At 42.3% G+C, this 113923-nt stretch overlaps 2 protein-coding genes across 8 annotated transcripts in view; both read right to left on the bottom strand.

Annotated features, from left to right (window-relative positions):
• Positions 1-5872, bottom strand: part of DNAJC8 (DnaJ heat shock protein family (Hsp40) member C8) — a 25509-nt gene extending 19637 nt beyond the window's left edge. Inside the window, exon 1 of the mRNA XM_018566889.1 lies at positions 5775-5872. Coding sequence (XP_018422391.1) covers positions 5775-5843 — 69 coding nt within the window. The 5' untranslated portion in view covers positions 5844-5872. The remainder of the gene's footprint in view (positions 1-5774) is intronic.
• Positions 5873-18526: 12654 nt separating this feature from the next.
• PUM1 (pumilio RNA binding family member 1) lies at positions 18527-70395 on the bottom strand. 7 transcript variants are annotated; one of them, XM_018566902.1, is made up of 22 exons: positions 70261-70395; positions 54707-55083; positions 48256-48324; positions 45991-46096; positions 44795-45042; positions 44157-44323; positions 42000-42270; positions 41808-41901; positions 34571-34672; positions 33905-34056; positions 33287-33425; positions 31748-31891; positions 31046-31330; positions 30684-30920; positions 28451-28718; positions 27721-27850; positions 26436-26570; positions 24659-24796; positions 24431-24556; positions 21242-21363; positions 20224-20416; positions 18527-20118 (listed from the first exon to the last, which is right to left on the bottom strand). In XM_018566902.1, the coding sequence occupies exons 2-22, from the start codon at positions 55070-55072 to the stop codon at positions 19987-19989; spliced, it is 3624 nt and encodes a 1207-aa protein (XP_018422404.1). In that variant the 5' UTR covers positions 55073-55083; positions 70261-70395; the 3' UTR covers positions 18527-19986. The 7 variants fall into 7 exon arrangements, with proteins under 7 accessions (XP_018422404.1, XP_018422403.1, XP_018422401.1 ...); XM_018566901.1 differs by having other exon boundaries at positions 34571-34687; XM_018566899.1 differs by lacking the exon at positions 70261-70395 and adding an exon at positions 69992-70105 and having other exon boundaries at positions 34571-34675.
• Between the last annotated feature and the right edge of the window lie 43528 nt (positions 70396-113923).

Raw genomic sequence — 113923 nt, forward strand, 5'->3', positions numbered from 1 at the left:
CTTAAAGGTTAACTGGGCTTAGTAAATGATCTCCTATAAAGGGTTTACCCAAGCTGGCCATAAACCCTAAGATTTTCAATGAGCGTGAATGGAGGAATCTCCCCTGTTGGCTATTTATTAGCTGGCACCCATGGCTGTCAGAATACTCGAACAGTCACTGCAGCTGATTGGCTGCTGTTTGGCCAACAACAAAACATTTGCAACTGCATTTCAGTCACATGCATCTGAGAGTTGTATACAACTTAATCTGTATACAATTGAGATGAATATCCCTATTCATAGTTTTAAACACTTCCTGATATATTTTTAAGGACTTGAACCTACTCAAGAAAGCAACTGAAAGGAATGGGCTCAACGGTATTAATGCCTGTGGATCACTGCTAACAACATTTCCTAAAGCAGGCAGTTAAGTGTTGGTACACACTGAGCTATATAACTGCAAACACTCTTAAAAAGGAACATGTCAGGAAAGAAATATTGGTAATGCTACGGTTGACTTGTTTTTGAGGGCAAAACCTCCAGAGTTCTCACCCTGATCTTTCCTTCACTGCACAGCGAGTCGCTGACCTAAAACAGGTACATGCATATCATGTGTCCCCACAGCCCGCTGAATGTTTTTGTTCCAGATCACCTACTCACTGTGGAGGCAATGTATCAAAACTGGAGCAGACAGAGAAGCGGATTGAGAAGCTGATTGGTTGCCATGGACAGCTGCGCCAGATTTTCTCTACTCTAGTTTTGATAAATTCCCCTCCATGGGCTCAAATCACAACCCAACACACCGGGAGAAGTATACTGATTTACAGAAAAGTGACATATTTTTAGTGGAGTCCAAAGAAATTTGAAAATTATAGTCACAGAATGGAAAGAAGGGTTAAAGCTTTGTGAATTGAGCCTTATGTCATGTAAAATGGATAAGACCCCCGAAGATTGCACTTTAAAAACAAGCCATCAATGGCAGATCCCATGTTTCTATACCGACAGGTTCCTTTTACTCTAAAGGTCAATAATAGCGTTATTCAACCTACCTTTCAAGATTGCTGCTTTGGTGTCACCCTTGACTCATCCCCTCTTCATTCCTCAAATCCAGAAAATGTCTCAGCCATGTTGTCTCCACATCTCCAAAATGCCCCTGCTCCGTCAAAAAACTACTGAGAAAAAGCTAGTCCCTGCCCTGAATGTATTGCCTGTGCTGCTGCAGCCTCCTCTTGTCTAGTGATACAGTAACTTTCAACTCTACAATAAGTCATGAATGTAACCTCTCCAAAAATCCATGTTAACTTCTGATCAAAATGAAAAAGTACATGCTAAAGTTTCGTATGAATAATGCATTTAAAACATCTGCCCCCTCTTCCCGAGCTTTATTATGGAGAACAAAACCTAGACAGAACCAATAGGCAAATTACAACTTTCAGCACGTTGGCCTTGGCTCCCCCATGTTTCGAGTGAGGCTTGTCTATCACACTGATGGGCCAATCATGAATCATAGGTCTTGGGAGGGGCAGGACTAAGCACCAACTTTGTTTCATAAAGTGGGTACTTGCATATTAAAATGAGTTGTAGGATGCTCAGGGTTATCTGGAGTTTTTGTGTGCTAGAGCACTTGTATAGTAGGTCTAGAGGTCAATTGGACTTTGTGGGAGGAAGGCATGATTAAGACCTAGTTCACACGGGCTTCAGTGTGTACAAGAGCCACCATGCTGGTCCCGGGCTCACACTGGGCGCAGCGGATCTCCGGACCTGCAGAGGGGGGCGCACAGACTTGCACCTTATACAAGCGATCCACCGGCTCTGTAGCCGGCGGATCACTTATATGTAAACAGGCATCACTGCCCGTTTTTAAATTTGGGCAGTTTCCCGCTCGCGCACAACGCGCAGCACGCGCAAGTCGGCGGGGCCAACTTCAAGCTCACTCACATGATGGCCTACAATCTCAATACAAATTAGTAAACTAAACCTGAGATTGTAGTCTGTCACGAGAGGGAGCTTGGAGCGGTGACTACTTTACAACACACACCGGGACCATGGGGAACAAATGTAGCCACCCTCCAGAAGGAAGGACAGTGTCAGCACCAATTCAGAGATGATTTGAGGATCTACAGCTGAGTGATTCACAAATAAAATACATTTTTGTGAATAGTTAAAGTACTTGAATGTATTTTTAAAATGTTTAAGATTCAACTGCTGAGTTTAGTGTCACTTTAACATACCCAAACTGGAGCTGAACGGAGCTTTAACAAAACTTGTCAAAAGAATGCCCTGTGAAAGCTTGCAGCTCGAACAGCTCTTATACCAGCTGAAGCTTGTGTGAATTAGACCTTATACATAAAACTTTAGGATGTACTTTGTCACAGTAATCCAAAGTGGAGAGGCTAGCAGAAGGCAACATTAGTGACACAGTCTGGAGCAATCATGGGGTCTGCGTTAATATGATGGTGGCACCTCACATTCCACGAGGTCAGTAAAGTGTCACATTAAAGTTCGCCTGTACCAAAACAATGAACATTAGAGTGTTTATTTACCCTTAACAAGCAGTAAAAAAAGGGTTTTAAAAATCAAGCCCTTGCTGAACTCTCTAGCTGTATGTACTGTGAAATAATGTACCCTCCAACATCACAACAGAGAGTGTAAAGTCAAGTTTCAGTTTTGAACAGCTCAGAAAAACCTCCTGCAGGTTTAGATTACAGGCCTGGCAGGCTGGCACGATTGTGCTGCCATAGTAACAGAAAAGGAGCCAAGATGCAGGGCCCCTCTGTTGGGAACTTTGAAGGTGAATTTCTCCACAATGCCTTTAGTTACAGAGATGAGTGGGGGCTTGTTTAAAAACTGCTTGTTCAGAATATGTAAATACTTGTGTGGGTAGTCTGGACACAGGTTCACTTGAAGATGTACAATTCAAAGCCAGTAGCCATTCTGGAAAATAAACATGCTGTTGCCTAAAGCAACAAAACATACTTTCTGATTTATCTGGCCTACAAGCCCAAGATATGATATTCTATAGTGTTCTTTTCCACAGTTGTTAAAGTACATCTTTAATGGCAGAACTATGTAGGCTGCCATTGTTGATCTTTCATTTAAAGAATGTATTCCTCCTACCTGTCATGCTGATGCTAAAGCTTAACGATTTTAACTGCCAAGCCCTCCAGAATACTTTTAACCTCAGCTGGCCACACTATTTTGCAATTTTTCCACATTGTTTTGATTTTCTACTGTTGCACTGCTAACGTTTGTAAAAGACCCCCCAAACCATATATTTTCTGAAAGCATAGTAAAATAAAAAGGATAGTGCTACTAATTTTGTAGGTCCTGCCATAATTGTGCAAATGTTTGTCAAATCAATATTAAACTGATACAAGTACACAATTCAATTGATAAAGCACACTAAAATCAGCAGGGCTTGAAAAATTTGATGGTGTCTCACCAGTTAGTCACAAATGTCACCAGGTCAGCATGACCGGACTACAGCCTTGCAATTTATGTTAAAAAATGTTGGGGACAGATAGAGCTTTCTTTTGTGACCCCACAGGGTTGTTTTTTTTTTTTTAACTATATAATTAAAAAAGTACCATAAACGTAAAAAGCAAAAACAAAAAGTTCCCCTACGTTATGTTATAAAACATTTATTCTTACCCATATTTTTAGTAAAACATAAAAGTCGGGGTCACGTCGGGTAAATGGACATCAAACATGTCAAGCCCTAAAATTGCATGCGCCCGCAAAAATCGCAAAAAACGCTCATAGGCGACGATTAAAATGCTTTTACTGCTCATCAGTTTAGTGTCATCAGTGATTAACGGCTCTAAAATTATTGCTCTCACTCCGTTTGCGGCGATATGTAACATGTGCGGCACAATAGGTGTTTTCGCACGTAGGCGCACCCGACGCATATCTGCGTGTGTATGTGGGGGGGCGGGGACTTAACATTTTTTTCTTTTTTAATGCTTTATTTTTTTTATGATTCTTTAATTTTTGCATTACTTTTTTTTTTTTTTAAAGGGAGTTCGTATACTGAACTCCCTTTGATCTCCTGTCACAGAGCCGTGCCGGTTCCGGCCGCATCGGGCACAGCAGATCCCGGGACCGGCAACGCAGTGACAGCTGCTAATACAAGCGATCGAGCGTCTCTAGAGACACCCGATCGCTTGACTGTGTTAAGCTCCCGGCCGGCCGTGTAATTACAACTGCCGGCCGGGAAGCTGCTCGCTGGGCTCCACCGTCCTCTCGTCACAGACGAGGAGACGACAAGTGGATTTTTCCAGCCCTGAAAATCAGCATCAGTGCACAAAAAAAAGAATTCCGACTAAATATAAAAGATAAAACTGTATTGAGTAAATAACAAATTTGTGAATTTTTCCATCTTTTTGCAAAACGGTAAAAAAAAAAAAAATTGACGCAAAACTGTAAATAAGAGGCTTATGTTAAAAATCGTTTGTGCGCTGAATTGGCTGTGAATATGTGCTGTGATAAAATGATGCAGGTGTACATTTAATCGCAACATAGCGTGTCACACAATGTTATTTGAAAAAGACAGAGTCCTCAATCTTTTTCTGCAGCCTCAGCACTCAATGACTGGAAAGCACTCCGTACAGAGGCTTCGCATTCATTCACAAACTGGAGATATTAAAACATTTACAATCATCCAGTTATGAATGGATAGAAGCCTCTGTACTGAGTGCTTCTCACCATTCAGAAACTCATGAGTGAACAGGAAGAGCAACACGGCAATACATCACAATGCTTTGCTATGTGCTGCCACACAGTTATATTAATGTTATTTGAAAAAAGAAAAAAAATCAAGCACTGCAATATGTTCTAGCAATGCACCACAGCGCATGTGCAAGGCGTACACCACAATATGGTGCACACTGTTGCACGTGTAGGTTATCCGGGTGTGTGTATGTGGGGTGTTTCATTTTTTTAAAATTATTTTTACTTTGGCTGGGAGGCTTTGGGGAGATATCAGGGGTATTAACAGACCCCTGATATTTCCCTTTTGAGATAGAAAAAGAAACTGGAGGACACACAGTCCAATTTTTTTTTCTGCAGCCTCTGTTCTAAATGAATGGAAAGTATTCCCGTTCACAAACTGGTGAAAGTGAAATATTTACCATCAACCAATTATGAATGGATAGAAACCTCTGTAGTATGTGCTACTCGGCATTTAGAAACTCATGAATGAACAGGAAGTGATGTAAAGCACTCCCTGTTCATTCATAACTGGGGACACATAGTACTAAGTTACTATGTGTCCTCAGTTATTTACAAACACTGGAGTGATCAGCTGATTACTCCAGCGTTTGTTCTGCACACAGAAGTCTGGTAAATATCACTGATATTTACCGATCCTCCGAGTGAATGAAGGATCCTAGAATAAAGTATGCATCCCCCCCCCCCCTAACACATTCATCTGATTGCTGCACTGAGATTCGTTTTATTTATGCCTGGAATTCCACTTTAAGTACCTTTTTTCTATACATTAGATCAAAACGAGGGACAATGGAGGAGGAAAGAGGTAACCAGTTCCAAAACAGAGGCAGTTCTACTTGCTACTGGAGATCAATCTAAAAACACAACACACCATATCTCACTCACTATCCCTAATAATCAGGAATTCTCGTCTGAGAACATGCAGCCAACACCATACATCATAGAAGGTTTTGTTTGGAGGCTCAGACATAGCCGGACAATGACTTCCTCCCTGATGAGATTCAGTCAGCTGTAAAGTGAGCGCTCCATGCCTCTCAATGTCTATCCTAATGCTGCGGTTACGTCACCTCGGAGTAATACGTAGAGAATGCATCTTCTGCCGAACCAGACGACCCACCGGCCTCGGAAGCCGCCATGTTGCCGCCAAGCACATCTATGCTTACGTCAGACGTAAGTCACGCCGCAATCTGGGCGGTGCACCCTTACGTCACGTACGGCGCTTAACCCACTCGTGTCCGACGATATTCACCCACGTGTTATTTACAGTTTAACGACTACACAATTGTAAAGTTTCCAAGAACTACAAAGGCAAAATGAGTGTTCCCTCGAAAGTCAGGGACCTTTATCTAGATTATATATAATAATTCCTACCAAAGCACTATGTAACGGGGAACAAATGCAAAGAGTATAATGGAACGTCGCTTCTTTTAATGTAAGCATAAAATGAACGGCGAGTTTTTGACTAACTGATTCTGCCATGCGAAAGAACACCATTGTGCTCACAGCGCCCTCTGCTGCTGTCCTCCAGTAGCGCTCTGAGCAGGGGGATCAGTCTAGTCTAGGTACATATATAAGACCTGCAAGAGAGGTTTTGTTCGCTTCTGGAGATACAGCTCTAACCTATTACCCTTTAGTATTGGTCCGTGTTGCCCAATCCTTAAACCAAAAGCGTACATCAAACAAAAAAAGGGAAGATACGGGCCGCCTACTGCTTGTAGGTTGTCCAAGGGTTAATTCAGATATCGGGACGGACCATCATTATTAATTTATAAAAAATATTATTTATTTAGTATAGCAGAATAGATCACAAACATAGGCCAATCTTTCTTCATTGACCAATAAAAACAAAAATGAAGCAGTGTGAACTGATCATTATTTCTCTTGCTTTAGCTGGAGCTGTTTAAACTCAAGTGTTCTATATCACCTCCCACGGATTTTCCTATATGTCAATCTTCTCCTTTTGGTTTCAACGTGTGTTTGGTATCTTAAATGTCTTCCCCCTATGGGTTCCCTTTTGGGCTTACTCCTTATGGTTTGGATGTTTAATCATTCTTGTTTGGTACCGGTGGTAAGATTAACCACTACCTTGCCTTGATCAGTGTCTCTCCCCTGGTGGCACCGATCACCTATGATTAGTTAGAGGCTTTCATAGGTCCCTTGATGGTATTCGGAGGTAAGCTACTCCTTTGTGTGGACACAGCTGAGACTGTTACCGCTAGTTAACAGTTAATAGTCAAAAATGGTTTTGCGGCATATGGTATACTGTGGGTATGCTTTTTAACTTTCTATTCAGGGTTTTGATTTCACTCGATTAGTCCAAAAATTCGTTTTTCCTTGTGATGACAATAGTTTTTCTTTTGAGAGAAAAAAAGATTTTTACTCACGTATCCAGTCGTCGCTCTTTTTGTGTATTATTTAGCTTACCTCTCCATTCTGAGGGGAAGGTTTCATTAATTTTAGTGAATGGATTGGCCCAAAGGGTTGGTCCTTAGTGTAAATGCATGTATATGAAGGCTTTGGATTCCCAAGAGGTCCGTATGTTTTGTATGCGTTTCGACCCTCCCCCGAGGCTTCGTCAGGACGTCCTGACGAAGCCCCGGGGGAGGGGCGAAACGCGTAGACGTTACACATGCAATGCTTGGAGTAAAACCTTAAGAGAAACTTCTTCACCAAACACCGCGGATCCTGACGGAAAATAAATCCTTTTGGAAATAACAACATACGGACCTCTTGGGAATCCAAAGCCTTCATATACATGCATTTACACTAAGGACCAACCCTTTGGGCCAATCCATTCACTAAAATTAATGAAACCTTCCCCTCAGAATGGAGAGGTAAGCTAAATAATACACAAAAAGAGCGACGACTGGATACGTGAGTAAAAATCTTTTTTTCTCTCAAAAGAAAAACTATTGTCATCACAAGGAAAAACGAATTTTTGGACTAATCGAGTGAAATCAAAACCCTGAATAGAAAGTTAAAAAGCATACCCACAGTATACCATATGCCGCAAAACCATTTTTGACTATTAACTGTTAACTAGCGGTAACAGTCTCAGCTGTGTCCACACAAAGGAGTAGCTTACCTCCGAATACCATCAGGGGACCTATGAAAGCCTCTAACTAATCATAGGTGATCGGTGCCACCAGGAGAGAGACACTGATCAAGGCAAGGTAGTGGCTAATCTTACCACCGGTACCAAACAAGAATGATTAAACATCCAAACCATAAGGAGTAAGCCCAAAAGGGAACCCATAGGGGGAAGACATTTAAGATACCAAACACACGTTGAAACCAAAAGGAGAAGATTGACATATAGGAAAATCCGTGGGAGGTGATATAGAACACTTGAGTTTAAACAGCTCCAGCTAAAGCAAGAGAAATAATGATCAGTTCACACTGCTTCATTTTTGTTTTTATTGGTCAATGAAGAAAGATTGGCCTATGTTTGTGATCTATTCTGCTATACTAAATAAATAATATTTTTTATAAATTAATAATGATGGTCCGTCCCGATATCTGAATTAACCCTTGGACAACCTACAAGCAGTAGGCGGCCCGTATCTTCCCTTTTTTTGTTTGACATATATAAGACCTAATTGGTCAATTCATTCACCTGATTTCCTAACTCTCTGAAGCAGTGCTGTTTAGCTTACTTGATAAAAGAGGCACTGAGTGAGACCCTAAACATTATTAAAGGGCCACATATAATATTTAGTGAATGTAAGGCTACAGCAAGCTGTCAAAGTCAGCTTACAATAGATTATCAGAAACTGCAGATATGCTACAGGAGATTGTCAGAAAATGCAGATATGTTACAAGAGATAGTTAGAGACTGAGATGACCAGAGACTGGAAACATGCTATAGGAGTTGTTGGAGAATGGGAACATGCATGATTTAGGAGAAAGTCATAGGTGGAAGGCACATTACATAAGACTGTTAGAGATGACTGCTATTACAGACCCTTTCTAGATCAAGGCCTCTACGTCTGTAGTTCCTACGGTGCCCTTAAAATTTCTTGTGCTGCATTTGATATTTCAGCAAGATCAATTCTAAAAGATGAGATGACGATTCACATACCTTGAAATAAAAAGGGTGATACATGGTGGGTATTCATCTCATAAAGTATTTCTAATCCCAAGCACTTAAACCTCATACACTTTAACGTGTTAAAGTATAGAGTAGGAAAGGGATAAAATAATTTTTGTGCTACCGGTACTCACCATGAAATCATTTTCTTGGGCGTTCACTGAGAGACACAGGAATGCAGGAATTCTTAGACATTCCGGTTACACTGCCACCTACAGGAAGATTAGGACACTGGCAGACAAAAAAAACAGTACGTATAATCCCTCCCACTCCCAGCATGCTCCAGTTTTGTAACAAAGCAGTACAGAGAGTAAAACCATAAACAGAGAGGGGTGGGACCTGTAATTCCAAGAAAAGGATTTTTTACGGTAATTACTACATACTGGACACAGGTATGTAGTAATTCTTAAACATTTGAGAAGCAAAAGCAGTCCATCTGAGAGGGTAGCCAACACAGCAAACAAAACTGACAAGAAGCAATCAGAACAGTGTAAAAACTGGGGACTGCCTACAGCTCAAAGACCTGCTTGGTGGACCTTACGCCCAAAGCTGGCATCAGATGAAGCCTGAAAATCCACCTGGTAAATCTTAGGGCACATTTGAACCAAAGACCAGTTGGCAGCCGTGTAAATCTGTAAAAGGGAACCCAACCTTGGCTTATTGTTCAGAGGAATCAGACAGTAGTCCTAGGGATGAAGGTAGTCCAGTGAGTGAATGCCCCAGGTGAAAAAAAGAAAAAACTACCCTAATAACTAGAAGATTTTCTGCAGGGACTCCCTCATCCCCAGAGCCAGATCTGCTGGCCTGTTCAGATCCCAGACTGGCAGTGAATGGGAGGAGCCAGGAAGAAGGGGGCCATCCTGAGAGAGGGTACACCATATGTCCTACACTCCCTCAATGGAAGTGAAGGGATATACTCACTGTCTGATGGCAAGGGATCTAAAAGGTACACAAGGTATCGTTTTTGGGGTTTTTTGGGAGGACTTAAGTTGGATAGCCTCACTTACAAGTGACCACCAATGCCATCTTACAGGAGTTAAGTCCTTCGGGGAGGTGCTGAATAAAGTGATTCATAATACTAGCTCTCTGTACAGGAAGCCATTTAAGGATCGCACAATAGGAATGCCAGGAGAGGGCACTACACTGAACCAATACTCTGTAAAGTAGCAGGCCTATCTGGTCGATACATAGGATCCAGATACCTATCCAAGTAGGGAACAGCTTGGGATTGTCCTGGTTGATGGCCTGGAGAGGAGGGACCCTGAGGCACGTACAATAAGGGGCAGTTCATGTCCCAAGGAAAGGGGGCATTCCAGAGGTTTGCACAGCTCAAGAAGTTAACAGTTAACTGGAGCAAGGTCCTGGGCTTACAGAAGTATACCTTAATGCCATGGGCTTTCCAAAGGGGTTAGTTGATCTCTGAGTTTAAGCTCTATGGGCTTAGGGGGAATTAGGCTCATAGAGCCTGGGGGTACATACTACAGTGGTAGATGAAGGAAAAGGGTGGGATACAGCCGACCTATCCCCAGACATCCTATGTTAGGGCAGGAGCATGCTCTGGCCTCTTAACACATTACTTACCATGGTGTCCAGTGTAGGGCTGCAGAGACTACATCCATAAAAGGCCAACCAAGCCAGAAGCTCTTTGGATATGCCATCAGCTTCCCAGCAGTGCAATCATAGTGCCCTGCTTATCTGTATGGAGATCAGACCCATAATAAGGATATAAGTTTAGATGCTTATAACAAGCCATTACAAATGAAGCATCTCCAGACATTTTCTCCACTTGCCTCCTCTTGTGGAGGAGAAATTCCTTTGGAGAGAACTAACACAGTAGGGTAACTGCTAACATCAGAGGGCAGAACCAGCCAGTTCAAACTGGGGTTTGAGCAGGGATTCTAATTGTCTGCAAGTAGAATCTTTAAAAGGTAAGCACTCATTTCCAGTGGTGTTCTTGTTAAGGTGGTACATTGGTTAAACCTCAGTAGGAAAAGTGAACTGTTTAATTAGTTCCCTCTCATAAGAACACATATCGATCACACACTCAGTTGAGACCCAGGACCCCTGAGGGTGCTTCCAGACTGAATAGAGGAATACCTTGAATAGCGGGTGAATGGGGAAGGTGTAGGAGCTCTAAAGAACCCTAGGCTTGATACAGCAGGCTGATTCACAAAATGCAGGGTAGAACACGATGTTTCAATAAAATCTGACACAACCCCCTGTAATTTTGAGGTGCAGCAGGAGATTTAATTCCCTTAAACATAGACTTTTCACAAATAGAGTGTTGGCACTCTGAATCTGAGTCAGAAAAGGTCACAGGGACCAGTGACCTGCCCAGATCATGATTCTGACCCTGATCTGGTGGGACAGAAATAGACTCTCTAGGGCAGGGGTAGCAAACCTCCGGCCCTTCAGCTGTGGTGGAACTACAAATCCCATGAGGCATTGCACGATTCTCACAGCCACAGACATGACTGAAGAGAGATGCATCATGGGATTTGCAGTTTCACCACAGCTGGAGGGCCGGAGATTTGCTACCCCTGCTCTAGGGGATGGCTCTGGTGCACATATAGAGCCACTGTTGTCAATATCCATAAAGATTTGAGCCCAGTGCCCGAAATCCACCTTCCACCCAGTGGAGGTACAGCACTCCAAAGTTGGAGGAAAGACAGATCTGGATAATTGTGGTGTAAAGACCAGCTTAAGCAGCGATGTAGCACATAATCCTGCTTGAAAACAATGGAATAGGAATCCACAAACATAAACCAGTTCGATTTTTTCAGCTGGGCTGCAGAAAAGATGTTCATCCTCCTAGGACACAAAGAAAGTGAGGCATGCTGGGTAGAGAAGGGGTTATACTAGAGGCTGGTTTATTATTTAGATTTTTACCAGTATCCAATCCTACTGTAGGTAGCAGTATTTCAGGAAGAAATGAACACTGGCAAACAAAAAGAAGTTGGCAAGCCAGGTATTACACTCTCACTCCCAGCATGCCTCAAGTTTTGTAGAAAAGCAGTATTTAAGATGGATCATGAAAAGCAAGAGGAGCGGGACCTGTGCTCACTTAATGAACTCCAAGAAAAAGCCACCAGAGCATTGATGGCTTCTGCCAAAGATTTGTTGCATTTGGAGACAAACCTGTCCAGTTTTTTGTTGCCAAATTGTTTGTAGTTCAAGAAAGTTGACAGGCAGACGAGATTATTGTATTTTCAAAGCCCCCTGCATAGACAAGGTGTCTAGGATTCCTCCACAGCCTTTCAGGTTGGCACATTAGTGATTATTTTCCATGACAGTGGGAGGAAGGATGTTACCAACTGCAGAGCTGGATACCTAAGCCACCAGTTCAGAGACAATCTGGTTTTGGGGGTCTGACAAATTGGTTTGTCTAGGGAATGAAGTAAACATCCGACAACTACAGATTGTTATGTTAATGGAGTCTAGGTTAAAACTGATAAAATGGGACTGCCTTAAAGTGACACTAAACTCGGGAGTTAAATCTTAAAAATGCAATCAAGTACGCCATTAAGAAAAATGTAGCTTATTTAGGCACCACTAAATGTGAGATTGTAGTCCATCACTAGAGCGAGTTTGGTGCGACGGCTACTTTGAAACACACACAGGGACTGAGTTTAAGGTCACTGTAAAGGAGGCTACCATCAAGGCCAGAACTCAGAACCGCAGACTTGGTGGACTACCTAACTATAGAGTCCAAGTTTGAGAACTGATTGAGGAAGAAAAACTTTTGTTGGAGTTGTGTCTAGAGTGGGACCAAGATACTACAGACAATGTGGCCAAGTGCTGATTTCTGGAGGTTGAAGATTCAACCTTCTTAAGATCTGGGCTGCCCGCATTACATTGACAGACTTTGAGCAGTTCCTGTGAAAGATGATCGTCCAATACCTGAGAGCATAGTAAGGCACGCACCTTAATCACCCGTGGACCAGCCATCGTGTACATATAGGGCCGGTCGGCAGACCCGTTGTTCCAGGTCATACCTGTACTTCTTCTCATAGCCATCTGTGTGGCTACTGAAACCACTGCTCCCGCTGTGAGACAACGGAAAGCCACGGCTCTAGACACAGCCGATTGAAGAGTTTAATACAAGTTTTAACCTTTGTGCCCCCCTCCTCTCCTGCTTTTGTTATGTGCATTCTGTCTGTGCTCTGACCTGTATATTAATCCTTTCACCTCACTTATCCTACACATCTATACATTAATCCCTTAATTTCCATCCTCCCACTGTAGGTGACCTGTACATAAACCCCTTCACCCTCTCCTCCCTTTGTATATGACTTGTGCACTATTACCAAGTTCCATGTTTTAACTACCTTAATACCGGCATGTTTCTTCATCCCCACAGTATTGGAAATATTGCGGTAAAAACAATCAGACCACCTTGGAGTCTCTTTTTTCCAAAAAGGGGTCATTTTGAGGATTTTCCTACTGTCCTGACATCTTTATGAGCTATGATTTATAAACTTGTTGTGTTTTTTTTTTTTTTACTTTATATTGTAAACAATCTGGAAAAAAAATGGATATTAAATACAACTAAAAGAAGGCTCTATTTGTCCCCCAAAAATTATTTAAATTCATTTTGTTGTAGTGCTGCGTGATGAAGGAACTCCAAGGGGTGTACCATGCCGGGAATTAAGTGGTTATAGTGTATTTACACTTTCGCAGCCAAATTGGGAGAACACCTATTTTAGATTTGTTACATGTTCCTATATGCTTCTTGCAGTTTAAATTGCTTTTACATGGGTTAGGGTTTCTGGGCTTCTTTTTAGTAATACTAGGAGGGGTTGTGAGGGGTGAGAGGCTTCTCCATTCTATTTTAATGAAGTTAAAAAGACACAATGTTCAAATTTCAGTCCTGAGTCTTTCTATTAGGACAGATCAACATGAAGGTGCTGAGTAGAACATGGTATCAGCCACGTTGTCTGCTGCAATTAAAAAAAATATTTTTCGGTATGTTGGGTGAATAGATACAGGAGTTTTCTCAAATTTGGCAAAAATAAACACTTGAACACACGTGGTGCAAGCAACAGGTATGGTGGGACTACAAATCGACAGGGTACATGCAAGTATGCATCTTTAATGTCCACTGATGCTAGAAAATCTCCCTGCTGGATGGAGTCTATGAAAGCTTAGATGGATTCCATGCAGAACTTTTGAGTTTGAATAGGGACATGTAGAGTCTTCAGGCCCAAGATGGGGTGAACGCCCCTTTTAGTTTTGGTAATAGTGAAAAGGTTGAGTTAAATCCCTGAAATCTCTCTGCCGAAGAAATGCCAGCAGCTCCTTTATTTGTACAATCTGCAAGACCAGCACGGAGCTCTACTAGCATGAGCAGAGAAAACGGCAAATTGGATGAAATGAATCGAGGCAGAGAGCTGAACTCTAACTTGTAGCCCCTGGACACTACAATGTCCAATTAATAAATTGTGATAGTCTGCTTTATCACGGTTTGTCTTTTCTCCACATCAGTGTTATTTTATCACTTCTTGAGAAAAGTTTAAGCCCGTTTAAGTGGCCAATTTATCACAGTGATAGGCTGTGATGGCAGCAGTGAACTCTCACTGATATATCAGGGGAAAAGACTGGAGAAAAGAGCGGGGAAGGCTTTTCAGGGATGCACACAGGAATTCCTGGGAGGAAACCCATGATCCTCCATATGTGAATAAAAACACATAGCACACCCTATATTATTTTTTGTATTATAGAAAGCCCTCTAAAAATGAACATTACTATAATACCTCCTCATGTATCATTTCCCCCTCCTCTTTTAGATTGTGGGCCCTCCTTACCACCTTGTCTTGAATTGTATTGTAATGTCTTCCTTATATTGTAAAGCGCTGGGCAAACTGTTGGCGCTAATACTATGTAATAAGAATAAAGTTTATGAGGCTTGTTTTGCACAGTAAAAAAATGTGATCTCTATTTTCTTTTCCATTGCAAACAATTTTGTATTAACCTCTGCGGCCATAAAACCAAGAGCTCGCTGACACCAAGTGCATTGAATTGCATTGATCAGCTAGATCAACACAGGCTTAATGCAAGGTTACCGAGAAAACCGTCCTCAATGTGCGCTTTTCACACCATACAAGTGTGTTGATGTATTGTGCACAAAAATGGAGCATGTTTGCATTTTTATGCAATGCACAAAAACACATGGCAGCATGTTGCAAATAAATAAATAAAGATTTTATTTGTTTTGTTAATTGGGCTTATTTACACCGTGTCCAAGGCAGGCACAACACAAGTACAAACAGAAAACAATTGTATTATGTGTGTCCTGTTCACACCATATCACTGCATTGATGTGTTGTGTGAAAATTTAGCATTTTTGCAAATTGCAATGTGGTGCAGAATTAAATGAAGTATCATTTTGTGTCACTTCAATAGTTTAAAATAAAAGTAAACGGTGTGATGCGTTGTAACACATTGCACCACCCACACAATTACACATGCATTCTAGTATGCGTGCTTGTGTGAATGAGCACTGCAATGTGTTAGACGCACCATAATGCTAATTTGCTGGTGTGAGGCCCAATTCACACCTATGCGTAGCATGAACGCGAGTCACATTTGTGCATGTTTGCGTGCGTTTGTTTTCCCTGTTTGCCATGCGTCCCCATTCATTTTAACAAATGCAGAAAAGTAGGAGCATTTTGCAAAATCTGACATGCATTCCACATTTTTCCTCTGCATTTGGGCTTGTTTTAATGCACGCAAACGTGGACAAAAAATGTGCATCTTCCTGGCTGTGTTTGGGGTGCCATTAAATGGCATTGGCACAGAAGCACATTTTGCTTTTATGGCGTGTTTTGCAAATGCGTGTCAAAGTGTGCATTTTCCCAAAACTCTCACGTGTGAATGAGGCCTGAATGAGCACGAGTGGTGGTGGTGATGGGTGATGAGTGGAGAAGGTGAGGGGTAATATGTTACAAAACACCCTATTGGATACATTACAGCATGAGCAATCCTGCAATTATGCTTGAAAAAGTGTAAACCTGTCACTTCCTGACTTTTTACTCAGTGTTTTACCAAAAAAAGGCCTTTATCATCATGTCTGAGGTAGTGAAAAATCTAGGCAACTTTTCCCGACACTTATAGCGATACAGCTCTTTCCTACGTTTCACCGTTTATTAAACAGGTACATTGCTATCACCCTGAAGAAAAAGACGAGATTTTCAGTTCCTACCCAACATCAGTTTATTAAAACACCACTTTAGAGACTTTTTACTGTGATAAAGGTGAGAAAACAGTTTATTAAACGTACACCTACATCTTTTACCCAGAGGAGTACCCTGAAGAGGACTTGTCTGTAGGCTTAGTGGATTAAAGGCCAAATGTCTGCAGTGGTATTGGGCTCCTCACTTATGCTTGGCTTTTAATTGAAAAGCCTTAGAGAAACAAAAGGATCTCTTTTTGGCTTCAAAGGCAGGAGAAGATCTACCAGTTTGAGGTTTAGGTTTCTTCTATGAGAAATCAGTAATTTTACCACAAGTGACGCCCTTAATACAAAATTATCCAGCAAAGGTCAAAAAATATGTTCAAAAGGCATGCTTTTTGCATTGTTGCTCCACAGGCCAACATTTCAGCCAGATAGTTCTCCATATGTTAACAGACAAGCTTTCCATATTTAAATTATCAGTTAAGAGTAGCTTGGTCCGTATTCTAAGGTCTGACAGACTGACATAACCCCCACAGCAGGTTTCATGGCAGAGCCTGCAAACAAAATCAGAGGATCTACAAAAAGTTTCTAATCACTTCAGTGGTTAATGGTATCAAACATTGGTGCGTCCTTAGCAGGTACTGTCAAGTGTTTTGCTAAGGCAAGATATTGCCAGATCCACAATGGGTACAGGCCACTTCCTAATAAAATCTCCATTTAGCACACAACAACAAAATGTTTGGGAGAAAATAAATGTGTCAGTATCTTCCGAGCCAATGTAGACATCAGGTTGAAGTCATGACTAAATTAGAATAATGTTGATAAGCTTATGGCCTCTAAGAGAGCCCAGACTGGTAAAAGCACTAGTTGAAGTCCCTGGCTGTTCAATGGCTGTAAATGTATCTAGCACAGCAAAAAATGAAGCTGAAATGCTCTGGTTGAGCTTAGGAACAAATTCAGCCAACTGAGGCTCCTTGGGAACAAAGTCATGCAATAAGGACAGGTAAGTTCCAAATTTAGAAAGAACGTCTGCAGCAGAAAGCACTGAAGCAACTATAGCTGCAGGCTGCACGCTTAGTCAGTTTTCTGATTCAGCATTCATATTAGCATCTCGGCCCAAAAAGTCCCGCATGGTTGCAGCGAACTTCCCCCTGGGTAAAGCACAGGAGGGGGCAACAGCTGACAGAGCTATGAAAGACTCCAAGGAGTAAGCGGACTCAAGTAGAGGGCGATGATTCAGGCTGTCTTTGTCAAGTCCTTTAGGAGGGACACTGCAAGCAGTCCAGAAACTATTAGTGGACTGTAAACTAAAGCCACCCGATGCAGCAGGACTGCTCTCCTCTTTGCTTGGGATTCGACATATTGTACTCATTTAAAACAGGAACATCACAACACTAAAACACTAGGTAACACCTTGGTTTACTGGGGAATTAACCATGTGTTTAATGCAGATAAGAGCAATTGCAGGAAAAAGCTACCTCACACAAGAAAAAGTAGCGGTAACAGAGCGGAGAGCACATGCTACTCTTCAGCTGATGACACAGCAATAAACTGAGTGCATTAACCTTTCCATGCAGACTGATGGAGTAGGGACATCATGGCAACTGTGAAAGCAAAGCGTAGCTCCCGATGTTCAGCTCTAGGTGGCATATTAATATGTGTCAAATTACTGTGGCAGCAGCTCTATGTGGCATAAGAGCCCAGAGAGAATGGAAGGATGCAGAGTGCAGGAAGTGGGAGGGGTTATAACTGACTGGCTATCTCTACAGATTCTCACTCACCAAATCTCCTGAGACCAGCCGTCAGAGGTAACAGTCTTAGATCGCACACAGCAGATATACAGCTATGAAGTTATAGGCACAGATGTGCCTTGGAACAGTCACGTCAGGAAACGCTCTTTCAGGAGGAATTAAAAAGGCGATAAAAAGGTAGATTTTTCAGGATACTGCTAAGGCAAAATTAACCACTCTGGAGATTGTCTAAAAAAATAGCAAATGCTCCCTTTTTGGAGTATAGGTCCACTTTAAAAACCATAGTTCCACACATAAAAACCCATTATAAAATGTCCACACACTCTAAAGCACATATCACTTGATTTTTTTCAAGCGAAAAGAAAGCCATTTTCTGTGCAAATACCTAAATGTGACATGATTTCATCCATGGTTAGAACAACCTGCCAGATCATGACTTCCTTAACTATATACTAATTTGGAAATCTCTTGGGAGTGTACCACAAAACATCTACTAAACCAACCATTAATTTAAGTTTTAAGGTCTGTTAAATAATACCTGTATGTATACGAGCATGCACAGACATATTGGGGTCTATTCACAAAGCTGCCGAAGGACAGTCTGCTTCTGACAGCTGGGCGGAGCCAGCCGTGATCTTACGGCTGGCTCCGGCCACTTTCAGAGAGATCAGCGTCCCTGGTTGCTAACCAGGGACACTGATCTCCAAGCATCTGACTCTCCCTGGCGGCCCGGGAGTCTAGCCTAATACATGACAGATGGGATGAAAGCTTTTGGATGAGGGAACAAAGAGACTACAAACAAGAGAGATTCCAAAGTTCTGTAATTTTCAAAATAAAGATCACACATCATTTATAGACATTCTACACAAAGTACAAAAAATAATTGCTAAATCAGAAGCATCCACAGGGCCAATAATGCCCCTTCCCCATTGCCCTCCTTCTGCTCCATCAGGCAATTGAAAAGGGTATTCTTAATTATACACATACAGTTAAACAAGTGTGCTTGGAAAATTTCATTTGTAATATACACAAAAAAGAGGGGAGGGATCTCATTTCTGTTGTAAATATACACCGTTTAACTATTACATTTGTATATTCAAACAAAGAATTAAGTGGACAATATGTTACAGCAACTTACAAGTGAGACAAAATGCAAAACAAAAATGTTATATTCTGTACAGGAAAAAAACTAACGAGATTTCCAACTGGATCAGGGTAGTTTGAGTTTGCAGATTTCAAAATCTGAAATATACTTGCAGTTGGCTGATTTAAAAAGATATCTGCACTAATTTAGAGCAAATTTAACAGTAATCCAATTATAAATGGAAGTAAAATGAGATATCAAACACCAACTAAAAAAGGGGGAGAAATGCAGTTTTGTCTTGCCCGGCTGAAATTACAATTTACAATTTACAACATCACGACCAATATATCTGTAGAAGAATCCTGGAAATGCACAGTTTGGCCTAAAGTTTTTTTTTGTCTTTTTTTTGTCTTTTCTTATCTCTTACCAAAAAGGAAGGGGGTTATGTCAATTTTCAAACTCACATTTACATTACTGAGGTTTTACAAATGTACAATTTTACAGTCAAAAGGGTTTATGTCCACTAACTGCAGGATACATCTGTAGTTTAAACATCAAAAAAGCTAAAAGAAAAATACTACAAAGTTTTATATATATGCAAATATCTATATCAAGTATACACTACATATTTATACAAAGCGAAAAAGGGTATACGGGTTAGAATTAAGGTGGACATGCTAAAGTAAGTCAAAATCAAATAATACAGTTGTAAAAAGGGCAGTCTGCCTTAATCCCAATTTCTGCACAATAAAACTAATTTCGCTCAGGGAAAAAAAAAAAAAATATTGTATACATATGAACATACAGATAGAAATGGAGAACTCTGGTTCATCAAAGCATGTTTTAAAATAAACAAAGGCAAGGGAAACCATGCATATTGTCTTAAAAAAAAAAAAAAAAAGGTTTCAGGATCCTTTTGGATTCTGGTGAGCAAATTTATTCACATGGCCTCTGATGCACAAATGATGTGCGTTCAGAAAGGGGCAGGACATGTACAAGATATGTACAAGTGATTCTATACAGAAATACATCAGGGGAAAAGGTTAAGTTGATTATTAAAAATAATGTCAGGTGTAATAAAATTAAAGACATTTACAAAGGTTGGTTTGAAAGAGCTACACCCTGAATCTCCCACGTGGTGGGCAGAAAAAGGGAGATACAGTGGGGTTCAGGAAGATTTCTAGATGATGCCATTGGAGGGACCACACATTGGACCCAGATCCATCCCATTCTTCATATAGTACTTCTCCAGTTTAGCAAGAATGTGTTTGCCGTAAGTGTATTTACGAAGAGTGGCAATGTGTGGCCGAATCTAAGAAAAAAAACAAAAAAAACAAGTGTTATTTCTCATGTCCTAGATGAAGCATACCAATTTTGTCCAATAGCCAAGTACCTAAGATGGTGGCATTTTACTCACCTTGTGCATGACAATCTTGCGCTGAGCTGGCTCTGCCACATCAATCATTTTCTGCACCACATAATTGGCATACTGATCCTTCATCATTGTATATAAGGCACTGTGAGGCCCGTCATTCATCGTGCAAACTTCATCAATTAACATTGCCCGTTCTGTGCGGGAGGCGTGCGTCACACACTTCTCCACCACATTACTGTCATATGAAGGAGGGGGGGAAAAAAAAAAAGGAAACTAAATGTAGAAATTCTGTGCATATTCTACTTACAAATGATAAGAATAAATTTATGTACAACATATTAATATAATTCGCTTGGCTTCAAAAAAACTTGTCATGGGAGATTCAGGTAGACTGCCATAGATGTCCTATCCTTAAGAAAATGCTAGCAGCAGCTAGCGGTATACTGAGCCTAGGGAGCCTAGGGTGACGGGAGGACGCTAGTTTGTGTCCTCCTGTTACCCTAAGGAGAACTACGGGGAAAAGCCCTAACCCAATAGTTCTCCTTTAAAGCATACTTTTTTTTTTTTAGCTTTGGACAGAGTTGTAAAAAATTAAAACCTCTGCCACTGTTAGTGTCCCCCTCTAATTGTTAAAAGTGAGTAAAAATCAAAAATGTTTAGCTGTCACAGCTTCCATCCATGCAACTTGCCAATGCATCTTCCACTAAATCTATACTCTGATCATTGCCTTCAGAATGAACAAAATGCCTAAGCTTTTGGTCATAAAACCAAACAGGGAGGGAGTCTGGGGCTACAGTTGCAACCCTTTTACTAATATTAAATGTATCCATCCCTTAAGGGCTGCGTCCCTATACCTGGGGTTCTTTATTCTCTTAATACTTGAAAACTATATATATAAAAAAAAAAGAAAAAAGCCCTTTTAAAAAAAATGATCAACCCCTTTAAGACTATTAATACATTTAACATTTACAGGTCCAGGTTGTTTTACCTAGACAATGCAAATTGTAGTATTCGGATCTTCGTAATTGTTTTAACAGGCATACTTCATAGGCAAACATACCTTGCAAATTTGTGCTGACTCAGAACTAAGACATTGCCCCGAATCTCTGCAACAATCTTACTCTTGTCTTCGGGTCTACCATGTTCTAAAACATGTTGTATGACATAGTTCCCATACTGATCCTGCAAGTGAAATGGTATACAGTTTTAGGTTAACAGCACACACACACAAAAAATCTACATACCAACGTAGCCATATAACTAAACCTTAACAGGATACACTCTGCAGTTATACAGTTAACCACTTCAAGACCAGGTGTTTAGACCCCCTTCCTGGCCAGGCCATTTTTCAGTATTCAGCGCTGCGGTACTTTGATTGACATTTATTCTGAAACTGAAATTAATTTTATAAATTTTTTTGGGGACAGATAGAGCTTTCTTTTGGTGGTATTTAATCACCACTGCGGGTTTTATTTTTTACTATATATTAAGGAAAAATTATAGAAAATTTTGGGAAAAAGACGTTTTCCCCCCATTATAATTAGGAAACACTGATTAGTACCCATATTTTTGGTAAAATATATAAGATGGGGTCACGTCGGGTAAATAGACACCAAAGATGTCATGCTTTAAAACTGCGCGCACACGCGAAATCGCAAATAACTACCATACCCAAAATTGACCATAGGCGACGCTTTAAAAGCTTTTACAGCTCATCAGTTTAGTGTTATCAGTGATTGATAGCCCTAGAACTATTGCTCTCATTCCGATGTTCATGATGATATGCAACATGTGCGGCGTAATGGGCGAAATCGTCGTTTTTGCACGTATGCGCACCGACGCCTGTTTGCATGCGTGTATGGGAGGGACTTTTAAAAAACATTTTTTAAAATGTCACTCTTTTATTTGTAACTTTACATTTTGGGGGGGAAACGTAATTTTTTTTTTCCACTTAACTTTATTGCTATGACATATGGGGCTAAGAAACCCCCCTTATGTGATAGCAAAATATGTGACAGGTCCTCTTTATGGAGACATCAGGGGTCTCCAAGACCCCTGTCACCTAGGACCCCCCTGAAGAAGCAGAGATCTGCTTCATCAGCTTCTCTCCAGCATCTGAAGCTGGAGAGTGACACGAGAATGTGGAAGTGATGTAATATACATCACTTCCGCATTCTGACAGCGGAGAGGGGACCTGAGGGAGGTCGTGTACCTCTGATCCCGTGACAGAGGCAGTATGCTGGTCCTGGGCTCGCAATGGGCACAGTGGAGCCCGGGACCAGCGTGACAGCGGGAGGGGAGCATCGCTGCCTGTTTTCAAATGTCGGCATTTCCTCGGCGCGCGTGGCTGAGCGGATGACTAAAGACGCCCGCTCAGATCTAGAGAGCTCCTGGCCGGCCGTTTTTTTTACAACGGCCGGCAAGTGGTTAACATTTTTACTGTCAAAATCTTTAAATACCTCTACACCCACAACTAATTCCAACTGATATAGGATAAAGGATACAATTCAACTCACAAGCCCTTGCTTTTACTGGAAAGAACAGTTCCTGCTTACAGGCTTTAATTTCTCATTTACAATCAGTTCCCAAAAATTAAACTGGAAATGCACACATACACAAAACAATGAATGGGGATAGCCAAAATGCTAAACCATCAACCTCTGCTGGAATTATCAGATTTTTAAAAGGTAGAGTGGTTGAGTAAATAAGGGCTTCTGTCAATGGGCAATTGCAACAGGCTTACAGGTACATTAAGCCTTAAGCCTGCATTTGAGATAAGTCTGAGACAATTTTGATATCATTAGGGACCAGTTAGCACCACGTGCAGAGACCAGTGTTTTTTTGTTTTGTTTCCTGCATGTGTATAAATGCGGGGGGAAAAAGCGTCATACAGAAAACAATTGTCTTCTATTTGCCCCCCGTTCACACTAAAATACTGGTGTGAGAGATGTAGAATAATAAAGCATATCTGCATTTTTCCATACAGCTTCACACATGCACAGCTGTGATACTCACAGAAACAGAACAAAGTAAAACAAAACAAATCCAGCCCAGTTATATGACCTTTGACAGGGGAGTGTAGTGAGAGGGAGGAGTGAGTGACTTGGGGTGTATTCCTATACAAGAAAAATTACTGCATGTTGTGATAGGATGCGTTCATTACCCTAGTTCAGCAGCACCCAGCGATATAAGACCAGCGTTATTAAGACTACAAAGAGAGTAAGAGATAAGCCATCATTTGGCATGAGATTGGAGACAAGATTTATGCTGAATGGGAACATGAGACGAAACGTCAGCATGCAGGCTAACCCCAAAAAAGCATGGTGGTTCCCCCTTAATACCCATCACAGACCCTCACCCTTTAAGATTAGGGGGCCACCACACCATCTCCGAATTTAGCAGAAGAGGGGAAAAAGGATGTATGTCAACTGCCCCTGGGTCAAAGGTAGTCCCCAGCAGACATCTGAAGCAGATTAGGAGCCACCTTCACATAAGCCAAGTGGGACTAAATCCTGCTGCGTGCATCTGAATCTGTCAGCAGCTGTTGATTGCAGAATATTTTCCAAATGAACATAGAACAGCAGAGCTGAAGAAAACACTTAAGCAGGAACGCGTATGCATTTTCCCCTAGTATATGTTCAGTTTCAACTCCCTGTGTTTAGGACAGGATTTCATGTAAAAAAAAAAAAAAAAGCAGCCAAATCAAGAGTAGAAAAGTCGTCCTCTGTTGGCAGCTGCAAAGTGGAACCCTGACTCTGTGGAAGCAGTGGTTTTATTGCAGCGGTCTAAACCGCCCTCCCTCCCATTGAGTGGGAGACATAGCTCTGCAATTAGGAAAGCTCATGCTGCCCGCTGATTGGAGAGCTCAGGCCCAGCAAGGGGCATGTCAAACAGATTACTGCTTCCACACATAGAGCAAGGGACCCACTTTGCAGCTGCTGGCTGATTTAAACTGCAAGTTCAATTGTGTTTGAAGGATGAAAAACATTGAGTAAAAAACATATACATAGCTGAAATTAGAAAAGTTGATTAGAAAATGGGAGACTAACAAATCTTTAGAATAGTCCACTCTAGTACATAGCTTAGCTAGCCATTAAAAATTCTAGAATAAAGAATCAGCACAACTTTCCAGCATCATGCTCCAAGAATTATAGATGAACTATATAAAGTCAAACACAATAAGGACAATGCTGTAATGATTTCTCTTTTTTTTTTTTTTTTACTGAAAAGCAAGGAGATTATGTTCTACCTGTACTAACTGTTCGGTGTGCTGGTGCAATTCTTCGAGTATAGGCAGTGTTTGCTCCGGAAGGCAGTGCTCAAGAATCCTCTGGATCACCCTACAACCGTACGGATGTGTGGAGAGTGCAAACACCTACAAAAATCACAAATCACTTTAAAATATATCCACGTTAGGGAAATATATACATTTTTATACCCAGTTACAAAATTAATTTGTTAAGACCATGAAACTGACCTGACTCTTGAAGGCATCAATGATAAATTGCAGCGACTGTGGCTGAACACATTCTATACACTTCTGTACAACATGATTTCCATTTTGGTCCTTAACGCATTTCAAAACATGCCCATCCAGTTCTCGGACCATATCATTCTACAAGAGAAAAGGGAGTCTGTCACATACGATCACACTCTGTGAAGTGGTTTACACCAGACAGAACAGGATATTATGCATTCACAATACAATCTTTTTTTCTGTATTCGTTGGAGGACACAGCACCCACCCCTCTGGCTTGCTTCTACCCATATGTGTAAATACTATTTGTAGTGCTATGCCACGTAACAGTTATCCCCATCTGGGAATGGGGTTTTTGCGACCAACAGGGGCCACCTACTGGTCCGTTTTACATTTTTATTTGTACCTAGCGTCCCACTACTGCAGGCGGGAATATACCCAGACGGTGATAATCTAAAACAGAGCTGTGTCCTCCAATAAATGAAAGAGAAACTTATTAAAAACAAACATGTCTTCAGTCACAACCTAATTGATATCATGCACAGCAATGACGAACTTGCAAGTAGTTACAAAGTCTGTCCCACAGAGAAGGCCATGGAATCTTAAAACATTAACATTTTGATTGTTTTGCTTTTGAGCTCCGATCCTTTCCACCTAGCATCTCAAAATGAAAAAAAAAAAAAAGAAAAAGAAAATACAGATGTCCTCATTGTTTGTATATTGGGTTGCATTGTTGTATGTAGGGAGGGAAGGCCCAGAGCTGAAAGTCGAAGAAAAAGTTGAGGCTATTTGGAAGTGTGCAGCTCTAAACTGTGGCAGGAAGTTTTAAATTTGAATAAAGCAGGTTCCAGGGATCCCCAGGGCAAGCAGAAGAGCTTTTCAAAAGCAAAGTATATGTAGGCACGTTATCTTGCCTAACAAATAAACTTTCATTTTACATTTATTAAGTGGTTCCATTTATTTTTATTTGGCATACAGGTGAAGTAAAAAAAAAAAAATATATTAAAAGTAGAATTATAGCCTCTAACCAAAACCAAATATGTGCGACAGCACAATTATAAGAACGTCTGCACTTACAGTTTTTTCTTAGTCCCCCTGCAAAGCCCCATAAATGCTTGCGGAGCCAGCCAGTGATGTCCAGCTAATGTAGCTTCCTGTGGGGGGTGGCAATGATGCTCCGCTGCTCCTGAATTCAGAGTTGCCACTCCTGTGTAGACTGTGCTTGCTTGCACTACAGGGGGATGAAAAAAAATGTCCCGGGGGCATGGCTATTAACATTGTCACTGCTGATTCACAAGCCCGTAGCTTGTCAATCAGCACCTGGCCACACCTAGTCCTATACACTGCTTTCTGGATTGACAGCACTGCCTCTCTTGCTGAAACTGTCCCACTGTGAGCTGCAGTGTTTGGGAGGGGGACCGTGTAAGACACGCATGGCTCAGTCAGGGAAAGTGGAGAAAGTGTTTTTGGTTTACTTTAACGAGGCTTGTGCAACTAGGTTGGGTACTTGGTTAGACTATCATACGGGAGCCTTGAGCTGTACTTTATTATAAAATAGAACGCATGAAAAATTTAAAACCAATAAATACGCAAGACTGTAAGATACCCACCCTGTCTTCTGCTATTAACAAGTTTGTGTATGGGCTCAAGTAGTCTAGGTTTTAAAAAAAGGTCTGGCTTTAAAGGATTAGAGCAATTTAAACAATTTCCACCAATACTGCAAGTTAAGAAATACAACTCTTAGAAAAGTAAAAAAGGCTATGCCAGGCTGACTTACAATGACCTGCTGGTCAGGTGGGATGAACTCAAGGGCTTTCTGAATCACCCGACATCCATACATCTGCAGAGCCAGGGAAAGAACATGTCCACGAATTCTTTCTGCAAGTGCCAACTTCTGTTCTAGACTTCCAAACTGCAAAGGTAACAGATGAAATGCCGTGTTTATTTTTGTCAATCAACAGCCTTGGTCACTGGTGCCCAACCTGCAGTCCGAAGGCCACATGCAGCCCTGTGGTATTTGTTGTGTGGCCATTGGACCCCAGCCATCTGCAGCAGCAATTTGTGAAGGGGTAATAACTGTGAGCTCCACTAGCCCCGCGTAACACGTTCCCAGTCTCTCACTGTATTCTGTAGCATGTCTTCAACTGAACCTATAGCGTGCCCACAGTCGCCGATCATTTCTCCCAGTATGTCTATAGTCTCTGACAGTCCTCTCTAGCATTACATATATTGAACCAGCCCTTTGGTGATATCAGGGTCCACAGTTGGGGGCCCCCTAGTCTGTAAGTTGGCAAACACTGGGCGAAATTCAACCGATTTGCTGCCAGTCGTTTTTGCATGTTTTCTTTCACATGTGTGAAAGAAAATCACATTTCCAGAATAATATAATTTCTGGAAGCAGAGACCCCATAGGAAAAAAAATGGTGTCAGTCTCAAATTTTTATGTTGCATGATATTAGCGCTCTCACTTGGGCGTACCTGGCAATACCAAACGTGTGGCAATCGTTGTTTTGGTACGTAGGCGCACCCAACGCATGTTTGCATTAGTATGCACATAGGGATGGGGGACTTTAAACATTTTTTGGGGTGTTTTTCAATTTATAACTATTTTTTTTCCACACATCATTGCCATCACATAGGGGACCCACAAGCCCCCTATGTAATAACCCTTTAGTGGTAATGACAGGTGCTCTTTTTAAACCCCTAATATTCCCTCTGCAACCTACTGAAGCTGATCAAGCACAGATCATGTTTGATTGGCCATTTCCCTCGCCTTTCTAGCCAGGGAATGACATCTCAGACACCAGAAGTGATTAAATTATTGTCGCTTTTGGTTTCATTCAGGTGTCCCTCCCCTCTATCCACTGATACTACACCATGATGCTGGTCCCGTGCCCGCAGGAGTAACAGTGGATCCCAGGAAACGGAAGGGCATGCGTTTACCAGTCCCTGGAAGCGATCAGACTGCTTTACAGCTGCCCAAATTGCTTCCAGTGTAAAGATGACAATCGGCTTTAGACAGGTAAACGGACAAATAAATGTTAAGGAAAAAATAACACTACCTCAAAAAATTTCTGAATGACGTAGTTTCCAAATACATCCACCATCAACTGATAAGCCGCTTGCAGGATCTCATTAAATACCAATTGTCTCTCCGCTGGAGTTGCACGCTCCAGTTTTAGCTGGATGAACCTGATAAATAAAACGTACAAATACAGAAAACAAAACATTTAGAATAAAAAACAAATGGATAGAGTAAGAAAAGGTTAAATTCCTTGTCCATTGGGTGAGCTTAACTTAACACCTCCACCTCCACCACCCCCCCCTATCTGTCATGATGACCACAAGGGTATCTGTTGCTGAACTTTCACTCTCTAGTGCCTAGTGAATAACATGCTCTTAGTGCATTTTCCATAATTAGCATACTTGCCCAAATCCGAAGAATTAAATAATTAACCGTAATCATCTGTTTACAGCAACCTTCACTGATAGAAGGGTTGGAAAACTCTTCATTGCTGCATTTTTGGTCTGTTTAGCAGAATTGTCAAGTCAACTTTACAACATGTGTACAATATATTAAAGCACACATTAAACACTCTTGCAGAAAGCTGTGTTAATATAGTGTCTAAAAATGAATGCATGTGTATATGTGTTTCACATGTCTCCTAAGATCTAAACCAAAATACATTTCTGGTAATACATTAGGCCCCTCAATTTCTAAGAAAATACTTTTTTACCAAAGAGAAAAAAAAAAAAAAAAGGTAAAATGCACAGTTAATGACGGTATTATACCTAGATCCATGCTGGTCCTGAGAAAACTCGATAATATGACCAGCAATTTCTCGCAACTGAAGGTTGGGATAACGATTATTCCGAAAGTCTTCAAGCAATCGGCTCCGACCTGAGGGCATCACATCAGACATTCCATAGCGAAGTCGGGAAGATGGAAAAAGTGTGCTACTTGGACTGAATAAGCTCGATGCACTACTTGCACTGCGGTACTTAGCCTCTGCCCCTGGTGCAGCAGATATGTATCGGCCGCTGCCATTAGTCAGTCCTCCTGTAAATAAGAAATCCTATTACCTTTTTATTTTGTTGATATAAGAAAATTACTGACTTATAAATGAATACCTTGTAAGCAGTATTTAATATTGTAGAACAAAGACATGCAGAACTCAACTACCATTCAAGAAATGTCAGCAGTCTAGTAGATCACTTAAAGAAAACTTAAACTCACTATTCTTCACACCAAGCTAGTAAATTAATAAAAACGGAGGGAAGGCCATACGTTTAAAAACACTGTAATATTATACATATACACGCACACACAGACTGGGAGATCAGGCTCCAAGTTTATCTTTAAAATCAACCTTTTGCTTGCGTCCTCGAAGAGCACCCCAGAGATCTTTTCAAAGTACCTATGCTTCTTCTGACTTTATAAAAGCCAGTGTCTTCACAGCACCTTGGAAGAGAGGCAAAGGCTGCAGGATGCTCTTCAGAACACATGCACTTTATGGAACCTGTTTTCCTGCCACAATATTTTTTAATATATATGAGAACCACTTCGATAAAATCAAGATAAGGTAAGCAGTGCCATTTCTGAAAACTTGGTGGAAAATATGTTTCACAGATCAGCATTTAAAAATGAAACCTGATCTATTCTATACCACAGACACACATAGAAAACATGTTATAAAAATGGCTAGAGACCATCATAGCTGCCACAAGAGGTACATTTGAAGACATCTTGCCATAGTGCCCTTGATTAAATATCTAATAGCACATGAAAATACCAACTTTGAAGTGTAAAGGAGACTGCAGTCTATCTGGGGAGCTGGGATATACCGTGTTTCCCCGAAAGTAAGACCTACCCCGAAAATAAGACCATAACATTCCTATACAAACTCTCAGCAACCTCAACTGTGATGCCATTAGGACTATACAGTATTTTCAGTAATATGGTTTTTAAAACCTGTAATAAAACTTGCTATATGAAGCAGATAGTGGACTTACTATGTATTTAAGTCAGGAACCCTCAAAAAGGAAGCAACTGCAGTTCTAAAATAACTAACCTGACAGCTTTTCTTTAAAACTGTCTCACTTCTTATGACAATTAACCATGCCCATATACACATAATGAAGGGCGACTATGACAGTTGTCCTTGCCTGCTGAAACTTCAGTCTGTCCCAACTGCTGGAGGCTTGGTCTCAACATACCACTTCACGAAATGTGGCAAGAGTATAGGAGAAAGTTTGATGGTCAGGCTTGGATACACAGCAAAAGAATCAATACAGGGTTTAAATGTAACAAGAAAGTACATCTTTGAAATAAATGTAACTTTTTTTTACATTTGGCTTTTATTTCCATTACTAGTTAAGCAGAATTAAGTCAATCGCTTCCATCTTACATACAATAAGTGCTATGGGTAGAAAACACAATTTGCATAATTACCAGAAATCAAATGTGCCTCTACTTTTGCACCCGATAACGGTGCTTGGGTTATTGTAGTCCACTGCAGAAGACTGCTTCTCTTCCTACATATAGCCACAATACTGGTCTCCAGACTACCCTCTACATAAACTAAGCCAAGGGGAATGAACAGCAGCACTGTCCCTCCAAAATTATTGACTCTGCTATGGAGAAGACTGGAAATACCATATCAGACAGTGACCTATATAATGCTAACTTCCCTTAATCACTACCAACATAAATTCTCCATCACAATTGTTGCTACAACAGACACCATTAATCCAGGACCCAGTGGCTGTCACCAAAGGGAGACAGTGTTGCCATAGGTTACTTACACATTGGCTTTTTTTTTAAACTGGAAAGCAGCCACTGTATATCACAGGATGAGACACAAATATATTGTTTGTGGCAGAAGTTTTCAGCATATTCATATGCCAAATACTATGAAAGGGTCAGCTACTTTTTGGAATCAACTAAATGCAAAAGTTTCATGATGAGAGCATGCTTTGTTACAAGATAATTAGCATATCCTCTGAATACAGAGAGCTTTTTTACCAAGGTTGAGGCTGGAAGACGATCCATGAGAGGATAAAGATGGTGGTGGCGTCTGGGAATGGCTGGCCCCTTGGCTTGGAAGGGGCATGCCTACAGGACCAGGAGAGGAAGAAAAGCCTAGACCATTGTAGAAGCTATGTCCAATGGGATTCAAACTGCTGGAAGTCCTTTTGTATAGATCTGTACTGCCAGTCAGAGAATCACGACGCGATCCACTGCCAGTGTTAGAATTAGCAACTGCAGGGAAGAAAAAAAGAAAAATATATGTCAAGTAAAAAAATAAATAAAGTATATATATATCTGTACACGCAACATAAAAAGCTAATCAATAGAAACTTGTTTGATTGCTTTTTGAAACTCACCTGCGGTTCCAAAGCCACCCAATGCTGAACTAAGCGTTGCTCCCAGTGATCCGCTGCTTCCAAAACCCAATGAACTATTTGCTTGCTGACCTGAACTCTGTGAAAATAAGGAGCTGCTTTGGGAGTTATTAGTCAGGGAACTGTTGCCATAGAATGAGCTTGATGCCAGATTCTGGTTGCCTTGTGGTTGCGGTTGTCCCTGAGGCTGCTGAGAATTCAGCTGACGGAAGGGTCCATTTGTAGCACCACCTGGTCCGTTGGCAGACGCAGCAGCTGCTGCAACAGCTTAAAAATACAGAGCAACAGGCCTATTAGCTTTCACATATAAGACAAACTAAACAGCTTTCAAGTAATTTATAAACGATATTTAGTAGTGGTTAGGGCTCGTTCACACCAGGTATATTCAACTGCTTTATTTTCATTACTAAAATACTCCATTACTCAAACAATTGTTTTCTATGTGCTCTGTTCACACCATAATGCTGCATTAAATAAAAATGCAGCATGTGACCATGGTGAAGTCTTCATAAAGTTAAATGGAATGCCATTTTGTTACATTAGAATTGAAAAAACAAAACAATTGCATTGCAAAAATGCATCGCACACATATTATATTGAGCATGTGTGAACAAGGTATAAAGGAAATTCTGCACAATAAGTTGAATATATGCCTCTCTATGGTTTCTCAACAGTGCTACATACCTGCTTGAGCTGCAGATGGGCTAATAATAACTGGTGCAGGAGCTACCAATCGCATAGGGCCACCCAGCCCATTTCCGGCTCGAGTATTCACAACAAGTGCCCCTGTTTGGTCATAGTAAGCAGCAGGAGCTAGAACTGGATATCCTAAATGAACAGAACAGCAAACTGTAGCAAAATGTGATAAGATAGGAGATAACATAAAGAGATAACAAATACTTCTGTATGCCACAAATAGCGGCAAGAAATGTAATAAAAACATTAAGTTTTAAAAGGGCAGCTAGAGGGCCATCACTTATTACTTTAATACACTACACATGTTACATGTGCTACATAATGCATGAATGTTTAATTTCTTTTTACATTTAACTGCTAAATTTGTACCTAAATTTGGCTTGGTATTAACTTCTTGCAATGCCTATTCAGTAGGAAGCCAATCAGATGTGCAACATGCAAATGTGTTGACAAGAAACATGCTAATATGAGGAAGGAACACAGCGAGCAGAGGGATGATCTCATCAGTCTGTGGCTTATCTTTCATTGTGGAGTCATCAGGTTAGGGGTGGAGAAAGGACACCATTGTATGGGTTAAAATCAAGTGATTTTATCCCACCTGGCTGTGCTGTTGGGCAGAGATCTGTAAAATTAATTTGGAAGGTAAATTAGCTCCCTTAATACCCTAAGCAAGCAACTCCACAAGCCAACAAACTCTTGAATTGTCACAATGTCCTCCATGAGGACTGGCTTCAAGGAGAACTATGGGATCGGTGTTTTTCCCCATAGTTCTCCTTAGGGTAACGGGAGGACACAAACTAGCGTCCTCCCGTTACCCTAAGCTCAGTATACCGCGAGCTACAGCTCGCGGTATACTGAGACGCCGCAGCCGGAGCGGATCCCGACGTAGATGACGGGATCCGCCCAGCTGCGTGAGTGACAGCTGGCTCTGCCTATCTAGAGGCAGAGCCAGCTGTACCCGCCCCCTCCCCCGTCCGTTCCGCCAGTCAGCGCTGGCAGATCGGAGCGGGGAGAGGGGAATCCAGCCCCTCCCCCTGTCACGGCAGAGAGCCGTGACAGGATCGGAAGGTGAGCGAACCTGGTATGTGTTCGCTCACCTCCCGATCTACTGAGCCGACCTGTGACAGTCTCATTGTCACAGGTCAGCTAGAACTATGAGGTGAGTGGAAATCACTCATCTCATAGTTCTTTCAGTAAGTAAATCAGAATTACCATTTCTCCATGGGTGTACTGAAGTAGAACTCCTGCCAAAACGTTTTTCTTTTGGATAAAATGGGTTGTGTCACCAGCACAAGAAGCAAGCAGAATCCTCTCAATGAGGACAAAACAAAATCAAACCTCGCCGGGACTCAGATTCTTTCAAACTGTATCCAAAACCATGTTTGTCAGGAGCTCCATTTTTATCAGTTCTATTGTATCGCTATATATAAACGAATGAAAATTGGCTACAAGTATTGATCATTTAAAAAAATTACAATTGTTATTAATTTCCTCAAAACAACACATGATACAAAACATGCAACTCACCAGGCATTCCAGCAGCAAGGCCTTGCCCAAAGGCCAGTGCAGAATTAACAGCAGCTGCTGCAACAAGCTGGTCATTTTGTTGTCCCTGTTGGTTCTGGTTGGGTGTTAGCGGCCGCTGATTCCCTCCTGCACGCAGCACCTAAGAAATACAGGATAAAATATGCAATAGGTATGGTTATTGCTTTTCACAGGCAAAAATCACTATAGAGCAAGCAGAAATAAACTGCGACTACCAGTGAGACCTCCATGTGGCAGTTCCCAGTCCTGAATTTTGCTACAGCTGTATTGCGCTCCAATATAAAATGAATGAAGATTTTTCATAATTGCCACAGCAGCTAAGCAAGGATGAAAACTACAGTTCCGAAATCTGGTAGGAGATTAAATTGCATCATCTACCAAAAACCTTGTCACAAAGCAATGTCTCTCAGACCCCGTCCCCTGGGGATCTCATAACAGGTCATGTTAGGTCCCATACTAAGGGTAAAGCCTGCAAATAATAACCTGACTGTGATCCCTAAAGAGAAATTTGAGAAAAACTGCTATGAAGGATGCAAGAAAAAAAAAAGAATAGGTAAGTGAACATGCCAAATATCAGCAGGAGAGAAACGGAATACTCACCTGTTGCTGGCCTTGCTGATTCTGAGGGTTGTTCTGTTGAGATGCAGAGTTGTTTGCTGCTGCCGCCGCCGCTGCTTGCTGCTGGAAGAGGTTGGCAGGATACACTCCCCATGGAGTCACACCATAGTATTGGTGGGGAACCACAGCTGGACCTTTATAAATTGAGGCAAAAGGTATCCATGTTTACTTTTAGGCTTCAGTCAGTCACAGTGGGCATACAGGTTCATGTGGCGTGCATGCCCGTAAACAGATGATCCCGAGAGAGACAGGTCCTGCGTGTGATTGCACGAGTAGCCTGTTCTTCCCTATGGGAGGATGTGGCTGTACGCCGTCATCCATGCCGGTACAGGTGTCCGCACCAAGTGCGGACCCCTGTACCAATCTGCAGTTTGGGTGTCAGTATGACACCGTACAGCCGTGTCCTCCCATATGGAAGAGCAGGCTGCTGCACGCAACCACACGGAGCACTCGCGGGATCAGCTGTTTATGGGCATGCACGCCCAGTGTGAATGAGGCCTTAAAATGCGTATATAATATCTCATTATTGAGCAGGAAATCTATCCGCAACCTAAAACATAACTAATACTAAGTAGCACTTTAACAAACCAAGCCCCAAGTTGAAATTACAAGCAGCGCCAAGCAATAGAGAAACAATAGAAACCTTACCGAGTGTAGCAGCTGCTGCAAGGCCAGCTGCATACGGATCTGTTCCGGGAGGTCCCGCACTGATAATGTAAGGATTTGGTACAAACGCAGCTGGAGCTAGACCTGCTGAAAACATACCTGTCAGTGAAAGCAGAATTCAGTACATTGCCAACACAGGAAAAGTGCCTCGTATCCATTTAATAAATAAATAAATAAATAGGTGTGCATTCGGTGTGTTGAATATGTGTGTAGGTGGGTGAGGTCAGCTAGAGAGCAAGTTTGAGTAAAAACATTTTGGAGAGGGATCCTATGTAACACTCAATTTCAGTGAGATATGTGAAATTCATCAATTCAACAGTAATGCACTATCTACTATTTCAATTACCTCTATAATTTCCTCCCTGTAATACTATACTACAGGGGTAGCCAAACTCCGGCCCTCCAGCTGTGGTGAAACTACAAATCCCATGAGGCATTGCAAGATTCTCACAGCCACAGGCATGAATCCCGGAGAGATGCATCATGGGATTTGTAGTTTCACCACAGCTGGAGGGCCGGAGTTTGGCTACCCCTGCTATACTATATGCAGAACTGAAAGCCCTAAATGTTGTCTGCCAACCCCAATGCAGAACACCTAGCCCTACTTTGAGAAAACAAAGCATCACATTAGGTATTTTTAAGCACAGTTAAGCTAAATAAATTTCCCGATTTACAGCAGCTATAGAGGTAGAGCATATTGGTTCTGTGCTATAACGGTATCTACCATGCCCCAATTTTTCATAGTCTAGTAAGTACAATTACATCTAGAATGAGTCCCTAACTATAGGAAACCTGTACAAAGAAATAAGTAGGCTGCCACAACGGATCTGGAAATGCTAGTCAATTGTCTAGACTTATTAAAACCAGGGATGGCCAAGTCAGAAATGCAAATTTTTTTGCCAGGTCAGTGACTCAAAGCACTGAAGCAATGAGTCAGCAAAACAGCCAGGCAACTAGAAACTTCACAACTACCAATGGCTACACATAATGAGGGGAATTTATCAAAACTGGAGCAGTTGCCCGTGGCAACCAATCGGCATCTCTCTGCAGTTTGCTCAGGTAAGAATTGAAAATAATAGAAGCTGATTGGTTGCAATGCAAATCTGCTCCAGTTTTGATAAATTCCCCTCAATGTGCATTGTTGTGCTCTGCAGTTAAACAAAAAAAAACAATTAGAAGGGACAAATTCTGCAATGTTGGGGCTTGTTCAACATAGCTGGCCGGCAGTAATAGTATGCTGCAATGCACAATAAAGCATGTTACGGCACTTGTTTGAACAGGCCCAAACTCCGGAGTGAATTTTACCCTAAATAGGAAAGGGATGTGTCTATTTACAGGAGAAAGCAGCAGCAAAGACTATAGAAAACACAACTTCCATTTTGGAAGGCTAGTTAAAGTGCTTTGGGTATAGCCGCTGCATTCATTTTCTTTTTCATCCCTTTATTTAACTGATAATCCAGTAACACACTTTCTGACCTAGAATGACATTGATTCAATCAATACCGTAAGGTGACTGAGCATAGCCACCTTAGCACAGAACAAGATAACACTTCCCCCTTTTCTCTTCTACATAACATAGCGGGGGGTATTTTGTAGTTCACAGAGCTGGCAACAATGAAACCGTTAAGCATGCAACAAAGAAAGAGAACACAGGCAGTTACCAGCTAAATACTTCTGCCAGATGAACAGGTATTTTTTGACCTTATCTAACATATGTAATAAAATGCCTTTGAATGGTATATTTAACAGAGCAAAAGAGAGCACATAGGAAAGGTTCACTGTTAAAGAAATACATACACTTTAATAGCTTACTATAAGCTCTGTGCTGTGGGTGGTACAGGCACGGTGTATGCAGTGCACCTTTGGTGCAGTATGGGGTCTTTGTTTCAATGGTCGTGTAATTTATATATGCATGGCAAGGACATACAAACTAGTAAAGAAGGTGCACATTGCGCAAGTATTATTAAAGGGGGGGAAAAGGAACCACGAATGGCTCGCTCTTTCTTTGTATGTGTAAAATAGTTTTTTTCAGACTGAACCAATATATAAGCAATATATGCTTATGATATGCTTGTGCAATATATAAGCAATGATAAAAGTACTTGAAGTGCTGAAACATAAGCGGACTTGTGTGGTATAACCATTACAATGATTCCCACGGACTTCCATATCTTCACAAAGGTGAATCAAGCTAAATGGATTTTGTACTTTTGAGTCCCACAGATACAAAGTAACTACAGAATTTGGCATCTGCTGCTAGGGTCAAGGCATAGTGACAAGGAGAACAGATTGCCCATGAAGAACCTAAAGTTTTAAGATCCAAAGCACAAAATTCAGATCAAGAGGGACCTTGTCACTGATGGAAAGGCTTATTGTATTAACACTCACATTGCTCGGAGGAAACCTAAGCACTTCTGATGGAATAAGGAAGGAAATATATTTCCATTAACAAAAACAATTGGACAAAAGCAAAATGATTCCAAGGGAGCAGGAATTAGCTTTTCAGAAACTAAATGATGCAGAAGACTATAGAAAGCAGATTTTGACACAACACAGAAGTTATTGTAGGGGTAAAACCAGCTCATAGTAACAAATACTAAATACTCACTTCCTGTCCTTTGAGAGATTAACTTTGTCATGAAATTATTAGCCAAAATGATGTCACTTCCCTTCAGCGGAGGCTTACTGAAAATAGAAGCCACCTGCTTTAGTCAAAGGAGGTGGATGTTTATTGCCAACACGCAACAGGGTTGCTCAGCTCAGGGACTGTGCAGTCCTACAGTATGCACATAGCATGTGCTCACTTACTGTATATACTCTGCCTAATCTATGAACACATATTGCTCACACTACATTTAAATATACAAGTATGGTGGATTCACACCAGTAAAAAGTGAGCTTATGAAGCATGTTCTACATAGATAGCAGATGCTCAGCCAGGGACAGAGGTCCAAGGACATGTCCACAAACACACTAAGCATACTGCTAAGGACATGCTCAGACTAGAATGGAAATGACCAAACTAGACGCTCATGCTTATCACATAAAGTTATTTGTCAGGGACATGAAGGTCACACTGTGCAGTTTGCCATGGACATGCTCACCACATGGGAAACAATACGAGGGATATACACCGATCAGCTATAACATTCTGACCACTGAGAACAAATGGGCGAGCATAACGATTTCAGCAACTTTGACAAGGGCCAAATTGTGATGGCTACACAAATGGGTCAGAGCAACTTCAAAACTGCAGCTCTTATGGGATGTTCCTGGTTTGCAGTGGTCAGGACCTACTAAAAGTGGCCCAAGGGAAGGAAAACCAGTGAACTGGCTACCGGTCATGGGCAGCCAAGGCTCACTGATGTTCGGAGCGAATAGAAGAGTAGAATCCAACAGAAGAACTACTGTAGCTCAGATTGCTGAAAAAAAGTTAATGTTCGTTCCAAGAGAAAAGACTTCTGAATTTCTTGAACATCATGTGGATGGCTGGGTGCGTGTGTGTCACTTACCTGGGGAAGAGATGGCACCATGTTCTGCTGGGAAACCGTGGGTCCTGCTATTCATGCAGATATTACTTTGACACGTACCACCTACCTTAACATACCTGCTGACCAAGTAAAGTGGTCATAAATGTTATGGCTGATCGGTGTATATAAGAAGCGTTTTGTCTGGGGCATGTTGAGCAGAAGGGACAGGTTGACCACACTGTGTACTTTCCAAGGGCATGCTATACACCTGAGATTCCCTACTAAGGAAAGACTAAGCAAAGTGGGCCAGGGAAACGTTGAGCACAAGGATCACCCTAACATGTTAACAAAAAACATATTCTGGTGTATTTAACCCTTTCGCTGCCAAGCCCTGCCTAACACTTAATCTTAGCTAGCAAGACAATATTTGCAATTTTCACCTTTTTTTCAACTGCAGAGTTAGTAAAAGACCCCCCCCAAAAAAACATTTTCTGAAAGCGCAGGACCAGTAGAATAAAAGAGACAGTTCTAATTTTGTAGGTACTGTGACAGTTGTGCAAATGTTTATCAAATCAATATTTTTGCTAAAAATACACAAAAATCATTATCAGCACATAAAAAACAATTTACAGGATTCCTACTTAATCTAAAAAATATCAAAACTATACTGAATTAATAAATAACAAATATTTGTAAATTTTAAATTGCACCTTTTTGTGAAACGGTAAAAAAACAAAAGGAACACAAAATTCATGCATCACTTGGCCCTCACTTTTAGATTGTAAGCTCTCATGTGCAGGGCTCTCCTTAGCATCTTGTCTTGAATTGTATTTCTAAGTGTAATGTCTTCCTTGTATTGTAAAATGCTGTGCAAACTATAAATCCTGTATAATAACAACAACTGTAAATAAGCAACTTATGCTAATAATCTGTGTTAACGCCTGATCTGCAGTGCCGTTTTTTGCACTGTGCTGGTGTGTGTTGTGATAAAATGAAGCTGGCATACATTTAACTGCAACATAACGTATTACAACATATGTTAATGCAGTGCAACTCTTTACCATGCGCTGCCACATAGTTGAATTAATGTTTCAAAAAGTTTCACACAAAAAAAATAGAAAATACTCTCTCCAGTTATCAACGGACAGGAAGCCTCTGTACTGAGTGCTCCTGATCATTCATAAACTGAGCACATAGTAAGTGATTACTAGGTCCCCAGTCACGAATGAAGAGAAAGTGATGCATAGCACCTGTCACTTGAGCTTTCCCTGCACGGCCCCCCTTCAGCAGGTCTCTCCTCGCTCTGAGCGCAGGCTGAAGCGGTCTGTGTCCCTTGCGATCCCTGCCGATACAGCATGCAGCTTGCTCCCAGCGAGGATGAGAGAGCTGCAGAGTGGCCGGAACAGCGGCATGCGGATGATTTTTAATGAATAGCTGTTAGCCGCTGATGACAGCTACTCATTTACAGGGGATTGTCAGGAGAAGCCTTCTGCTATAAGCTTATGGTCACTGAAGCAACCATAAGCTTATAGCAGAATGCTGAATGCCAGCGATGTATGGTGTACTACGGTAGCCAGCTGGAAACAGTTTTGTTCCACCGTATGCCTTACGTCCTTGGCAGGGAAAGGGTTAAAGGATTTTACATTGTGACTAGCGATGTTTTACGATAGAGGTGTACTGACTGTTCCATCTTCTGAGATAATGAAATGCCGCTATATCTGTAATGAGGTTTTTTTCCTTCAAAATTTCTATATTTCTGTGCGAACACTTTTGCTAAAAGTTCTATAGAGTGCAGCTTATCCTTATTAGTCCAGTGAGAAACATTTACTGTTCATGTCAAAGCTAAATGGTAATCAACCAGTTTTCAATAGCCATGGCATGTCATGATGCATGCAACCAACTAATATTTTGCAAAGGAAAGATCAGCATTGGCAGCCTCTGTGTTTCTCTAAGCGCATGATTACTTTATAGAGCAAGTCCACTTTCTCACAAAATGTGAGAAAATTGACATCCACACCACTCCACCACCTCTCTCTGCCCCCACTGTTTATATTGTTACACTGTATGGCGTATGTCGTACTGGAGCCAGGCAGTTAATATTAGGCATAATGCCCGCAAATGGCGAGCGCTGAAACTAAATACCATCTGCTGGGATTTATATTTTATTCAAGCTAATAGGCAATGAAAATAAAAGCAATGAAGCACCAAGCTGCCATCCATTGTGTTTAAAATAAAAGAGCCTGTTAACGTGTGCCCCCTTCTACTCTTGAGGTGCATTTTTGTCTTGACCGAATGTCAATGTATATAGTCGGACGGTATAGAAGGTAATGCACATGCCCTTGTAACCATGTTACTATTAAATTGTTTAGTATATGTCATGAGGCGGATTGCCACTGAGTTGATGTTTGGAATTGATAAATATATTCACGCACAGTTGTACGGTGGCTACAATATCTGTGACTTGCCATGTATATTGCTGTAACGTATAATTGAGACATTGTTGCAATGAGTTCTTGTACTTTGTTTTTCTACATTTCAATAAAGACGTCTTGAATTTAAAATAAGAGCCACTGACTAATAACCAGAGAAGAACAAGCTGAACACAACACCTTGCTCTGGTCAGCAAAAAGGATAAAATACTGGCAACATAAGTCATCTTCAACCTTTAATGGAAAATCTCACTATAGATCTAACACCATTTGTAGAATACCCGCACCCCTATATATATTTACCAGCACGCAACTGCAAATTTGATTTCACCTGCCTATATGTTCCAACATTCAATTTGTGAGTGGAGTAATTCAAGATAAAAAAAACCAATGCAACTAATGAATCAGATCTGCATTAACCCCTTGCCATCCTCCCATCGTAAAAATACAGGCGGACAGTGGATCCTTCCTATGGGTGGACGTGCAGGTATGCGATTTTTTTTTCTGCTCGTGCAAGCAGAATCCCGCCAGGAAGGTTAACAACCGTTACCGGCTGTTTTATACAAGCGTTCGGCCGGCTCTATAGCTGGCCGATCCGATCGCTTGTATAACCCTAAATTGTGGCGCACCCGACGTGACCCTGTCTTTTATATTTTACAAAAAAATTGGGTAATAAATGTTTTATAACATAACGTAGGGAAAAAATAGTCTTTTCAAAATTTGTCCTTTTTTTAATTATATAGTAAAAAATTAAAATCGCAGTGGTGATTAAATATCACCAAAAGAAATCTCTATCTGTCACCAAAAAAATGGCATAAAATTAATTTCAGTACAGCGTTGCATGACTGAATAAATGTCAGTCAAAGTACCTGAATACTGAAAAATGGCTTGGGCAGGAAGGGGGCTTAACCCCCTGTCCGCAAGTGGTCAATGCCTAAACCATCAATAGCATATCAACCAGAATCTGAACAGCAAAGAAGCACAGAATACAATTTTCAATAATTAAAACTCACTCAATTACAGGACTTCAGATGACATTCCAAATGTGATAGAACTGTAAATATATGCGGAGCCCCAAACAAAATCATATACCTGCAATTTAAACAAGCTTGGAGAAGCTACTAAATGTGTTAATGCTGATCTACCCAAGATAAGGATGCAGTAGGGACAAAGCTGAACAGCCTTTTTTTGAGGTCACCAACTGCTATTTATCAGCTCAGCGTGGTCAACTTTCTACTGAACTACAGTCAATATAAATTTACAAAATGTTTTGCAAACAATCAAAAATGTATAACACTTGAGACAACCTAATCCCCGTACCTATGTGCGGTTGATGTGCTGCTGCCAATGCGTACTGTTGCTGCTGGGCTGCTGTCAGTTGCTGTACTGCAAGAGAATTCTGTCTCTGGAACAACTGTAGAAGAAACTTACCATTAACAAGACATATTATGTAAACCAACACAAATGCTTCCTGCGTTGTCAGTGGCACAACTTCTTTCACACTAGACATACCTGCTGTTGAGAATTATAATCAAAGAGGCCAACTGTGGTTGCTCCAGAGTCAACTTGAACTTGGTTGCCCTGGTAGTCAAATTGTAGGGGTTCCATGCCAACATGCTCCATGGGATCCAGTTGAACACTTTGAGACTCCATGCCACCAAAGTCCTCCACTGGCTTAGCTCCATTGCTGTTGGTCAATTGAGCAAGTCCCTCAGAACCATTCTGACTTGGTCCAAGAAGATCCACCTCACTTACAGAGTTCTGGCAGTTACCTGGGGTACGGCTGAAGGGAAAAACACAGTTACTCAAATATAAAAACACATTTGAATATGGTGACAATATTTCTGTTAAAGGAAGTCTATCACGATAGAAATATGAAAGCTGCCATTTGCCAAATCAGTTCCAACACCACAGCCTCCCACAGTGTTTACATGCATTCTAACAAAATCTGTTTTGCTCTGGCCATATCCAGATACCCTATATACAGCCAATTCAAGCCTATAGGGATAAGATTGACCACAAAAAAAGACTCTGTGGCACTGGAATTGTGGTAAAAAGCTGCATAAGAAATGGGGGGTTAGCACAGTGTAGGTTTAGAGGTGGATTTAGATAAAGATACACACACAAATATCTGTGTTTTACAAATTACCCTTTTACATGATCTAGAGCTCTGGGAAATAACCATGGAATCCTTATGCCACTATTGGCAGCACCTCTGCTTGTTTTACAATTTACCTCCAAGTCTCTCAGTGTATCCCAAGGCTCTGAACAGTAATAGAGCTTTGCATAAAGAGATCATTGACATAGTGGTGCAGTGTTGTCCTCCTCTGCCACAGATTCTCCCAATCCTCCTCCTACTGAACACCAACAAAATCTAGGGTACACTGATAAGCAAAGGGAGGGCACAATGAGCAGACACAGGGGACATATGGGCGATAAAGGGGCACATTGATCACTAATGTTATGGAGCAAAACACCACTGATCAACAGTTAGAGGGATCTCACTACTGATAGCTGACATTTAAGGGGGCACACACATCATTAACCACCACCCAAAGGAAGTACTATACCAAGACCAATGAACTCTACAATCTGCTCTGTGCACTGTATATGCCCTAAACTAAACAATTTTGAGGGCATTTTAGGGCCTCACTGAATGTAACACATCAGGTTGTTTTCCTTTATAAAGTATAAGAAAAAAAAAAGGTTATTAAATACCACCAAAAAAATTATACAAAATTAGTGCTGCATGACCAAGGAATTGTCAAACAATCACAGCACTGAAAGCTGAAAAATAGCCTGCTAATGAAGAGATCAATAAAACGCTAGCAACTCAAGTGGTTAAAATTTGAAAACCAGAGTTTACCACGGATTCAGGCTCCCAAAAGAGGATAGGAAACCTGGATATGGCAACTGTCATGCAATCATGCTTTACCAAGATTTAGGAGACCTTAAGCTTGCTTTAACTGAATGTAGCTGCAAGGAGATACAAGCTATATCACACAGGACCCATTTTCTATGGTTACCATAATCTCAGATCCCTTCAATAATGTCATGGTCAGATGATCTAAAGGAAGATATGTCAACAGGCGATTTACAAAAAAGAAATCCTTGAGAGACGGCTCCGATGATTGTGGCAAGTCAAATCAGAGTCCCAAAAAAAAAAAAAAGAAGTATCTTTGTGTTAACTATTGTTGACTTCAAAAGAGGATTATATAAATCTATGGGCAGAAAACCCCTTTAAAACACACATTTGAAGAAGAAGAAAAAAAAGAAGTACAAAAAAGTCAGGGGCAGCAATAATATAACATGGAATAATTAAACATGCACAGGATAAAAATCAATCACAGTACAAAAACTTTTAAAAACACACAATTTTCTAAAACGGCACACAGAAAGCAAGCTTTGCATCAAAACTAAATGAGGGGAATTTATCAAAACTGGAGCAGACAAAATCTGGAGCAGTTGTCCATAGTAACCAATCAGCTTCTTTCTTCAGTTTGTTCAGTTAAGATTTGAAAATTAAAGAAACTGGTTGGTTGATGTGCACGGCTCCTCCAGATTTTGTCTGCTCCAGTTCTGATAAATTCCCCTCAATGTGTTTTATTGGATTAAGGGCCTGTTATATTCTTTATAGAAAGTCCAAGGCCTTAATTTATCATACTATACCTGAAATCCTTTACGTCAACATCAATCCCATTCTGGACTGGTAGCCCATTAACCTTGTCCATATTGTCAACTTCCTCCTTCAGGTCTCCTAACTTATCCCCTTCATAGACACCTTTGCTTTTTTTATCCCCTTTGTCATTTTCTTCTCCTTCTGGATCGCGAGGACCCTAAAAGATCAAAAAGTGTTTTAAAATAGGTTAAAATAACCATATGGGTTCACCCCAAAACAGTCTCTCAATTTATGTTTAAATTATACATTTCCTAGGCCTTCAATAAAATTAAAGCTGACATTTTGGCGATCAGAAACCTTGGCCACAAATTCCCTCTGCAATTAATATGGCATCAGAAACCATAAATATGACATCCAGAAAAAATGCTACTGGTAAGACTGAAAATGTTGCTACTATAACCTATAATTACCAGTTCTACGTTCTGGAGTACTAGAAATTGTTCAGCAAAAAAAAATAATAGTGTTTATAAATGGGAGTTTCAGAAGATTTTATGTTAATTGTTGTCGTTCTAGCTATGGGAAGAAGATAACACAATATGGCTTTCACACAGTCAAACTGACAACCTAAAGGGCGCACTAACAATGTTAAAAACTGACTGTGTATACCTGCAGCCATCTTTGTTTTTACCTGCATTTTTCTATATCTTGGCAATCGAAGGGCTCCCCCCCTTGTTTGTATTAAGGGAGAGGCACTTACAAATCCTCCTTTTCTCATGCAGTTGTCTCCAGGAGAGGAACTGAGGACGTACTCCACCATACTGACTCCCAAGCCTCCACTTTCAGAACGAGGGGAGAGCACGGAGTTAACTTCGCTGCCAACATGGAACCCTTGACCAGGCCGCCTCTGGACCATGATAGGCTGGGAAACTGAATGATCTGGGAAAGGAAAGATAAATGCATTAGAAAAAGAAAGTTAAATCTTTAAAAGCCAATTTTATATATTCAATTATTCTGACCATCTTACAATGTCCTTACCCAGCTTTTGCCCTACATAGGAAGGCTATGTTCAAATGGGTGGCAATGGAGGACAGAGGGGAACACTGCACACAGACAATCTTAGCATGTGCTTATTTAAGAGAAAACAATAAGGATCATGCAATGTTTTCTTTAGCTGCAAAAACACTTAGGTCTCCCGAGAACAAACCCTCAGGGATGTAGGCGGCCGACAGAATTTAATGAAACTACACCCAATGCAACCAAAAATGGCTGCATTGGGGGACTCATTTAGCCTCCAGAGGCACAGTAACTGCCAACATCACAGATCAACTATATTTGAATTATTACACAGGCATGGCAGCCCTGTGCGTGCCAAAAGAGTGCCTTGAGGCAGAACCAGCAGGGAAGAGCTAGATGTATATAGTAGGAATGTTACATCAGCACAGGAAGTGTGCTGGGGTTACAGAACACCTCCCCATAAAACATAGAAGAGGTATTCTTTAGTTTAAAAAGAACGCAGGCAGGGTTCATAACGTTGTTTGAAAATTTAGTGCAGTTCAGCTTACTACAGGAACTTAGCAGCACATTGGACCAGTGGCCAGATCAGCAGGTATAGTTTGAACTTTCAACTGTATATTTAACAGACCAAAAAGGAAGAAAACAAGGGATGTTCATTGCTCAGGTTCACATACACATAATTTAGGTACAGGCTGCTCTCCTGATCGTCCACTGACAACCCAAAAGGTTTCAGGGGTGTGCTTCTGTAATCAAACTACCCAAATACCACATTATAAGCTGAACACAATAGCTGCAAATCAGTTGTAAAATAATGCGCACGCTTTACGCACATAGCAGCGAGACCATAAATCTGTAACAAAATTCACTTACCGGATGCCCCCCATGCACTCTCTCTCCATTGATCCCCCAGAAAAATGCCTTTTGGTCCATCCTTGGAGTCATCGCTCTCCCAGAATTTTTTGCCTGGCAACAGTTGCTTGGGGGAAAATATAGGCTTTTAATCATAACATAAATACAAGAAAAGCTACTTATATACATATTAAAATAGCTTCCACTTCCCTTGTAACAAAGAAACATCTTCATGACACCAAGACAGTTTATTTTAAGTCCTGCTTTTTGCCAAGATGAAGTGGCATTTCTGATTCTAACTGCTTGCTACTTAGAACAAGCGTTGAGCATCAACATTTTCCTGTACCAACTCTAATGGCTGAAAGATTAGATATGGTCAGGTATTTGGAATGCCTTTTATATAGGAAAGCAAAAGACCAGCCAAAAATTATAAGTTTTCCTATCATCATTAATGAAATGTATCCAACTGGTTCTTACCAATTACGTGGTGAATAGTGATGTGCGAGGGGCTTGGTGTGAACCCAGTTTGCCAGATTTTGCCCAAGCCCATGCAAAACTGTGACTGACACACCCTCTCCCTTCTGGTCCAAACAGTTGTGGCAGGGAAATCCTCTGCCCTGCAGCTACACATTACCAAGGGGCGGGGGTGTGTGACTGCCGCAACTGATTGGGCTGGAATGGACCCGTCAGTCAGTTTTGCCCACACCTGGGCGAACTGGGCTCACACTAATCGCCCGCTCAGCACGAATGAGGACTACTCTGGTCTTTACAGACCCATTATTTTTTTCTTATTTAAAATAACTCTGTCATTAGAAAAACACTAAGGCTTCCACTTCTGAAAATGTTTGCTATCTGGAAAAAAATTCTTGCTTCAATATTCTGAATCACTGACCTAGAATAAAGTATGCAGATAAGGCTTCTAACTTTTCTGACTTTCCTAGTTGCAGATAGTGGATCAGCTTTAGGCCCCGTTTATGCCAGGGCGTTTTCGTTGCGAGGATTTTTCCTTGCTGAAACGCCAACATTGAAAATCCCATACATTCCTATGGGGGCCGGTTACGCAAAGGCGCGTTCCGATAGGCCTGTCGCTCGAAGTGCTCCCTGAGCTACTTTTGTCTCGCGGATCAGCTCGTTTTCCACATAGACTTCGGTGGAAACGCGCTGATCAGCACGTTTTTGTGTGTTTTTAACCATGTTTCAGCTCTGAATCCCGCATAAAAACGTGCAAAAACATCCTTCCAAAAAACATGCGGAAAGTGAGCTGAAACGCTGTCGCCCTGGTGTGAATGGGGCCTCAATGCTAATCAACACACATTTTAGCATTCTTCAGTAGTTGGTGTTTTTAAAGAGGACTTTCATCTTTGCGATGCGATCCTCAAGATCGCCATTTCTCCACAAAGAGGATGCAAAGTAACATTAAGAATCCACTCCACCTCTCCACATGGAGGATGCCAAGCACCCCAAGTCTATCCCACGAGACTGGCCAGTTACCCAGCTAATAGCCATCCATTTCCTGCTACTTTAAATAAATAAAAAAAAAAGTAATCTTAATTAGCATTTTTCTTTAAATGTGCAAGGTTGTAGGTGATTTATTTTCAAAAGGGTCAGTACATCCATGAGCAATGTATCAGTTATTTTTAACAAGTCTTAAAACTAGCGGTCATCCACCTAATAATGCAGATCCTCCAAGCTCTTTGCAGTTCAGCTTGCAAAAAATTGCACAGCAACCTTTCAAAATCTTCTTATTCTCTTACTGGATTTCAATCCAAACCTCGCTCACTTCAAAAGAAAAGCCAGTCAGTCAAACTTAAGCTATGTTTGTGCTTTCCATTAAAGTGAGAAGAGTGGAACCGAGCATGTACCTGGTGGGAATATCTGATAGGGTCAACACGCAGCGCTAGGCAGGCAGTAAGCAGATACATTTAACAAAAATGAGTCTTTCATCAACAGACAAAAACACACATTTCGTAGACAATTATTCAAGGTACACTTAATGCAAGTACAGATGTTGTGCATCAGGCCACCCTTATGTATTAGGAACATAAAAAGGCCAGGAGTTGCCAGCAATACCTAATGCAGGGTGCTAAGGAAGCACAACTACTCCAAAACCACATGAAGAAGTATACTGAACCCTAGCTGATAAATTCAGAACAATGTCCCGTTCACACCATCTTTTTGTGTTAACGCACACATTGCTGCAAAGGAGGTGGCATGAATGTCCCCAATTAATTTAACTTATTAGAAGTTTTTCGTTAACACATGGTTTACAAGTATATGCATACTTACTTCTCCCATAGCTCTTCCTTCAAGTGCAAGAGCCTGAAAGTCATGATTTAATTCATCCATGGAGCGCACCTATAAAACATAAAAACAAATAATTGTTCAGCCTGGTTGACCATGTTTAAGTCCCCACTATAACTTTATATGAACACTCCAGGGCATGCGGGTTCTGTCGGAATACTAGCACTCCCGTTTCCTTTCACAAGTGCAGCAGAAGGCCAATTTATTTCTCAGAGACCACCTTAGAAATTGACTTTTGGGCAGTTCAGCTTTTGCAGAGAGATCCCTGTTCAATGTTCTGTGGCCATTACGAGGGTTTAAACCTTCTGTTGGACCAGTTATTTAATTTACAAAACAGAAGTAAAACAGGAGAAGCAAGTCAATGGTGAGAGAAAGGAACTCTGTTGGGGAGATCTTAATAAAATTCCAGAAATATAATAATACAGTGGATAATCCACCGTCTTTGACTTCTAAGCAAAATCGGTCATTGCGTTTTGAGTAGAATGACCTATCAAAGGGTAAATTTCACTTTAGTATTAAAGGAATCATATTGGGAGAGTAAAATATTCTGTTCCTAACATTTAAGAGCTGGCATGCGACACTGCAGGCGTCACATGCTGGCTCTACAGAATTGAGAGCGGAGCAATAATGTGAACACTGATCACTCAGGCCAGGGTCTTCTCCCTGCAGAGAGTAGTGACCATCAGCCACCGCTCCCTGCAGGTATTCCCCCTCTCTCCATTCTCCAGCATTCATTGGAGGGACATGCAGCGGAGGCACAGCTGGCTTTGGCTCTAGAGAGGCTCTGCGCTGTTAGCAAATAGCAGACACTAGCCCGTTAGATGCAGACCGAGTCCCAGGAGGACATTAGTAAATATAATTCTTTGAACCCAAAGAGGACTAAACCCCCCCCCCCCCCCCAAAAAAAAAAGAAAGAAGAAGGTTACAGGAATTTATTAAGGACCATAAATAAAAATTAGACCACACAGATTTTTCTTTTCAAATTAAAGCCACACTCACCTACATTTAGAAGCTGCAAAACGTTGTTCGCTCTGTGTCACTCAATGTAGCTTCCCCAAATTGCTGGTTGGTAGAACTCACACACACTGTACACATCACAGCCTTGTCACATGACTGCCAGTTTTAAGACTACAATTCTACATTACATGTATTGGGAGTCACTGTGATTTAAACGGTGAGAGGAGGAGGGTTAGGGGATTGGCTTACAATCTTGGGCTTTAGAGCGGTCTGTGCGTGATAACGCACAGAGCCAGGAATTGGTAGGAATCGGTAGCACGCTTGTAAGGGCGGGCTATGGCAGGTTTTTGTGGGACCCTGCACAGCAGCATGGCCACCCCCAAAGAAACATAGGAGAGTTCATTTTCAGTGGCAGAATACAAGGGTGTGAGAAGCTTTAAAGCAGAATGCCACCCAAAAACAAGATAAAAATAATTAGAAGAATATTACCAGCTACTGCTGCAAAATCCACCTTCAATCCACAGATTTTCCCCAAAGTATTTTTTTTCTGCCACTACATGTCCTCAGTCTGTCAGCATCATTTAGTCCACTTCAACGGAGCTAAGGTCATCCAGGACCCACCCCAGCCTTGTACTGGACAGTGTGAGAAGAAGCAGAACAGTGATGAGCTCATGTCTCTGTGACTCTGCTTTCTCCTATCATGCTTCTTGGTACATTAAATGATTGGCTCCTTGTACTGCTTATATTTCTCACACTCCAGCTCTGCTGTACAGCGACTGCAAGAGACTGATACCAGGTCAAAATTAGGCATTTACACTGTTATTTAATGTTTTTATCATTATCAAGCTGCATCAGTTTGTGTCTTTTATATCTGACTGGAGTTCAGCTTTAATAGAAAGGCGCACAGCAAACACCAAGCGCTGATGTCTGATGCAATATATATTTTTTTTACCTGGAGAGCTTAAATACACATTAAAAAAAAACTATTTTAGTTCCCATCATGCACAGGTAGGATGAATCAATTTCCATGTTCTTACATCAAGTATTGCAGCCATGTAAAGGAAACTTGTGCCGAGAGAAAAAAAAAAAAAGGGGAAGAGGGGTGGCATTGCTAATATGAAAATCCTACTTTCCCGTTTTTCATGTTCATCACTTGGCATCAGTAATTTTAAGTCCCTGAACAAGTATGCGGATCAGGAGTTTTGGCTGGCTTCTTGCTTGTTCTGTATCACTTGGCATACTGATGCTAGAGCAGGCGTGTCAAATTCAGATCATACAGTGGGCCCAATTAAGTCAAAATAATCTTCAATCGGCTGCATTATGAATACAGAGGGCCACATCTACTTCATTTCAGAAAAAGTTGACAGCACCTTGGCGACTTTATAATATTATTAATTGCCGCTTATATGTTTTTTCAGAGAAAGAGGCCTGAAGTATTCAGCTTTAAAAGTATGTAAGTATAGGCTATATAAACTGCAAAACAGGTGGGACCTCATTCAGGAAAACTTCTAAAAGTAGTGAACAGATACCCTGTTGCACTCCTTACCGGATAAAGAACCTGTAAGACAGGTGGGTGCATGTAGTGACCACGGATGGCACCACAAATAAACTGAATTGTTAGAAATGTCACCAGCACACCAGTATTCAGTGAGATAAGCAAAAGTCCATTTATTGCAGGAACATCGCCATTCAAAAACTAGTGCTTTTGGGGTCACGGTGGGTCCCCTTCATTAGGCTCAGAATGCCAATCAATGGGACCCTGCATGGCCCCGAAAGCGCTAGTTTTTGAATGGCGATGTTCCTGCAATAAATGGACTTTTGCTTATCTCACTGGATACTGGTGTGCTGGTGACATTTTTAACAATTCAACTTTTAGAAGTAGGCACAGGATACTTCAAATCATTTAATCCTTAAACCAGCAGAAAGCCACAGAGAAGCAGGGGTATTGAGGGAAATGCCCGTTATTGAAGCCTATCAAATATAAAAAGCTAAAAAGGGGCTATAAAGTAGATTTATAGCCCCAAATTTTTTTTTACGTTTTAGATAAGAGTAGGGAGGGATTAAAACCCACGCAAGCTTATGTTTTCCATTGTCCCATTTGGGGAGATTCCTGTCCTAGAGTCTCAACAGAATGTTAAAGGAGGGGGGGGGGACCACTCTAAATTTTGGATTCCCCCTCACTTTTATTCTCGGTGACAATGGTCACAAGTTCAAATAGAGGCATGAATCTCTCCAATAGGGACACAGACTAAAATAAAAATTTGACAGGAGGTCCCCTCAACGCTCTATCCACTACTAAAAAAAGGTTTGGCCTAGCGATAAGCTTTATTTCACTGAGGAAAGATCAGTTTTGAGTTATTACTTCTGCCCCCATCTTTTTATTACAACTCTTACAGTTGTAATCAAGATTATTGAACCCACATTGCAAATCAGGTGTATTGGCAACGTTTACAGACTTTTAGTTGTTTGCAATGAACAAATCAAACAAAAGCAATTAAAATAGGTCAACACAATGAATATTTCAAATGGTTTCCCCAAGTTCAACTGAAAACGCAATTTTTAAAAGACTTCTGTAGTCTCAGAATTATTCAACCCCTTTATGGCAATCATCTTTAGTACTTTCTTGGGTTTGGGAATATTCTTGGGTTTGCGTGCTGCAACCGCCTTCTTCAAGTCCCACCAGAGATTTTCTATGGGGTTCAAGTCAGGTAACTGCGATGGCCACTGTATAATCTTCTGCAATCAAGCCTTGGAGGAATTTTCTTGGGATAATTGTCCTGTTGGAAAGTCCAATGACACCCAAGCTTCAGGACTTCCTGATACTTCAATGAATCCATCTTGCCTTCCACACGTTGCAGGTTTCCAGTGCCAGAGGATGCAAAACAGCCCCAGAGCATCGACAAGCCACCACCATGTCTAACTGTAGGCAGAGTGTTCTTTTTAGCTTATGCTCCATTCTTCTTCCTCCAGACATACCGCTCGCTGATCCATAGGGCCTAAAAGTTGCAGTTTTGTTTCACAGCTCAGAACAGAATCCCAAAACTTCCTTGGCTTATTTATATGATTTTGAGCATATTGGAGCTGACCTCTCTTGTGCTTTTGGGTCAGTAGTGGTGTATGCCTTTGTACGAGTTCTGCAAACTGAAACCTCAATGCCTGTTGCCACCAAGTCTTGCTGCAGGTCTTTTGCAGTCACTCGAGGGTTTTCCCAAATGCGCCTTCTCGGAAAGCTCACATTTGTGCTCTAGTGAGAGATTCGATTTGGGGGCTTGAATTATTTTGAGACTGCAGAAGTCATTAAAAGCTGCATTTGGGGAAACCATTGAAACATTTGTTGTGTTGACTTTGTTTGATGTGGTCATTGCAAACAACGGAAAGTTTGTAAACGCTGCCAATAAACCTGATTTAGCTGATAGTACAGTTGTAAATTTTTGATTTCAACTGTACTATATTTTTTGGTATTCTGGCTACATGCACCAAGTTCACTGAGGGCATGGACTGGACTATAAAACACAGCACTGAACTATTAAAAGGTCGATCCACACCAGCAAACCGTGCTAAACGCAAGGCATGTGCGGTGAGAGAAAGTGCAGATGTACTTTTTTTTTTTACAACTTTATGAATTTTGTCACGAATGACATTTCATTCAGTTCTACAGCAGCGACGTGGTTGTACCGCATCACTGCAGGCAGTTCTTTTTCCAGTGCACACCATCACATCACGGTGGTGTGAACTGAGATGATAGAAAACACGGCTATTGCCTTGTCAGTAAGTTGGGGCTGTGCTGAAAAAGCGTGACCAGTGCAGAATTGTCCATCAGACTTTTTTTAAATTTCCAGCCATTTGAAATTTCACCTATTTCAGCATTAAGAAAAACAGGACTATGTGTTCTCATATACAGTACCTCATGCATTTTATTGGGAGCTCAAAATTAAGAGTAATATTCTCGTTAACAATGTATTGCTGATAGCAAAATTCCAAAACCCACAACACACAATGGCATTCATATAAACACACAAATCTGATGAGTGGTCACAAGAAGGCAGCAAGAGGTTTAAAATCACAAATAGTAAAACTGAGATTTCTGCACTAAAAGAAAACCTCAAAGTTGCTGGAGTTTTTGGCAGACAAAAAGGAAAATGCACTTAAAAGCCATGTATGTTTAATTCTTTACAGCATGCCTACGGTGCTTCTCATCAAGCAAACCAAATACATTACCCTTTAAGGGGGAAATGCATGTTCACCTCAAAGTAAACCCATCACCAATAAAGCCAAGAAAATGCGTGTAGTTTTACAAATAAAATGCAATCAAAGAAACCTGACGGAATGTTAATATGCAAACGTCCACTTCTGCATTTTTTCCAAACTTGCTGTTCTGTAGATTGTCTTTTGTCTGCAACAGGTCTATAAACAAATATTAGGTGTCTTCTGGAGAGCCCCATGTGTGCTAAATTGTGTTGTAATATGCAAACAAATACATCTACTGGTACTGTGAAGAGCTGGCCTATCCCCTTCAGCGTCTTCCTAGTTCCCCATCACTGTGATGAACATCTTTACTAGCCAGCAGGAAGACATCAATGCCAATTTACATACAAGAACTCACTGGGATATGGGCCACACCGACCACTCCAAAAGATGTCATTGTAGTATTGCACCCTGCTCAATACCATTATGATTCTGACAAGCTTACATGTATGTAGAAACAGGAGTAAGTCGGACCAATCTAGAGGCCAGATTCCACTATCCACAATAAACAGCGTGGATTGAGAAATCTCCTATTGCAGTCATTGTATTCTGACAATCAGCCTGTCATCTGTCAAAATACCTCAACTGCCAGCCCTGCATCTGATTGATTTCTCAAAAGAAGTATGCTAGATGGGAGATGGCACATAGCCACCCACTGAGCAAATTTTATCGGGTTAATTAAGAAGCAGACAAAATTAACTCCATGTGTATGAAGCTAAAATTTAACCCCTTCGTGACTGACGACGTACAGTGTACGTCGCCAGCATCGGGGCTGTTTAAACAGACAAATATATATCTTGATGACCTGTCACCTTGCCCATTCCCTGACTCTGTTAAACTCAACTACACAGCGTTCCCCCACCCCTCAGTAGCAACCACCACGAAATACCAGGTACCAGGAATTACATAAAACAATGTATGTGTCATGTGTTAATGTTCAAGCCTAGCAACTGGTTACTAGGCCCAAGTACAGTTACGTAGGAAAAGGTCACATGCTCCCCAGTACCCAGGTGCACCATGTATTTTGCAGCAACTTCAATAGCTGTAGCAGTGGGAAAAGTGCTGTGAACGTGGGAAAAACTGGGCCAGGGTGTAGGCTTTAAAGTGACCTGAATAGACAAGGTGAAAGGGTCCCTAACTTTGTATGCCCATTGACACCCTGGCTCACAGAAATTGTCCAGCCCTGGAAAATCCTAAACTTTTCATTAAAACTATTACTAATGTGCTTACTCACCTGATGTTCTGGATGTATATGATCTCCGGTGGGCCAACGATGCTTGCTGTTGTTGTAACCTCCGCCACCACTTCCGCCTCCCCCTAACTGTTCTCCGTGCTGTCTTTGGAAGAAGTAATCCACCATTGCGTCATCTTGCGAGCGCCCAGCCACTCCCATTGAGCTGCCCACAGGGCTGGCGTGGGGTCCTGCAGCCAGTGCAGAATGAGTTGGAAGCTGTGGTGGCTGCTGCTGGCCCACAGGTCCAGATGTCAAGACCACGGGCATGTTGTGGTTAAGGGTACCTTCTGTGTACTGTTTCAGGTGGGGGCTGAAGGAGTCCTGCCAGAGAACTGTTTTCCTCTTCAAAACACATGCAACGCTCATTCCACCAACGCCTATAAAAAATAAAAAAAATAAAAATTTAAAATAAGATGAATTCAATTGGCATGGTCATTACAAAACCAAAACAGTATATGTAGTTGCAATAGCAGCAAAGCAGCTCTCCTGGCACATAATTGTGCCGAGACTGTACACAGTGATGATTCCAGAAAACAGTTGGTCCCCCTGCACTCCTTACAACGCTTCCGGTTCAAGTGAAAATAGTGGTGCTCGCAGTGACAATCACAGATGGCGCTGTGTACAACAGTCAATGAACAATAGAAATCACCAGCACTCTGTAAATTGAATTAAAAAAAAAAGTCAGTCAATTTGGACTAAACGTCACACATATCGCATAATCCAACGTTTCGGTACCACGTAGGGTCCCTTCATCAGGGCAGAGATGTGACGTTTAGTCCAAAAAAATTGACTTTTTTTAAATTTCATTTACGGAGTGCTGGTGATTTCTATTGTTCATTGTACACGGAGATCCACATGCGTGGCTCAGTGGACACTAACAGCAAAAAGTGCTAATAGGCAGATAGAAGCATCTGTGACAACAGTCTCTTCTGTCTTAAAAAGCTTGCCTGTCAGCACCTTTTAAACCAGGTATGTTACACTGATATTTTCTAGTTGACATGCGGCCCTCTTGATCCTTCTTTGAGGCCTCTCGTGGGAGGGGGATAAAAACAGACATTCAGTATATCTCTATCCAAGCAAAATCGTTTTTTGTTTAACTCCTCACTTACAGTTTGAGCTGACAACACTGTGCCTCTGCAGCGCCAAAACACTAAGCAATGTTGTCAGCCGTGCCCAGTTCTACTCTACTGAGCTACAGAACACCTCCCCCATGCCTCAGCACCATAACATAAGAGGAAGCGGTTTTGTAGGGAGAGAAATGGGCAGGTCTGACAACACTGCTGGAGATGTCAGTGCAGCAGAAGAACTCCGATGTCAGCACACAACTGAAAGTTAGGAGCTCACTAGATTTCTGTCAGAACGGGTATTTTTTTTTTTTACAGACCCAGAATATAGGTAATGCATGTATTGGAGAGATGTTTTGAATGTTTATTTTTCCCCCAATTCTTCACAGACATGCACTTTAAGGATTTTAACTAAATGAGGTCCGGCCTCTTCTTAAGTTGATAAATGTTACCATTCCATACATAGTTTTGTATCTAAATACTTCAAAGGAAACATAAAATTGGCCCTTTTCTCTAGCATGAAATTTTGCTAATTGCAACTGGTACTAGACTGTTAAGTTGGTCATACACCTTACAATTATCTGCAGATTTTCTCCAGCCCTGGAAAAAACAAATCCAATCAGACTGTTCAGGTATTTTGGGAGCCAGCGGGGCCGACTAACAAGATACTGAAGCTTGGCCCAGGTGGAGATTCCTCCATCCACACAGTTAAGTGTAGATGAAGGAATCTGTTCCACCTTTTTCATCTGACCACAGAAAATCTGCAGATAATTGTAAGATGTATGGGCAGCTTTAATTACCCAAGTGCCATTTTTTTTTTTTGTTATAATGCAGGTGTGGCAATCAGCAGACATAATGTGGCCCCTTGAAGATCAAATACATTTTGGCCACCGTTTCAGTTGACTCCGACATGCCTAGTTATCTAGTCATGACCAGTCTTCTATTGGATGTACCAGCCAGCAAAAACTCAGTCTATTTACATTTCCTCTGTACTCAACTTTACCCCTGCCTGGCCAAGACTCATCGGACAATTAACTTAAGAGTAGAGTTAACACAGGAGCCCACTGCATGTACGTCTGTTTTCAGTAATCCAAAGCTGCAATAAAGCTCTAGCTGACGCACATGGGCTAATGTGGCTTTGGTTGGGAGGGAGGGGGCCAGTCTATGAGATGCCTGTTAACATGAAGATAAAACCCCACACGAATTTAACTTTGTCATTTAAGAAATCTAACGCGTCACCCTGGCATGTCAAACCCTGTGCGACAAGACATTTAAACTAGAAAGATTTTCTGGGAGCCTGTATCCAACTCAACCAAATGTCCAGAAGATGCAGAATGGTGCACACATACAGTGACATCTCTATCAATCTATGCTGTACTAGACAATCAACCTTCCACAGTTTAGCTGGTCACGCACTGTAATATTTTCCTCCTTCAATCTGCGGGCTGAACAAAGTAAAATTACAGATTCCGCCATCAACGCTTACAAGCGTTGATTGAGAAATCCCCACCGTTTCCTTTGTATTCTGACAGTGACCGCCGCCCGCCCTAAGAAGACCTCAACTGAGTCGGCAGCTCATTGGCTGCCGCCTCTGTTTGTTCGAAGATTTTCCAACCGTCTCCTTTGATAAGCTGATCAAGGGATGCTGACCCAAAAGGCGACTACAGTGGCACCCACTGTGCACATTTTGGCCTGTTCATCAAGAACTGGCCAAAATCATAGAGTATATGGCCAGCTTGAGATCAGTGCCAATTACGTCACCCAATAAGCCAACATTTATTAATCTGCACATCTCCTCAAAGTCACTAATAATTATCATACTCACTAGCCCCTGACACTACCTCAAGGACTTCCCAGATACTCTATTTTGTAAAAGGCATTACACACTGGTCAAGGTACAGGGAGGCGACCAAGCTGTTTTGCTTCAATGCAGTAGAAAACAAAAACCAGGTCACCAACCTGCCTGTGCTGTCTGGGTAAACTTCAGGAATGGGTGAACAGTTACATATCTCAGAGACAGAGCTACAGAGTTTCAGCGCTGATTTGAGCTGAGAGACTTTAAGAGCTACAGTGCACATATTGTTGCGCTACATAGCACTACTTTTGGCATGGACTTCGTAGCTGCTCCATTGGGCTGTATCAAATCAAAAGTGGTCTCGATGACATAATTCCTCTTCCTGTTTCCTCCTTATATTTCTGTGCAAAGGTTGACCCTTCTGTAGCGCGACATTGAGCTACACCATTGAAGTCTATGGGGGCCAAAATCGCACGAAATCCACGGAAAAATAGGTCATGTTCAAGCAACAAGCTTGAGCTACAGGCGACATTGAGCTGTGAGATGTGAACAGTTCCATTGAAATGCATTGGACGAGCTACATTGAGCTGATGTTTGAGTGATTTTTGAGCTGAAATCCCGCTACAAATCGCACAGTGTGAATGGGGTCTTAGCAGTTAAAACATCTTTTGCATATCTATGTGAAATGTGTTTGGCAATTTGCCAAAGTTTCAGCTTAAGCAACATACATGACCCAACACAAAAGATCAGATAACTGCTGCCAGACCATGGCATCTTTAAAATCACTTTTCAAACATTTTTGTGAGGTTTTATTGCAAAAAACCGATAGATCCCTGGGATGAAGGCTTTTCATTGCATATGGCTATCGTCACATGTGTAGCTTTACGTGGGCTTACATTTGTCCAGTCAGAAAAAGATCAACAGTCCATATGTTAACATGCGTAAAAGTGAACTGCCACCTTATTTTTCTTCATACACTACTGGAATGTTATTATTTTGTTTAGGCATCGATATAGCACTGACAATTTACACAGACTTTACATACTGTACATTCACATTAGTCCCTGATGTAGCGGTGTCTACTTTACAACACACACAGAGACCATGGGGAACAAAAGTAGCCACCCTCCAGAAGGAAAGACAGTGTCAGCACCAATTCAGAGATGGTTTGAGGACCTACAGCCACGTGATACACAAATACAATATATTTTTATAAATAAAAGTACTGGAATACATTTTAAGATTTAAAGTGGACCTTTACTAGGGCTGCAACAACTAAATCGGTTATAATCGATGATTGAAAAAGTTGTCAACTTTTTCAATCATCGATTAATCGGCTTCTGATTAGTTGGCCCTGTTCACAGCTCCACAGACGCTGCGCGCCGCACCTCCTCCCCACCTCACGCTCGCCACTGCTAGACCCGCCCGCATCCAAATTTCCCACACATGGTGCTATATAACGTGTGGTGGTAGGGTTTATTCTCCCAAAAGGAGCACCTGCTCCGGTGATAGCCATCAAGGTGGGATACTTGGGTAAAGGGAGCTGCACTTTGTTTTTGGTTCATGCCAGCATTAAAAACCTGACCATGTTTAACCCTTTCCCTCACTGCATCCCTGGAGTTCACCTTTAATGTTTTTCAGATTGCAGAAAGACATGAAGTGACAATATCGTTCAAAAAGCAGGAAGAGTGTAAACCTGAGTCTAGAGATTGCACACACCTAGTCAGGAAATAAAACTAGACTATAACATCACTTCCTAATATAAATGTACACAAAAGCTACAACTTTTTAAAAAAAGTCAGAATTTAGGAAGAACAGCGCAAATAACCGCAGCGATTTATTATCTTTGCAGAATTTTGTATTCAACCAGCAGGTCAGAAGACATCTGATCAGACTGCAGCAAAATATTTGTCATTGTTTACTCACTTCTAATTGCAACATGTTCCAAGTAATACGGTCTTGATATCCGACACAAGCAGCAACTAGCATGCCTCTGTCGCGCCTTATCTTACCCTTAGATTTCATTAGCGCGTTTTTAGATTTTTATTAACTCGCAAAGAGCACTGACAGTACCACTGAGTGAATTACATCTGCAACATTAACATGTGTGGACATGTAATAGCACAATTACCTCCTGTAAAAGACTAACCTATGTCTAGGTGTACAACACCTGTACACCCAGGTAGGCCTAAAACGACATTTTGTAGCAGTAAAGGCTTTAAAAACTAATCTCTACTGCTTTCAACTCCTTAACACTGATGGTAGAATACATGTAGTAGCATGGCAGTGGGTCTTATGCCGTGCTGCCACATATATGTACTCTGCCAGCGTCATCGTGTTATGTTAGGAGAAAAAAGGAATTGGCGCCATCACTGAGGCCGTTCTCTCACCAACTGCTCCCATCACCTAGCAATGATTGAGAGATGGCCTCCAGATCAAATGATCACTGCAAGAGCAAATCACAGAGATCAAATGATTGGAAATATCATGTAGCACTTCCATCGTTATGACCTCTTAAAGGGGCAGCTCCCGCCGCTAGGAAGGTGTTAGTGTGGCAGTTATTCCTTCTCAAACATCCGTTTTGTCCAAACTGCTTAGAAACACCTACTGGTTGTTTACATTAGGGAGCTGGCAGTCATGAAAGATTCTTTTCATATAGAAAAAAACAGTGAGGGAAATCAAAACTGTGCATGGCAACCAATCAGCTTCTCTCTTTCATTTTCAAATCTTAGCTGAAGAAACTGGAGAGAAGCCGATTGGTTGCCATGCACAGCTGCTCCAGTTTCGGTAAGTTCCCCCAGTGTCTGTGTTGTGAACTTTCAATATTAATTTCTCCACAAATGCTTAGATACAGAGATAAGAGATTGTTTTAAAGTGATTTTAACGTTTGTTTACAATATGTTGACTTTAGTGTGCACAATGTGGGCACAGGTTCACTTTAGCATAAACAGCATTTTTACTGCTGTCCCTGGTGCTGTTAGAGAGATTTCACCTGACCTTCAGTCCTTTGGGCAACCATTTTCCCAGACAGGAAGTGAAGAAATATCCCCAATGGAGCCTAGGATTGCACTAAAAACCTGACAGGAATCTTTCACTACTATATCCAAAACAAAAGAATTATTTAATTTTTTTTTGCTAGATATACTTTTACATTTCTCCCTCTGTTAAATATTTGGATCAGCATTTCTGTATGTTAATCCTGTACTACTATAACAAAGACAAATATCCTTTGACCTAAACAATAGAATAATAAGTAAAAGCTTAATGCAGGATTTCTATTTTTGTAAGCGGACTAAACTACTAGCTCTAAACAAACCTAGTTTCTGTTCTCTGCAAACAGTTACACTTGGCAGGACCTTCCATGTGAGAGTTATACCATGCGTTAATGTGCACTGCATCAAGGCAGCCCAATGAATGGCATTGCACCACACAGAGAGCAGGTGCATTGCCATACTTTGGGGCCACAAACAGTTTTCAGTAAGAGCTGCCACACATCACAAGCGGGAATGGGCCCTTTTTTGTTTTTTAGGCCACTGATAGAATTAAAAGGACAATTGTACTTTTATTACAAAATGCAAAGCTACAGTATAATATACAGAACAAATATAAAATGTGTACCTGCAAAAAAAGGAAGCCATTCTTTCAAATGCCAGTCAGTGTGGTTTTGAGAATCCTCTGACACCTCCAACATTGTAAAAAGAGGGGCAGTGCACAGAGGAAGATGGGGGAGGGTCTGTGTCATGCTGGCTCATTGTGAATAAAGACGACCCGGACACAAACACTTGTCTATCCCCTTAAACTACATGCCCTGCCCTTCGTGACACATTACAAGATGGTAACACTAGGGAGACCCCATACAGGCTAAGTAGTTGTAAAAATTGTTTCTTCTTGCCACAGGTACACATTAAGGGATCATCCCCATGGACATGCACAGCCGTGTGCGTGTCCATGCAGAAGCCTGCATCAGGGAGGGACAGCTGGTGCATGTAGGCACCTCTACAACTCAATGACGCTGATCCAAACTTGCATATCTGTACAGGTACGGATGCCTACCCCTGGATGCAGACTTAGGGCGTGCATCCGAAGCGGTACCAATGTAGGTCACAGGAAGTTTTTGTGTACAGGAAGTGGGCTGACTAAAGCTGGGCCAAGCCTCATTTAACCCAGAAGACAAGCATCAATAGATGGGTGACCAGCGAGTGTAGGGGCACAGTGCCAGAGATTGGGCACGTATAGCACTTGGATCTGCTTTTTAAAATTAAGCTGTGCAAGGGACTGCATTCTTTCAATGTATGCCCAAGCTACCCTTGGGCTTTAAAATGATTTTGGCAAAGCAAAATACCCATGGCAGAAGCATTAATTGGAAGCTTTCATTTTCCCAATCCTAGGCTGGATACTAGATCTCAAACAATGTTGCAGCAAAGATTATACCAATATGCAATCCGGCAGTCAGAAAATGATAGCGTAAATCCAAAAATATTTTTCTTTGTTACAGATTACTTCCATTGTGCTAGTCTAAAGGCTTTTTATTTTATTTATTTTTTTACTTTGGACTCCAGGCATGTAAAAAAATGAACCCTTTGAGTGGGGCTACCCCAGCCCTGCAAGGGTTAAGTGCAAACCTTTTGCCACTCTATGCAAAACTTTTCGTTGTAAGAACGCTGCCCCTGCTGATGTCTCATTTAGCAAATGCTAGTTTCCTGGCTATCATGCTGACCCCTTGCCCTAATACGCCGAGTAACTAACTTAGAACAAATATGTAGATAAGGACTTTAGACATACTTGCCTTAACTTATGTGTATACCTGTTGTGGAACAGTGACACAAATATAGACTCAGCATTTGAGGGGAGAGCTTTTCACTCACCTCATAGTTCTAGCCGACCTGTGACAATGAAACTGTCACAGGTCGGCTCAGTAGATCGGGAGGTGAGTGAACACATATCGGCGCTCGCTTCTTGATCCTGTGCCGGCAAAGAGCCGTGACAGGGGAAGGGCTGGATTCCCCCCCTCCCCGCTCCGATCCTCTAGCGCTGACTGGCGGTATGGACGGGGGAGGGTACAGCTGACTCTGCTTCTAGATAGGCAGAGCCAGCTGTCACTCACGCAGCTGGGTGGATCCAGACATAATTGTCGGGATCCGTTCCGGCTGCGGCGGTCTCAGTATACCGCGGGCTGTAGCTCGTGGTATGTTGAGCTTAGGGTGACGGGAGGACGCTTGTTTGTGTCCTCCTGTTACCCTTAGGAGAACTATGGGGAAAAGTCCTAACCCCATAGTTCTCCTTTAACGATGATAGTCCCTATACTTCTCTAAGAATGGTTTACCTTAAACCCAGGTAGAATATTTATTCTATTTCTCATTAGCGCTCACGGGCTGCGTAAAGCGCTGAGCAAACTGTGCTATATAAATCCTGTATAACAATAATAATATGTTTGAATGAATACAATTATACAGAGCAAAAGGTTATTCACACCCGCTTCTAATGTCACTTCAGAAGAAACAAGCTTTGCAAAGCACAAAAAAAAAAAATATTTATGATGTACATTGGATAACAAAAACACAGGAATTAAATGATGTCTATTATATAAAAATGGATATTTATGTTTTTGGGAGAGGCTTGGGAATGTAGCCACCAGAGGCATTGTCATACATTCGGAATCATGCAGACGACCCCTAGCAAGGCCAGTTCATACTAACGACACACACATGATGCATTCTTCTATTTAAACCAACTGAAATGCAGCCCCCCAAAAATATGTCAGCATGCATCATAAAGGATGCAAAAAGGATAAGTGGGAAGATGCCTATAGTGGGAGATTAAAGGATTTGTGTGAGGATAGATATATGGATCAGTCATTGCAAACTTGTTTCTTTTGGAGGGTGGGTTCTTTTAAAAGGTGCAGGCTTCAGGGTAGTTCTTCAAACTCAAGTTTCACTGCCTAGTAAGGCACGTTCCTGAACAAATGTGAACGCCGCAGTGTTCCAACTTACAAGTAAACAAACACGGGATGCCCCAAATCTTGGTAAATATGCATCTGTGGAGGGGGAGGGCACGATCTACCAGGCCAGGGGGGACAAAAAAAGTACGTGCATTTCTCAGTGGTTTACTACATAGTGATGCTGGGGTGAGAACAACCCTGGAAGCTGAACTCCAAAAAAAAAAAAAAGTGTATATATACATATACACGTATACACACACTTGGTGCAATTAAGCTGGCTATACGTTGCTCAAATTTTGCTGGATTGCAGCTGAATGGGATGACTCACGACGGAATAGATATCGGCTGAACACAATAGCCGACATGGGAGATGCCTTTGTCTATGCTGTTTAGTATGGATGGGGGAATGGACTGATTTCTCTCGTTCAGCCCTGAGGACAGCATGTTATGTAAAAGCGAATGGCCAGCAGTAAGCCGACTCAGGCATAATTCAGCCGGTGTGTGGCCCAGCAGGCACCCCTTTGTTCGCCAGACAATTTTTCAATTCACTTTTGTAGAAGGAGCTGGTCCAAAAATTCTCAGCTGTACAGTGACTGCAGCCAATTAGCTGCCGTCACTGTTCGGGTATTCTAACAGCGGCACACCCACCACTGTCAAAATACAATAGCCCAGCGGGGTTAAGCATGGATGCCAATTACTTTTTTCCCTTTTTATTGTTTTACAAATCACAGCGCAACATAAAAAAAAAAAAATAAACAGTGACAGCTCCAGCTTTCAGTTTCCTTTTTTTACGTTTATGTAGAGAGTAAGATGTGTGCACTCCATCCAGGTCCTTACACAGCAGCATGGTGTGCGGCAACCTGTGGTGACATCCAGTGTACTGCCAAAAAAAATGCTGAGTTTGCAATTTTCTACAGGGCAGCCTGTCACACCCGCATTGTGGTGTGAACATGGCACGTAGAAAACATTTGCTTTCTGTGTGTCCAAGCGCGGAGCTGCAGTTAAACGCAGGACACCGCTACGTGCGAGAAGTGTATCTGATCCAGCAGATATCCGCCCTATACCTTGTTGGTATTTGTGTAAATCCTGCCAGCCAGGTCAGTGCATACCCTATGAATTCCACTGAATCCTATGGGGAGTCCGCAGTCCTCAGGAGTACAAAGTACAAACTCTCCATAGGCCTAAGAGAGCGGAAAAGCCCATGAATGAGCCCAGCCATCAAGATTTTGATTAAACGTACACAAAAAGCCAAGACTTTTTTTGAAGTCACTATTATAATTTCAGGGGAACGGGACACCATTATCTGACTTTACAAAGGCCCCAGCATTAGAGCATAATTATTTATATAGGTTTGACAATTGATACATACCACACATTCACATTGCCTGTTTACAATCTCACATGCATACCAGGGCCGATTTAGACAGGAGTCAATCCTACCAGCAATGGGAAGTGGTTTGGAACCTTCTCTCAAGTCCAAAAGATGTGAGAAGCCAGCAAACCCTGACTTACCAGTTTTGGGTGAATGTGGCCCCTACATACTAAAATAGTGATCTGAGCTTACAAGTATACTAAAATATGTGAATCATGAACATCTCAAAGAACTATGGCCACTCAAACGTAAGCCAATTGCATAGGCCAAAAATCTAGCTGGTTATAGTTACTATTAATCCATCAGTTAAAAATGTGATCAATGTCCTCAGCTAAAACAAGAAGCGGATCAGACTTTTCAGATAAGTTTGATGATCAGGTGTTAGATTTCCTGTTTTCACATTAGCAGCAGCAGCAGTGTGGGAGAGACACAAATGAAACTACATAAATAGTACAGTGCTATTCCTTTCCAGACCACACCACACCACCATTTTGTGTAAAATGTGCTACGCTCAGGGAGAAATTCACACCCTTGCCACCATCATCTGGAAGCCACAAGCAACTATTACATGCTCAGTTCAGATTTAACAGAGGAACATTCTTATTTTTTTTTGTTAAATAAAAGTAGTCCTAAAAGCAACTGTATCACGATACAACTACTAGATAGATAAAAGCCAGTCAGTTTACAAGATCTGAAGTCCAACTCCACCATTCTCAACACATTTGAAATATAATGATACAGTGATACAGCATGGCAGTGAAAACCATATTTATCAGCAGTTGACAATGGAATGTTTGCATAACTTGCAATGTGGCCATGCGAACATTCCATTGTCAACTGTAGACCACTACAGACAGACAACATGGCTGCTAGGAAATCATTTGAACATTTCCTGTGGAGCACAATGAGGCTTCACTTCAAGCTTACCAGAATAGCAGCTGTAAGAAATACTATTAACTATAATCTTACTGCCCTGCCTTACAATATTAGCTTTGTTAAAGACTTTGAGGAAGATGGAGAAAGGACAAAGACAGGCTTGATAATGCATGCCCGAAAATTATCTGAGCATCACCTACAATGATCATACAAGGACCAGGCCACGTGAAGCTTCCAACCATCAGAAGCATGTGTGATCTCATGTAAATGGTGCAATCTACAGAAAAAGGCCCCAATTCTTCCCTGTTCCAAGTCGGAGGGTTTGGACCACACATGTTGCACCAGTCTGTTGGCCAAGTTACATTATAGCAGGTCCCAGTGACTGAGGCACATCTCACCACCCATAGCTCTTGGTTGATGTTTTACCAGCACACTGGACATGTCACCACCCAAAAGCCAAAGACTGTACTTCCTTTAATATATTTTCACAATTTTTGTAATAATTTGTTGCATCTCCATGCAGCTCATCTCCTGCAGACTCCTTGCACCCACTCCCAACCTACATGCATCTCCCCCAGTGATGGCTGTATGGCACTTCTCAGGGTGGGGTTTCTAACAGTGACAACTGTGGGCCATGACTGAGTAACCCGCTCTGAAATACCCATTTCTAGTCTCCAATGGAAGCCCTGGTAACAGGGTGACCACACAGTAGCACAATTGGAAGAGGATTTTGAAATTACAATAAGTTAAAGATTATGTGAGCTTTTAGCTATACGCTTACATCTACAAAGCTACATCTAAGACGGAGGAATAACTAGAGGCTTGGTCTGAAAAAATGTTTTGAAACAGACTGTGTGTGTGTGTGTGTGTGTGTGTGTGTATAAGACACTGTGCAATTGTTTAAAAAAGAATATCATATTTTCAGCACATGTAAGACTTCCATTTCTATCATAGCTGGACTTTTTATTGGCACTTGGACGTAGTGCGCACACCTAAGCATTATATTTGGCATCTAACCTTTGTGAGCAAGTTACAGAATAAAAGTATGATAATGGGTGTAGTAGTACTGTAGTTTTAGTGCATAGGGTATATGAACAGCTCTCCCCATGTAAGGCAGCGCATCAAACATTAAGGCCTTATTTGGGGCGTACACGTCCGTGCACGCCTGTATCGGGCCATTCCCAGGAGGGACAAGTGCTGCATGTAGCAGCCTGTTCTTCCCTATTGGAGGATGTGGCCGTACGCTGTCATACGCACACCGGAACTACCGGAACACAACGCATTTGCCCCCATGACATGGAAATATCAAGATACATTAGGAGTATGAAATCTATGGTCAGGTTAACTGGAGAAGTAAAATGGAGGGTCAAATAAGCCAATAAAAAGGTCATTTAAAGCAACAGTTTTAGTGGAAAAATAAAAAGCTGACATAAAAACCGTACTAGATAATGAAAACTATTATGAAAAACTTGCAGCTGTCCACAGGCTCAATTTACAAACCTTGCAGGATTTATATTTTCAGGTATCTGAATACGATTGTTAAATCTCACCGACTCCCAACTGAAAGTAACTCACTTCTTTTAAATGAAGCCCCTGTAACAGAACACCATTAAAGGCCCGTATGCACGGGCAGCGGAGCCTGTACAATGCAAGTACTGGCATAATTTCAACCCTGGCGGGTGGGGAAATAGGCACACGCTGCCAAAAAAAAATTATTTGCACCCGACACTTCCAGGAGTGTCCGATGCCTGGTTCCCCACTGAGCTTTGTGGTTCTGGAATCCGCCCCCAACCCCAAAATCCCTACTGTGCTGTAGTGACATAGGAATCTGGCAGAAGGAACCACAGGCCATGGTGGAGGACACATGCATCTGACACTCGGATGCAAAACATTCTTCAGGTTCTGGTATCACTTCAAGAGAGCAATGATCAGTGACCCCGCACTAGTAAGGCTCGTGCACACAGCTGCCTGTGGCTGTACAATGTAAATTCTGGGATTATTTACCCTGACAGAGAGCCACAGGTACTGCTTACAGCAACATAGAAGTCAATGTCTGTATGTGGGTATACACCGGACTTGCATATGGGTGCAGAAACCCGAATACAGACTATCTGCGCTGGGTGATGTTCACCCATACGAATATAAGTGTTTATGCAAGTTCAGTGTAAACCTGTTTACAACCATTGAGTTCTATGGGGGTCTGTTACAGCACATCTGGATCCGTGGCAGGGGAAATGCATCAGAATTTATATTGTATGGTCATGCGTATACACTGGTCTTGCATAAGGGCACACAACCTTAAAAGACAGTAAACTTAAAAGTGTATTCAAGTACTCTATTAATAAAATTGTATCCTATTTGTGTATCACTCGGCTGTAGATCCTCAAATCATCTCTGAATTGGTGCTGACACTGTCCTTACTTCTGGAGGGTGGGTACTTTTGTTCCCCATGGTCCCTGTGTGTGTTGTAAAGTAGTCACCGCTCCAAGCTCACTTCTGTGATGGGACTACAATCTCATGTATACTTTACTAATTTGAATTGAGATTTTAGTCCATCACAGGAGCGAGCTTGGAGAGTGACTACTTTACAACACACAAGGACCATGGGGAACAAAAGTAGCCACCCTCCAGAAGGAAGGACAGTGTCAGCACCAATTCAGAGATGATTTGAGGATCTACGGCGGAGTGATACATAAATAAGATACATTTTTGTTAATAGTTAAGGCACTTCAATGCATTTTTAAGATTAAACGCCTGCGTTTAGTGGCACCTTAACTGCAGACTGCCTGCAACGCTAGCAGCAACAGGGAACGCCACACACCGAAATGCAAAATCGGTTTTACATCTTGGTGTGCAGCGTTCCTGTTGCTGCCATTGTTGATTGCTTTAGTGGTGGCAAGCCAGCACCTGAGCTGTAACTGGATAGAGTGGAGCCTATACTCACCTGAGCGCCATGTTGTGTTTTCAGTGTTGGACGCAGATTGTCTGCATTCAGGGGCGTGCGTCTATACGCATGCAAGTCCAGCATTTACCTGAATACAGCCATTGATTTCTATGTACAAATACACTGACGGAAAATACACTGAAATTGATGCTGGGCTTGCAGAAACACACAGGCCTAAACACCGAGAGGGGAATTTATCAGAACTGGAGCAGTTGCCCATGGCAACCAGCTTCTCTCTTCACTGTGTTCAATTAAGATTTGAAAATGAAAGAGAGAAGCCGATTGGTTGTCATGCACAGCTGCTCCAGTTTTAAAAAATTTCCCTCAGCCTGCCTTGGGCCCATACGCATGTGAGAGTTTATACAAACCCAAGTACAGCTGCCCAGAGAAATCAACGGCTGCATGCGAGCATACGCAGAACTTGTGTATAAACATGCATGCCTACGGGCACGCAACCCTGGACGCAGACTGCCTGCCTTCAGAGTTGTGCACCCATAAGCACGGTGTTTCCAGCGTATACCCACAGGAATCCATGGCTGTAAGTGGGTATACATTATGCTTGTATAAACATGGCGCAATACCATGAACACTGACTGCCTTCAGGGCTGTGCACCCGTAGGCATGCGCATGTTTACACAAGTTGGACATATACCCCCCTCAGCCATTGATTTCTATGTGGCTCCCTGATGGATATAATAAGCTGGCATTGACATTGTACGGCCATGTGCACGACAAGCACTTGGCCTTGTTCCTTTACAGGCACTCCTTTGTTTATCTCTTTGCTCCCAGTTACTTTAAGGATCCTTACGCTGGTGTGTCAGCTTTGTGAATCCCGCCTGATGTGTATCCATAAAAGAGACATTTTCCTAAACATGCTCCTCGAAGTGACAAACAAGTGACAACATCCCATGGTATAAGAGCGCCTGTGGCTCCTCCCACTCTGACATATATCTCTCTGTTCACCAGTACGTGCATGCACACAATTCACAAAGAATGACCACATCCTCACAGTCCCTGACCATGTTTCCACCCCTCAGCTTACACATCGAACTAGTTTGATCTGCAGGAACACATAAGAGTCCATGCAGGAAGGGGAAAGCCGGCTCCAACACAAACAAAAGCCTCAGGGGCCACCCCGGGCGATCTGATCTCTTTCAATCAGCGATCTTCTATGGGCAGAGCTAGTTGTAGGCCCCTCCAGATGAGCTGATCTCACAGCACAAGCCTGCAACCCCACAAAGCCCCTGATGTGTCACGGCAGCCTCTAACTAAGCGGAAAAATAAACAAGCCCATACCCGAGCGATCGATTAATGTGACCATTTAGGGCGACCGGGACAAGTTTCATTTCACGTAGTCGCCTTCATTCGCTGCGCCCCCCCCTTTCAGCTCCCGTAACAATAGAGGCCTCAAAACATGGGCAGGGGGAGGACCCAGCCTCGGAGACCGGCCCCTTTTCTAACACCCGTCTCCCCCTTCCGGAGCTGCAAACGCACGAAATACTGGCGGACGGCGGTCGTTTAGGTTCCCCGGCATCAGCCGGTGACAAGATCAAAGGTATACTCACGGGCGGAGCGGGAGGATGGAGTCGGATTAGGTCAGTGTCTCTCTCAGCCCCCGGAGCCGTCTCCCTGCCGCTGCCTATCACTCCGACAACATGGCGGCGCACTGGGGGGACTTGGAGCTGCCTCGGTGCATGATGGGAAGTGGAGGAGGGAGAACAGGGAGCCTAGTTACCTTGGTAACCCTGCGGCCTGCCGGGAAAGCAGGCCGGGTTTAGGAGCATTATGTATATGTGGTTCACAATCTGCAAAGTATATTGTTCGTGCCAGGCGCATACAGGATGGGCTGGCAGGGACATGAGTGCCAAAGACATATTTATGAGGAAATACATGTGTTCCTTTACTTTAGGGCAGCTCAGTCACGTGACCAATGCTTTGGCTAAATACTTCTCATTTTTTTTTCTATGCCCCAAGAGAGGAACTTTTAGACATTCTATAAGAGTGTGAACAACCAACATTAAAGGAGATGTAAACTCTGAATAAAGTTTAGTTTGCTGAAGCACTATGCATTATAATTCTTAATAAAATACTCGTTTTCACCTTTTTGTTTCTTCATTCCTGCTTGACTCCCACAGTCTCTTTGCAGCCACTTCCTGTCTGCATTCACTCCATCTTAGGGTGGGTCTCCTGATGGTGACAACAGTGAACAATGTCTATGTACAGATGAATCCAAAAATCTCAAGAGACATAGCCGCACTCTTGAACGACTGTGGCGAAAAACTAGATCTCTGCAAGACTTCACCCTGTACAAAGCTGCCCTCCTAAAATATAACTCCTCCGTGATGCCAAATAGACTTATTTTGTCACTCTCATTAACAAACTCTCATCCACACCTCGCCAACTCTTTTCTACTTTTAACTCTTTACTTCGTCCTCCACCGCCACCACCCACTAACTCACTCACCGCCCAGGACATTGCCATTCACTTCAAAAACAAAATAGATACAATTTGGGATCAGATCACCACTGTGCAGTCACCTTCCCCTATTCATGTGCCAGACCCTCCATCACACTTGCTACTCTCCTCTTTTGACCCTGTCACCACAGAGGAGGTTACAAAGCTTCTCTCTGACACCCACCTCACCACTTGCCCCCTGGACCCTGTTCCTTCACTGCTACTTCGGTCACCCTCATACTCTATCCTACACTCTCTTGCTCACATTTTCAATCTCTCACTTTCTACTGGAATCTTTCCTCTCCTCTCTGAAGCATGCCCTGGTCACCCCAATACCCAAAAAAACCCTCAATGGACCCTAACCCTCCCTTTTAGATTGTAAGCCCTCAGGGGCAGGGCCCTCCTTACCATCTTGTCTTGAATTGTATTGTGATTGTAATGTCTGCCCTATATTGTAAAGCGCTGCGCAAGCTGTTGGCGCTATATAAATCCTGTATAATAATAATATGTAATATGAGTTAGAAAAAGGCCAATTGTTGGGGCTGATTTACTAAAGGCAAATAGGCTGTTCACTTTGCAAGGGGATTTTCATTTAAATGGACACTAAGCTCAGGAGTTAAACCTTAAAAATGCATTCAAGTTCCTGAACCATTAAAGGAGCACTATGAGGTGAGTGCTTTTCACTCACCTCATAGTTCTAGCCGACCTGTGACAATGAGACTGTTACAGGTCGGCTCAATAGATCGGGAGGTGAGCGAACACATACCGGCGTTCGCTCACCTCTCGATCCTGTCACGGCTCTCTGCCGTGACAGGGGAAAGGGCTGGATTCCCTCCTCCCCGCTCCGATCCGCCAGCGCCGACTGGCGGAACGGACGGGGGAGGGGGCGGGTACGGCTGGCTCTGCCTCTAGATAGGCAGAGCCAGCTGTCAGTCATGCAGCTGGGCAGATCCAGGCACAATTGTCGGGATCTGCTTCAGCTGCGGCGTCTCAGTATACCGTCTCAGTATACCGCGAGCTACAGCTGTGTGTTGTAAAGTACCCACTGCTCCCAGCTTGCTCCTGTGATGGACTACAATCTCACGTTTAGTTTACTAATTTGTATTGAGATTATAGTCCATCACAGGATGGAGCTTGGAACGTTGGCTACTTTACAACACACACAGGGACCATGGGAAACAAAAGTAGCCCCCCACCAGAAGGAAGGACAGTGTCAGCACCAATTCTGAGATGATTTGAGGATCTACAGTCGAGTGATACACAAATAAGATACATTTTTGTTAATAGTTAAGGTACTTGACTGAATTTTTAAGATTTAACACTTTAGGTTGGCCATACACTGTTAGGCTGCATTCACACAGGGCTTTTCATCTGCGTTTTGGAATTCCTGTGGCATCCCAGGTATGCCCTTTCAGCTGCCTGTTTTAGTTAAAGAGTTATTAAACGTTCAGCGTTTTTTGCATATATCTACTGCTAGCAAGCAGTAGATATATAGAGACATTCCTCATTTACCGACTTACCTGCTTTGCGACCACTCGCACTTACGACCGATCTTCGACCTTACGTGCAGCGTGGCGTGGCAGCGGCAGAAGTTATGTACTCCGATTTTCACTGCGTGTCTCGGTAAGTATTTTATTGCCCGATGTACAGTACACTGTTCAGTACTGTACATCTGCAACACTATACAGTACTGTACTAATGCAGTACAGTACTGTATAGAGTTCCTCACTTAACGACCAATTCATTTAACAACCTGGTCGTAGGAACGGAACTCGGTCGTTAAGTGAGGAATACCTGTATACAACAACATTTAAAAACAAAAAAATTCTCTAACAGGTTAAAACATACCTGTGTCTTCGCCGCGCGCTCCCGTTCAAACATCTGAAGAGTCTCGGGCGGGCGCATGCGTTGTTCAGATCTTCGGCCCGGAGACGAAGAGGCACAAGGTAAGTCTGTGGAGCAGCGTGCACCCGCACAGACACAGTGGGACAGGAAGTGCCAGCTAGCACAGAGGAGTCAGCACTGGATTGGAGACCGGCACCAGCGCTGGAGGGACAGCTGAAAAGAAGAAGATGATCGGATCAAGAGACATCCTTTAAGGTAAGTCCTTACACTAATATTGGGGGGAATTATCCTTAATTGTCACTTTAATGATGGTGTCAGCAGCAATCTACATGTAATTGACCATGATTTGATTAACTGTGCTTTGGAATAGATGATTGTCCCTGGGTGCATCTATCCTGCGTCCAGGAACAATCATCTGTCCTCAATCACAGGTAATCGCACCATGTACGATTGCATGTGGACTACTGGCTGTCACCGTCATTAACTTGAAAGGGCACATCTGAATTGACACAACTGGGATTACTGCTGAAAGAACCCATAGGTTCTTGCTACAAGAATTCCAAGCCCCAATGTGAATATAGCCTTAGATTTTCTAACAGTGGCTGGCCCTGCCAGCTCAACAAAAGTCGATTACAACAGGGCTATTTACAAAAGGGTGAAGAGTTTGGAGAAGGCAGGAGAAGTGAACATTTTAGGGCAACAGCTGAACTGGGGAATTTTTCCCGAATCAGCTATGTTGTCCTACAGTAGATTGTTCACTTCTCTTGCCTTCTCCAAACTCTTCACACTTTTGTGAATAGCCCTGTTAGTCAACTCTTGTTGAAGTAGCTGGGTGTAAAGTTGTTGGCTGAACAGTGCCTGCATTCACTGTTCAGGTATTTTAACAACCAATGGGGCCTACTGTCAAAATAAAACAGCCTCCATCCACATTACACAGTATGGATGGAGGAATTTGATTTTTTCAGTTCAGCCCCAAAAATCTAATAGTGTATACCTAGCTTAGTAAATGAGGTGAAGCTCTGTTGATTTCCATAATCCAATAATGTGCAAGCAAATATACTGTTTTTCAGTTTCCTTGCACGTGATTGGGTATTCCTTGCAAAGTGCATTTTGATTGCATTCAGTAAGCAAAGGGAAAATGACCTTGCAAAGTGAACAGTCTATTTGCCTTTAATAAATTAACCTTAAGGTCTCTATAAAGCCCAAGTAACAAGATGACAATGCAGCAGCACACTTAGTAGACAGGTGCAGAGCGTTGTCACCATAGAACAGGAATTGCATGAACAAGGACCTGCAGATCACCAAGTATTATTTTAAAGAAAACCGCAGCTTTCAAAATATAAAAAATGACATTAAAGGGGTTCTAAACCCCCCGTTTTTTTTTGCCTATATCTACTGCTAGCATGCAGTAGATATAGGCAAGAAGTGTAAAAAAAAAACGCTTAAAATCATTTTAAACTTACCTCGTTATCGCCGCTCGATCCCGCGCCGAGAATCAGGAACTGCTCGTACAGCCTCAAAGGATCTTGGGGCGGGCGCATGCGCAGTTCGGATTCTCGGCCGGGAGACGAGCAGAGACGCAAGGTAAGTCTATGGACGCGTGCACCGCCTGCAGACACCGCTGGACCGGAGAGACAGAGCAGTCAGTGCTGGATCGCAGTGACGTCACACCGCTGGAGGGACAGATGAAAACATGGGGAAAGAAGAGGAAGATCGGAAAAAGAGACATCATTTAAGGTAAGTGCTAACATTTACTTGGGGGGGAGGGAAACATTTTTTTGCCTTTAATGTCACTTTAATATATTAGAGCTTACATGAGATTTTAGTGATCAGGTAACATATGAAGAAATCTTGAGAAATAATGAATAAAGAGTATTTTATAGAGATGACAAAACGATTTATAAAGCTTTCCTTTTTTAGTTCAGTTCGACACCAAACTTTTTGCTATAATGAACAGCAAATTAAGAATTATGTGTTTGTTTATCTTCAAAAATAGTTTTTAGTATATTATGTGTAAAAATATATATACTTACGTATGTGTGTGTTTTTGTACATTTTCTACTATGGTTTAGCAGTGACACTATCCTGCTTTTCCTTCACATTCCCATTTTTACTTTGCTTTAAATTCCCATAGAACACTCACAGACCCTATACTGAAAGCTGGAAGGACATAATGCACAAAAAGAAAAGACCAAGTTCATTGAAGGGTCAGCAGTAAATGCTGATTCACACCATAGCATTGTGCTAAACGCACGGGATCCATGCATTTAGCACATGGCACTGCACACTTGGTGTGCTGGTGCATTGCCATTGATTCTGAATTCCCTCTTTCTGAATGACACCCCAAAACACCTCCTGGCAGGCATGCATTGCAGTGCTGCACAGTGCGTGGTAGTGCAATAATGTAAGTTGCTGTACAGCGAGAAAAAGTGGTGAATGCCAGGGGCGTCCCGAGGCCGGGTGTCACTCGCAGCGGAGACCAGGTGACGCCCCGCCGTGACGTCATCGCGCATGCAAGTGATATCACCACGCGTGGCCATCTTGGTGGTGGAGGCTGGCAGAGAGAGGAGGGGACGTTCACCCGTTGTCACAGACCTACCCGGATCAGAGCTCCGGGTTTGAGGTGTGCCGTCTGTTCATGACGTCACGGCCGACTCCTCCCCTTGGTTGCAGCTCCTCCTCAAAAACACAGCTGAGCCACTCACTCGGTGTTCTATCGTTCTGGAACGTCGAGCGAGTGGCTCTGAGGACAGAGCAAGAGACAGTGTGTTACAGGCTGAACTGGAGAGTGAGACTCATTGCTGCACACCAGGACCTGCCATTGGACCAACACTGAGGTTGCATCGATCACCCCAAGTACCATCCACATTGCCTCATACCTTCAAGCAAACCGCAAGTAACTGGGAAACTTCCCACCTGTTATTTCCACTCAAATACCTGGTTGTGCTGTATTGGGAACTCAGGCTTGGCTTAACAAGTAATCAACCACCTGTTGAAACTACTTCACCTTTACTTATGCTGAATTGTTGAACTGTGATCAGAGATAACCATTGACAACTCATCTGTTTGTTGCACCCCCAAACATAACCGCATTGCTCACTTGATGAACTGAGATTAGCAAGATACCAACTGCTCATAGCAGTCCGCCTTCATATGCAGATCTGCTCCAACCTATTTGTTGCCACTTCCTCATCCTCCCACCTGTTACATCCACTTCCATTTACATCTTCGGTGCTCTCTTGACTACTGAGTCAGTAGCAATCCTGTTTGTCCTAGCAGTCCGCCAGCATATGCGGATCTACTTCAACCTATTGCCTGCCACTTCCTCAAACTTACTTCCTTAGTACTACCGTTATTAGCGTAGTGTATTACATCAAACCAACACACAGAGGTCGGGGTACATGATGTTAAGCGGTTCCCCTTGGTACTGAGTGCATTGGGGTCCGCCAAACTGAACCAAACCCTCAATCCTATTTATCAATCTCCGCAGCTGAGATCCATACTAACCCAAACCTTGCTAGACTGTGACACCCGTCAGGATGAGGTATGCCACTGGGTCTCCTCCTCTCATCTGGCACTGTCGGGCTCTCGGTCCATGACTGAGTGCTGACTTTTTAGAGGGGGCGACACCAAAATGACTGTCAGTCATTTTGGTGTTACCCCTCCAATGGTGTCACCCGGGTGTGGGCTGCACCCCCTGCACACCCCTTGTGACGCCACTGGTGAATGCATTACTTTTTTATCACCACGCGGCAACGTGGATCCTGCATGTATAGTACAACGCTATGCTGTAAATCGGCCCTCAGTCCTGGCACAAACACTTTAAGGCCCTATTCACACTGACCACCAATGTACTGTAATTTGGGCATCTACACCGCCTACAAATGTAACAAGGACATTTACACCACCCACAAATGTAACAGGGGCATTTACAGTGTCTGCACCCCTTTCTGTTAACCTCTGCATCCCAATCCACCCTCCCTGTGCTCTTTTCTGCACACCAAACCCCTCTTTGTTTACCTCTACACCCCATTTTTTGATAACCTTTACATCCCAAACCCCACCACCTACCCCCTACTTGCATTTTCACCCTAAACTCCCCCCTCTGCTCACTTTGAATCCCAAACTGTATCCCCTACCCCCATCTGCTCACTTCTGAATTACTTTGTGGTGGTGGCAGGCAGGACTCCCTAGCCTGCTCCTAACTGTTTACATCCCCCACGTGGGGTGAATTCAGCAACCACTATAAATTAATTCATGTAAAGCTCATTTATATGTAAATCCCATGGCTGAATTCATATGTAGACAGAGGAAACTGTCCAAAGGCAAAAGACTAAGGGCTGAAAATCATGGGGGGCTTTTTAGGCAAGTATAGGACTTTCACAGACACTTAAAATTGTATCAATAAAATCATGTTTTTATTGAAGACATTAAAATGCACAAAACATATATGCATATTTGTGCTCAATCTAAACTAGGTCAGCATAAGCCTTGTATACTCATATACAGGAGTGATGAAAAGTTGTGATCAATGAGTCCTTAATTGGAGTCAATAGACGGTTACTGTTGTAAAACGCGTTTCGCCACAGCTGTGGCTTCATCAGGAAGAAAATATTCCAATAACTATAAGGTAATATAGAGTGCTATTAGAAAATCATAGTTCTATCACAGAAACATGATAATTTCATGTGTAAAGGCACAACACCTTACAGTTGATAATTGAAACCATATATGAATGTAACAGCAACTATTCTCCTATCGGGATGAGGTAGTGACAGGCTCAAGAAGCATTGCTGTGATTTAGGGACATAGCCCAGGACCCAGCCTTGGAGGGACAGGAGGACAAAAGGCAGGACTATCCAGGTAAATCCAGGACAGTTGGCAAGTACATTATGAGCATGCAAATCGCGCATGAAGCAGGTTAATTGCAGGTCAGTAGGAGACCAACTGAAGGTCAAATGTACCTGTAAATTAAATATGTTTAATCTCAGAAGTGTCTCAAATGAATGTTAATCTTATGCTAGCGACACAAGCCACAGCCAGTTGAAACTTTGTTCAGTTTTGGATAGAGTAAGGAAAGGTTAGACTCTGTGCCAATTTTTTTGTGCCTGGGGACCATTGTTACAGGAAAGCAAAGTGAGGGGAAATCCAACAGGGTTATTCACAAAAGGGTGAAGAGTTTGGAGAAGGCAGGAGAAATGAACAATCTAGGACAAAATAGCTGAACTGGAAAGTGAGCTGAATTGGAGAATTTTTCCAAATCAATTATTTTGGCCTAGATTGTTCACTTCTCCTGTCTTCTCCAAACTCTTCACCCTTTTGTGAATAACCCTGTTAATGTTGTTCCCAGAACAAAAGGTAAGGGGAAAACTTCCATGGAGGACACATTTCCAGGGACAGCTGTCTAAGAGGGGAATTCCCCTCACTTTGGTAGATTTCCTCTAATTTCCTTTTTCATCTCTGGAACAGGAATTGAAGTAAAACTTTCCCATTGATACACAGACAACAACAACGTAACTGACGGGTTTTTATCCTATCCTCCTCTTTCCAAAGCTAAAGTTTTGGCTTTATATACAATAATAATAAACTGATAATAAATACTTTGATCTATTTTGTGTAGTAGAAACCTGGCTCGATGAAATTCATAACTTGAAAATACATTTGGTGGGCAACGGTGTGTTAAGAAAGGGTGCAAACTACAGCAAGGGGTGAGTGTTTACAGAAAGACTAGCTCTGAATCAAGATTTTTTTGGAATCTTGTGATTCTTGTGACTTTTTTGGAAGTCTGTATGGTTAAATGAACACAAATTCATAACTGGGATTTGAACTTGAAATGCTGCTTAAAGGAGAACTATGGGGTAAGTGTTTTTCCCAATAATTCTCCCAAGGGTAACGGGAGGATACAAACTAGCGTCCTCCTGTGACCCAAAGCTCAGTATACTGTAGCTGTAGCTCGCAGTATAATGAGACCGCTGCAGCCGGGATGGATCCCAACATTACTGTCGAGATCCACCCATCTGTGTGGTTGACTGCTGGCTCTGCCTATCAAGAGGCAGAGCCAGCTGTACCCGCCCCCTCCCCATCCGTTTCACAATTCAGCGCTGGGGGGGGGGGATCCCTGCGGGGGGCCGTGACTAACAGTCACCACTCTCTGCAGGGAGATGATCGAGAAGTGAGCGAGCGCCGGTATGTGTTTGCTCACTTCCCGATCTACTGAGCCGACATTTTTTAATTTCGGTGATTTTTCCTTTTAATATAGTAAAAAAATAAAACCCCCAGTGGTGAATAAATACCACCAAAAGAAAGCTCTATCTGTCCCCAAAAAAGGGTATAAAATTCATTTCAGTACAGCGCTGCATGATGGAATAAATGTCAGTCAAAGTACCGCAGCGCTGAATACTGAAAAATGGCCTGGATGGGAAGGGGGTTTAACACCGTGGATGTCAACTGGTTAAAACTGAAAATTCAGCAAACAATGGGTGCCTTTTTTACAGACTTTTTAAGATGTTAAGGGCTTGTTCACACCGAATGTGGTACATTCCAGATCGGTAGCTGCTCAAATGCACCGCAATCACTCACAAAACTTCCCTCTGCGTTCTGGGGAGGGAGGAGGTGTGGCAGTGCATTGAATTCACTTGCTCAGCTTGCTCTATTTTTTGCATTTGCAGTGGAATGTAACGCAGGCAAAGTTTTGCCACGCTTCCGATCGCACTGCGGGCGGGGGGGGCATGGAAGCTGTGCCATTGAATTCAATGCACCGCCACGCCCCCTTCCTGCCCCAGAAGACGGGGAAGTTTTGTGAGGGATTGCGGTGCATTTGGTGTGAACAAGCCCTAATAGGGACATTAAAGCTACTTTTTGGGGTAAAAAATGCAGCCATCCACTTTACAAGACAATGGATGAACCAACAAAGGGGAAGCTCTGCTAGATTTGGAAGTTTCTGATAGACCAGATACTGTGTCATGTACAGTTCTGGAAACACTTAAGCAATTGAAGCCAGCGTAATATTGAATAAGGGGCTGCATCTAAACAAATCAGAGAAGTATTTGACTTGTAGTTTAGGAATGTCGATTGTTACAGACAAAGAAATCACATGGGATTATTTAAATTGTTTATACATAAATATTGCTTAAAAAGAACGTTTTAAATACATAATGTCTCATTCTCGTGGTGCAGGGCCCCATACAGAAGGCCCTTGTTTATTTATGCACCAATGAGGTGCCCGTGAGTGCAGCTGCAGCCAGTAGCCTGTTCAAAATCCATGTCATTGATTTTTAACAGGCTGCTAGCTGCGGCTGTATGGAACTGTGACTTCTTGTTGCCTCACAGTTATATGAATAATGGCCTTCTGCGCCCATGTGAACAAGCTCTTAAGGCAAGCATTTGAAAAAGAGAATTATAGCCAAACCTTGGACCTGCATTGAGGCCCATTAAAATTGAACAGGTCATGGTACGCCACATCTCACAATAACAGACATTGCAGTGCATTAATTACCTAAACACAATTAGGTGTGATCAGCCCCTTAACAATACTACTTTGAAACTGTTTTCACTTTGTCACCTAGGACTTGACTTTTCTGACTTGGGGGCTTAGCCTTGCCCATCTGTCATCTTTCGGTCCAATGACATTGCCCTTGTTGAGTACTGCAGTACTCTTACTTGACAGAGTGGTAGTTGAATAGTTGAAAGACAGGGCCTTAGTTAGGGTTGCCACCTGTCCTGGATTCACCCAGACAGTTAGGTTTTTAAATCCTGTGTGTGCTGCGTCCAGGTTTTAGGCCAGCTGAAACCCGCACACAAGGTGTCACGATGTCTGGTGGGCAGGGGCAACCATGGGGTCCTGGTGTTCCTGCCCGTATGCAGCCGGAGGCCACTGCTCTGACGGTTTATACAACTATTCAGACACTTTGTGCTTTGGCCCATTTACCATGTTCTGCCGTGTATGGCCCTGGGTTACAAGAGGTCATGCCTCGCTATCTCGCCTCGCTATCTCTCCTGGCTGTTTCTCCTCTCTCTCTCTCCTCTGGCTGTCTCTCCTCGCTCTCTCTTGTATATTCTCCCAAAAAAACGGGAAAGAATTACTGTCCGGCACTAGAATGTCCGTGGCTTGCTTGAAGAAAAGGTGGCAACCCTAGCCTTAGTATCAAAATAAGACTAGTTTCCAAACAGAGCACACAATAGGATTTTGCAAAGGTAATTGTAGGCGCCTTGTCCAGCCTGCGTTCGGGCAAAACTTTTAGCTTTACAAATGAAAAATGGCTGACAGGTTCACTTTAACTGCCTCCGGGCCGGCCGTAGTAGAAAAACGGCCAGCCTGGAGCTCTCTAGATCTGAACGGGCATCTTTAGACGTCTGCTCAGACACGCCCCCCTCGTGCCCCCCTCGGTGCGCGAGCGGGAAATTTCCGTTTTTTTAAAAACAGGCAGCGATGCCTGATACCATACAAGCAATCCACCGGCGTTCGCTCACCTCTCGATCCTGTCACGGCTCTCTGCCATGATAGGGGAGGGGCTGGATTCCCCCCTCTCCGCTCCAATCGGCCAGCACTGACTGGCAGAACGAACGGGGGAGGGGGCGGGTACAGCTGGCTCTGCCTCTAGATAGGCAGAGCCAGCTGTCAGTCACGCAGCTGGGCGGATCCCGGCACAATTGTCGGGATCCGCTCCAGTTGCATCGCCTCAGTATACCGCGAGCAGTAGCTCACGGTATACTTCGGCGTCTCAGTATACCGCGAGCAGCAGCTCGCGGTATACTTCGGCGTCTCAGTATACCGCGAGCTGCAGCTCGCAGTATACTGAGCCTAGGGTTCCGGGAGGACGCTAGTTTGTGTCCTCCCATTACCCTAAGGAGAACTATGGGGAAAAGCCTTAACCCCATAGTTCTCCTTTTAAACCGCTGTTATAGCGTTTTGGTTTTTTTTAAAACTGAAGATAGGCTTTCTATGTCTTATTTTTTTCCTCTGTATTTTAACTGGGTCAGCGCCACAAGACTGGCATACAGTTTCAGTTGTACTATTATTTTTAAAAAAAAGTAAAATGCTAGAACCAGGAAATTATATAACATTAAAGTAAATCTGTCAGAAAACTGGGTAATTCAAACTGAGCATATGATGTAAAATGCATAGGCATTAATCATATGCTCTGTTTGAATTGCTTAGGTTTGTGACAGGTTTACTTTATGGCTGCCTTCTATTGTGTAAGTATTTTCAAGGGATAATAAAGGGTAATACACAAAATATACAGTAAAGAATAATCTAATAACAGAGAATCAGTACGGGTTCCTGAAAGACAGGTCATGTGGTCAATCTGCTTGAGGAGGTGCATTCACATCTGGATGCTGAAAATGCTTCTAGCATATAGTAATAGATCTATAGTATACCTATTTATACATCTGTTCTTCACAATAAGCTGGCACAGACAATGAGGATGCATGGACTACACAAGAATGTATACACATGAAACAGTACCCCCATAATGTAAACCAAAATTAGTAACACAACCTCAATAATCTACATCATACACGAATTGGTGGCCAAATCACTAACATCCACAAAGTATGCTTTACAAAAAATAAAGAGGAAAATTGAATATTCGCCTTCCTGGTGGGTCTTAATGCAGGAGCAAAGCAATGTCCAGGCTGTGAGGCAGTAGCTGGCAGGGTTGTAGCTGGTGTATATGTGTCCATTAGTTTTCTCACATACACATGGTGTATGTAAGAAACCTATGTATCTGTATCTGGAGAAAACAAACATTTACAAGGTTATTCACAAAAGTGTGAAGAGTTTGGAGAAGGCAGGAGAAGAGAACAATCTAGGACAAAACGGCTGTTTTGGAAAAATTCTTCAATTCACCTCCCTCTCCAGTTCAGCTATGTTGTCCTAGATTGCTCACTTCTCCTGTCTTCTCCAAATGTTTCACCCTTTTGTGAATAACCCTGTTAATTTTCCCAAAATCTTCCGTTCTGGAACCCAGAGACTTCATAGAGTTTTAGGTTGGATAAAGCTTTTAGTTCTAGATCAATGTTTTACCTATTAATCAGACCTCAATAATTGGCTCTCCTGGCTGTCCTTGCTCATCCTCCTGGCTGTCTCTTCTCTCTCTCCTGACTGTCTCTCCTTGCTCTCCTGGCTGTCTCTCCTTGCTCATCCTCTTGGTTGTCTCTCCTGGCTGTCATTCCTCGTTTTCTCTCCGGGCTGTCTCTCCTTGCTCTTTCCCCTGGCTGTCTCTCCTCTCTCTCTCTTTCCTGTCTGTCTCTCCCCGCTTTCTCTCCTGGCTCACCTTGCTCACCTAGCAGGTAGCTAGTTCTGAAAGTGTGTGATGTAATAATCTAACTATTTTGCCTGAAATCAAGGGGGATTTTGGTAACGCTACAACATAGGTCCCAAACAACTTCCTACTAGCAATAGGGACGGCCGCCGAAACATATTGTCCGAAAACGGCACTGTGCAAAATGCCGAAAGTGCAATGCATCTCTAGTTTCTCTCCTCCCCAATGTGCACTGCTCTGTGCTCCCTCTGACACTGCCCAGAGTCCAGCGTGGAGGAGAGAAACTGTGAGGAGGCGGAGTGGGGCAGAAAGGAGAGCGCTTTAAGCATGTCACAGGAGGAGCTCTCCTCCCGCACCGCCCTTCTCAGCCTCCTTTAACAGATCAGGAGAGTGGTGTGTGGAAGGAGACAAGTGTCAGCTGACACAGGAGGTCGAGCTGGCGGAGGAGGGGAGGAGTCAGCTGTCAAATGAGACCGGGCTCTCCTCCCCGCACCGCCGGCTCACCCTCCTGTGACAGGATGGGTATTGATACGAACATTCATTGATCATAGATCGCTGAATGTTTGTAAATAACTGGACATAGTGTGAGTTACTATGTACCAGTTTGGAATGAATAGGAAGTGATCTACATCACTTCCTATTATGAAGGCAGTATGAACCACGGCCTGCATGGCCAATATGGAATGATGGCAATTAGCACCACTGGCTTGTTTTGCATTCTGCTCAGCAGTCTCATTGTCAGTGGCATCAGATGGTAGACATATCCCAGGGAGAGTTCCACCGGTGATGAAGTGCATCTCTCATCTACTCTATTAGAAGAAAGTAGCAAGCAAAAAGTTCAGTGCATTGGCAGTTGTTGGTTGTCACCATAAAATCTTTCTTGAAGTTGCCCCATTTTAGTGATTATCTCAATGACTGACATGTTTAAGGACCTCTCATTGGGTTCTACTATTTCCCAACTGGGGTAAATTCAGCAGGTATTTCTTTTACAATGGTAGGTAGGTGGCTGAAAGTCTTGTAAGATGTCTCTGAATCCAGTCTATGAGGGGCTGCATTTAAAACTGTGCCTTTGGGGGAAGGTGGGGGGAGAGTCTCCCTAAACCTTTTAACCCATATAATGGGCCTCTAATTCCAAGTGGCTGGAGTCTGAAGTCACCATGGTCTGCGGCCATTGTCTATAGGACCATATAAGGCTGTAGATCTTCTACCACCAAAGGCATTACTTAAAGTGATATTAAACCCACACAGTTCTTTCATAAAATCAATGCCGCTATATGAGACTTACTGCAGTCTTTGTGTGTTTCTTCAATCTGTACAGCTGTTTCTTTAAAATCTTCTTTCCTGCACTAAGAAGAAAGAAGATGTCAGAAAACCGGCTTACAGAATGAAGAAACACACATAGACTACAGGAAGGCTTAGCTGCATTGATTTAAAAAAAAAAAAACTGTTAGAGAGTGCAACACTGTGAAGCAGATAGGTAATTGGCAGACAGCCTTGTCTTTACCCTGGCTAGAATGGTTTGTAACTTGTTTATAGGAGGTTTACAAGTTCTTTGGTCTTCCTTGGTGCAATGCTAGATACACTAAACACTGGTTGGGCTTCAGTTGGCTTTTCTGTTTCTTTATTAGCCACCTGAAACTCTTAAAGCATAAACAAACCCTCTGTCTACTGCTATGCAAAATCGCAACAAAAAATACTGCTCATGTGCAAATGAAAATCCATTCTGTCAATCGACAAGGTGATATTGCTAACGAACGCTAAATGAAACCCACAAAGGTCTGTGATGGATCAGTTGTACAAAAATCGAATGATGGTTTGATCACCGTACGAAAAAAAATGTGCGATAATCGTAAGGTGTATGGGCACCTTAAGTCTTATTTATAGGCTTGAAAGGAAGAACTTCAGGCCAGAAGTTGAACCTGACTGACTTGCCACAGGAAATCGCAAAGTAATGGCAATCGCAAAGTAATGGCAAAAGATAATGAGATGTCTGTGACCATGGTGATAAAATACAAAAAAAGTAACGTATCCAGTCTCAGAAGACTGAAAAAGAATGTTGTTGTACTCTCTACTAACAGATGAATTTATACCCAGCTGATGAGGTTAAGGGGGTGGAGTGTATCCAATTGGTATGCTGCCATAGTGCTCCAGGGAAGTTTTTTTCATTAGAAAGCTTTAAAAACAATAACTATTCTCACACTTCAAAAAATGCTTTTTCCATATCTCCTGGAATGACATAAAGTCTCTGCAAAATATAATGAAAACAGGGTTATCCAAAGTATCTCCTACTTTGCATATTTGCACATCTGGTTCTTTTGTTGCTACCAGAGCAGTTGAATATGCATTACATATGGATAGTAGTTTATTCCTTCTAAAAGGATGTAGGGATGAGATAATAATCGGCCTCGGTTAATTCGTAGGCCGTTTGTTGCACTTAATTTCAGAAAATGCAGAATGAAGGCAGTGGGGCTCGGATTAGCGTTCCTTTCTAATGCAAGGTTGGGAATTGCCTATAAGTCTTTGTATCAAAAGTATCAGCAACACCATATTCTGCCATCACATAGTTAGCATGTGCAATATTTTATTTTAATTTTTAATTATTGCTTGGCTTAAATACAGCAGCAACACCCCAATCTGATTGATTTCAACAACAAAAAAAGGCTTTTTAAGTAGGTTCAACTGTGACTGGGTTTATGCATCCAGTAGTAATTGGCCTGAATTGAGCTGTGGAACAGATCTAAAATCTATAGAAAAGTTTACTCCTCTAAAAAATAAAGCATTTAATTTTGTACAAATTGGCCTGTGGCACAATAGTTTAAAAAAAAGGCCATTTTGATCTTGAAATAAAATTTAAAGTGCCACTTTCAGAAACAATAGTCACACGTATAGTACAGTGTCTGGAGAGTATGTAATCAAGTTGACTGGGTTGTAATGTAAGAGGGGGAGATGCGGCAGGTTTTATCGTGAAGTGAAACTTAGCATGTATTATTTCTCAAACAAAAGCCAAAAATATTGTACTCCATGGACACTATGTTAGCCTTTACTAGTCCGCAGTTACAGAGACCAGGCAGATTTTATCATGAAATAAAAGCTAGAGTGTAGTGTGTTATTTCAAAGACAACAGCTGGAAATATAGTACAGATTACTTAATCATCGTTGATTAGAGTTGCCACTTCTTCTTCCAGTGAAACCCGAACACTCTAGCGACGCATGACATTTTTTTGAGGAGAATGAGTCACAGCTTATGAATATTTAAATAACACCACCCATTAATATGTAAATATCACAGTTGAGACTATTTTCAGTGGGGGGCCAGTAGCCCCTATCTTAATTTTGGTTGCCCCTGTCTGCCTGATATCTTGTATCTGGGTTTCAGCTGCCATGAAACCCAGACACAGCACTCAAAACCAGACTGTCCGGGTGAATCCTGGACAGGTGGCAACCCTATCGTTGATGCAGTTTAAGTAGTTAGCATTTTGAAAAAGACACACAGCATGCAGCAAGACTGCATTTTAAATATTACACACCGCTTGCAGCTTTTAAGGCAAAATATCCACAATAAAGTGTATATTTTTCACTTAACAGGAAGGAGAATTGCACAGACACGTTAAACAGTATTTAAATAATATGTTGTAAGCCGCATTTGCAAAATCACACATCTCATGAAGCTTCCCAGGCCAAAAAAAACCCCACAAATAAATTAATATTTTCCACTGTAAATATAAAGGAATTTTGTAGAGACTGCATAGGCAGTATTTAAATAATATGTTGTAAGCCGCTGCTAGGGAACCAAGAAACCAGACTGAAACTTAAAGTGCAAGTTTAAAATATAAAAGGAGTTTATTGAAAACAACAATAAAAATAAATGGCAAAAATAACAGAGAAAGTCCAGGACGTAGTCTGTCAAGCCGGTACCAGGAGATGAGTCAGCCAGGATCATACACGGAAATCAGGAATAACAGCAGTATACTTGGTTGATCAGAACAAACGCAAGAGCGGAGTCTGATTGGACAAGGTGACGGTTAAATAGTGACTGGGTGCCTGCATCATCAAAACACAAAAAAGTCCCCTGCACACTTGCCTGCTAGCCTGCAACAAAACAAATAACCCTTCTAACAGTATGCGTTAAAAACAGAGGTTTTACAAACTTTTGGCCAAAAATATGTAGAAGCCAGACTGCCCCGTCAAGGCTCCTTTGTGAAGTGTGGTCCTAACTCATAAAACTCAATTTATGAGTCTCCATGTTAATTGGAGCATATTAATGCAGTCGATAAAATAAATGCAGGTGTACCTGGAGGTAGCCTACTCCTCCTTAAAAGGTGCAGAGATGTTTTGAAGGCCCAGCAATCCAAAATGCACACTGGTGCCCCCAGTGCGTCCCTACATCTAAAATATTCAAACTAGAAATTTGTTTGGTTGCAGGCTAGCTGGCAAGTGTGCTGGGGACTTTTTTGTGTTTTATATTGTTGTAAGCCTTCCCATGTGCACCTTGCTACAAAGGCTGGTTATAAATTATGCGGTTACCATTTATTTCTTGCCTGCATCATCACTCTGAGACAGGAATTTGCCAGGCGTATAGCCTAACAGTCGCAGGAAGATGATGTAAACAGGTTTGGTCATAAGAGGGCGCCAATGAGGGACTGCAGTATAACACATGCTGACAAGCCATACACAGCCGACTGGGTGAGGAAGGGTAAGAAACCCTGACAGCCACATTCCAGACAGCTTTCCAGACAAAACACATAACAAAGTGTATATTTTTCACTGGAAAAACAAATTAATATTGTCCAGACTCCCTAAACAGTATTTAACCCTTTTGCTACCGCCAATGTGAGGCATACATCTGTGACAGCAGTGATTATTGAATAGACTAAAAATTGCTATAGCAACCAAGAATTTATTTGCATTTCAACAGTGGACTGTCAGCTTTCTTGAGGAAGTGGTCTAATTCCACATGTGTGGTAGCATGCCGCGCCCTCGTGTGATATCCCCCCCTCCCACCATGTATTGTGGGCTTTCCCATCCTTCCTGGGTGCCAGAGACCTCCATGGTGAATGTCAGCAGGGAGAGCAGAAGGCAATCAGCAAACATCCGTTTGGTGATTGTTGCCATGAAGAATAAAAACTGAATGAGCTTTACATTACTTTTGGTTTCAGAGCTGTCATTCCCCACCATACGGTCAGTGGGACTTTTGTGACTATTAGCATGAGATACTTTGAATAACCCTTTTTCACATTATTTTGCAGATACCATTTGGGATTAGAATGCTAGAAGATATGGACAACGAAACTTAATTGTGTTTTTATGTATTGCTTTCAAATCATTGTAATAAAATAATGTGGGGAATTCATCAAAACAATTGCGACAGTTTTAGCCTCTTAGATCATTTTTTTAATGTGCAAATCTGTCTTTTAACATGTGCCCCTGTTTTGACCAGAGTTTGCACTACTTTTCCAACTGCACGCGTTTTGTCCCTGGTTCTGCGCCTGTTTTTATCTGCACTTGTTCAGTAGCTGTCTGAAACTGGAGCATCACCGAACAAAACAATTGCAACTTAAGAAGTCCCCGTGACCACTTCTTCATGAAGCGATAGTAAAGCTTCTTGCCTGGAGTTACAAGTCTTCTTTCCTGGAGTCTATTAAACCTCATTTATCAACAACATTACACTAGCAACATAAATCTGGCGCAAAGTGCGTCAAATATATTCCGTGCAAGTTCAAACACTCACAATTGCTATGATAAATTCCCCCATGTATATTATATAAGGAACCGTTTGTGACTTTAGTCATACATATGGTTAGTTAGATAAAAAGCGAAACATTTTAAGTACCCCTGTCAGTGTTAAATGGTCTGTCCCAACCCATTTAGCTGCCACTCTTGCTAGAAAGCTTAGTCTATTAAAGGGAGTTAAAAAATAACTTGCAATGTGATTGTACAATCTCCTTAGATCTTCCAACAACTAATTATGATTGGATACAAACTGATTGGATGGGTTACGTAGGACATCATATTACATCATTTCGGTAGATCTAAACTTAAAGGGTTCCTAAACCCTCCGTTTAAAAAAAAAAAACACATTAAAAGCGGTTTTAACTTACCTGTGTCTTCCCCGCGCGCTCCTGTCCGAAAATCTGAAAGTTCTCGGGCGGCCGCAAAGCATCTTGGAGCGGGCGCACGCGCAATTCGGATTTTTTCGGCCGGGAGACGAGGAGAGACACAAGGTAAGTCTATGGACGCATGCACCCGCATGCAGACACCGTGGGACAGGAAGTGCCAGCAAGGACAGAGGAGTCAGCGCTGGATCGGAGACCCGCAGCAGTGCTGGAGGGACAGATGAAAAAGACAGGAAAGAAGAAGAAGATCGGATTAAGAGACATCACTTAAAGTAGGTGCTTTAATTAACGTTGGGGGGAGGGAAATTTTTTTTTGGCTTTAATGTCACTTTAAATTCAGATTGTAACATTTATGGTGAGCCTTACCTGCCGGATCACCAGGTGAAAATAAAGGAAAAAAGCCTAAAAAAAGAAAACGAATGCAGCCACTACATCTAAGAACTGGTAAGCTGCATTATTCATGTTTTCTTTTGGGTTTCCATACACTTTAAACTGTGTGCCTGTATCCTTTTATAGCCTATGTGGGAGACTTGTGAGGTCTCCTGTAGACTGTTTGTTTTGAAAACAAAGAAGTTTAAATCGAATAACAAAATTACTAGAATACTGATGTGTTCAACCAAAAATAACCTACATGGATCAAAAGGCTGTTTGAGGAAAGCCACAAGCAACACATTGGTGCAAACAACACAACGTCCACATAGTAAGACAAATATCCATTTAAACAGCAAGGGCTTTTTTGAAGGCGAAAAGTGTAATTATATGTTATCAGTTGAAAGGCTTTGGTATTTTATTACATGATTGGCCACCATGGGATGCCAGTGCAGTGGTTTCTGCTGCCATGACAAGTATTTCAGAACAACGCTTGCCTTTAATCACTTTCAAGGAGTGGGGTAGACAGGGTATCAAGTGGTGTGGTTGTGATAATACGTGTGCTTTAAAGATGAACTCCAGGAAAATCACAAACTTACCCTTGCAACCCCACATTTTGTCTATTGGGCAAAAATAAAGCGGTTTTACTCACCTAATCTTGGGTCCCACAGCAGTCGCTGTTCACCTCTCTCCCCCTGCATTCCGGCTATGGGATGTCCCTTGGTGTCCTCATATCTATTGCAAGTCAATAAACCTGCATCAGATGTGATGACATCAGTGGACCTTAGACCGCAGGAGCCCAGGGAAGATGAGGCTGCTGGGACTGGACTAGCAAATCAGAGAAAGCCAGCGGGACAGAGGTTCAGGTCAGTAATACAACTTCATTTTGAGTCCCTTAGATAAAACAAACACTTAACCCTTGCAGTGCGGGGGTAGTCCCAGTGCAAGGGAAGTTTTTTATTTGCCCAGAGTCAGGGGCGTAACTACAGATCATGGGGCCCCGTAGCAAACTGTTAATAGTGCCCCACGGCACCCCCTTTAAATCTAAATCAAGGACAGGTAGCAGGAGAGCTGTTTGCATAGTCTCTTCCTGTACATCTGATATTGACTCTTCTTGATTGGAAATGCCTATCACTGCTGTGATAGGTGACTGACAGTTACTCAGCCAGGCAGGTGTATAGCCAAATAGGTTTTATATTATTTGAATAATCGCAATATCACATTAATATCCACTGGTTTTGATGTTTTACCATATACAGAAAAAATGCCAAATCAGATAAAAACCTCTTTCCTGTTACTCACGTTACTCTTTGTTTTAAAACATAATCCACAAAAATGCCAGGACAGTACACAATAAAACCTTTTCGGAAAGTAAACATCCCAACGTGACCTCTTCTTCTTCTTCTTTTTTTTTTTTTTTTTTACATCATCCTATTAAGGGGGTTAAAGTAGTATTAAACTCCCAAGCCTTTTTTCAGTAGTGAATCCGGATCTAACAAATATACTGTACATTGCCCAGCACAGTATTTGTTTATATTTTCACCCATGCACTTACAATAATAATGTTTCCAAACAGATCCAACTCTCTCAGCTCAGCTTCCCTGAACTTCCTGTCCAGTATAAGATCACAAGGGACAGAGCATTCTGCAGCAGCCGTCCATCTACTAGCTTGGAGAAGAGGATCATGGAGCAGAGCATTTGAGTGCCCTGCTGTGTCTGTGTGTTTGTGGTGAGCTTACTAGCACACAAAAGGGTGTGTGCTAGAACCCTGCATGGGACAGGAGACACCCTAAAGGCTTGTTCACGCGATGTCCGGATTCTGTCCAGACCAGAACAGTTAGCTCTTGCACTAACAATGCATCCCAATATATCCCTATGTGTTTTATGGGCTCCAGTTCACACCAGCGCAGTGCTTTCCATTCCGGACAAAAAAAATACTGCATGTCACATTTATTCTGGTCCGTGCACGCACCAGAACACACAGAAGTGCGCCTTCGACCGTGTCAAAAACGCAACGAAAGTGCAACGCACTGAAAAAAAAAATTGTATTCTTGCTCCACTTTTGATGAAGGCCGGAAGTGACCTCAGAGCAAGAATCTACATACTGACAGCCCCCCCCCCTTTCCCCCCAAAAAATACGCCCCTCCCCCATCCGTTCCGCCAGTAAGCGCTGGCGGATGGGAGCAGGGAGGGGGGAATAGTCCCGGCAAGTGGGTGTGACAGGATCGAGAGGGGAGCGAACCCCGGTATGTGTTCGCTCACCTCCCGATCTACTGAGCCGACCTGTGACAGTCTCATTGTCACAGGTCGGCTAGAACTATGAGGTGAGTGAAAAGCACTCACCTCATAGTTCTCCTTTAAAACACCTTTGACTTTAACCACCTCCCATCCGCCGAACATAGCAAAACGGCCGGACAGGAGCCTTGTAGATGCGGGTGGGTGTCTTTGTGCCCACGCCCCCTCATGAGCATCGCCTGTTTACATTTATTATTCTGCTATGGGGTGACTTGTGGGGGTATCCAGTGTGCTGCAAAAAAAAATGCAACATGTCTGTATTTTATCGCACCGCCCATCACACCAGCATTGAGGTGCAAATGGGACAAATAAAAAAACAATTGTTTTCCATGTGGTAACCTGCGTTTGATCTGGTGCAGTACAGTGCCCTATGTGTGAACGGTCCTGAAAAGGACCATTGTCACTTTATATAGCTTTAAATACTTAACCATTGCTGTGCATGGCAAACAATCAGTTTCAATCTTTTATTTTCAAAGCTTAACTGAACAAACTGAAGATAGACTCTGATTGGTTTCTATGCATGGCTGCTTCAGATTGTGTCTGCTCAAGTTTTAGTAAATCCCCCCCCCCATTGTCTTCTACTGCACGAGCAATGTTTTGTATATTTTGGGGAAATCACATTATGTCACAAAATCTACTAATTTTCTCATTAAAGTTTCTCTCATTGTTTTATATATTGCTCGTGGTCCATTGCAATAATCACTGATGCAGGAAATTCACGCAAAGAGAGTTAAGATGGACTTTGAATTTGTTTTGAATTCAAGTAGAAACTGTTTTATACACAATAACACATTCATCAAGAGGATTTGTAACAGTTTTAGACAAAAACAGACACAAATACACAAACTAAACTCTAAGGCGGGGTGGGCAATCTCCGGCCCTCCAGCTGTGGTGAAACTATAAATCCCATCATGCTTCTGTCTGCCTGTAGCTGTGAGAATCTTGCAATGCCTCATGGGATTTGTAGTTCCGCAACAGCTGGAGGGCTAACGTTTGCCCAGCCCTGCTCTGAAGGGTCTATTTATAAATGTTTTCATGCAGCAATTTTGAAAAATGGATAAATATTGGGTGAAAGATGTGTCAGTCATGGGTGAAAACATTTAAATGAAACTCCTAAGAAACGGTGTCCAGTCTGTTCATATCATTATTCATTTGTCCATAGCGATCACATATAAGATTAAACAACTGAATAGATAGCTGGATCTTTTTAATCTATTGTGCAACTAAATACAATTAAAGTGACACTAAACCCTCAGATGTTTTAACATAAAACAATAGTGTAATGAACACACACAGGGACCATGGGGAACAAGAGTAGCCACCCTCCAGAAGGAAGGACAGTGTCAGCATGAATTCAGAGATGATTTGAGGATCTACAGCTGACTTATACACAAATAAGAAACATGTTTGTTAATAGTTATGCTACTTGGATGCATTTTTAAGACTCGAGTTTAGTGTCACTTTAAAGTGATATTAAAGTCAAAATGTTTTAAAGCTATTTCAATATTAATTTAAATCACTTACAATTGATGCTGCTGCTTGATGTTTAAAAGTTTGTTTCCTGCAGAATCATTTGCCCCCTGAGCATCCTGTTTTAGGGGGTCTCCTTTGTTTTTCTGGGTCCTATGGAGCCACCCTTCTGTATGCTACTAAGCAAGGCAAGCCAATCCTCTGCTGCTCTTTCTCCCTACCCCCTCCTCTTTCCTCCCTCATCCCTTCTCTCAGCTAAGATGGATAGTTGTTGGAGACTGTGTTATTCTCAATAGCTCGTACAGCAGCCGAAGTAAACAGCCGAGCCAAATGCATATAGGAAAACAAGAAAAGTGGAGTCCCTCCTAATATCCCATACCAGACCCTTAATCTGAGCAGTGGCAGGGCAGGAAAAGGGGACAACGATAAGCAAGCGTCCCCTCTCCCTGCACTATACCAGGCCACATGCCCTCGGCATTGTGAGGGTGCTTTTCAGGGGGGGACCCAACTTTGTTTTTTTTGGAGTTGAGTGCCTTGCTCACCTTTTGTGTGTTCCTGGGATTTGGGGCATCTCGCCCACTTTGGTGTGTTTCTGGGGTTTAGGGTGTCTCAGCCACCTTTTGTGTGTTCCTAGGGTTTAAGGTATTCCCGTCCACCATTGTGTGTTCCAGCTCCTCCTATTACATTCTTCATAATATAAAATTAAAAGGTATCCCCTCCCATCTCTTTGTGTTTCAACAGATTAGGTGTCCCTGTCCACCTCTGTGTGTTCCAGGAGCTTAGGGCATCACTGCACACTATTCTGTGTTCCAGGGGGTTTTGGTTTCCCTGCCCACCATTTTGTGTTCCTGTGGTTTAGGGTGGCTCGCAAATCCTATACATTTTTTAAAAGAAATCAGAAGAATCCCGGCAACCCGTCCGCTACCGCCAAACACCAAATTGTAAACAAAGTGGTAAATAAAAACACAACAAAGTCCTTTAATCCCTTTAACTGAGCTTGTTTTTAGTTTCTGTTCGGTAATGACTGATGCACTTTTTAATTTTTTTGCTGTGTGATTCTTCCATGGCAGTAATATTCTTACTAAGTGCACCCACACATATTATATATTATTTTTTATCCGACGGATAGGGCCATATATTTATATCACATATGTGTGCCTAACGCCTCACTTAGTGCAAATAAAATATAAAAAAATGAAGTAAAAAAGGTAAAGAAACTGGAAATTTGTTATCATACTTACTGTAATTTTCCTTTCCTGGCATGCTCCATGGCAGCATACAAAGGGGTTAATCCCTGCCCCCTCTATCTCAATAGGACCATTAACTTATACATTTTTGAGTCCCACGCTGACAGGCCGTTATGTAAGTGGCTACTCCGACTGGGTGGGACCATATACTACTATGGAGCATGTCAGGAAAGGAAAATTACGGTAAGTAAGATAACAATTTTCCTGTTTTCGTGACTGCTCCACGTCAGCAGAATATGAATGGGAAATAACTAGCAATACAGGGAGGGATGCCGTACAATTTTGATCTCAACTCAATACAGAAGCAATTACTGTTTGACCAAACTCTGCTGTTCTCTGAGCGGCTGGTTCTCTACAATAGTGCGAAATGAAGGTGTGAACTGAGGAACATGTGGGTACTTTGCAAATGGTTTCCGTAGAAGCTCCCTTAGCTTCCACCCAAGAGGTAGACATACTGCGTGTAGAGTGCGCTGTAATCCCTTCTGGTATTGCCAACCTCTTGGTTTTGTATGTCATCAAGATCACCTTCACCCTCCAGGCTCCAATAACCTTGCTTGAGTCCTTGTTACCCTCCCTGGCACCCACAGAAATGACTGGGGATGCACCGATACCACTTTTTTGGGTCTGAGTACGAGTACCGATACTTTTTTTTAGTACTCGCCGATACCAATTACCAATACTTTTTCTTAAAGGGGCAGATATAAGTTTTTTTTATGCCATCCTGTGCCCACCCCCCATCCTGTGCCCAGCCCACACCTGTAGTGTGGCACAGTTATATCTAATTCTGCATACCTGGCTGTATATTATACATTAAAAAATGTAATATACAGCCAGGTATGCAGAATTAGATATAACTGTGCCACACTACAGGTGTGGGCTGGGCACAGGATGGCCTCAAAAGTTATATTTGCCTGCTGTAATGCAATTACTAATTGCATTACAGCAGGCAAATATAACTTTTGAGGCCATCCTGTGCCCACCCCCCATCCTGTGCCCAGCCCACACCTGTAGTGTGGCACAGTTATATCTAATTCTGCATACCTGGCTGTATATTATACATTAAAAAATGTAATATACAGCCAGGTATGCAGAATTAGATATAACTGTGCCACACTACAGGTGTGGGCTGGGCACAGGATGGCCTCAAAAGTTATATTTGCCTGCTGTAATGCAATTACTAATTGCATTACAGCAGGCAAATATAACTTTTGAGGCCATCCTGTGCCCACCCCCCATCCTGTGCCCAGCCCACACCTGTAGTGTGGCACAGTTATATCTAATTCTGCATACCTGGCTGTATATTATACATTAAAAAATGTAATATACAGCCAGGTATGCAGAATTAGATATAACTGTGCCACACTACAGGTGTGGGCTGGGCACAGGATGGCCTCAAAAGTTATATTTGCCTGCTGTAATGCAATTACTAATTGCATTACAGCAGGCAAATATAACTTTTGAGGCCATCCTGTGCCCACCCCCCATCCTGTGCCCAGCCCACACCTGTAGTGTGGCACAGTTATATCTAATTCTGCATACCTGGCTGTATATTATACATTAAAAAATGTAATATACAGCCAGGTATGCAGAATTAGATATAACTGTGCCACACTACAGGTGTGGGCTGGGCACAGGATGGCATAAAAAAAAGTTATATCTGCCCCTTTAAGAAAAAGTATTGGTAATTGGTATCGGCGAGTACTAAAAAAAAGTATCGGTACTCGTACTCAGACCCAAAAAAGTGGTATCGGTGCATCCCTAGAAATGACAAAATGCTGATCTGGAATCTTTTGTATAGATATGGATAGTTTGGATTTATGTTTGTAGAACTTTTCCGACATTAAGACGACTTAGCTGACTCTCTTCTGCCATCCCGAAAGATGGTAGGACAATTTCCTGTTTGATGTGAAAGGACAACGAGACTTTTGGCGTGAAAACCGGCATGGTCACCCACACCACTCTATTGGGTAAGAAGGTAGTAAATGGTTCTTTGGCTCCCAGAGCCACCAACTCTGTCACTTTTTTTTGCTGAGGCTATTGCCACCAAGAATGCCGTTTTCATTTTGAGGTTCACAAGAGATCCTTTTAGATGCAAACTCTTAGGCACTGTCCGTGCTGTTCTGTCTGGATTTCAACAGGGTGTCAATCACTCTTTCCGAGCACCCTAATTCCAAGAACCTTTGCCTTTCAAGATCCAAGCCATTAGGCATAATTTCTCAGGAGCTTATTGAATCAAGGGACCTTGTGACAGAAGATTGGGAACTATCGTTAGTGGGAGTGAATCCTTCACACTCATTTTTAAGAGCAGAGGGTACCATGATCATCTGGGCCAGTTAGGAATTACCGCCAGCACTAAGATGCTCTCCATCCACAATCTCTTCAAGAATCTGAATATCATTGGAATAGGGGGAAACGCATATGCTGTCTGAAAGGTCCAACTCGATGTCAATGCATCCATCCCTATCGCTTGCGGGCAAATATTCCTCGAGAAAAATGCCTGAAGTTTGGCATTGAGAGGGGATGCAATTAGATCCACCTGTGGTATGAATTCCCATCTCGTCAGGGGTATGAACACCTCTGGTAACAGGGACCACTTGTTGTTGTCCACTGATGTTCTCGACAGATAATCTGCCTGGACCTATGTCCTGGCCTGGAATAGACAACTCTGACAAATGTAGAAGGTCGGTTTGTGCCCAAGACATGATTGGTGTCACTTCCTTGATCAGACACCGGCTGCGTGTGCCCCCTTGTTTCTTGATGCACGCCACAGCTGTGGTATTGTCCATCTTTAATAATGATTCAACAACTCCAAAGGAGATGTTGAAATGTTAAGAGAGCTTTTATTAATATTAAGAGGGAGATGTTATGAGTGTTATGTTTCGTTAAAGGAGAACTATGAGGTCAGTGCTTTTCACTCACCTCATAGTTCTAGCCGACCTGTGACAATGAGACTGTCACAGGTCGGCTCAGTAGATCGGGAGGTGAGCGAACACATACCGGCGTTCGCTCACCTCCCGATCCTGTCACGGATCTCTGCCGTGACAGGGGAGGGGCTGGATTCTCCCCTCCCCGCTCCGATCCGCCAGCGCTGACTGGCGGAACGGACAGGGGAGGGGGCGGGTACAGCTGGCTCTGCCTCTAGATAGGCAGAGCCAGCTGTCAGTCACGCAGCTGGGCGGATCCCGGCATAATTGTCGGGATCCGCTTCAGCTGCGGCGTCTCAGTATACCGCAAGCAGCAGCAGCTCGCGGTATACTGAGCTTAGGGTGACGGGAGGATGCTAGTTTGTGTCCTCCCGTTACCCTAAGGAGAACTATGGGGAAAAGCCTTAACCCCATAGTTCTCCTTTTAAGCTGCTCTTAACTCCAGAATGTTGGATACCACCTATCTCGATTAAAAAGGCCATAGCCCCTGATCTGACTTGCTCAGACAAATTGCTCTCCTGGCTGGCATCTGTAGTCACCACAGCACACCACTTGAATGGCATCCGTGAATGGCAATTCAGATGATTTTCCAGAAGCATCCACCACTGCAGACGCGTTCGCATGGATGGACTGAGAAGAATCATCTGGTCTAGCTTCTTTGACCCCCATTGCTGCAGGAATCCATTCTGAAAAGGACACACTCTCCACTGTGCCCACTTGACCATGGGGATAGTGGACATCATAGTTCCCACAATCTGTAGACATTGGGAGGCCGACAGAAGTCGGGCCAAGCATGCCTTGTCCATTTTTTCTTGAATCACAGGGATCTTTTCTGCCGGAAGAGAAACGCAGTTCTGGATGGTATTTATTTGTGCCCCAATGTAGGTGAGATCTTGTGAAGGAATGAGCTGGCTCTTGGACACGTTGATCAACCAGCCAAATGTCTCCAGCGTCTGTCGGACTAACTGTAGATGTGCCCCCAGATTGTCCGGGTTCTGGTTCAATAACAGGAGGTTGTCCAGATAATGATAAATGCATATGGCCTTCTCTCTCAGAAGGGCAATTAAAGCTAGCAGGGCCTTGGAAAACACTTGTGGCACCCACTAGGCAAGTCCTGGGTGGGGACAATATCAAAAAGATTTTTGGCCTTTCTGTGCTGCTGATGCTACACCTTTAGAGGATTTAGAAGCTGTGTTTGCCACATTCTTCCAAGTCCGGCGGAATTCCCTCCTGTAAGTCTGTAAGATCTTGCTTCTTGTCCCTATTCCTGGACATTCCCATAAATTGTCCCATTCTTGTTTTAGAATTCTTCTGTCTTGCGGAATGAACCCAGATTTGCCTCTTGTCACTTTGACAATGGCCGAATTTAACTTATCTCCGAAAAGTGACTGGCCTTCAAAGGGAATCTTGCACCACTATTGTTTTAAATTGGGGTCCGCCACCTAAGCCCTGAGCCATAGCACTCTTTTAGCAGCAACTGTGTATAATATAACTCTGGCCAGCGACTTCATGAAGCCAATAGAGGCTTTGGCTAAAAACAAGAGGATAATTTAAACTCCCTTAGAGATGCCATGATCTCAGATTTACTGAGACCACAAGATACTGCTGCCTCAGTATTTTCAACTCACTTTGCCATGGCCTTAGACACAGAAGCAAGTGCTGTAGCTGGTTTGCATGCTCCACCAGCCGTTAAATAGATTTTCTTAAAATCTAGGTCAATATGCCTATTCAATACATCCTTTAATGTGACTGCATCATCAAGTGGCATTGTAATGTGTCTTGCCAGCCTCATTAATGCTGCATTGACCACAGGCGGATTCTCAAACTCTTTAATACAGTTTTGTGAATCGACTTTTTATTCGCTTGGGCCCACTCATCTAAAATTACTTTTTGATCTCCTAAAAGGAAAAGTGGATTACTCTTTTTTTTTATATGTGTGAAACATTTCTGTTTCTTCTGTGACTTTACCACAGGGTTCCTCCCATGTCAGAGCTTGTCCCACTGCATTCACAAATGGCTGTACAAGGGAAAAAATCAAAGCCACCTGTCCACTCCTCTGCTTCAGAAGGACCTGATTCCCAGGAACTATCTGAGTTGTGTGTGCTGATCAGGTGGTATTGAGGCGCTTGGAGACCCCCTAGCTTGCTGGGAAGTACTTAGCTGATCCAAAGGTAATTTCACTTGTAATGTGAATTCCTTCAAAGTTTCCTGAAACACTTGTTTCATCAACTTCACTACTCTCATATTATCTCCAGTTGCTTTAGGAAGCAGATTTCACAGGCCATTTTCCCAGGGAGTGCCATGTTAGTACAAGCCCAGCATCCTTTTGAGAGCGGACGTGGATTGTGGTGCCATTCATAAGGCCTTGTTATCTGCAATGTCAGCTGGAGATTCAGAGCGGCTCTCCTTATTATAATGGCGTAAGTGTTGCCTGTCTCACTCTCTAGAAGTTGATTTGTGTCTGGATGCAGCTGAATGCTCTCCTCTGTTTGTGTGGGATGATCTGTAATCTGACCTGGATGGACTGAACAGACCTCTTCCCTAAGCTGGCCATATACCTATAGATTATTTGCAGATTTTCTTTGGTCAGATGAAAAAAGTGCAACAGATTCCTCCATCTACGCTAAACTGTGTGGATGGAGGAATCTCCCACTGGTCCAAGCTTCAGTATCTTGCTAGTTGGCCCTGCTGGCTCTCAAAATACCTAAACAATGCCTGCATCCAAGTTTATATTTTACTTCAGGATGCGCAGATTGAGTTATATGGCTCTTTGAGATGGGAAGAGTCTGGAAATTAGGACTGGGCACTCAGGGATTTCAGGAGACTAGATATTGAATACTATAAAAAAATGTACAGAGTGAAGAAATGTAGTACACAAGATGTTCCTCTGTTTCATATACTGCACCTGGTTAGGATGTATTGACTAGTGAATCAGGGGTGCTGTAAAGTATAGGGGGTGCAGTATAGAAATGTAACAATATGTTTACCCTGACAAGTCCACATTGCTTTATAAGTACCAATTAGGATTGGGAATTGCTGACCTCTATATCATGTCATAATAATGAAGTATTAACAGAAATGATGATTTGCAGTGCTGGTGCATTGTTCTATTTAGAATCAATGTTCTGGAGAAAGCCTAAAGCACTATTTAGGGTGACTGCATTCTGTAAATGGATAGTTTTAAAAATATTTGGCTGGAAAAAAAAACTACTTACAGGAAACTGTCAAGGAAAACATATCATTCAGATGGGGTATTATTATTCGTCATAGGTGGGTAAATACCCAAATTGTAGCTCCTTAGCTAGAGAACTGGCTTCTAGAAACAAATTTGTGGCTTTTGTATTCGTCTATGTACAATTCTATGTGTATATACAACTCGTAGTTCATTGTTATTTTTAGTTAAACGTAGAGGTTCATATTTATATAACAATTAGCACACACTTTGGCAACGTTTTAGGGATTGGAAATAACAAACTGATGTGTAAATCTGTAACACCGAGGAAGGCAAAAATAACTTACACAGTTACAGTATTTTAATAGTTCTGATTAATTGTTTTACAATTTGCTCTCCAGCGACATCTTGTGTTTATTTTGCAATATGCACCCTGTAAGAATAGGCTATACCACAGTATGTGCTATTGCTTTATTGAAGTTAAAGAAGAACTCAAATTGTATTAATCCTTGCAGTAGGGCTACCCCCGCACTGCAAGAGTTATCTGCCTGTTTTTGCCCAGGGTAAAAAAAAAGAAAAGCTATACTCACCTGATCCCTGGAGCCAGCCGGTTCTTAGACTGGTCCCTGGATGTCTTTCCTCCACTGCTGCAGTGGTCTAAGGTCCTGTGAGTAATCACATCCAATACAGTATATAGGATGTGCGGATGCCAGGGGACATATCATCGCTGGAGTGGAAGAGAAGGAGGCAGGCTGGAGGGAATGCTGTTGGCTCCGAGGATCGAGAGAGTGTAACTTTTTTACCCTAGGAAAAAACATGCAGTTAACCCTTGCAATTGTGGGTAAGCTCACTGCAAGGGTTTATACAATTTTTATCCAGAGTTCTTGTCAGTAGCCGAGATGATATTTTGATTTTATAATAAATGTGCAGCTGACCAAACCAAAATGAATTTGACCATTGAAAAGATCCAGGGGGAAGCTGTGCAATGAACTCCAGGCTTGGTTCCTCCTCCCCTTTCAGCCCTCCAAACCTCCTTAGAGCACCTCAGGTACCCTTTGCAAAAACAAATCTATATACTTTTCCCCAGGTGTCTCCAGTCCACTATTCACTGTGATCAGTGTTATTGCCTATCAAAGTGATCACCCGGTGGCGAGGGGATCCTCCCAAATCCCAATCGTTAGTTCAAGACCAGGAGTTGTAGCTGATAGCTCGGTCTTGGTACTGGGGGCACGCTTGGAGTGCGCTTACAGTCGAAATGCATTCCATAAAAATGCGGTTCCATGGAAGAATACCGCATTCATGTGTGACAGCGGCAAGGGATTAAATAAATGTTCCATTCAACTATAAACAGTGCTACACTACACTAAACTTTTCATTCAACCTCTAAATGATTACATGTTTTATCTCCAAATGCTAATATAAAGAAAAAGAGCAGTAAGGTTCAAATGATCGTATTGAATTGAATTTTAATTTTATAATATTGATTTGCCATGTTCTATGTAAGTGAGCCATGGCATAGGTCTGTCTTTTTCCCTTATACTTTATGCTAAATAAAAATTTTTCCCATCTCAGAATGAGGGAGATATGTTGACCCAATATTTTCCAAACCACTTATATTTACTGTACACTCTTGTTTGTAACAGCAATACTGACTAGTCATGGCACTGCACCTAACATCTTTATCGGGGAACATGCATTCTGGAAGGTCAGCAAGGCCTACCTCCATATTTCTTTCAGTAGAGTTTTCATTTAGAGCAGCTTTTGTTGTGCATGCTTCAGTTTATGCTTAAGAAAGAATATAGAGAAGTCTTGTACATATTTTCTTTATTGTGTACAGGGAGAATGTTTGTTTTTTTCTCTTTCTTTTCAGATAAATATGAAATATTGCATATAAATATTTAATGCTTACATTTCCAGCCAGCAGGTGGAGCTCTAGGTGGTGCTTCACACCACATCCAGTGCGTTCTGGCACAGTTAGTGGCGTTGATGCACTGGATTGCATTATTAACCACTTCAAGACCAGGTGTTTAGACCCCCTTCCTGGCCAGGCCATAGGGCCAGTCGTTTTTTTACTACGGCCGGCCCGGAGGTGGTTAAAGCCTCCCCCGTTCTGGGGCAGGAGGGGGGCGCAGGCATTGCTGTACCGCGCTTCTTGGTGCGGGCGATTGCCCTGTGTGTGGGAAGCGTGGGTTAAATGATCCGCAGTACATAATATGTAGTTGTACTATGGATCATTTAACCCATTCATGTTAGCAGTGCAGAAACCACAGCGCTGAATACTGAAAAATGGCCTGGCCAGGAAGGGGGTCTAAACACCTGGTCTTGAAGTGGTTAAAAAAGTATCGGTAATTGGTATCGGCAAGTACATGAGGGGAAGTACTTGTACTTGTACTTCGTCCTGAAAAAGGGGCATCGGGACATCCCTAGTTTTAACCTATCCTCACACTATTAAAAACTCATTAACGTTTTGGCTCTAGATACACTCTTTAAAGCAGATATGACTCTGCCTATTATAACTTGTAACTGTAAGGCTGGGTTTTTTGTTCAGTGAAACGCGCGTTTCACTGGCGGTATGATTTTGTTTTTGTTTTTTTCCTTTTATTTTCTCTATTTTAAAAAAAAAATTTTTTTAAAATTTTCACTTTTAAACTTCCCGCCAGCTCCGCCCCCCCCTGCGACGCAGCCGCACGCAATGGACGGAAGTCGGCAGCCGCCGAAGACACAGCGGGGATTGCGCACAAGGTAAGACCTGTACGCTGTATTCCCGAGTGTGGCTCTGGGTTACCGCTTTGTTAACCCCAATCCACACTCAGGAATACCAATGGAAAAGCGCGGCAAAACGCCCCAAAGAAGCTCCTGTACTTCTTTGGGTGTAGGGCATTTTGCAGCGCGTTCCTACGCGCTGTAAAACATCCAGGTGGGAATCATGCCCATAGGCAATCATTGGTTTTCACATGTTGAGCATTTTACAGCGTGTAGGAACACGCTGTAAAATGCACAGGTGTGAACCAGGCCTTATGGTTCATCTTGTTGTTCTTGGGTGATGGCTCCAACTCTTTTTTCTTTAATGGGTCTCATATATAGCTCAAAAAATGTTAATAGTGGATATGTTCAAGATTTATCTGAAAATTGCTTATTCTGTACAAGTTGAGAAAGGTGTTCAGGAAGACAAAAACAGGCAAGAAACAAGATGAAGCTGCAAACTAGGGCAGCACTAGACAGAACAAGAGTACAAACAATACCCAAATCATGACAAACTACAAAGAAGGCACATTAAGAAAGGAGATTTGGAAAGGTCATTCAAGACTTGAAACAGGAATACATCAATAAGGTGAAAGGAGACCTAATATCTGTTTCAGTAGCCTGCGGCAGGGAACCTTGGTCAGTGCTCAGATACCACAGATTTCTGCTGGTTATTGTTTTTTATGTGGGCAGCAAATATTCACAATAGGCAACTAGAAACACTTGTATATTAAGATAAGTTTGGTTCAGTTTATTAAATCTTTTTGGTGCATTATACTATAGCATAATGTTCTGAACCCATTTGTCTTGCCAACATTTGGGGCATGCAATTTCAAAATAAGTCCCCCTTTTTAAAGACACTTCCCTTTTCATCTTTAAACATCTTCATAATCACCTTCTTTATAAGCCTAGAAGCTCATATATCTACCATATCATTAGTCCGCAACTGCAAGACTTGAACAGCATAGCTCGTAGCAGCCTTAAGAAAATTACTTTAAATGAACGGAAATCTAAAGACTAATATTTTTTTGTTTTGTGTTAAGGTCAGTCCAATAGTCCGTAAAAAAGACAACTCACCCAAAGAGCAGGATTTAAAGTGCAGTGCACCATCGGTGTGATTTATCTACTTTTCCAGCAGATATTAAAACATTCATTACATTCAAATAATAAGAAAAAACATTTTTTTATGTATCTGCAAATTAAAATCAACAGCAGCATATTTCAACATGCCTCGGTCTTGAATTGAGTAATGAAGGGTTAGAATCTGTCAGTATCCCACTGGTGATATTCAACCTCTGTATTTGTCCTAGTGACCATCATGAGAAAATGATGAGCAATCCAAAATGTTACAATTGCCACTGAAACAGGAATAGGTGAGAATTGTTTTGCAATTGTTCTGGTGCTATCTCTCTAATCGCTAATGTCAGCGAGCATTGTTTTCCTGCATGTGACATGCTTTTGGAATGCATTTTAAACTCAGGTGAGCAAAATTTCTTTGGCTTTAAGCAGTACACATGTCAGTTAAGAGGCTGCATATAAACTGCTTTGTGTTGTGTTTCTGTGGACTCAGCATGCCCTTTCGAGGTGCATTTGAACTGCAGGCAAAGCAGGTCAAAAGCAGCCTTTTCTTGTCAAATGCTGTATTTGCCATTAAAGGGTTTGCGTTCAAATAGCAAATGCATTATTTTAGCAGAATGTCCATCACCACCAGCCCCAATAGGGAGTTTATTTTTATTGTAGAAAGATTTCCTCTCACCCCTATTCTTTTTTTTTTTTCCACAGGAGTCACAGGTAAATCTCCCCAATGGGACGGGGACTGGAGAATAAACCCCAAATAAGTGAACATTTTTTAAACCATTTCATATCTTAATCAAAAGTAAAAAGAGAAAAGTTTGGGGTTTAGACATGCTTTAAGTGCAGCCCATCTAATCATTTCTAAGCTACACAAAACAAATGTTAGATACAAATTCATAGAATAATTTCACGTGCTAAAAATCTGAGGTCATTTAAAATAAGATATACACATCCATCTTAACTATGTTTTTATGAGGAGAGAAATTGAGATAGGGAGGTTATTTGATCAGAATATTTTACATGGTGGTCATACAGATAGGGAATTTATAAGGTCAGTCCAATAGAAACATCACTAAAACTATTACCTATACCTCTCAGCTGCACTGTCTAACCTCATAATGTCATGAAAATGGTACAACCTGACGTGTCTTATGTATTTTCCCAGTATTCTCCAAATTATAGACTAGATAAAAAATGTTCTGCCTACCAATAAACTCCTTCTCCATGTACTATCGACAGCAAAAGGGAAACCACTAAATCCTGGAAGTCGACGTCCCTCTATGTCTCTAGTGTAAGACAGCATGTTACATGGGTTTTGTCTCATGAGAAGAGATCTGCTAAACTTGAAAATACCATGCCTAAACTTACTACCTTCTGGTCTCCATAGATACAGCACTACTTGCCTCCCAGTTTTGACCACCGCCTGCTCTCCATGAAAGCACCTTCTTTAGGAGTCCTCATCCTCCCCCTCTCCTCTGATTGCAGCCGGGATTCTCTTCTCTTCCCTACCCTTTATTCTCTGCTCCTCTCTTTCTTATTCTTCTCTCTCCTACCCTTTTAAACTTTAAGCTTCTTGGTGCATAACCTCATACCTGGATTCCCTATAAGCCTCTGTCTATTTCTGGTCCCAAGACCAGGCCTGATATGTTCATGACCCGCTGGTATTGTATCCTATCAATACTACTAGCGATGGCATTCTAGCTGTAACATTTGATCACTGCTCTTGTGTTTATATATTTCATTTTATAATCCTCCTATTGCAGTGTGTTTTACCTTGCACCAAGTTTTCTATTTTTTAATCCCTATATTTTTGTCTTTTATAACCTAAATTTTCAAAAAACTTATGTAAAAAAATGTAAAAAAATGTTCTATCTAGTGCTCTTGGTTCAGCAATCCTTAAACTCCAACTGTTAAAATTATATCTACCTTCTCGGTTACCAAAAAATCATATGGCTGAATTTTTTCTCCCAAGGATCACTACCTTATTATCCATTATTGTTCTCTTCGTTTAACTGTAGGTAATTTTATGCTTGGCACCTTACTTTGCGTAAGCGCAGAAATCCCATATGACTTCACCTTCCTTTATTCTTCTCTACTCTTCTCTCCTTTCTTACTTTCCATTAAAAAAAAATTCTCCTTTGCTGGGGTATACATCCCTTTAGTGTTTGTTGTACTTTACTAAAGCTGATAGTTGCAAAACAAAACAGAAGCAGAAAACAAAAAAATATATTATATATTAATAAAACATGAGTCTATAGGAAATATCTATGCATTGGGGTTTTTTTCTGTTTGTTGTGTTATGTTTATTTCTGCTTGTATGATATAAGCGTAACACTCAATATATAAATACTATACAGTACTTGATATTTCTAGAACATTTTCATACATCCAATAGTAAAATTTTAATCAAATATATAATTCTCCTTTTGAAATTCTTATAGCTTCTTGGCTATGTGTATATATATATATTATATATAGTATATTGTGACAGGACACTGCCATGTCACTCTGGTGATTGCTGTGCTTGGCGCCCAGGACTCTCGGCCAGAGGGGATGAGAGGGTCCAGAAATTGCATAGTATTACAGTGAAGGAGCTGGGTTTCCAGTTCCTTCCGTATTTTCCGGAATGTAACTGAGATCTGGGTCTCTGGAGATTTCTAAGTGTCTTGGGCGGGATGAAATCTCCAGTCGTGGGGCCAGGTGTAGCCGATTGCCAGGCCAGACTGTCTAGGTGGCTGGTAACAGCCCTGTTACAGACAGTAAACAGAGAGGAAGAGAGGGGCAGTGGTGCAGTCGGACATGCAGAGTGGGAGACTGTGTGCATGTGATGCTGGATGCAGGTGGAACAGCCAGGGGGGCTGGAAGGCTTGGAGAGGCTGAGAGGGCTTGAGAGAGCCAGGCACACAAGGTGTGTGGCTGTGAAGTTGAAAGCTGCTCAAGGACTAGCATTTCTGGGAAGGGATTCCCCAGGTTTGGGACTGTATACAAGTCGGTGAGACGTCTTTGTTTTGTTATCTGCGCTGGAGATTAGCGCATATTTTGTGTTCGACATTTTCTGCTGCCCTGCAAGAGCAAATAAAAAAGACTTGTGTTTTGAAAAACCCGCTGTGCGAGTGCTCTGTGAGCTCCCCAATATCACAATATATACTGTATATAACAAAATGTATGGGAACTGTTGTGCTGGCCAGATGTGCAAACTTGTGAAATCTACCATATGGCAACATAATACAGTATATGTCAAGATAACACTTCTTTGTTTAGGCTACAGTTCTACAGCTGATTTTCAGTAAACTGGCTTTAATTAGGCTTTCACAAGTGTTATATTACCATATCTCATCTTAACCTTTTTTTCTTTAATAAATGCAGATTTGGTAAACTAAGTGAAGAAGATGCAATAAAAAAATGTATAAAAAAGAAAAACTAAGGGGTCTATTCACAAAAGGGTGAAGAGTTTGGAGAAGGCAGGAGAAGGGAACAATCTAGGACAGCATAGCTGACCCGGAAAGTGAACTGAATTGGAGAATGTTTCCAAATCTGCTATTTTGTCCTAGATTGTTCACTTCTCCTGTTTTCTCCAAATGCTTCATCCTTTTGTGAATAGACCTGTAAGTGAAGATCCTTGAGACAAAAGCACACATTACTCTCATTTACAGGGCAGATTCCAAATGCTGCATGACTTATCATGTGCATCACTGAATAATGCAAAATGTTCTGTTTACTTAAAATCTTAGTTAGACCATGAGCAACTGAAGCCCACATGTATGTACTTGCCAGGTCTTTGTACTCGTACCTCCTGTATACATAGCATGTGTTCATAATATAATGAATAAAATGAAAATGTAAACCATTTTTTAAGATTCGCTCTTGAAGTCTAAAAACTCTCTAATAATAGTCAAACACCAAAGGGAAATGCAAAAACAAAGCCTGCTTGAGAAGGCAATGAAGTACTACTTTACCAGCAACTTGAAGTCATCTCGACTGAGTCCTGCTCACTCCTTCACTCATGAGTTCTGTTCATTGTATGCCCTATTATTGGGATATTTGTGGGAAATGGGGTGGTAAAGCTGTAGGGGTTAGCATCCATTTTTAACACGGTGTTTGGAAAACAAAGAATATTTGCTGGTGCTGTTTTTAATGGGCACTCGGGTCTTGGTAATACCACCCTTAGATTTATGGAGCTCATACTAACTCAGACACTTTCTTCTCTCCATCCCGCAGTCAATGGTACTGGACAGGTTACTCAGTGCCTTTGAATCCATGTGTAGACAAGGCCTTCCGCTCCGATAAACCATCTTGGCCATTTATAAGCTTTTAATTGCCTCACCACCTGACCTCGGCTCTCCCTTTCTTCGGAAGTGGGAGGCAGAACTGGGACAGTCCATCACTGAGCAGCAACGTGAAAGAAATCATCTACTTTACTTATAAGACTTCTATAGCTAATCAAATCCAGTAACAAGGTTACAAGATAATGTCTAGATGGTATAGGGTACCTTCAATTTTACAGAAAATTAACAGTTGAGTCCTTTCGACCTGCTGGCAGTACAACTTGAAGGAGGGAACCATGGCGCACATTTTGTCATTCTGCTCTAAACTGAGCCGAGCCCCTTCTGGGATTCTGTGTGGGATATTGTCCAACAACTTGTCATGGTAGACCTGGGATCTAACCCTGCTACTTACCTTTTGCATGTAACTGGAAGCCCTAATGGCTGACACAAGCAGTCCCTGTCGGTCCACTCAACACTGCAAGGGCCTGTATCCTGACTCTGTGGCATCAGCCTCAGCCCCCTACTATGTGACTTTGGTTCTCAAAGATCAACAACATTTACCAAATGGAAGACCTGACCACCTCCCTCCACAACACAAACAAGCAGTTCAGATCCACTTGGAGACCCTGGCTTTATTTCTGGACCACAAATCCATAGTTTCAGGTCAGCTTTACCAATTCTGGCTAACCAACTTGAAGGTGGTCTCTGGCTAGCCGATATATGTAGCGTGTGAGAGATGAATGGGGCAGTAACTCTGTCTCCAGTGGCTTGGTGCCTTGCACTTTGAGGGCTGGAAACCTTCTCCTTCGGCCTTCCTACCTCCCTTTTTCTTTTCTCCCTCTATTTTATTTCTTCCTCCTACTTTTCTCCTTTTTTACCTACTAGTTATAATACGTTTTAGGTTTTCTTTTGACATGGAGATTCCTGCAATATACTGTCTCCATTTTGTTTAAGGAAACTTTATTTTTTTGTTACCTGGTGATCTACTAAAATGCTGATACTCTTCTTTAACACATTGTTCTTGATTTCTTTACACCCCTGGCCCCTGTTATGAGTGTTATGTTTAGTTAATATGCAACTCTATGATTCATCTCTGTGGCACTTGTTTCCTGTGATGCGTTTCCTGTTCTGTTCTGTGGGTTCTCTTCTAAGAACATGACTTCTATACTCTAATGTCTTTTACTGTCATTATTATCCACATAAAACATCGTGTCAGAAGTACTTGAATCTGCGCTGATTCTACTCATGGGCCTTAGAGCTGACTGTGCCTCCTGTAGTGATTGCAGCCCTGTCCTGAAAGCTGAGCACTGGAAGCAAGAAAACCAGCACCATGGCAACTGCACACAGCATTCCACTACCTGAGACAATGAGGGTGAGTGGGGATTGCAGCAATAACTGGGATAACTTCAGAGCTGAGTTTGAGGATTACTCCCTAGCAACAGGATTATATGAGAAGCCTGCAGCAGTGCAAGCAGCTACACTGAGGAGAGTGATGGGCAGTGAATGCCTCCATGTTTACAAGCATAATCTGAACCTCACAGAGGAGCAGAAGAGTGACACTAAAGCCATCCTGGATGCATTAGAAGCTTTTTTCAGACCTTCTAAAAATGTCATATATGAAAGATATATATTTGGCAGCTGCAAGCAAGATGAAGGTGAAACAATAGATAACTTTGTCACTCGGCTAAGAGAAAAAGCTGCAAGCTGTGAGTATGGGTTTCTGAGAGATGAACTTATTTGTGACAAAATAGTTCTAGGTATCACTAGTGAAAGCACACGCCAACGCCTATTGAGAGAACATGATTTAAATCTACAAGCAGCAATTGAGATTTGTCGTACGGCAGAGCTTACTGAGAGCTATGGAGCAGGATAAACAGACTGACAGTATTAATGCAGCCTCCAAGCAACAGCCAAGCTTGAAGAACCACCAGCACAAGCTTCAGCACAAAAATCACCTGCACAACTCACCTGGGAGCACGCCTGCATCATGCAAGTACTGTGGCAATGTGCATATACGAGATAAAGGACAGTGCCCTGCATATGGGAAAAGCTGTAGAGCATGTGGTAGATTAAATCATTTTGCTGGAGTGTGTTTGTGTAGTAAAACAGAAGCCACTATCTTTATGGCTGTGATACAATCACAGCTGAAACAGATCACAAACCACTAATAGCCATATTTAAAAAGCCCCTTTTGTGTGCTCCCAAGCGTTTGCAGAGCATGATGCTTACATTGCAGCATTACAACCTCAATGTTGTCTACAAGCCAGGAAGTGAAATGTACATCAGTGATACCCTGAGCAGAGCTACTACGAATCATGTGACATCCAGAAGTGAGCATGAGCATCATACAGTTTGTTTGCTGCAACAGGAACAACATTTCTTTGCCGAAGTCAATCAAGCAGACTATCTTAACGTCACAGATCAGCGGCTACATCAGCTTTTACAGCACACAGACAGAGATGAAACTTTACAAGCGATGAATTCTATTGTTCTAAGTGGGTGGCCTGAGGACAAGGATGCCGCACCTGCAATTGTGAAGGAGTATTGGTCCTTCAGAGATGAGATCAGCATACAAAATGGTATCTTGTACAAAGGCCCAAGAGTTATAGTGCCAAAGTCACTGAGAGCAGAAATGTTATTACGCATTCACTCAAGCCACATCGGGGGTGAGGCATGCTACAGACAAGCTCGCGATACTCTTTACTGGCCTAATATGCAAGGTGAAATCAAAGATTTTGTCAGCAATTGTCCCACCTGCAATGAATATGCACACTTGCAACAAAAAGAGACCATGATGTCACATGAGATACCTACACGTCCTTGGCAGATTGTCAGTATAGTCTTATTCAACTATGCAGGAAAAGAGTACCTGATATTAGTTGATCATTACTCTGACTTCTGGGAAATCGAACTGCTTCCTGACTTATCCACTGAAACTACAGTTAAGAGGTGCAAGGCGCAGTTTGCACGTCATGGCCAACCAGATAAAGTGATTTCTGATACTGGCCCTCAGTTCTCAAGCTTACAATTCAGAAAATTTGCCTTTGAATGGGAGTTTGAGCATGTAACTTCCTCACCTTGTCATCCACAGGCTAACAGCAAAGCTGAATCTGTGGTGAAGATTGTAAATAATTTATGCAAGAAAGCACAAAGTGATAGTAAAGACCAGTGGAAGGCCATCTTACATTGGAGGAACACTCCAACTGTGGGCATGGATAGTAGCCCAGCACAGAGACTGATGTCACGAAGATTAAAGACCTCCTTACCTGTGGCCAACAAGTTACTTGAACCCTCTGTGAAACAAGGGGTACCGGAAAAGTTACGGCTTAAGAGGCAAGTGTTCAAGGCACAATATGACACATCTGCAAGAGATTTGCCTGAATTGAATATTGGGGAACGAATCCGTATGAAACCGCTGCCTGGAGATCGAACAGGTCGTTGGAGAATGGGTACTTGTCTGCGAAAGGTTGCACCACGCTCCTATCTTGTGGACATTGACAGAACTCTCTATCGTCGAAATCGTGTGGATCTGCGTGTGGCTGAAAAGCCTGATTCACATTATCCAGTTGACAGGCCAGACTCGCATGGTAATGCAAAGGCAAACTCACCAATTGGCAGTAAGGAATGTACAGAGATGACGCCACAGACTAATATTAATGACCGTACGGAGCAAGCAGGTATATCGGACGGGAGTGAAGAGCAGAGCATGCCAGTAAGTGGTGAGAAGAGCCCAGTAACCTCCGAGAGGGATAAGAAACTCTTTATACAACGAGGACCAGTCTTCACCCGCAGTGGTAGACATTCACAACCACCCAAAAGACTTAACCTGTAAATATGTTATTACAAGGATTCATCCAAATTTCACAGTGATCTTTTATTAATATTAAGAGGGAGATGTTATGAGTGTTATGTTTCGTTAAAGGAGAACTATGAGGTGAGTGCTTTTCACTCACCTCATAGTTCTAGCCGACCTGTGACAATGAGATTGTCACAGGTCGGCTCAGTAGAACGTGAGGTGAGCGAACACATACCGGCGTTCGCTCACCTCTCGATCCTGTCACGGCTCTCTGCCAGCTGACTGGCGGAACGGACGGGGGAGGGGGCGGGTACAGCTGGTTCTGCCTCTAGATAGCTGCTTCTGCCTCTAGTATACCGCAGAAGCTTGCGGTATACTGCGGCGTCTCAGTATACCGCGAGCTACAGCTCGCGGTATACTGAGCCTAGGGTGACGGGAGGACGCTAGTTTGTGTCCTCCCGTTACCCTAAGGAGAACTATGGGGAAAAGCCTTAACCCCATAGTTCTCCTTTTAGTACGCAACTCTGATTCATCTCTGTGGCACTTGTTTCCTGTGATGCGTTTCCTGTTCTGTTCTGTGGGTTCTCTTCTAAGAACATGACTTCTGTACTCTAATGGCTTGTACTGTCATTATTAACAGCCCCCTCCCAGCAGTGATGTGTGTGAGAGAGAGCGAGAGAGAAAACCCAACTCTGTAGTGCCTGCTGCTACAGAGGTCAATGAGGGCTTGTTTTAAAGCTCATGAATTGTTTGTTAAGACTATATACTATATTAGGGCTGCAACAACTAATCGACATAATAGATGATTGAAAAAGTTGTCAACTTTTTCAATCATCGATTAATCGGCTTCCGATTGGTTGGCCCTGTTCACGGCTCCACACACGCTGCGCGCCACACCTCCTCCTCACCTCACCCTCATCGCTGCCAGATCCGCCCGCATCCACGCTCCACAAGCCGCACCTCCTCCCCGCCTCACGCTCACCGCCCGCCCAAATCCACGATCGGCACAGGGACGCGGGGAGCAGAAGTAATGAGGCGCAGGTGTGGGCGGATGACAGCCACAGATAGACAGGCCTGATCTCAGAAGCAAGTTGCTGGAAGACTGCTCAGGTAAGCCTGCACTTTCCCACACATGGTGCTCTATAATGTATTGCTGGGATTTGTATTCCTCTATAGCTGATGGTACATTGTGCTGTA

This window comes from Nanorana parkeri, unplaced genomic scaffold, assembly GCF_000935625.1.
Source record: "Nanorana parkeri isolate BGI_ZX_2015 unplaced genomic scaffold, ASM93562v1 scaffold986, whole genome shotgun sequence".
In the NCBI taxonomy this organism is placed as follows: Eukaryota; Metazoa; Chordata; class Amphibia; order Anura; family Dicroglossidae; genus Nanorana; species Nanorana parkeri.

Excerpts from the sequence above, each read along its gene's own strand:
- PUM1 (XM_018566898.1), bottom strand. The coding sequence starts at position 70,016 with ATGGTCACATTAATCGATCGCTCGG. Across the intron at positions 44,324-44,794 it reads CAAGATATAGAAAAATGCAG|GGTCCTCGCGATCCAGAAGG; the intron begins GTAAAAACAAAG and ends TTGATCTTTTAG. Across the intron at positions 20,119-20,223 it reads GCAAGATTGTCATGCACAAG|ATTCGGCCACACATTGCCAC; the intron begins GTGAGTAAAATG and ends TTTTTTTCTTAG.